Source organism: Anastrepha ludens, chromosome 6 (assembly GCF_028408465.1).
Source record: "Anastrepha ludens isolate Willacy chromosome 6, idAnaLude1.1, whole genome shotgun sequence".
NCBI lineage: Eukaryota > Metazoa > Arthropoda > Insecta > Diptera > Tephritidae > Anastrepha > Anastrepha ludens.
Window position 1 is genome coordinate 51,783,278 of NC_071502.1, and position 121,896 is coordinate 51,905,173.

Sequence of the window (121,896 nt, forward strand, 5' to 3'; positions counted from 1 at the left end):
TTCTAATAGCGGTCGCCCCTAGGCAGGCAATGGCAAACCTCCGAGAGTGTTTCTGCCATGAAAAAGCTTCTCATAAAAATATCTGCCGTTCGGAGTCGGCTTAAAACTGTAGGTCCCTCCATTTGTGGAACAACATCAAGACGCACACCCCAAATAGAAGGAGGAGCTCGGCCAAACACCCAAAAAGGGTGTACGCGCCAATTATATTTATATATATATTTTATATAGTTCATTGTCAAACGAATTCCATATAAAGCGTTTTTCAATAGGTGCGCTTCAACTTTTTTCCGATAGGGAGGGCGAACGACGCAATATTTTTTATTTTTCGCTTGTCATTTGTAAACTTCATTAGTATACATTTCATCATGGAACGCTACACACTTGAGCAACGATTGTAAATCGTGCAAATTTTTTATGAAAATAATCGTTCTGTTGCTGCTACTTTAAGAGCATTACGGCCAAAAAATCATCTTCAGTGATGAAGCTCACTTTTGGCTCAATGGCTTTGTCAACAAGCAAAATATGCGTTACCGAAAAAATCACTCTTTGGTGCGGTTTACATGCCGGCGGCGTAATTGGCCCATATTTTTTCGTTGACGAGAACGATCGCCACGTTACTGTGAATTGAAATCGATACCGCGACATGATAAACGATTATTTTTGGCCGCAATTGAATGGTATGGACTTAGACGACATGTAGTTTCAACAGGACGGGGCCACAAGCCACACAGCACACGCTATAATTGATTTGTTGAAGAGTAAGTTCGATGAGCGCATTATTTCCAGAAATGGACCGGTCGAATGGCCGCCGCGCTCGTGTGACTTGACGCCTCTAGACTATTTTCTTTGGGGTTATGTGAAGTCATTGGTCTACAGTAACAAGTCGGCGACGATTTGTGAGCTCAGAGCCAATATTGAACGCGAAATTGCTGGAATTTCGGCCGATTTATGCAAAAGAGTGGTCGAAAATTGGGTTCAACGATTGGACTTCGTAAAACGTGCTCGCGGTGGTCATGCAAAAGAAATCGAATTTCATACTTAAATGTATATGTTCAAACTCGATAATAAAAAAAAATTAGTTAAAAAAGTCAAACCGTTTGTGTTTTATTCAAAAAAAAAGTTGAAGCGCTCTTACTGAAAAACGCTTTAAATACAAATTTCAAACTTTATACAAAAATTAGCTATATTCCACAAGCTTTTCATCTCAATTCCACTATTTTTAATAAGAATTTCGAGAAAACCTTGTGGTATACTTTTTATAGTTTGAAGAGCTATAAAAGTAAAAGTACAAGTACGAGTTTATATACCCGATAGCAGACTCAAATCAGAGTCTTCAGAATCATGGTGAAAATATTTACGGAGGTGTGGCCAAGGTCAGACCGTTAAGAGGATATCAGCGAATTTTAATCAATCCACAGATTAGTCTACGTCACATGGGTCATAACAGCTATTTGTTTACGACACAACTGAGACTGTGTTGCTTTTATGTAAAGGCTGGTTAAATTTCAAGGGCCGATGTTAAATGTGAACCACACCTAAACGTCAACGACACCGTTGGACTTCTTTCTTTGGGGTTATTTAAAAGAAAAGGTGTACGTCGATAAGCCAGCAACAATTCAAGAGCTAAGAGATAAGATAATTTGGCACCTTAACGGCATAGAACCTCAATTATGCCTCAGCGTCATCGAAAATTTTGACCATCGGATGGAGGTGTGCCCCCGAGGCCGCGGCGGTCATTTAGCCAATATTTTATTTTATACGTAATTGAGCCCTACCAGTATTATCATAATAAAGAAAAATAATTTCCAAAAAAAAAGTGTATTTTATTAAAATCAACACCGGCCCTTGAAACTTAACCACCCTTTATAAGGAAAACTCAATGCAGCCATTGCTCATGTTACTTCGTTGTTGACTGAAAAACGCCTTATTGAAAGGCCGCAAGAATACCTATGAAGTGAGCGGGCACAATTCCACTGCCAAATGCAGTATGAGGGGGCAGCCGAAGCCACTCTCCAAATTTTTTTCGGAATCTATCATCCTTGTGATTTACTGGAAATCCAAAAAAAAAAAATGTCAAGCACGGTGGGGTATGTAAAATTGCAATACTCCCTCAGCATAGAACTAGTATAGTATATGCATTTGTATGGGAATATGTGGCAAATGTGCTACATTTCTGATTCATTTTTAAGTCACGTAGGTATATATTTTAAATTTCTTACCTTTTTCATTGGATTTGGCGTGCATTGAGCTACCTACAGAAGCGCAAATAATATTTTGCTTTGTGAAAAAAAGGATTTTTTGTTATGTTCTTTGTTCTCATTTCGAAGAAGGTTGAAGGAAAAAAGTTGATCAAAATAAAATTTACGCTAAAATATGAAATATAAGCTCATTTACTACATATTCCCATACAAATGTATGTAACTACATAGAGCCAGACCTGGGTGCCCAACCGAAGGTGTAACTTTTTAAATCGTTTTTTTCGTCCTTTTCGAGGATGTTATATCCATAAATCGATAGAAAACTACATTTTAGGAAGCTAGCTGGAGGTTCAAGTCGTTAGCGGGTGCTCAACGGAAAAAAAATATGTGTAAGCTTTTCTTAACGATGCGGGAGGGTTAAATTTCAACAATAAATCGAAACACCACAAATAAATAAACTAAAACATTTCGTTTGCCTCTGTACGTATTTCCATTTGGATATTTGTCTCTTTTAGTCGAGCAGATAAATTAATAAAACTTCTTGAAGCCAACAATGTGCCAAGTTTGTTGAAGTAGTCAACAGGTACAACAACAAAAGCAACTGAAGTGAGCAAGAACAAAAGGAAAATCAACAACACTTCAACGAAAATGGCAGCAACTATTCATTACGTCAATCGATGTTGCGCGCAAATTAAGAAATTAAACAAGAGTTATATATATGCGAGTATAGAAATATAAAACCAAAATAAAATGTGAGAATAGCAAAGTTGTGCAAAAAGCAGCAAAAATTGAGCTATGAGGTGCGTGACGCGCGGAAGCGGAGAAGGACATAGCGGAGCTGACTTCACTTGGCTTGACTAAATATAGCAGCGCGCACAAAAACAGCATTAAAAACCAACAACAACAACGACAATAGCAGAAATATACATGCCACCAATTCCACGCGCATTTATCATACGAAAAGAAACGTAAACTAATTGTATAGTTGGTTGCAACATGTTGCAGCAGAAGGCTGCTGTTGTTACCACAGCTGCTTCAACTGTTCCTATCCGTTGCATAGCTACCTTAGCGGTAATGCACTTACCATTTAGAGCATTCTTTTTGATTTATGCGCGATTTCGTTTCCCGCTTTTGTTTTTTATAAATAGTTAATTTATATTGTTTGGAAAAAGATAAATGCGGCCATACGACTAAATAAACACTGGCATGCACGAGAAAATGTTTGTATGTCTTCTATATATGTATGTGTAAATACACATGAATATTTTTAGTTTCGGAATAAATGGTCATATGCCACAAATGTTGCACTGCTTAATACTTACTTGCCCAGTCATTTGCAACATATAATTTTCGACAATTGCTGGTATATAAATAAAGTTGTTGCAGGCTGTTTTGTTGACTTTTTTGTTTCTGAATATAAGAAAAACTACAACTTTCAACTTGGCATTGTAGAAAATAGTGTTGCAGCTGTGGGTGAGAAACCTTCAAGCTAAACTCGATAAGAGCGGTACAATAAAAACTGAGATAATAGTAGGAGTATGGAATCATACTTGGATATGTATGCTAAGGTGGTTCAAAAAACGTCGAAATACTGAATATTTATTGCGATGACCTGAAATCTTAACGACATCGTACAACAAACTTAGACTTTTAGGTGTGTAACAAAAAAGCGGCTATATAATTGTAAAAGTATTGGGTAGGGGAATAAGTTTCCATCTTTTCTTAGCCAAAGTTACGAATTATTTAAGCAATTATTTATCCATTCATTGAGTTAGTTTTCTCTTGTAAGAAGTGAACCGCTTTCCAATAAGAATTCATTGCATTAATCGGAACAGATGGTAATCCGAAGGTGCAATGTCAGGGGAATACAGCGGGTGGTCCCAATTCAGATTTTTTTCTTTTCTGCCATTCAAGAAGCGTCTCACACGTCACAAAACTTCTCTCGTTATGCCACTCCCCATTTACCTGCTTTCTGGGCCATTCCCATGATCTGTCAACATCCAACTTTCGGCGTCTCTTCACAATCTTTATCACTCCCGTCGAAATTACCACTTTGGAAACGTCGAAACCACTATTTACATGTTGTTATTATAAATATTGATCAATATACGACACATTTCATTTGCACTTTTCTTTAAAAGGTAATAATGATGCATGACTTCCGGCAAATGTTGTTTTTTTGGGACGAACGTAGACATTTTTGCCGTCAGATAAAAAAGTATCTTTACGCATCAAACGCGTGTCAACTACTGCGATCGAGACCTCACAAATACACCTTCAAATCACTAGTATATTACTAGAGCGAACCCAAAATTAGTATCAGCAGCGTCATAGAAACCTATATCCATACCCATACCCAATACATATTGGGTAAGGCATTTTTGTAGAGCAAAGTTATAATCCGGTACGTATCACTTGTTTTTATAGTGGACTAACATTTGAAAATGTTGAATACAGAAATCGTCTCATGTAAATAGTGTTATAACACATGGGCTGAAAAGTATTGGGCCTAAAAAAGAAACCCCATTTTTTTATTCAAAATTCGGTTCATTCATAAAAGTAATTTCTATCAAGAATACCTGTAGTGCAATCATTCCGAAGCCACTCTAACATTTCCATAACATTTTTGTAGAACGATTTATCTTTTGCCAGTTTCAGCGATAACCTCTTCGTCGAACGAGCATTTTTTTAGAACAGCCAATAGTCGTTGAGATCCAAATCTGGCGAATACAAATAAGTGTTGCTATGATAGCCAACAGTGGGCAAACGGGGCACCTACTTTCAACAGAGGTTTCTCATAGTCAAACGCTCATGCAATAATTGTATAAAGCCAACACGTTCTTTTGATATCTTTATAATGTCAGCTAACTCATGCAGCTTCACTTTTCGCTCGTTCAAAACGATTTTGTGAATTTTTTTTAATATTTTCTAGTGCAACAGCCTCATTTTGACGTACACTGCGTTATGCATCATCGGTGCCTCTACGAGAACGTTTGAAGTCAGCAAAATATCGCTTTATTGTTGTTTTTGATGGAGCGGAGTCCCTGTTTCAAGCGATTGCTTCGCTTCTGCCCATTAGAATTAAAGCACGTAATTCTTTTTGACCCATCGTTTTGAAAATAATAAAAGTGGCGTCACTCTTAGCACCATAACTCATGAACTAATGAATAGAATATCATGAAATTTTAACAGCTGTCTTGTTAAGGTTAGTACTAACTGAGAAATCACCTCTTTCTGAAATGAAACTAGTGTCATCTATGTGTTAGACCCGGAACTTTTCAGTCCATGATTTAAACCGCTTTTTGATAGATATATTAATTCAATGGTAAAAATTCGTGATAATCTCTTTTTTTTGAACATTTTAACTTCAGCTTCGATTTATATGGCTCCTTTTTAGCCAATTTTTAAGAAAATTTCAAAAAGTAAGTTGAAGTAGTAAATCTGAGTACGAAAATATTTGTCAGAAAATTTCAGCGGAGATCAGTGATTACCCAAAAGCTATCAACGTTTTAATAACGTTTACTCATAAGGCCCATAAATGGCCCAATTTCTTACTTTTAACTTACAGTTTTAATAAAAAAGTTTAAGATGGGGATTATGATTTTCGAATTTTTGCCAACCACCCTAATGCATGCAGTTACTCAAATTGTTATCGAATGTACACATTATTTTTAAAATGCTACTCGTACCGCCGTAATAAATATGCTGCTGCGAGAAATACCCCGCCATTAACACATTGTTGACCGGCAATTTTACGCTGAATCTACATCATGTCACCGGCTATTATTTCGTAATTCAATGTAGAAGTGCTGCAATATAAATTTATTTATACATAATGAATTGAACTGAAATTTTGGACATATCTGGGCTTTCCAATACCAGGTATTACAGGTGAATGGATTGCGCTATCGAGAGATGATTAACGATTTTTTAAGGCCGGAATTGGATGGTATTGATCTGGACAACGTTCATTTTCAATAAGACGGCGCTACATGCCAGACAAGCAACGAAACCATTGATCTTTTACGCAAAAAGTTCCCGGACTGTGTTATCTCTCGAAGAAGTGATCACAATTGGCAACCGAGATGGCTGCGATGTGATTTGACTCTTGTGACGCTTTTCTTTGGGGCCACGTGAAAGGGAAGGTCTACGCCAACAGCCCAGGGTCGACTCAAGACCTCATAGATGGAATTCGTGAGGCTTTCGGTTATGGAAAATTTCATGAAAAGGATATTGTTCTGTAAGCGTGGTCGTTTTCCCGATGTTATTTTCCACTATTAACGGCATACCTTCCTCTTAATAATTAACGGCATACCTTCCTCATTTATATTAAAAAATAGCATTTCTCTTTGAATATCAAAATAACACCTCTTATTAAAAACCCCTTTAATTTTTAATTGCAATAACCAATACAAGTGCATGAGTTAGCTCATGATCGGTCAACAAATTGTGAAGTGCCGTTATGTTTGCTCTTTAAATTTTTCAGTTTTCGCTTGCGAACAGATTTAAGCTTTGTGATAAAAATGTCATTCGATTCGCGCTCACTTACACAATTATCCACCATAAACAAATATTATAAATCAGAGTTAATGATATATCGCTAAATGAAAAATGGTCATACAAGAACTAAATGAAATACGGTTCTCAAAAATGGTTTATAAGGACGAGTAAGCTTAAGGAAGCCTTGGTTTCCAGAAGAACTAATCAAAGTTCAAGACTGGCAAAACTATGGGGGAGCTAGGAAGATACTCGGCTGCAATCGAAGATTTTTGCACCCTTGATTAACTATGACAAGAATTGAAGCATTTTATTAAATACCAGATACTCACCAAAACCCGGTACTGACGTTCACACTCTAAAAAACATGATCGGAAAAAATAATTCTAATTTTAGTTGATAGCGCTGACTAATCACTGGTAGTCTCAAACCGAATAAACGCTAATAATGGACAAAGAGGGTATTTTTAAGAATACAGGAGGTCTGAAAGTTGCATTCCATTTAAATCGATCCGCCCTAATGCTTATAAGAGTAGGTTTTCGTAATGTATCTGTGCTAAATATGTAATAATAGAGAATAATCTCTAGCTATTTATCCGATAGATTTTTGCATTACGACAGCGATACTTCGGCTTCAAAGTTACAGTTGGTGTGCTACAAAGGGCCCCTACTGTGGATTATCATGTACGACGGCATTTTGTGGTCCAAAGTAAAGAAAGGGAATTCCGGATTGGTTTTGCTGACGATGTATCAATAGTTGTGGCCGCAAAAACGGAGGTAGTTAACATAGCGCAGCATACTGTACAAACGGCTCGAGAATGGCTTGGCACGAATAATCTCATATTGCCTACCCATAAGACAGAGCCTGTACTCATCCGTAAGAGGGTAGAAAAGATGCAGCTCAGAGTTGATAACAACATTATTAAGTCCAAAGCATATGTGAAGTACTTAGGCATACTGGTAGATCATCGACTTTGCTCCCGTTACTACTTGGAGTACGCTAAAGCTGCGATTGCAATGGTATCACTGGCCAGAATAAGGGCAAATATCGGAGGAACGAGGCAAGGCACAAGACAGGCCCTGGCAGGAGTGGTAAGGTGAATTCTCCTCTATGGCACGACAGTTTGATGTGGTGCACTTAAACGCGCTACATATGCGCGGCATAAATTCCACGTGCCGTTTATGAGTCTGCTCTACCTTCAGAACGGTGTCGGCCATTTAACCTAGTATGAGATGTATGCAGCTAAAGACATAAGGCGCAACAATGGTAAGGCGTAAAAATGGTAAAACCGCGCAGCGTAGACCAGTCACAGACACGATGGAATAGTTCACCAAAAGGCAGGTGGACCCGACGCCTCATCCCTAGAGCGAGAAAAGAGCTTGGAAGAAAGCACGGGGAGGTCGATTACTACCATACCCAAATCCCTAATGGTCATGGATGCTTTAAAGCATACCTTCATCGCTGTGGGCGTAAAGACACCCAATACTGCGAGCATTTCAAGCCAGGTATCGACAAAGATACAGAACATATTCGTATGTCGTCGTTTCAGAAGACTTAGAAAAACACTAGAAGATAAACTCAGCTGTAGCGCCATGCCCGAGAAATTAGTGCCACTGATGCTGCAAAGAAACGACGCATGGAGTGGCGTACAGCATGCGTCTGCCGAAATAATGCAGTAACTTCCGGTACAACAAGCAGACAAGACGAAGACGCAAACGGCAAGAAAGTGTAGAAGCCAGCAAACACGAAAGTACAGGTAAACTGACGAGACCAAACATAGAAACTTACCTCTATACGATAGGGGTGGCTCTCTTCTCTAAACAGTGAGTAATAACAAGCAGATGCTACTTTTGGCAGATTGCATCAGAACAGTAACGGCCGTTGAGCCTAGTGCACAAACCTCCTCCCGACGAAATACTTAACGATAGTACTTTGCCGGTAGGAGGTTTAATTCGGGTTAAATCCCCTTAAAGCTAAAGTCACTGACGGAGTTAGGCTTTCGATGCTTCCTCCTCGTAAAAAAAATACAAAAAAAATTCTCGTTTTACACATAATATTTTCAATAAATTAAATTCATTTTAAGCCTCGGTAACCATTTGGACTTTTAATGTCTTCGGCCAAGTTAGCCTGGGAAACATCATTTTTTCGTATTGAGTTACCATTGTTGGATATTGTTATCGGATATCTCAATTTATTCACTCATCTTGAAACTTTGAAGAAATATGTTTTTGGAGCTTTCATTTTAAAGCTAGTTATTTTTTAGTAATAATTTTGTAAATATAATAATAAATATAAATAATTGCATATAAGCATGTACATACATATATTCCATTACATTTATTAATAAGTTACTTCTCTACTAAGTAAAAAATATAAAGCTGTTAAGTTTTCACTGCATAGTTTCGCGAGTCCAAACTCTTATGTCAGCAATTGTACGAAGCCTTTGGTGCGATGTAGGAAGTCATCAATTTGGTATTAACGTTCGTACCTGCATATGTATGTAAAGTATGTATGTATGCACATCTGTAGTTAGTACTCATATTACTCTACACGGCTGGTTAGAGGCATAAAAGATGAGGGCAAATGTTTGTCATTTGTGATGCCAATTTGTTGCCACAATTCATCGCAACAATGCAACAACAACCGCAACCGCATAGGCATACAAATGTATATGTATGCACGTAATAGCATCCATGCACATTACTCGAAATCATAATTGAGCGGCAAGTCATTTCATGTCTTCACTAAGTGCACTTTTTCCTTGCATTCCTTCCACTTATCGCACCTTTCTTTGCCATTTTTCTTGCACACCTCCCTCGGGCATTATTTGTTTTGAATTATTGTGCGGCACTATTACATGTACACTTACACCTGTGTTCATAATAATAGAAGCGCTACATATTGTAAAGTTTTGACTAATTGTAAATTTTTTTTTATCAATCAAATTAAACTAAATTAAAATAGCTCAAAGTTTCAAATTTTAAGAATAAAGTAATACACTGCGTTAAGTAACTATAGCACTGGGACTTATCAACAAGTCTTGACACTTTATTTGTTTCTTAATTAATTTTAATAATTTTTTTATAAAAATATGGTTAATTCTTCTAAAAAACCATATACATTTCTTTAAAATTTTAAGCAGTTTTATACCTCATTGAATTTTGTATCCCAAATATCGCATTAATATTTGAAAATTTTGTTTTCTTGTCTCCACTAAGCAAATGTTCGATATTTTCGAACAAAACCCCCCAAATTATCAGGATAAGAAATTTTGTTTGTTTTCATAGTCGTCTTGAACCGCGGAGAATTAAGAATTTGACCGAACGTCTCAGGGAAACTGTGTCGACTCCTTTGATCAAAAATATCACTGCTATTGCTGATGAATCTTAGATGTTGAAGGGTCTCGAACCGGTTCAATTTCGTATTCATCAGTCTAAGCTTCATCTCCCGAAGTAAGAACAGAGTTAAGATTGGAAGCTCTTTCTCGGTTTTCCTGTTATTGTAACAGCATATAATATTCCCGGCAAATATATAGTATGTTAAATGCTGATGAAGTGGCAATCTCTTACCCGATATCATTCCGAATCATTCCATTAACGCCGAGGCAACTGGCGTTGTCGTGAAAGAGTATGGTTTGACCATGTCGATCAAATCTTTTTAGCCGCATCGTCTCATTCACGCGAAGTGGCTTGGCAATGTAGATCTCCTTGTTGCATTTCCCAGTCCACTATGGCCTCCCAATCCCACCAAACACATATAATAATCTTCTTTGGATGGAGATCCGGCTTGACTCTCGGCTTTGGCGTGTCTCCTGGAGCTCCCCACTCCTTTCATTGCTTCATATTGATGATCCTTTGCTAAACAGCAAACAAATCGTAGTAGAATAGAAGAAAATTTAAAAACACTACGAACTTATTCTCAGCCCAATAACTAAATGTGCTCGTGGCTTCTCTGAGGATACCGAATAACTCGAATTTGAAAATTTGAAATATAACTGGTCATTTCAAGGCTCTTATAACACTTTGAATCGAATTCTCTGATAGACAAAATATCGATAATCCCAACTCCGGAATCTGGCTATAAATGGATCAAAGCATTATATTGTGAATACATAAGATGTAGATTTCCCTACCTAGGTGGTGCGGGCCGTTATCTATCTCAGCTAAAGCACATAAATAATATTGTACGGCAACTTATCTTGATGCATATTTCATAAATTATTTACTATTTGTTTACGTCTCTTGCCACATTCTTAGAATTGATATGAATTAACAAATTTGCATTTATAGGATGATTCAAGACAATTATTGATTGATAGCAATTATTTTTGGGATATGTAAATTTTATTTTTCAGACAGTTTGTACTACAGGCTTAGGAAAACTTCATCAGACAATTTAGCCCGTAAAAGTGATCCAAATTTTTATGAAAATGGTCGTTCTGCTTGAAATGCACTTCGCGCATTGTGCGATATTTTCACCCGAAGCGATGAGTCACATTTTCACTTAAATGGATATGCTAACATTTGGATGCAGTTGGTTTCTGTTTGCTGTGTGTCAACGAACCGTACTTCTTCAAAAATGATCATCCTGACATGGCCTTTTTATGACCTGAATTAAATGACATAGACTCGGAAAATATGTAGTTTTAACAGAACGGTGCTACTTGCCACACATCGCATGCAACAACGGCCCTATTGCGAGGGCCGTTCGGAGGAAGCATGTAAAATGTTGATGTGCTAATGCTGCGTTGCCAGAGGAGTTGCGCTGGGCACTTAACGGATATTGTGTTTCATGCATTATTTCTTACTCTTCTTCTTTTTCTTACTAGTCTTTAATTATAGGCTTGCACCTATTTTTCTTCACCCAATTTTCAAACGGAAATGTCATAGACTAAAAAATATGTCGCAATAAGAAGTAAATCATTACGACAAATTTCTTTGGGTTTTATGTATAAAAGACAAATATGCGATCGTATTGAGTCACCCTGTATAAGTAAGTAAAAAAAATAAAAAAAAAATATTTAGCGTGTTTTTGTTTTCAATTAATTTATGCAAATGCAGTTAAAAATTGCATGCTTTCGATATTTGTTGATCTGTACGCGAGATTTTAGTCGAATCAAGAAAGCGAAATCACGATCGAATGGTTAACCAGTAAAATGTTAACGAGTATGAAAAATGAATTAATGGCAAATAATAATTTGCAATTTATGGTATTGCATTCTAAATTTACTTAAATCTTTTTATTAACCATCACGCGACATTTAAAATTTTTTACGGTCACTCTAATGCAAATTATTCTAATACGTTTGCACTTTTTAGCCACACTTCAGAGGCGCTTTCATGGCTCTGCATTTGCATATGCATTTACATTCTTGTTCTAATTAAAACCTTAAATTCAGCTTGCAGAGATATATTTCTGTTTGTCAATGCAGCCAATAATTTGTTTAAGTGCGCTCTAGTGCGCATAATTACGCTCACACCAAAAATCACTCGTAAATCAAAATATTAAGTGCTGTCAAAATTAGTTAAATTTGTGTAAAAATAATTTGTTTTTATTTCAGCATAAGTTAATATTTTAATTTGCATAATTTGTGTTAAATGCATTGGTGTGTAGTATACATATACTTATATTTACATACATATGTAAGTACAGTTGTACTGACTGTTACATGGAAGTGACACTTATCTGCCGATTGGGTGATGTATTATTTCTTTATGCTAAACAGTAAAAGGAATACGATATCTGAGCTCTAGGATATGTGACTGGCCTTTTCTATACCTATTTTGACGCCCAAATAGCCGCTACATTTATTCCTTTGCTCTGATCGCTGAAGTATTGAACGCCCACTACCGCTAATCACCACCCGAAATTGACAAGCTTTGACTATTTTTTTCTTTTTTTAATTTGAATTATTCTTTTATAAAAATATTGCTGATTCTATAACAGAGACCACAATAATCCATGTTTCCAACTTTGTAAAAGATTTATAAAAATTCAAAAAATTTTCATCAACATTTTTATCAAAAACGGGCCGTCTCCTATTTGTGGTAAACATATTGATGTTATTTCTCAAATGGAGAGACCTACAGTTTTAAACAAATGCAAACGAACCGAACAGCAAATGATTTTTGTAAGGAGTTTTTTCATGTCAGAAAAATACTCGAATTCGAACCCGGGCACGTTGAATGGTAGTCACACAGTAACTCATTCGGCTACGACAGCCGTTACGCGATTTTATAGCACATAAAAATTGTGTATAATAAAGTAAAAGGTAAAACTTGCTATAAAACTGGGTTCATTTTTTATAATACCTATTATTCCTTGCGGCCGCCGTAGCCGAATGGGTTGGTGCGTGATTACCATTCGGAATTCACACAGAGGTCGTTGGTTCGAATCTCGGTGAAAGCAAAATTAATAAAAACATTTTTCTAATAGCGGTCGCCCCTCGGCAGGCAATGGCAAACCTCCGAGTGTATTTCTGCCATGAAAAAGCTCCTCATAAAAATATCTGCCGTTCGGAATCGGCTTGAAACTGTAGGTCCCTCCATTTGTGGAACAACATCAAGACGCACACCACAAATAGGAGGAGGAGCTCGGCCAAACACCTAACAGAAGTGTACGCGCCAATTATTTATTTTTATTTTTATTATTCCTTGCTGCATTGATATTTTGCATTTTCTCTGTATACAAAAAAAAATTATCCTTTTATAGAGAAAATGCGCAACACCTATAGAATTAAACCAAATTCTTACGATAGTGTAATGAACCCTAATCTCTGATTACAATCCGCGCGTTCGTAATTACGAATAAATCTTTTCATAGAAGTTTAATTCCGAGTTGCTCTACTACGTTTCATGAAAAATACTGCAACAAATGACTTACCAAAAGACTGTCAACCTTATGACCATTCTTATAAGTGGCAACATTGACGCTCTTCACCGCTTGCAAAAAAGGTTTTGCAACTGATCTCAGACACCGAGGTCAAACCGCAGTGAAATGAAAGTATGATAGGTAAAATACATAAAAGGTTTTAATGCATAAGTACCCTAAACTCACCTCAGTTTCTTCAATCCAGCATTTGACTTCGTGGGAGTACTAGTGACGGGATATTTAAATCCCTACTAAATCCTTGTATCGTATGTAGTTTAGAAAGCAAGTTGAGCTTTACCCTCATGGAACTAACCAGTAAAAGACAAAAAGTTTAAGGAGCTCTGGTATCACTGAGTCGGATTTTTCTTAAGCTTTTTATACAGAAAAACCTCGATAGAATGTTGCACCATTTCCCAACCAAAAGAGATGATGCTCAAGTCACATTGTGTATACTATCTTACATTCTCTATATCGCATCAGAAAATGATTATGGAAAACTGTCTCTGTACTTTGTGGAGTGCCACATTCCATAGCTCGGAGTTGCAAGAAGCTTCCGATTTACACAATTAAGCGTTCACTACCCAGAAGCCGAGTAGCCTATTATAGCCATTACATACATATTAAATTATGGAACAAATTTTTTCTAATAGTAGTCGTCACTTGACAGGCCATGGTAAATTTTTATCTTCCGGAGTCAATATTAAACTGGATATAAGTATATCTCCATGGATGTATAGAACAACATCAAGCACCGAGCATCAACATGCTTTATTAGGTTTTTCTTTATTTATTAGGAACTTCTAAGGACTTCAGGCTTATAAACATGAGACGAGCAGAATATAATGGCATGGGATCAATGTAGTTCAGAGGCCGTAGGGTATGGTTGGTTGGTTGGTTAAAGTGGAGATTCATCCAGAATCCAACTAGCGCTTCCGCAACATTTTGTTGCCACATCCATGCCACCAACTTGTTTAACAGTTATTTACAGCAAGACTGTATCCAGTCTGTGCGGTTTATGAACCTTATTAGGTTGTTGACATTTAAGTCAGACAGTTATTCGAAACTCTCGAACAGCGGTTTGCCCAGCATCAACATTCCATAGGGTAGGGCATTAATAGGGGGAATGGAATATTGTTTCGTTTTTCTCCGGTTGTTTACAACTGTGACAGTAAGTGTTGTGAGGGATGCCCATTTTGGCTGCTTGTTCTCCGACAGACCCAAAGCCAGTTATGACTAAGGTTACTCTCCAGGCATTCCGTTATGGTTTTCACTCAAGGTGGTAAGGCTATTCCTACTTAATTCCACCAGCTTAGAGGTTGTTGTAATCGAATCCAGTACTTGGATTGCAGCTTGTCTATCCGAAAGGACAGCGATATTGCCTTTAAAAGAGAAATCTACGATTAGTAGCCTACAGGCTTCCCCAATTGCCAGTACTTCTGCCTGGATTTTTCAATTTCAAGTATATGAGAATATATACCAGCTCCAACACCACAATCCATTTTACTGCCATCTGTATGGACTGTAGGGTCGAAATTGTTCAGTGAGAATCCCTTATTCCATTCTTCCTTAGATGGAAAGAGAGTGGCAAAATTCCTATTAAATGTTACCGTCGGGACGATGTAGACAGTCCTCTCCGAGGTTAACTGAGTTTGTCGCAATAACTAGACTTGAAGAGCCATACGTTTTTTCTTTCCAGCAACCTACTTCATTTAACCTAAGTGCAGGGTTGCCATTTTCTTAATATGTAGGTCTATTGGAATTAGGTGTGTCAGTGCATTGAGAACACTCCTAGGACATGATCTGTTATTCCACAGGCTGATCTTTGTATTCCGCGAGTTTGTTCGTTAATCTTTGGTAGGATATGCTTAATAAGAGTTTTGTGCGCACGCTCGATTCTATTGATAGCTCGCTGGCTACACGGTCTCTCAAAGAGCAGTTGTTACACAAAGAGCGAGTCAAACTGGGAAAATATCAAAAATGCATCCTTTGTGATACCATTGTAAAGGAGATAAGAATAAGGAAGGGAGGATGGAGCAGGGGAGGGTTGTGGATGTATATTTGTTGATGACGACCGAACGATGACAGAGTTATAGTGGTGTTGACTACTTGGTACTGCTGATATTTACAGGCTTTTAATATCAAGCAGGCGTAGCAGAGTGGTGAAAACTAAAATATGTACTTCAATCTTCTCCCCGCGAAAACAAGGCAGCTGAGGAGAAGGTGCTGAGACGATTCCCCCTCATCATTCATTGAACGCCAAGGAGTTTCGAAGTGATGCCGACTCTCACCGTATGTATGCCTCGCGGTCAATGCACCCACAATATTCAAGAGCTGAGATGTTGTTATTCTCAGAAGATTCCTCGGGGGCTTCTGATCCACTCGTGGGCAGAAAGGCTTCGTGACCTTGCAAATTATGCCCGCTGAGTTGATGCGAAGCCCACCTCTCCAGGAGCATACCGCAGGTAGTCAGCGGCATTCCAATCCTCTCAATGCGCGGGGAAACTACCTCATTGTTTCGCTTTCTAGTCACCCGCCTCGCAGTTTCCTGAAATGTTTGTTTAATCAGGTACCCAGATGAGCCTTACAAGTATATCGAGGAATTCGAACGCAATCGTAAGAGAAGTGAGGCTTTTCCCAGCCTGTTTCGAGTGACCCGTCATCGAGGCCAAGGCCCTGATACCGTTCTAGGTACCGAGGCATTCAAAGCAGCAAACTGGCCGATAAATTGGCAAACTGGAAAAATCTGGAAAGTTTTTCAGATAGGTAATGAAATCCCACCCTATTGGTCCGTCTAACCGTTAAATCCGCTCGATTGACCTTCAGTGTAATGAGCAATACTGCCAGAGGACTTGTAAAATTTCCGGGTTTCGGTTTTTCTAGACACTTCAATGAAAATTATAGCTACATAGTACATTATCCAGTCTCGTACCTAAACCGGCATTGCTTAATAGTTCGTAATTGACCTGGATCGACCACAAGCGGCTTTTGCTATTTGTTAAACTGGCATAAATATAATTCACTACTTCATCGCCTTCCTAAGAGTGTAATATTTCATGTTTACATTTACATCAGCAAATTGCTCCAATTTCAACTAATATTAATTGGCAATCAATAATTTCGGAAAATCTATACATTTTCGACTTTCATTTCTTACTCCCCTTATTTGGTTACTACGAGTATTTCATAAAACTACGATTTTTTTTAATATTGTATTTCAATAGGGGCAATTAGATCGATATTAGATATTTTTTATTAATATATAATCGTGCAGACGCTAGCATTCTCCCTGAATATTTTCACAAACGCCACAATAAGCCATAAAAATAATCCAAGAAAAATTCCCCCCGAATCTGGGTGATGAAAAAAATGGAAAATATGAAATAGGTACATAAACCCCCAAAGGCAATGAATAACTCAACGTCTGCTTGTGCCTCAACATAGTTGTTAGCTCTAAATAGGCATAATTTGTAGTGAATTTCAATTGGAATGCATGCGATTCTTATGCGATGTGAACAATTGGAAAACGAAAAATAAATCGACGGAAATGAAAAGTGGCTTAGTTAAAAGCGTCACCACCCAAAAGAGGTACGCAACCTGTTGAAAACATCCAACTATGCCTAATTAAGCAGCCTTCGTGAGCGCACATAACTATGTGTATATGGATGCGTGTTTAGATGTGTGCATGTGGTGTATGTATGTAAGCCACGCCAAGTATTTTTGATGTGATCGAGTGAGCGCGTGACAGCTGCATTGCTTTACATTAGTTTTTCTTACGTACATATTTGCAAGTACTTACATATACACATAATACAGTAGCGTGCAAAAAACATAAAAAAAATACTGCAAATGTGTAATGCTTTGGATTTTTCTACACACAATTGTACTTGGTCTAATCAATTAATGTGTACCCCTACGGTTTCTTCTCATATATTCATACACCCTGGTGCAAAATTAGGAACCCCCACTGCTTTTTTTTTAATATATAGTTCATACTATAACAAAAACTATGTAACCCAAAGTTTCCAGCTTTGCACAAATGTTTTAAAATAATTCAAAATCACAGCGGCCCCAAGAGCTTTAAGAATCAAGGTCTAAAGAAAATTGTTCATTCAAAACAAAATTGTGCCTGAAAGGGTTAACTTCAATTACTTGATATTTTTCCGTTTTCTTTCCTTAAAAAGGATTCTCTATCTTTCATATATAGTTAAAGATCTGCTTGCGCGGATCCTGCATACGAGACCATTTCTTATATTCGGACAGAGCTAGTGGAATCAATGATGCCTGCCTCCGAAAGCTTTTACTATGCGCGTATATAAAATTTAGCAAAACAAGTCTACTCAATAGGGAGCATGGAAAGCAATTCATGTAATTAATAGTAGGTGATCTTACGGCCGAAATAACCCGTAAACAACTCTAATGATCTGTAGCTTATACTTAACCGGTTAAATTGGAGGTCTTCAAAATATTTTAGTAGGACTATACCCCAAAGGAAGAGTTCTTCCTCTACACTTGGAAAAGTTCACTGTCTACTCGCTGCTCCCAGATAAAGCATGGGAAGGTAGAAGAACTGACGCCTTTATCCCGACAGCGTCGCGATTACGAAAAGGTAAACTTCCAGAAACACTTCTTACCTTCGCCCACTGTATCCTGCTTGACCCCGACAAGCTAATTTGTGCGGATTATAGCACTATATGCCGTCGCTGCTGTCTTTGCTTCAAGCGCTGCCGGTTAGCGATTTGAGAACTTTGTTACGGCTCTATATTTTCGTTTACATGGCGGTTGTGTGCGAGAGAGAGCAGCCGGTCGCAAATGGCCTCTAAATTTCTCAGGTTAGTTTCAGTCCGTGCATTACAGCTCGGCCTTCCTCGTCCAAATTGGCTGGCTTGGATTTTAGAAAAGGGAGTGTAAGACTATTGTTAGTGAAGCAGCGAGAAGTTTTAAAGAACGCACTCTATTACCGAATAGTTTGCGGTACACATTCGTATGAGTCTTCAGATGATAATGAGCATTTTTCGCATTATTTTTCTTTATTTATATACGGACTTTTGTGAATGTCGCTATTTATTGTTTTATATTGTACATATGCACTAAATGTGAGACAAAGAGCGATATCAGCTTGAGGACGGGCTATAATAATTTTTACCATCTTTCGTAGTTTTTTATATCCAACGAGCTCTGTACTCATCACACAATTTAATTTAAACCCAACCCTCTTAAGGGGGTAGTATGGTATTTTTTTTTTTTAAATTTTTTTTTTTTAAATTATTCTATAACATCTTAAGATTATTGTGTGAAAGTTTGAAGTGCATTAGAGTAAAATTGACAAAGACACAAAGGATTAAGTATCTACCTCTCCAACCGGATTTCACGCTGTAAAAATCTTCACAAATCTTTAAACGCGTTTTTCTCACACTTGCCTTTTTTACGGTCGGTGTCCACTGTAGATTCATATCTACTGCAACGATTCTTTTCAAATTTGGTTTTTTGTTTCTTTACTTTATTCACGAGGTAATGACGTCGAGTTTTTTTTTTTTTTAAATTTTGTCATATTTTAAAACAACAAAGTTTTCAAGTTTTTTTTATGAAAAATCGGTGTTTTGACTTCAAAGCGCTTTAAAAAATTAAAAAAAAAAAAAAAAAAAAAAATTCGACGTTGTTACCTGCGAAACTTTATTAGCTGATGAAATCAATTTGGTTTTTTGATTTTAGTTGATCCAGTAATGAGTTCTGAGGGACACCGCAATAAAACTTTTTTATGAGACGTCCGCGAAGATTCGCTGCCACCAACTCATTTCTTCATAAAAATCAATGAAAATTTCACACAATATTCTTTAAATATGACTTTATAATGAAGTAATTTTAAAATTTTGAATAAATCAACTGTGTCGACAAAAAAAATTTCGAAAAATATGCTTGTTTTACACCGAATTAACCATACTACCCCCTTAATAAAACTAAGATGGAACTGGGTTGAGCTAAGCATATGTGAATTTTTTCCGGCCGAGAAGTCTAATCCTCCTTCTGTCTATGCGATCACATTCGATGTGATGGATTTTCCGGGGATTTGCTGCAGAAACGTTTGGAGTCAGTGGATCATATCCCAAGTCTGTGCACATGGCTGCGCAATGTGCAGTGACATATGAGAATACCCGTGATCATTCTCAGTTTGTCCTTAGGAACAGTAAAGAGTTGCTTGAATCTCTGTTGATTGTACCCCCTAAAAAGGAATTGGCCTGTCGTAGTACCTCAGTTTGATGTCAGCTTACGTATCATAGCCTCGTATCCAAGGCATCGTCCAAATAATAAAGATTATGTCTGGATTTGGATTTTTTTTTTTCTCATTTTACCAGCCTGGTCTTCTCGTACTAATGCTTAAAATGCCCACTGCGATCAGAGGTCTCAGCTTAATCCAATGTAAATATTATTCGCTTTATCCGTTACTGTATATGCGTATATGCATTCATGCATATTTACAAATATTAAATATAATATATACTTACATATGTTGCACGTTGCATGCTGTAAATTGATTTTTTTGATTTCTGACTGTCGGCTACCAGTTGCGCGTTGGCGTTTCAAGGTGCTGTTGCTGGCAGCGGCTTCGGCTTTTGGGTGCTACTTACTGCCCACTCTTTGTGCAATTCTTCACAATCATTTATTTCATAATTTTTTAGCCATTTATAGATTTAACAAATGTTTTTCACTTTTGAGTTTGATTTCAGATTTTTCGTTTAATGTGCAGGCGTATGACAAAAAAAGAAGGGTTCTAAAGATTGCGCTTTTATTTTAACAGAAAACAAAATTGTTTTATCTAATAAATGGTTTCTAAGAATGGTTCCACACTGGTGTGTGTGTAGTGATTCTCTAGTTTATTTAAATCTCTAATTACCTCTTTCGGATGATGAGGTGGTAACAAATCATCTCAACACCTTCTCCTCAGCTGTCTTGCTCTCACGGGTTTAAGCTTAAAGGATCTTGGCTTTAACTTTTTCACTCTGCGGATATAGCAAGCTTAAATATTGCCCACCTAAGCCCACCAACCGTAAGTGGTCATAACTCAAGGATGATAGATTTACAAGGTTTGTTCTTTAACTATGAAGAAAAAGAAAATTGTGAGGGAAACTTCGGCTGCCACGCCGCAGACGATTCGTCAGCCGAATTCTGCACAATCAATTCACACGCACAGTTAGTAACAGAAGTAAGTATACACCGGACACGTTTTCAATTTTTCCCCAATCGATTCCTTCAAACAACCTAAGTTATAACAAAATTGTGTTTTATTTACATGGATGAAATACAAAAATCATATTTAATCCAAATAATGACAAAATTTCAAAAAGCAACAAAATTATAGCTTTTTATATTAAACTTTATAAAAATTCATGTCTCAAAAGTAAGTATACAGTTCATCATATTATTAATTTGTGAAATCAAAAACATAATTAAAATCAAATCCTAGTATTTAGTAGGATAACCATTAGACTTTACAATTGCTTTATATCGGGATGGCATGGATTTCACCAAATTTTCAGTTTCAGCTGGTGGTATTTTATTCCATTCCTCTTGAAGGACGTTTTTCAGTTGTTCCTTATTTCTAATCGGATGTTTACGTATTTGCCGCTTTAAATGTTTCCATAAATGTTCGATTGGGTTGGTATCCGCGGACTGTGGCGGTGTTATCAGCTGTTTTCGCATATTGTAGAACAGCTTCTCTCATATAATGTTGGATGTGTGCTTCGGGTCATTATCCTGCTGGAAGATAAACGTTCCTCCAAGGCCTAATTTCTTAGCGCTTTCTTTTAAATTATTTTTCAAAATATTTAAATAACCATATCGGTTCATAATATTTTCGATAAATACCAAGTTTCGACCCTGTTTGCAGCCATACATCCCCAAACCATCACATAGCCCCTTCCATGCTTCAGAGTGCCGGTCATATTGTTTGGATCCAATTCCGCGTTAACTTTTCTCCAAACTTTTCCACGGCCATCAGATCCACAGATACTTAACTTACACTCAATAGAAAATATGGCTTTGTTCCAAAACGTTTGGTCATATTTTTCATGATCTTTGGCGAATGAAATCCGTTTACACCGATTGACACTACTCACGAAGGGTTTTTTCCTAACATTGCTCCCATGATAACTAGCACTACCCGGCGAATAGTTTGGCTGCTAATTTGTTTTTCAGGCTCATTTTTAACTTCAGATTTCAATTTGGTGGCACTTATTTTGGAGATTTGTCCTGATTTTCCGTACGACTAAGCTTTTTTCTCTGGGGCTTAAGAGCGGCAGACGCCCACAACGCTCTTTATTAGTGGTGCTTCCCGCACTTTTATATTTATTCACAATCTTTTGAACTGTAGCAAAACTCCTATCTATCAAACGACCGATTTCTGGCAATGATTTATGTTCCTTGTGATATTTTATAATCAGTTTTTTTAAATCATCAGAAAGCTCTTTTCCTCTTGGTGCTATTACTAAAAATGTCGCAAAAATTAATACAAAACGTACTTCCCTAAATTTATATATATATATACAGTAGGTTCTGTTTTTATGCGGTAGATACGTTCCGCAAGAAACAGCATAAAAAAAAACAGCATAAAAAAAGCTACTAGTTCTATAGTAAAACTATAGATACGTTTCAAATACTAAAACCGCATAAATCTAAAATAATGTAATAAAATCGCATAAAAAAGGGCACTAGTCCCATATTATTACTATAGATACGTTCCATAGACCGCATGAATCTGAAATAATTAAATAAAATCGCATAAACAAAATATTGTATCTTTGAAAATTATATTATATCTTTATATATCTTCCATACTTGTAGGGTTAGCATTTCTGATGTAATCTGTGATGAGTTTTTGCTTAGCTGGTTTAGAATCTTGTTTATATGTACAATTCCCGATAGGTCGACATGCTTTTTGTAATTTAAAAAAAACCGCACTATTTCAAAACCGCATAAAAAAAAGCCGCATAAAAACAGAACCTACTGTATATATATATATATATATATAATTGGCGCGTAGACCCTTTTTGGGTGTTTAGCGGAGCTCCTCCTCCTATTTGTGGTGTGTGTCTTGTTGTTGTTCCACAAATTCCACAAATGGAGGGACCTACGGTTTTAAGCCGACTCCGAACGGCAGATATTTTTATGAGGAGCTTTTTCATGGCAGAAATACACTCGGAGGTTTGACAGTGCCTGCCAAGGGGCGACCGCTATTAGAAAAATGTTTTTCTTAATTTTAATGTTTCAACGAGATTTGATTTCGGCTACGGCGGCCGAACTGTCAAACTCTCTCAGAGTGGAATAATGGTTTGTTATGGAGGACACCTTCTCAATTCTTTTCACCACAGTCATAACTTTTCAAACCTCACCCCTCCATCTAAAATCCCCCATTTTCCATTTTCTTCTCGCTTTTCCCTTGCATTAGCAACACATATGTCGAATTTGATATATCTTCGGCTCAGCTCACACATAGGCAACCATATAACCTAGTCTAATCTAATCCCCTCTCTTTGAGTATTTAGTGGCATTAAAACATATTATTTGAATATGCTCTAATTTGCGAAAAATCGAAATATATTTTCTCACCTAAGCTTACCATAGTATTACTGTTCAAGTAAGCTGACCTCGCTATATGGTAACTGGAGTTTTTAAAGTCAAATTATAATTTGCTTTTATCATCATCATAAAATTTCAATATTGTAGCGTATGTATGTATGGGAATCTACTCTTAAATCTTTTGTGCTCATTGTCATATTACCGGATACTTTCGAATGTGGTGCGCATTAGCCAGTTGTGTATTTTTATCACATTCACTCCCAGTCTGCATAGGTATACACGCCCACAAAGCCACAAAAGGCCACATATAGCCATATAGCCATATGCATACATACATACACATATATGTTTGTGGTAGGTATTGTAGAGCAATATGTAGATTGCTGTCCATTAATATAGGAAGGCTTAGTGAAACTGTTAAGCAAATTTCGATTATTTTTTCTTTGAATGTATTAGCTGTGACTACATAAAAAAATGTCTAAAATCTATAAATTCACACAAACACCAGAAATGAACTCCATTACTATAAAGAAAAAAAAATTTTATAAACAAAAAAAAAGAATTACCAAAAACTGCATTGTGCGATAGACGTCAACAAATGGCATATAAATCGTGGCAGTGGAACACCCAAATTTGTAACAATCACGACTTTATGCAAAATTCTGGGGAGAGAAAAAAGTGTATGCAAAGCAATAATAAATTAAAAAAATGCCACAGGACGGTTCAGATTGTTGACCAGATTCTATGTGAATTGCCAGTTGAGTTTGCGCTTTTATAGCCTGTAATTGTTTTTGGTAAGTAAGTATTTAACGCAAATTTGCGCAAATGCTGCTATCACCAGCAAACGATCCGGTGCAGGAGGGCAACGAATGAGTAACTCACTAAAATTTTGATTTTATTTTACCAACTTTACTGTTTTTTTACTACTATGAATTGTCGCATATGATTGTAAATATGTATGTATTTAGTATGCATTCCCAGTAGAGACGTTAGTTTTGCCAAAGCGAAAAAAGTGTGCCATTCAGTTCATATGCTGATACCTCTTGATTTTTACACTCCGTGGTTATTCATTGGGGAATTGTACACACCATAGTAAAATACCCTAAGCTGCTAGGTAGGATTATCAACGATGATCATGGTGAAATAACTTTTAGAGGTATATCCAAGATCAGACCGTTAGCCGACAGCGGACTTGAAATAATCAGCTGATTGGCTGACGTAACAGGGGTAATCACAGCATTTTCTTTACGAAAAAAAATCAAACAGCCTACACTCATGTTGCTTCGCTGCCGTCTGAACAACGACTGATTGGACAAGTGTTTGAATGGGTGTAAATGAGCAGACAGAATTATGCTGCTGAGTCCACGATATCCACAATATAAAACTAATAAGCTAAATCTTACCAAAGTCAAGATATAGGTGTATTATATTCTGTGGAAAATAAAAGAGTGATTTTTTGTTTGTTCTACGTCATATGCAGTGTGATAAACGACTAACTAATTGGGTAAGTACATTGGTCTGACTATTTATCGACACATGGTTTTGAGTTGTATTCATTGCAGCAAAATATACTACACGGCTACTTAAGGTATTAGTACCAAAAAAATTTGAACAAATAAATTTTTCAAAAGTGCAAATTCTTATTACAGTAAAAATGTGTAGAATGGTTTTGATTTTTTTTTTTTGTTTCTGGATTTCAACTTTACTAATAACTATTTGTTATTTTGTTTCAGACCTTCCGAACTTAAGACGTCATATTAATTGTGTTTTAATAGGAGTAACTTTTGGCGCCCACCCCAGCCGAATGGGTTAGTGCGTATCTTAACAGGTTCGAAACGCCGGGCACGAAACACCAATTGATAGAAAACGTTTTTTTACTAGTGGTCGTCCCGCGGCAGGCAATGACAAACCTCCGAGCGCATTTCTGCCATGAAAAAGCTCTTCAAAAAAACAAAAACATATGCCGTTCGGGTGCGGAGTAAAAATGTGGAAAAGCATCAAGACACAAGCATCCAAAAATGGGGATGTTGATAAAATAAAATAAAAATTGAATATCCATGTCTGGAAAACTGAATGCTAAAAAAACGTAAAATCAATGCATTCGCCAGTATTCATTCTTCAGTGTTTATAGACCCAATAAAATATCGCTTGCAGTAGCAAAGGGGCAGTTCTAATTATTACCTTCTGGTAATATAAACGTCGGTGATGTCGTACGGAAGCCAAATAACGAAAATGTCAATAAAATCTTGGAGTTCGTGGGACCATGTGAATATTTATTACATTGATTAAGAACTGAAGATTTGACCAATTTGCACATGTTGTTGTTGCTTGAGTGGCTCCTGAACTGATAGACACTGGGAGCATAAAAGTAATCACAAAAAGAAGCTCCACACAGGATGTCACTCGTATTGATGCAAAAAAAAACTTTTGAACCGAATTTACATCGACTATTCTTTACTGATACGTACCGAAGTCGTCCCATTTTTGAAAATACCATCAACTGACGAAAAAATTTGTTGAAAAACATCGAAGATCGGGTCAAATTGCATTGCGCCATCTCAAGTGATCGTCAAGCTCTGATTAACGGCCAGGAAGGTTTAGTTGTGTGTTTAGTGACATTGAAATCGAACCATCAACGAAGACTTAGTCATCTACCCACAACAACTGAACAGATTGAAGCAGGCAATTGATTAGAAGCTGCCATAATTGATGAATATGAAGAGTTTTGTGTCCCAGTATGATAACGTCAGACCTCTCATCAACTGTATGAGCCAGACCTAGCACCAATCAATTATCCCCATTTCAAGTTTTTTCAAAAATTTCTTAATGCTGCAAAACTAGCCTTACAAGGGAATTGTGAAAATGAGCGATGAGGTCTTATTACATTGCGGAGCGGCTACAAGTCATACAGAATTCTGATCAAGATTTTAAATATTTCTGAAATTTGGTGCATTTAAAGGATTGCTCTTAATAAGAAGTAAACTTTAAATCATATTGAGATTTATTCAATGTTGACAATTTCGGAATGAAATTGTTTTAAAGTCAAATATTTTCGATTTTTTTCGGGTTTATTAAGAAAATGTTTCTTGGAAACAATTAAATTTGTTTGCTAAAAAATTTTTTGGAAAAACCTTATTATAAACTTTTTATTTTTTTTGTTGAATTTTTTGTTAAAAAAAAACTCTTTATTCTTTTGGAAGGCGTATCTCCTCACATATTGCCTTTTTTTTATTAACGGCTGAGATTATGCTTAGTCATCTATGAAAGGTTCATAGTGGGATTCCATTCCTACTCAACTTATATTCAAATAGGTTCAAATTTTTCAACATTGAATAAGTTTCAAAATTATTAAATCTGTATAATCGTAGTCCCAGCTATTAAAAAAAATGGGAAAAAAATTTTAGAGAGAGTGATTTTCATTAATGTCGAAACAAAATGTATCCCTTAAAAATTTTAAACCCAAAAAATTAATTTTCTTTAATAAGTAGATATATTTATATTTTTAACTACTCCCTCATTTTTCTTTTATGATATGATAAGGTAAAACTTTTCATTATCTCCAATGTAAAAGGGAGTATACAAAATAGCATACTTACACATAGTAGTATTCGGAGCAATAAGGAGTATTTCTATATTCGCAAAAGAATTACTTCTGAGATACTCTACTGGGATGCTTGATGCAGGAAGCGCATGCAAAGCAAGTTTGGCAAAGAGTTTTTTTCAATTTTTTCTTTAGCTTTTTAACATTATTTCAAATTTACAGTTATTTGCTAACATTTTGGTCTTCATTAAAACCATTTTTTTTTTTTGCTTTTTGTAAATTATTAAAAATTTTATAGCTCTTGATATTCATGGTTTAACGGTCGTTTATGGGTCGCGGGCAATTTGCTAATGAACTCGTTTCACAAAATTCGTTGACTTGCTAACTGATTTAGTTGCTTACTCCCTCGCATGGTCAACTACATAAATAAACCACAAGAATCGCACGGCAACGTCCATGTTCCACATTCATTTGCTGGAAGATGCCTGCGGCCAGCACGAGTTCCCTGTCCGTTGTTCGCTGCCGAAATCCACTGTGAGTAAACTTGCCTATTCCACGCTTCTCCATTCGATCAAATCAGTCACTCATTCATTTATTGGCTCACTTAGGTCAGGCGCTTGCAAAATCATGGTGATGGGCGCTGATTGGATTTTAGGTGCGGGCAAATCTGCTGGAGGTCAGCGAGCGGTAATGGGAATACTTTTTTTATTTGGTTATATTTTGAAATTTGCTGTTGTTCTTCGTTTTTTTGTTTGCAACAATTCGTTGCTCCTTTGCTTAGTGAGTTCGTTTATGTGACAGTACTTAAGGGCAAATGTAGTCAGCATTGATTTTATGAAATAACTCTATTTCCCAGATTTCCTAGTTAACGTAGATAATTAGATAATTTTTGCAATTCCGAAGATTCCACAAAGAAGTTGCATTAACTGAATTGCGATGGACAAGAACTAATAAAGTTCAGAGAAAATTACTTAATTTAAAGTAGAAGTTTCTACGGGAGTAATAGAAAATCTCAACGTATAAAAAATAATCAGAAACTGCAGAAAAGACTGTGAGAAGAAGTAAGAAGTTAAGCGCTTTGTCTTTCTGAAACTAATTCATAGAATTTCTTTCCACAAAAATCGCTCTGCAGTCTTTTTTTTGCGCTATTCGGACCGAATTTTTTGGTTTTCTCATTGAAGCCAACTACTGACTTTCAATCCAGTCTGAACACATGCTTACAAATTGACGCGTATATACAAGGCGGCGCAAAATTTATCATTCAATTATATTTTTGAATAACTTTTTAAGAAATAAAAACAAAAATTAAATATTTATTTTCACCTTTACGCGCTCCATTGCTAGTCCGTTCATATACTGCAGCTGGCTAGTTCACAAGTGTGAAATATGATTAAAGTGCGACGTCCTTTGTAAATATTATAAGCCTTCCGTTAGGTCGATTAGTTTTGCGCTACCTTGTACTTTATTGTAACTTGATGAAAAAGTTTCCGGAATAAATGTCAGGTGAAGCTCTACGTCAACTCATTTCTGGTCAGTTTTTGTTTTTTGTTAGGTTGCCGCATCTGTGATTAACCCTCTTACCGAAATTTTATCACCATTAAATTTTGAATTAAAAATGAATTTAATGGTGCGAAATCTTTAGAAATATTGAGAAATTATTTCGGTAATGTTACTCTAAAGAAAACAACCGTTTACGAGTGGCATGAACGCTTCAGAAGAGATCTTGAGTCCATCGAGGATGGCATCGTAGCAGAGGGTCATCGACAACGGAAACTGATGAAAACATCAATAAAGTGAAAAAAAAGTTCATCAATAACCCCTAATAAACCATTAGAGAGCTAGCTGAGGACTTGAACAATGCTTATGGATCCGTTCAGGAGATTGTAGTTAAAGATTTTGCTTTCCGCCGTATTGCTGCAAAGTTGGTTCCAAAGGACCTGAATTTCATGCAAAAAAGGGTCCGCGTTTATATGGCCAAAAACATGATTTCCAACGATGAATACGACACATCATTATTGGAGAAGAGACGCGGGCTTATGAGTATGACACGCAATTCAGCCACCAGGCGAGTGAGTAGAGAGCTCCCAATGAACCAAAGCTAAAAACACCACATCATTTTCAGTCAAAGAAGAAAGTTATACTCACGGTTTTTATGGATTACAACGCTATTTGCACATAACGAATTTTTTCCAGAAGGTCAGATTGTTAATGAAGGAATGCGCCAAAAAAGAAAGGATTTGTGGAAAAACAACTCGTCGATTTTGCACTGTGATAACGCACCGTCGCACAGTGCCAACATAATCCGTGGATTTTTGACCAAGACCGAAACGATTACCATCTAACAACCATCGAATTCACGTGATATGGCTCTATGCAATTTTTTCAGAAATTTTTCAAAAATGGGATCAAACACTGGCATATGTGCGATGCAGTTAATAGAGAGTAATTTGAAGACGATATAATCACTTTTGAGGAATAAACTTGTATTTTGAATTTTTTGAATATATTCCGGGAACATTTTGATCAGTGTGGTATACCAAGCGATGGAAGTATTTTGGACATTGTGGCCAATTCTTCTACAAATTGGTTTCTTTGTAAACTTGAATATAATAAGAAGTAAGCTGAACAAAAAATATAAAAAAAAAAATTTTCGAGATTTATTCAGTGTTCAAAATTTTAATAAAGAATTAAATATTATTAAATTAAAAGTTGAAATATCTTAATTAAATTCTTTTTTATTCAGTGTTCAAAATTTGGATAAAGAATTAAGTATTATAAATTAAAATTTGAAATATCTTAGTTAAATTCTTTTTTTCAAAATATTTTAAAATAACTTTTTTTGTTCAAAATTTTTGGGCTTATTATTTTTATTTTTTGAAATGTATCCATCCTAAGATTATATTCCCCACCAATCCTGCTATTGTCCTCTTTACCAGAAGACCAGAAGGAGGAAGCTTGATGGACTCCGTCTGGCTAAACTAATAGGAGTCACAATCCACCTAATCAAAGAAGTGCAAAGGTGTCTTTGGGAAAACGCGGGGTCTTTCTTCCAGCAAGATCCTATGGATCTACACAACTATGATCAGACTTATTATCACCTATGAATCAGTGGTCTGGATGAGCGGACTCTCTCTCATGGGAGTCAGGAGGTCCTTATGAAGACTACAATGCACTGTAACCATCTGCTGCACCGGAGTTTTCCGACTACTTGAGGCCCGGCATTAGATGTTCTGGTTGGTCTACCACCACTTAATGCTTTCATCCAAAGAGTGGTCTTGAAGGCAATCTCCAGGCTGAAACACAATTGGTACTGGTATGACCCCTGTCCGGCATTGGAAAATAGAGAAGGCATGGACTTCGATCGAACGATTCTCTCAAATAACGCAAATCCTACTATCATTAAGCAGAAGGGACTTATGACGGGCCACTTTCTGTGGACGAAGCACCAGCTTGAGAAGAGGAGGAGGAGACGGCGGATCACTTTTTGTGCGTCTGCTCCGCCTGCGCTCGAATTAAGTTTGAGATCTTTGGCATTAATGTGTTAAGAAGCGACCACCTTCGCTCCTTGGCACCACAAGATCTACTCAGATTTCTTCGGAGGACGGGTAGATTTAAAAAAAAATTTAAAGGGAATCCGAGTGCAGTTCAATGGACTTAATTGTGTCTGAGTGCTGTACTTGCTAGTTGTCCCGACAAAAAAAAACAAATAAGGATTATCTTCTAATAGTTTTTTTTTCGTTAATAGGGATTCCCATACACACACAAGTGGGGAAAATCAGTGCAAAACTCTGCTCTAGCGAAGCGCTAGAATATTACCCGTTACTGCGTCTGTTTAAAAATTGGTCGAGGCGTCGCTAAGTAAGCAAATACACGACATTAGTAAGCAAATACACAGCATATTTCTATTTTTTTACAGAAAGCTGATCATGGGGTCTCCAGATTGAGAGGGTAATCTTAAAGCATTGGGTTTTGTTCAAAGACCGATTGGATCTTTAACCCCGTGAATGAAGGACATGAATTCGATGTTTAAGTTTAACTTTAGGAAATGAATCTTTCATTACAGTGAGTGCTTGCCTGTATAAAGTAAAATATTTGCGTAGTGAAGAACCTAAAACGTTTTCTTTCAGACCCCACAAGATTCGAAAAAAATGGTTGCAACAAATTTTGTGTAAAAAATGGAATTAAGTACTTTGAGTTGTACTATGAGAGTACTCTGAGTCAAAAATATGTTTACAAGTCGTACAAGCTTTTCACAGAAGGTCGAGAAGATGTGAATAACGACGCTCGCGCAGGACGCCCCAGCACATCAACAACCGATGAAAATTTTGAGAAAGTGAAGAAAATTGTTATGGAGATTCGTCGAATCACAATTAGAGAAGTTTTTAAGGATGTCGGCACATCGGTTGGCTCACGCCAGTCAATCTTTACGAAAATTTTGGGCATTAGGTTTGTGGTAGCGAAGTTCGTTCCAAAATTACTCAAACAACGTTGCATGCGCATCGCTCAGGATTTGTTGAATGGCGTTAAGAATGATCCAGATTTTCTTAAAGGAGTCATAACTGGTAACGAATCATGAGTATGTGGTTATAACATCGAAACCAAAACCCAATCGTCCCAATGGAAGAGTCCAGGAGAGGCAAGAGTCGATGGCAGAAAATCGCCGAACTCGCAAAATACTTGTCTTATTTACGCCTCTCACAAACAAACTAGACGAGACGAACGAACCAACATAAAAGAAAAAATAATCAAAAGTCGAATGTACGTAGCTCGCGAAATTTGAAAATTCGCTTTATTTTTTTAACACACCTCCTACATTACCAAGTGTATGATCGAGTGGCCTCATAATTGAACTACTTCCACGCTTAGAATCTTAAATCAATACAAGTATATAATAACAAAACCATTTTCAAAACCTAAGACAGAATTTTACAACCCACACGTTTTCTTTTATCAACTTCCTAAAAAGGCGTGAACTGAATTCTTTTAAGTAGGTGCTGCTTTTTTATTAGTCTAGAAGCCGATTTTAGTATTTTTTCTAGAATAATTTACTTTCACCAGTTAAACACTAGTTAATCCAAAACTCGATTTGATATCTTTTTCCTTCACAATACAATTGAATTAAAGATAATTGTTATCACAGTGGGGGCACAACGTATACACATCCCATAAAATGGAAATAGTAATAACGGCGTATAAATATATTGTGAGAAAACTACAATTATTTTAACATAAAAGCGCAACTTTACGAGTGCAAAAATGAATAAACTCAGCGGGTATTTGTTGTGAGAAGCAACACTTCTGAATACTTTGTGAGCAGAAGTTGTAAAATCAGAAATCTAAAATCAACGTAAAGTAGTTCACTCTTAACCCGCTACTGGCTGACATTCTAGTTCTAAGTGTGCCTTTTGGTCTAAAAAAGGCTTCCTAAAAATTATTTGGGGATTTGAGAGTACACAAAAATTTGGGGACCTCCTTTTGTGGGGAAAAATTATTATAATATGCATAGTCGTACTTTAAATTGGAACAAAATCTGACATAAATTGTATATAAAACACTATTATAAAGTTGCTAAAATCGTTACTAAAGAAATATTTGGAATGAGATTTTATAGATACCTTTCAGGCATGAAGATTTACAACCCATTGAAATTTTTGTAAAGTGAAGTGCAAGTTTCGAATAACTAAATAATCGCGTTGATTTTTGCCATTTTTTTTTTTTGCAGACGGTGTTTGGTGGTTTCTTCTATTGGGATGGGGAATGAGTTCGTAGCGTTTTTATATTTTCTTTTACTTTACAACGATTTTTTGCAGACAAGGGTGAGCATTCATTCGATAAAACTCTTTCTACTTTACAAAACTATATGTTAATTGTATTTTTGAGTTATATAACTTTTTATTAGTTTTGTGGCTTATAAATGGAATATCCAGGAGGCAAAAATCAAAATTTTCGACACCTGCTCTTCTTCGCTATTCATCGAGGTCAAAAAACTGCTGAAGCAAACCAAGACATTTGCGACGTGTATGGAGAAGGTGTCATCGGCGAGGCCACAGCCAAGAGTCAAGTCGAATCTTCAGGCAAAGAAGATCATGATAAAGGGTTTTTAATAAGAGGTGTTATTTTGATATTCAAAGAAATATGCTATTTTTTAATATAAATAATTGGATGTTTATCTATACTAATATTATAAAGAGGAAAACTTTGTTTGTTTGTTTGTTTGTTTGTTTGTTTGTAACGAATAGGCTCAAAAACTACTGGACCGATTTTAAAAATTCTTTCACCATTCGAAAACTACATTATCCAAGATTACATGGATTACATTTTATTTTGGAAAAAATAGGGTTCCGTAAGATATTTGGATTTTTCGGACACAAACTGAAAAAAATCTTATATATAAAATAAAGTCAACTTTTTGTGTGTGTTCGCTAACCGGCCGTGTCTGAACCGAATTAAACCAAACTTACACACAATGTTAAGAAGGTATTGAAGATGGTTTCCGTATATTTTGGATACCTATTGGTGGATAGGGCTTGAGATATAGGTCAAAACGTGGACCCGGGTAACCTTCGGATGTGTATATACAATATGGGTATCAAATGGAAGTTGTTGGTGAATGCTTTAATTCAGAGTATTTTTCATGCCGCTCCGTGACTAGGGTCTCGAGATAGAGACCAAAACGTGGACCCTAGAATGTGTTTGTACAATATGGATATCAAATTGAAGCTGTTGGTGAATGCTTTAGTACAGAGTATTTTTCATGCCGCTCCGTGACTGGGGTCTCGAGATATAGGTCAAAACGTGGACCCGGGTAACCTTTGGTTGTGTATGTACAATATGGGTATCAAATGAAAGCTGTTAGTGAATGCTTTAGTACAGAGTATTTTTCATGCCGCTCCGTGACTGGGGTCTCGAGATATAGGACAAAACGTGGACCCGGGTAACCTTTGGTTGTGTATGTACAATATGGGTATCAAATGAAAGCTGTTGATAAGTGCTTTAATACGGGGTAATTTTCATACCTATTGATGACTAGGGTATCGAAATATATGCCAAAACGTGGACCCGCCGTGTCTTTGCACCGAATTAAACCAAACTTATGCACATTGTTAAGTAAGTATTGAAAATGGGTTTCGTAAAGTTTGGTTGTAATTCGGAGCAGTGGCAACGGGTACAGCGTTCTTTTGAGCCAGCCATAATGTCGCTTACTTTTTTAACGCTTGGGGCGGAACTGAACTGTCAAATTGACAGTGTGAGTTACAATGTGTCAATATTTCTTTCTGATTTGGATGCCATAAGGAAAAAACGTAAGTGCAACATGTAAAAATTGTTTGTGAATTTTTTTGGAGTGGATTTTGGAACAGTGAATAATTTCTTACGAAATTTGAGAATTTAATGTGAAATCCGAATGAAATTATGTGTTCGTGGAAAAACAATTTTTTTTCGTTTTTTTTTTTTTTTAAATATAAATGGATAATGGTTCAAAAAGCTCCAATGCTTAATAAAACATATAAATTGAAACGAAAAATTCATGGATGATCAGGAAAAAAGACGATTGTTTATTCATATGCATCGATTTGAAATTTAAAAACAATCTTCTTTTTTCCTGATTTTCAATTTATATTTTATATTTACTCAAAAACAAATAGAAAAACAAAAAATATTGTTTATGCCAAAGCGCTTGAATAAAGAATAAAGAAATAAATAATATGAAAACCATATATTTTCTGTTCTAAACCATATCTATTCTATTTTAGTGTGCCCAGCGAAGGGGGCCGGGTTTGCTAGTTTTATTATAAAGAGGAAGGTATGCCGTTAATAGCGGAAAATAATTAACATCAGGCAAATGACCACCACGACCACGCTTACAGGACAATATACTTTTCATGAAATTTTCCATAACCGAATAGCAAATTGGCTCGATAGCCTCACGAATTCCATCTTTGAGGTCTTGAATCGACCCTGAGCTTTTGGCGTAGACATTCTTTTTCACAAAGAAAAACGTCACAAGTGTTAAATCACAAGATCTCGGTGACCAATTGTGATCACCTCTTTGAGAGATAACACAGTCCGGAAACTTTTCCCGTAAAAGGTGAATGGTTTCCAGCAATAAAAAATCGTTAATTATCTCTCGATAGTGCAATCCACTCACCTATAACACCTGTTGTTGGAAAACCCTTTATGTGTTTGGTGGGACTGGACGGGCATGGTGCACTGGAAAATGCTCGAAAAGAATGACACGGTCAACAAGGAGCTTCGATTAGCAATAACTGTTCTTAAAAACTGGCTCAACAACCTCTTTGACACCAGTCCAGGCGTTTTTTGACGGAACGGCATCAACATATTGGTCGAGAGGTGGGAAGAGGTTGCAAACGGCAACGGCGAATATATAACTGATTAACTTATTGATATAATTATTGTTTTTTGTTTAAATAAAAGTCCTCGGAAAAAACGCTACGAACTTAGTCCCCAACCCAATTCATAAAAAATGTCGAGTATTCGTTAAAAGCAGAAAATCATAAGACCGCCACAAAACTATACCTGAAGTTGTCAAAAGTCAATGGAATTTTTGAGTCATTTGAAACTTGCGCTACACTACACAAAAATTTCAATATTTTAGAAATCTCACAAGATTTTGTATAAAATCTGGCTTCCAAAATTGAAATTTGGTGAATATTTTTTATTTTTTAATTATTAATTTTATCCAGGAAGAATTAGCTTGCTTCACCCCATCGTCATCAGTACATTCTTTTTTTAGGTTCTTATTTTCATTTTTGTAAAAATATTTCAATCTGAAATGACAAAATTTCTGTTAAAGAGAAAATGGCTAGACAAAGGAAACGCAACTTGATTTCATTTCTTTTTATTTTTTTATTGATGAAAAATTTTAGTTCTTTTTAAAGTTTATCATTCGTTCGGAGTATCATTTTTTATTTTCTAATACGACGTGTTGCCTTGTATATTCGAAAAACCAATAGTCATCACATTTCCAGTCGATTGTGAGACCTTTAATATTTTACTATATGAAGGGCTGCACTTTTATTTCGATTCAATTTAATAGAATCATAATCATAAATTCATCTTTGACGTTGCCACACAGACTCAAAAACTGACTTAATATTCCACGATCTGTTGCTACTTTTGCGCTGACCTACGCTGTTGAAAATAAACACAAATGCTACACTAACCATTTATTTATTTTCCAAATGTTCAGCTTTCAGAATAAGTTTTTTGGATTTTCAACAATGTCTGCGAAGTTCGCCTTAATCGGCCGCCGTGTTTTTCTGGGTAAGGGTCCCATAAATAAATAAGAGTCTTTCATAATTTTCTGCGCGTATTAAGGTATTAATGGTGTAGCCGAATGGATTGGTGCGTGCCTACCATTGGGCAGTGCCTGGGTTTGAAACCTGCTGGGAGCACGAAACACCAAAATGTTTTTTATAGCCATCGCCACTCTAAAGTCAATGGCAAACTTCCGAGTACATTTCTGCCATGAAAAGCTTCCTCAAAACACAAAAACCATCTGCCGTCCGAAACTGACATAAAACTATAGGTCCCTCCATTTGTGCGAAAACATCAAGACGCATACCACAAATAGGAGGAAGAGCTCGGCTAAACACACAACAAAGGGTGTAAACGCCAGTTATACTTAATTTTCTTCATAGTTGATGTTTTCTTCCCGATTGTCTTATTTATCCGGCTATATATCAAGCGTTAATCAATCCATTGGACAGTAACATAGCAACTATTCATTTGTATGTACGCAATATTCTGTGTTTCTCAACATGAGCAACCCATTAAAAGGATACAAGTCGTTGCTACATAGTACAACTTGCTCGTCTTGCTTCGATCTAAGATCTACATACTAGAGTTTGTAAGCTCTATTCTGTTTTGAAGACAAACAACTTCATTGAGTAAATAAGATATTTTGTATATCAGCAATAGGTTCTGAACTCAGGTTATGGAAAATACCTCCGTACTGAATATTAAAATGTCCATGGTAGATAAATTCCCAACTCTAAAGGATTGGATCATTCAGGAGTGTAAGTATTTCAAACTGTATTCGGTCAAGGCCTGAATTATATTGTATCATACACAAAATGTGCTCAGATGTGTTGTCGTCTCAAGATAAAAACGAGAATATATTCTAGAATCAATAGCCAGTCATACAAAAATCAAACCACAGACATTTTTTTTCTAATACCCGTAATCTTCGACAACTAATCAAATTCGTTTCTGTCATAAAACAGCTTCACATAAAAACTATCTACCGTTCGGAAGAGTTATAAAATTGTAGGTCCGTCCATTTAAAGAACGACATCAACGCTGTTGCCAGGGCGCCAGAATAGTGGTCACTAAAATCAGTAACTAAATAAATTAGTATAATTTGTCGGAAACGCTCAGATATTCAAGTATGTGCCAACGACCAGAATATTTGCACCTACAAATGTTTACAGACCTGTAACAGTTTGGGTAAAAAAAGAGTAAAAGAGCGTAAATAACAGATATTATCATATTATGATTGTTATTCAAAAGCACAATATAAAATATTACATCGGCTAAAGAATTATATAGATTTAGCTTCATTCCCTTAGACAGACGTGGGTTAATGCTACTGTGAGCAACAGTAGCCGTCACTTGAGCTTGTCATTTCAATGTGTCTTTAAAATTTAATACCCTATGACCTGTGTAGAACAACATCATTAATGAATCAACATATTGCGACAACATGCTGCAGATACATTTAATTACTGTAAAAACAATCGCCCAAGTGTCTGGTTACGCACTAGAAATCGAAACAAAATGGGTCTACCGTTAAATAATAAATTGGTGAAACAAGTCAATAGGCGATAAAAAATCGAACAACCGTTATTTCAGTATATCCAAAAACCGTAATAGTAATGAAAATTTTACGCTCCATTGGTATTTTGTAGCCATTTCAAGGCCGTTCTTCGTACCAAAATAAAAGCAAAGTTATTTGATTTGGCTAAATGATTGGGGTCTAATGGAAGTGTGAATGAGAATGACTATGCGCATGTACATGTACATTGTTGGTATGTATGTATGTAGATGTAAAACATCTGTTGCATATTTACATACCCACTGTGCAGCTCAAAACCATATTGTATCTAAATAAAATATATTCGAGCATTTGAATAAAGCGAAAACCTCAAAGAAAACAATGAAAATTGCAAGTCATGTAAAAGGTATGTTATTATTTCCGTTTATGCACACGAGCGGCCGTATATGAAGCTGCACTGCATTACCTACTCCATGCATACCATACATATGTAATGGGTCTTATAATAGGTATGCAAGTGCAGAACAATACCGTGGAATGTTGAGGGTTTGTATAAAATTGGGCCAATGCCGACCATGAGTTCAAATAAGATTCCTGCTTAAAAAAATTGGGCGGTTTTAATAAAGTTACTACTTCCAAAGTAGTGCAAAGTGAATGCGGAGCGGAACAGTTGGTGTTATTTTATTCACCACTAGTCCATGTTGCCAGAGAACTTTTGAGGGTTTCTTGAAAATAACTTCGTTAAAAGTTCTCTGATACTACCCATGTTGACCACGCCAAAGCCCAACAAGTGCTGCTGTTGTATATGCTGGATCATTAAATACTAAATACTAAATACTTAATACTAAAATGGTACTCTGAGAAAGCAGCAAACTATTTTTCGTCCAAGCCATTGGTGTACTGACCAGATTAACAGCCTACGCATCATAGTTGAGCTAATGAACGAATGACCGTCGACGCTTCAACTTGTTTTCGTTGATTATAGCACGACGTTTGACGCGTACACATCGGAAGCATTTAGGAGACGCTCAGATCTACAGGTATTCCCGAGAAGTTGACAACTTTGATCAACATATCACAATATGCGGATTTCAAGTGCAGAGTACTCCACAATGGCGAGCTCTGACACAGCATCACAACCAGCGTACATGTTCGACAAGAATGTTTACTTTCGCCGATCCTCTTTCTTTTTGTTATTGATGACATCCTTAAAATCCCGTAGTTGATAAGAGAAGAGGCATCTACCGGAACTTCACCAAACATCTAGAAGATCTCGCTTATGCGGGTGACATTTGCTTATTATCAGTAAAGCACTCCGACAAACCTCGACGCTCTGCGCGCCAAGTCGGATAAATTTGGCCTTAAAATCGACGAAATCAATAAAAATGAATTTTTGCTTAATGTCAAAGAGTTCAACTATTCGAAGATTTTTTCTGCCTAGGCAGTGTAATATCTGCTGAGAATAGTGTGAGAAAAGATATCCTTATCACAAAAATTCTTCTAAACAAAAATGAGACTATAAGACTTTTAATCAAATGTAATATCAGTACTGTTCTAGTCGTAGCTTGTAACCGACCATCTAACCGGAAAAATTAAAAGTTTTGTAAACAGATACATATGTGTCTTCGGCGTATTCTCAAATAAAAAGTTAAACCTGTAGACAGAGGCCAACGAAAAAACATCACAAAAGTAGAGGTGGACGGGCCACATACTGCGAAAAGTTGCAACGCAAGTCTGTCGACAAGCTCCTGATTGAAACCCCTAAGGAAGCCGCAAGAGGGACAGTCCTAAAACTAACATGGGGTAGATCACTACAAAAAAGTCGATGAATGCGAGAAGTCATGAATCGCATTAACATTGCTAGCCAAAAGCAGGGACAGGTGGAAATGCTTTATTGAGTCCCTATGATCCAATGGGAGATTAAGGAAATAATGATGAAAACGATACCGGTAAACCTGAAATGTGGAGTACTCTACAGCGCTACTCTTTATTTATTTTTAACATAAGTGGCCTACACTGTCACGGTGGAGAGTTTATAGAAGGTGGCGATATTCGCAAATCGCTAGCCTGCTCTTCCTGAATATAACAGAATTCACTGATTTTCTTGCGTAATAATTTGATAGTTGTTATCATTTTATTGTTGTGCTGTATTTCTTTTTTATTAATATTCATGAGCGAATTTCCACTGCCACGTTGTTCTCTTTCTTATCTATTCAGCTGTTATGTCACCGCCAGAAATGCTATCACGGATTTCGCAAATCTTACAATCCATCATTCTTGCTACCCTGTAATACCCTGTAATAATGGTGAAAAGAATGGAGAAATCTATCATCCTTGATATCAACATATGTGGATACGTGCCCACATACATTGAAGCAGCAAATGAGTCTTAAAGTAAAAATCGTGAGCTACACAATGCGGCCATAGGAATACGAGTATTTAAAGACCAACACGAAATAGAATGGATGTGAGACATCACTTAATATTAACCACCGCACCAACACCTTCTCCGCAATCGTTAACTTGTCGGCTGAGTTTATTTAACTACACTTTTGAGGTTGATTTAGCACAGAATGACTGCGAAAAAAGTCGTTCTTTCACTTAATACTCATTTTTGTGTACCTCGTGACCTTTTTTTTGAAACTATACATATTACAAAATTAAGATACTTGAAAAACATAGTGATGTTCTGTAAAACAAAAACGCATATTTTCTATATTTGGCATGCAGTTCCGCGCATATAAATATCGGAATTCTTATGGGTGATAAAAAAAAATCTTGATACTTGTAGTTAAGACCCTTAACCCCTATATATTCTGCAGTAATGAAGATAGAGGATTTAAAATTGGGTTCGTGATAGCCAATATAAAAATTCACAAAACATGTTTTTCTTAAAAGAAAATCTTCAAGAATATTCAAGAATAAAAACTTTAAGGGATTTTAGATTTTTCTACTTAAACCAGTTACTGAAGCTTTGGCATTCTTTGAGAAAAATAACAGACGTTCTGGGACACAACTAAAAACGTATATCTTCCTCATGTTTTATATGACGAAAATAGTTTAATTTTATAGCACGGTGTAATATTAGCCGCACGACTACACACATCTGTACGACTTTCCCTGGAGTAGAACAGAAGGCAAAGAAATTTGGTGTAGCGGTGAACAAGAAAAGAATAAAGTGCTCCCAGTCAATACACAAACTGCTCCTAGATATTGGAGCATAAATACGTCTCATTACTAAAGCCAATCGGCAAGCAGGGCCTTTTGCTCGATGACGGTTACCAAAAATGGTACGGTGTACTAGAAAACTGGGAGGCGGATAAGCTAGAAAGGGACAGGTAGCTTCCTCGCGTAAGGATCAATCAGGCCACATGTGGATCGGAGGCGGTCAAGGAATCTTCTGAAGTAAAAAAAAATTCAGCTTTCGAATTCTGTGGGTAACCTTATAACACACGGACTGAAAAGTCCCGGGCCTAAGACATAGATGACACTAATTTTATTGCATTTACCTCTGTTTCAATTAGTACTAACCTTAAAAAGACAGCCATTGAATTCCATAATATTCTATTCATTAGGTCGTGAGTTCATTTGCTAAGAGTGACGCCACTTTCATTATTTTCAAAAGAATGGATCAAAAATAATTTCGTGCTTTCATTTTACACTGCTTTTTGATGAGACATAAACCCGTTCAAGCGAAGCAATGGCTTGAAAAGTGTTATGAAGACTCAGCTCCATCAGAAACAACAAACAACAACACAATAAAACAATGGTTTGCCAGCTTCAAACGAGGTCGTAGAGACAGCGATGAGGAACAAGGCAGTGGACGTCCAAATGAGGCGGTAACACCAGAAAACATTAAAAAAGTCACAAGTCAATCAGAACAATGGCAAAACTACATGAATTAAACTCCGAATTGCTCCCACGTCCACCGTATGCACCAGATTTGGCTCACAGTGACTACTGGCTGTTGGCAGACCTAAAATAAAGCTCGCCGGTAATAAATTTCGGTCGTATGAAGAGGTTATCGCTGAAACTAAGCCCTATTTTGAGGCAAAAGATAAATCGTTCTATGCAAATGGTATTGAAATGTTAGAGCAGCGCTGAAATGGTTACCTTGTTCTTGATGAAAATTATGTTGATGAATAATTTTGAACAAATAAAAACACGTTTTTTTTTGTTAGGCCCGGTACTTCTCAGCCCATGTGTCATTCACCCCTTTTAAAAATTATAAACACTCCACTCTTTTTTTTTTATAAAAATGTAGTTCGTACTAAAACAAAACCCATACTCAGGTAACGCAAAGTTTTTAACTTTGAACAAAATTATTCAAAATTCCATTATAAATTTCAACTTTTAAACCACAAGTTTTAGAATTTTTGGGAGTATGCAGTTTTATAGCCCATTGAGTTTTAGTACAACAAAGTGCAAGTTACAAGTGACTGCAAAAAGCCGTTGATTTTTTACAATTTTTTTTCGCTGAGGTGTATCACCTTTTCTTCCATACAAAGTCATGTTCGATTTTTCTTTCTGGAAGAAAAAGCCTAGTACAGCCAAGAAATAAAAATACCTAAAAATCAACTAAAATTTAATGGGCTATACAACTTTTTATCTAAAAAATATTTTGACTAAACAGGTGAGAGTTTTGATAAATTTTGGAGAGTTTTGTACAAACTTAGAAACTTTGCTATGATTTTTATTTCATACTATGATTTTTATAGTTTTAACTATATTTTCATAAAAAAATAGTGGTATATTTATATGTTAATTTAGCGACGATATTTTAACATTTAAAGTCCACAAATCTATTTTTTAGCTTTTAATAGTTGTGTTTTTTTCTTTCTTTGAAACCTAAACCCGCTTAAATTTTTTTCGGGGCTTATCTCTGTACAGTATAATAAGAAATAAAAATACTATTAAAAAAATATAACGCGAGATTTTTAAATTTAGGAATATTCATTGTTGAAAAAAATATATGGAAAACATATATTTTTCTTCGAAAAATTAAGACTAGAACTTGCTGGCTATCGCACAAGTTTACTCCTCCCGAGCAGCATGACGACAATGACGTCAGAAAAACCACAATTTACGCTTTTTCTCTACATAATTTAATTAATCGACGACAGCTGATTATATATAATTTAATTAATTGTACAAATTAGAAGTAGCACAGAATGCATTCGCAAGCTTTATAGTGACTTGTAAAAGTAAATAAAAACGTTCAGCATTACTTGGGAACAGATTACTCCAAAGTAGTTACACCACCTAAAGCACTTGCTTTATTGAGCAATAAATAAATGCAAGGAGTTACTCTTAATGAATCACCCTTTGAATATGTGCCAAAGGTACTCTTACAGTTAAATACAATTTTGGTTCCATTCAGATAAAATAGATTTTTAATTACCTGCATATGTAACGCGTGTCTTGCTGTACAAGTACACATCAAACACTAACACACACAAATGTTTTTACCTATGTGTACAAAATTAAACCAAACAAAAAAAAAACAATATCTATTTTCTGCAAATTGTTGTTGCTTTCATTTATTTTTTAATTTATTTTTTCACATTCACATTTTTTGTCCTGCTGCAGATATTAAATAGTGGTGCTAAGCACTATAAGTAAGGCAGGCAAATACTATGCATATTTCATATAATATATATGTACATATATAAATATAAGTATATATATATATATATATATACATATAGGTATATGTACATATGCGCGACAATTGAATGCAATGTCGGTTGATTGGTGAACTTTTTACGCTAATCGCTAAATCCATTGGCTAATGAACAATATTCAATGACATTGTTTGAACTGGTCACAATTTTAATTGAATTTCGAAAATCGCTCACGTTTGTATGCATTTAAGTAATATATTTGTGTTTTCGTATGCCGTGTTCATTCACATTAATGCATAAATTTTTTTAGTTAATTATTTATATGGAACATTTTAGTTATTTATGCAAACATACATACGTACATACATAGAAACATACAGATACATCACGCCCAAAAGCTTAATGTCCTATTTTGACATATTTCGTTTACGCAATTTCACTTAGAACTTTGCATGCTATTTCGGAAGTAGTTTTCGTCTCTTAGATAGAAGTGATAAGAAAAGAAGCGAAGAAAAAGAAACTAAAATTCTCATACTTTTACCTCTGTAACACTTCTGCTGGATATTGGAGTTTGGCACAATTGTATTAAAAAAACACGTGTTTTTGACTCTTGCTTTAGATTTAAATAGAAGTGATAAGTTCTGAATTGTGGCAGTAAGAGTGTGAATATGTCAAGGCTTACATTTCCATCGTAAATTCTGGTATTTGTTATAATAACACTGTCTAGGTTCAAAATTTGGTTAAAGAATTTGTTATGCAATCTTATGAGGTTAGCTCTAATTTTCATAAGTGTATCTACCCTTGGGGCTACTGAGAGCTCAAGAAGCTTTAGAAACTGATTTACATCGTAAGGTCTAAAATAGAAAGCAATTCAAATCTTCATGCATATGAATGGCTCTTGTGCGTGATACAATAAAAAGTTCATTTAGCTTTATGTACACTAAATGGAGAAGAGCCAACACTGACTATACTTAACAATACAAGAGTACAAGAAATAAAGTAACCGCCATTATAATAAATATTTGGGTATGCACCTGGACAAATACCTCACGTTTGAAAAACAAGTAATGACCAAACGCAAACAGCTCGGGCTTAAACTCACCTCTCTACAAGGGCTTATGGGAAGAAACTCAGTGCTGTCTCTATAAAACAAACTTCTTCTGCACAAAGCCGTAATTAAACCCAGTTGGACTCATGGCATCCAACTATGGAGAGCGGCGACGAAAACGAACATTGGCATCATAGAGAGGTTTCTGGCGAAGACGCTGCGATTAATCACTGCAGTCTCGATTTACTTCAGCAATGACCTAATACGCAGCAAAACGATGATATGTTACCTTCAATACGTAAAGAGATAAAACGATTCAGTGAGAAATACAGCAGTCCTTTGTCGAGCCACCTCAACGCACTTGCCAGGACCATAAATCAAACGAGGCACACCTCTTCAAGCCATATAAACAAAACCGATAAAAAAAAAGACAAATAATAATAATAAAATGTCACGGCTCTTACTCCATGCTGCTGCTTTATTTCTAGAGCATGTGGTGAGCAAATTCTGTAGATGAACTTGGACTTCACCTATCTCGCGCTCTTCAAGATCGCCCTATTAGCTTAAGTTATAAAAATGGCTTATTGCTTAAATTTAAAACAAATTGCAAAAAATTTAAAATTAAAAGAAAAAAATTATAAGAAATGCAAAGCAGTTATACTTTAAATGTAAACTGGATCCCTCACTACCATCTAAAGATGTATGGCGAAATTTAAAAAACCGCAATGTGCATGGGAAATTTAAATCTGAATGTAAATTTGACCCAGAAATGTTTAATAACCATTCTACCTGCGCCTGCAAAAGCAGTAATAGTTCCCCAGCTCAAAATTTTATTAGTACTTTTGGTTTAAAAGATGAATTTCAATTTGAAAGGGTAACTGCATCAGAAGTTTTGATATCTCACATGGGTATCAAGTCGAATGCCATTGGAGATTACTGCATATCCTCGAAATTTGTTTAACTTGCGGTACCACTTATTCTAAGCGCTCTAACACATTAATAATATAGGATTATTCAATAGGTGCGCTTCAACTTTTTTCCGATAGGGAGGGCGAACGACGCAGTATTTTTTATTTTTCGCTTGTAATTTGTAAACTTCATTAGTATACATTTCATCATGGAACGCTACACACTTGAGCAACGATTGCAAATCGTGCAAATTTTTTATGAAAATAATCGCTCTGTTGCTGCTACTTTAAGAGCATTGCGGCCATTTTACGGTCCATTTAACAATCCGTCCCGTTTTGGGGTTATGTGAAGTTATTGGTCTACAGTAACAAGCCGGCGACAATTTGTGAGCTCAGAGCCAATATTGAACGCGAAATTGCTGGAATTTCGGCCGATTTATGCAAAAGAGTGGTCGAAAATTGGGTTCAACGATTGGGTTCATTTTCCAGCCTTTTCAAAGGTGTGCGAGTCGCTAATGTTAAGAGAAATTTCATAATTTTTTCAGGAAAATAATTTATTGTCCCCACTGCAGTCTTGGCTTAGACCTAAGCGTGACTGCTCTACGGCTATGATAAAAATACTTGAAGGCATAAGGATGCAGCTTGGCAAAGCAGAATGCAATTGTTGCAAAAAGCTTAAGCACTTTTTTCGGATTTTCTGCTAGTTCTGTAAAGTTTATGTCATATATTGTTGAGCTTAGACTGATATGCCGCAAGGCTCCCTGTTGTTTAATCTTTTTGTGTATGATATATTCTCTGTTTGTCAGTATGTCAATGTCCATGCTTATGCTGATGGTATTCAATTATATTTGTCCAATAGAATTCGTCTGGTTAAAGATTTGGTTTTAAAATTAATTTTGCCTTTGTATTCTAAAATTAACAAAATGCAATTGCACAGTTGGCCCACGATAATTGTCTTACCCTAAATGCGGTCAAGTCGTATGCATTGCCCTTTAGTACCAGTTTAGTAATTAAGTTAAAGTTAAGATTGATGAAATAGGCACCCATACATCGTACTTGTATTCATCAAAATTTTTCCTCAAACAAACCTGAATCTATCAAGGTTGTTATCGGTAGGAGTAACTGCAAAGGGGTAATATACGATTACTTTAATTCTATATAATGTCTAATGGTTGTGACTAAACTGTCCCATATCTCTATCTGTCTAATTTTTACTATTTTTCTTCATCTCTCATGTTTCTCACTATTCCTATATTTTTCTCAAAGTTTATTTACATTTCAGTTACATTACATTTCATTTAAGTTTGCATTGTATAAAAATAGTTCATTCCAAATTCTGTAGCTTCAAACAGCGATGTATTATAAACGGCCTAAAAGTCTTACAAATACAGCCTCATTTCATAAATAAATAAAAATAAAATATAATATACAATGCAAAAATAAATAAGCCCATGTGTTCTTTATTTTATCTTTAATATTTTTTTTTACAAACTTGCTTAAAATTTAACTTTTCTGTGCAGAACTCCCAAATTTTGAAAATTAATTTGCTAAAATCTTGCACAGGACTGTCTTTCAATATAATCACTGTTATTTAGGGAAACCATCAAGACGGAATCCCTCTACCATATGATATAAGGTTGTTTCTAAATGAGCCTTTAGTGCTCCGAGGCCCATTTTCAACTAACGGTATCTCTGAAACTGGAGCCGATCACGCCATAGCACGCCATTGAATTTAGTATTTTTGTTTTGTCATACAAATACTATGTATTTGTGTTGTTTAGGTGCTTGAAGTTCTATGGTCAAAAAATAAAATTAAATCATGAAAATTTTCAAAAATCTGATTTTCTATGACTTCTAACGTCGACTAATGGACAATAGTATGAATCACCCTCTCAACAGACCTTGCTTTGCAAGTCTTTTCCTGAAAGTATCGATAATTGAGCTTGGGTACACACAATCAACATTGCATGAATCTTCGCACGTCAAAAATGTTAGCTTGCTCGGGTTGCGTATAACTTATGAATCGTTCAGAAAAGGCTTCTCGTTCACATTCGAAAATCGCTAGAAACACATTCAAAAATATGCTGACCTTCCCGAACAATATTTTGAAAAATAATTATTTGCGATTGAAAATACGCATGCATTTCTAGAGTTAAAATTAGATGGCAAGTGAGAGTTCCAAATCGTTTACTCATTTATATAAATATATATTTTTTCTTGTTTTGGGAATTATCTTTACAGCCACTGCTACAGTGACCTTAAGTTAGATTTTTAGATATTCTTGAGTTAGTTCAAGGCGCAACCTAACTTTCTGGAGAGAATTCCTTACAAAATGAGAGAAAAAGAAGTTCGGTAGTTTGTAAGTTTCTCTTACTACGAATTTTTGGTGAAGAGACAGATACTATTTCAATATCTCTTCTTGAATCGCCTGTAAAGATTATAAATCCCTCTGTGAAGTGAGAGTCAAAATTGTGACCAAAACTGATTTGATGAATTGGTCATGTACGCCTATGGAAGGGGTTGGAAAATGTGTGAAAATGCAAGGGCTTATGCAAGCAAATCAATATGTTACCATTCTCCATGGAAGTATAAACCAATGGGGAAAGAGTGTATCACAAAACACAATGCACAAATTACCAGTATATTTCCATCCATGAAAAAAACTTAGTTTCGAAACAACCGTAAGCAACAAAGTTCTTTATTGGTCACCAGAATTGTCTAAACACTTGGGCTTGGTTGAGGTCAGATGCGCAATTTCCGCCACATAAAATGTTAATCTGATTTAAGCATACCATGGCAACCTTATCAGTACGCTTGGCAAAATATTTACGTGCCAAATAAAAAGGTATACTGGAAAACAATCTGCAAAAGGGCACACTTAATATTAAAAGCAAAAACTAGTGAAAGTCGACCAGAAGTTCCATCACATTGTAATATTCAATAAAAAACTGTAATTTTATTTGTATTCTGGCTTCAAATGTGGTATAATATATATTTCATATAATATTTTACTTCCTCTATTTTGTGGGAAGAAAAATATTAGATCAAATTAAAATTAAAAAAATGTGCTTCAAAAATTAAGTTTTTATTTTCTATTCGATAGAAAAGTTGAATCACGGTACATCCCTGCTCTATCACTACAATGTTCCGTCCAAATCTTTCATTCAAACTTCAAACTTTGCTGGACGTCCTCTTCCGCCAGCTGCACGTCTGTCAGAGCACGTTTTTTTTCTGCCTTTAAGGCAGACATAAAGATCCAATAATTGGCCCTCCTCGAGACCCATCGACAAATAATACAAAATGAGCCGGCACATTCCCTTGGCGAATAATCCAAGGCTTGTATGATACTTCCAAAATTCTGATCGTTTTTCTTGGATATTTCACGTGCCGACGATAATGTTGAATATTAGTTTGAATTTCTGGCACCCAATGAGAGTGACAGAGCAAACCAGTTGATAAATTTTTTGCTTGTTTTTGATATTTCATCCGGTTGCCAATTGATAAGGCAACCCAGAATTGCTTCATCTTCAAAGTCTTCTGAATCATCTTGCCACAATAACCATTCAGTTTAATATGAGTTGCGGTTTTTTCTAATTGCAAGTCAAATTTTACAACAACATCTATTGGCACTTACACCCTTTATTGGGTATTTAGCTGAGCTCTTCCTCCCATTTGTGGTGTGCGCCTGGATGTTGTTCCACAAAGGAGGGGACTTACAGTTTTAAGCCGGCTCGAAACAGCAGATAGTTTTTTATGACAAACTTTTTCATGGCCGAAATACACTCGGAGGTTTATAGTTGCCTGCCGAGGGACGACTACTGTTAGAAAAGACTTTGTCTATCATTTAGTGTTTCATGCGCAACGATTCGAACGGCGGCCGCGCTCTATATTACTTTGTACTTTGCTTAAAACCTTTTTCTTTATACCTAATATTTTTACAGCGAAGCAAGAGAAGCGAGAGCTACTGCAATTGAAAGAGAAGGTTTCAAGGTAAACAGCTAGCGATCGCTGGTTTATTTTGGAATCCTTAAGAAAAACAATTATTTTATCACGGTAGCATTTATTTCTTTTTTTTTTGTTTTATTTCAATGATGAGGGCAAAAGTGTTCAACTCAAATCCAACAACAAATTAAGCATTAACAAAAAAATTAGTGATAAATTAATAAGAATACGAAAATTTCCTTCATTGCTGCAACACAACGGTGACACGACGTTTTGTACTTCATTAACTAGACTCGTAGCTTAACCTATAGATTAGAAGAAATAGCATGATTTTATTTAATCAACATTTCATACTATGACTTAATAGAAATGACAGTGAAAACGGTGAGGAATGCTGAAAACGAGCAACAATTAGCAAAACTCGAAAATGAACACATTTTAGTCCAACATAAAAAGGAAGCGAGGAAGGCCGCTACAGTAGGTAAAGCAAATCATTGGCAAGTCATTCAATTATGGGCAATCATGAGATGGGCACGTCGGCGAAAGGGATTCTGCAATAATTCCCGATACAAAGTGAAGATAGGCACCCATTTGGGGAAGCGTGGACGAAATGAGGAATGATAACAGCCTGAACAGCTAACGGGTCTGGTTGGATATGTTTCGGTTTCTTGAATGCTGGTTGTTTGGGTGAATTTTGTGTGTCTGTTGCTGATGAGAGTTGTTGTTTTATTTTGAACATTCACTTTAGTTTTGTTTGTCTTATGCTTATTGTCATTCATTGGCTGGGATGAGGATGAGGAGGGATCCATGGTGGGAGGAGCCGGACAAGAAGCAGTGGGGCGTGCAAACGAGATAAGTGGTCTATGCCATACGTCCAATGGACGCCACATTTGCTCGAACAAACGCTCGAAATGCCATTCGATTCGACGGTGTAGACGCAAGCGACGAGTGGGACAATTGCGAGCTTTGCATGCAGGTGTCCAGCAATGGTGGGGAATGGCATCGGATGCGAACACAAAACGGCGATTAAGTGTCAAATCGTAAAAGTTTTTACCTGTCATCACTTGCATGAACTCTGCAATGAAATCGAATAAAAAGTAGTTTAGAGAAATAAACAACTAAGTTTATTAAATCACGCTTCAACTCACCATCGAAATCAACAGTTCCTGATCCGTCCGCATCAATTTCCTCGATGATCATGTCCAAGTCGCTGGCCGACAATTTATCATCCAATTCACGTAGAATGTCACGAAGTACTTGTACCGTCAGATAACCTTTACCCTCTTTATCGTAGACGCGGAACGCTTCCTTCAATTCGCTAACCAATGCGGGTGCATCATCCTCGACCTCAACAAAGCGCGAGGCCAATTTGCAGAACTGTGTAAAATCTAACTTTCCAGAATTCGCTTTATCGACCTCCTTGATTAGCGCTTTGATCGCTTTGTCATCCAACTTTTGCCCGAGTATCTCCAGTATGGTTTGCACATCGCTGTACTCAATATAGCCTCGCTCATCATGATCGAACGCCTTGAAAGCGTTGCGCATAACTGTCAGTGAAAAAATAATACAAATGAAAATTCCATCAGGCAAATGTAGTGAACAAAATTCGTAAAGCGAGCTTACTTCGCAGCTGTTCCTTATCGTATTCTGCCTCAGTCTGTAAAAAGTAAAGAGAAATACGTTAACAAGCAATTAAAATAGGCAAGTATTTGCTTAAGAGTTCGGATTTACTTATATAAACTAATGGATTGTTATGATTTTTTCTAAAAAAATATTGCATAAAGCTTCAAATTTGTACAGTTCCAGTCTACAGAAGAAAATAGTATGTTGGCATCTTCTCAGCTTTTACGGGACTATCATTATTTGGCAGTGTTTTCATTCGTTCGTTTCACACATGCCAACAATCCCTAATGAGAATAATTTGTATTTGTAATATTTACGCGAAATATGTAAACTCAAATATTCGATTTCTTAAGGAACCATAGAAGGGCAAGCTGTTTTGAAGAGCGAACTGTCTCAGCTAGATTTTAGAGTGGGTTCGTAGAAAATCAATATCAAAAATGGACTACAATTTAAAGGAAAAGGTTGTCTTCTCTGACGAAATTAAAAATGCTTGGTATTGATTTTGGTTGGTTTTGGTTTTTGATTGTTTGATTTCGAATCACCAACACCTACCAAGTAGTGACTAAAACATAAAAGTTTCCTTGGATCCAACTTTACATATTATTTATCAGCACCCGATTATTTTCGTTTTGACAAGCTGACGCTTTTCAAGGCATCACACCTGAAATCATGAAAATTGGACAGAACAGTCAAAAACAAGCGTCCTGATCCTCATCCCAGGTCGATCAAACTGTTATGTAATTCCTATGATTTTCAGAGCATTGCGCCTAATTTATTCAAAATCTATATATATAAAAATTAAGCCGAAAAAAAAGTGTGCATTTGTCCGAAGTAATCTCAGCAACGCGTATAAGGGAAACAATGAAAGTTTCACACATTATTGGTGTTGCTTTGGCAAAGGTTTCTGTGAAGTTTGGTTGAAATCCGATAACGCGTGTATGTGCGGTGCGTCGGTTAAGTGAGTGTGTTTTTGCTATTTGCCGCACGTATTTTTTGTACCGCACATAGCATTCATTAGAATTGAATACATTTTGGTCGTGTGTGTCTGGGCCGATCATTATGAAATTTGGTATATATATGTATATATTTTTCCACGGTGAAGGTTAGTATAATATGCTTATTGATTCCACTCGCCACTAGGTGGCGCTGCGGAAGGCCAAAACGAGGACCCGGGTAACCCTAGGATGTGTTTTTACATTGTGGGTATCAAATCAAAGCTACTGATGAGTGCTTTAATACAGAGTATTTTTTAGATCTCTGAGTGACCGGGGTACCTTTGGATGTATTATATTTGTACAATATGAGTATCAGATGGAAGCTGTTGGTGAAAGCTTTTAAGTGAAGTAGTTTTTACTGCCCGTTTCCGGGATAAAGAAAGAAGATGGAGCTGGAGATGGAAGAGGAAGACCACTTATTATTAAAAATTAAAAAAAAAATTCTAACAAAATTTTAAAATGTTACATATACGCTTATTATATAAACGTTAATTTGAAGTCAGTTATAGTGAAAAATTCATTGTATCATTGCCGGCGTGATTGGTGATCGTTTCCTTAATTTTTTGCAGAAAGGTTATGCTAATATTAGATATTACCTATATCATTCATATATTTACGTATTACCTGTGTACTCACAAATATAAGGTTGAAGCAAATATATGTCAGTTTTTTTATTTCGCCTGGAAAAGTTTATATAAATTTAAGAAGAGTAAATAGAACTTATTTTATACCAGACTTCGCGCAAAAAAGTAATTTGCACCTGAACACAGAGCTGGGTTAAAGCGGCGGAGAATAGAACAGTTCTCTTCTCCTTCTCCGCTTTTTCGCACACGTAATTGTATGGGATGAGTGCACGATGGCACATAAAAAGTCACTGTAGTCACAGTAAAAATGAAATGTTTGGTCGTGCCTTAGTGCTGCTGGCAGGTGACTTTAGACAAACACTGCCTGTTATTCCTCGAGCAACTGTAGCAGATGAATTGGCTGCATGTTTGAAATCATCATATTTGTGGAGACATGTTCAAACACTCAAACTAACTACAAATGTACGTGTTCTAATGCAAAATGATCCATCAGCTGCTGAATTTTCACAGCAATTATTGGATATTGGAAATGGCAAAGTTTCTGTCGATAATTTAACTTGCTTAATAACTTTACAACCAAACTTTTGTCAAATAAGTTAAACGACAGAACAGTTAATTCAAGGTATTTTCCCAAATTTGCCTCAAAATTACACAAATCATGATTGGTTAGTGAACGAGCCATCATGGCTGGCAAAAATAAAGATGTGAATGAAATGAATGCGGCTATTTTGGCTAACATACCAAGTCCAGAACAAACATATCGATCCGTTGACACTGTTACAAATCAAGATGATATTGTAAATTATCCCACTGAATTTTTGAATTCCCTTGATTTACCTGGATTACCACCTCACGTGCTAAACTTGAAAATAGGAGCACCGATTATTATATTGAGAAACATAAATCAACCACGACTATGTAATGGCACTCGATTAACAGTTAAGAGATTGATGAATAAAGGTCATTGAAGCAACAATTTTGAATGGAAAATACTCTGGTGAAGACGTTTTAATACCGCGAATACCTATGATACCATCGGATATGCCGTTTGAATTCAAACGCCTTCAATTTCCTGTTCGCCTTGCATTCGCGATTACTATTAATAAGTCACAAGGCCAAACTTTATCAATTTGTGGTATTGATTTAGAATACCCATGTTTTTCTCATGGCCAACTTTATGTTTCATGCTCAAGAGTTGGTAAGCCATCGGTATTGTTCATTAATTCAACAACGCATTGAAAAACGAAGAATATTGTATACCAAAGAGCATTACAATAAAAAAAGTAATAAAGTAAATCACATCAAACGTTTTTTAATTGCTACTACTATTTGAAACTTCTTTCATTACTTTTCACGCGCGAGAATTTTTATAAAATACACACAGTATTTTTCGGCTTAATTTAATTAATTCATCTAGATTTTTTTAAAAACGACCAGCGGAACGGGCGGGCTTAGCTAGTCTAAAATAAAGCTACTCTTAGTAATGACGTGTGGGATAAGCTACTATAAACAAAGTCGCTTGAACATCGCTAAACTGATGTCGGCACACACACGAATTTTTCGCTTGGCGAGCAACAAAATTCTCTAGCGAGCAGAGAAGTTGTGAATCGAAAGCGACAAATGTGAGATAACGTGACGAAGAAAAGGCTGAAATTATCTTAGCCAAGGTTTCTTGGGTCCCGGGAAAAGATTTTTTTCTTTTGGAAATGCCATTTAGAATAAGAAGATGGGAGAAGGTTATAAAGGCGAGTGGGGGATATCTGCAGAGTAATCAAATAAGCGATTCCATGTCAAGCGTTCCAAGTAGTTTGGGTATTTTCTTCAATTCTTCTAAATATATATTTATATGGAGACTTGAGGGTGAAAAGAAAAGAGAACTGAAACAATTTAAAAAAAATTATAATTTTGAGATTTGTTCAATGTTGAAAATTTTGGTATTGAGTTTTTTATTTTTATTTAATATCTGAAATTTCTGTTATTTTTTTAAATAATATAAAATATGTTTTAGAAATTTTTGGATATAAACATGTTTTTTGTCATTTTTGAAAAACGCCCCTTCAGATTTTCCACATATTAAAAAAAAATGGTAACCAAAATTAAAAAACTATGCTTGAACACCTTGGCTTGGACTTACTCACCACATAAATGTAATATTTTTGATTCTTTTTGTGACAGATATGAAATGATAAGCGGTCGCAGGCTTACACTGTTACTTGGCAAAAAATCTCTTACAACGAATGGAGAAAACTTCACAGGCAAACGAATTTATCTCAGGATTCTTACACAGAAAATATGTTTAAAGATTTTTTTAATTGGCGCCTTTTTTGCTTTATGGATACAGAATTATGTGTTAGAAACTAGATAATAGATTGGCTTGGTATTAACCTTGCCCGCAGGCGGTTGTATAGCGACAGCGCGCATAGGCCATTGAGTGCACAAAAACAGGAAGAAAGAGAAAAAACAAATGCTGCATGGCAACGGCGATGGGTACAATCCGAGAGGGGTCGCTGTACTTTCAAACTTTTACGAGGATGTGACGTGGCTAAACAGAAAACACGGAGAAGTTGATCACAATACAAAGCAGCTTCTTACTGGTCATCGATGATCAAAGATTACCTGCACAGGTTTAAAATCGAAGACGATCCTTATTGTTCACACTTCCCAGAAGAAGGAGAAAGGGTGTGGATTGAAGTGGGTTTAAGTCCCACACCACGGCTTCAGTCACGGGCTTTTGATACTTTCCATCCAATACAAAAACCCGAAAAAGGCGCATACATAATACAAGATACATACGATAGTGTAGGACATGCATATATGCGGCTAAGACTTTCCGAAACGATTATTTTTATTTTTGCTTTTTTTCAATAAGGCAAGAATAACACAAGAATTGAAGAGGCATGCAGTTATCGTCGCTATATGTATGTACAAAGGATGTGTCATACCTCCGCAGGATTTCTACCAAATTCTGCTGCATATATCGAGGTGCTACAGTAGTGGAACCCTGGATTAATAGTGTATGCGGTGGCATCCCACACATCTTTCAGCAAGACTCTGCTCCTTCACACAAAGCGATAGCGACATAACATTGGATGGTTGAAAATTTCCATGACCACAAAACACTGAACTTATGGCCGCTTAACTTAACTTGTGGCCCCAGACCTTAATCCTCTGGATTACTACGTATGAGGCATTGTCGACAACATTCTCATAACAACATTTCTTCTCTCAAGAGTGCAATCAATACCGTTATAGTCAAGATGAATAAGGAGCATTTGATTCGGGCATGCAATCGTTTACAGACTCTGATCGAAAAGATTATTGCACCTAAGGAAATTTTTTATGTTTTATATGTAGTTATACAAATTAATATATTAATTTAATATTGTATAACAAATTCGTGAAGTTTAATTAAATTTTGTTCAAAGTAAGAACTAATTAGTTTTACTCTCAAAGTGTCCTGAAATCTGTACACATCTTGTATTTACTTAGCACAATTTAAGTCACAGGTAATTAAAATGAATATCACCTTGCACATTTATGTGGAAATCATTAAGCTAAAGATGGATCATATTTGAAGGCGTTGTAAGATTGGCAATAGATTTGAAGACGCTTCCTTAACCCTACGTGCTCTTCTTGCACACGAGGCTCATTATTACTCTGAGTAGCCGACATAGTCGTTGAACTATTCTATACAATTATGTCTTAGTGAAAAATCTGATGCTACCTATAGGATCAGCGGTGACTTCTGCAATATAATAAGATTTGTATGTATTTCCCATGCACTGCTTTGATTGGTCGTGAACTAATGTTTTTATTAAACATGGCATCGGGGCATGACGAAACTTTTAAAAATGGTGTAGTAGATCTTCCCTATTGTGTGTATATTTTTGTGCAAGTTTGGAAAATTTGGTTACCCAACAGAGGTGTTTCATACACACATATGAAACCATTTTAGCAGTTTAGTTTTAGTTATATCTATTTTTTGCTTTCCCAATAATTTGTGCATACAGGTTGGTTGAATGGTTAGAAATGGAGAAAATGAAAAAAATACCTTTTATATGAAATTGGTTTTTTAATCAATATAATTTCTCTCTATTTAAATATACCTATTCCTATGATCCTGCATTTATTTTATATCATCTCAGCAGTGAGTTTCGGGAAATTCTGCAAAATTTTTTCATCCATTTTTTGTTGCATTGTTAATGATTGTTGCAATGTAATTCAGTCTTTAACATTTTACCTATTTTTTTTTTTAATTTCTAAGCCTTATAAACCTTCCACGATATTTTTTCACACTCCAATTTCAAAAGACTTGTAAGCTAAGAACAAACTGAAAGATCGAAATAAAACTTTTGTATATTCAATAATATGAAATATTTAATTTAATATTGGGTATGGGAATAAGTTTCCGCCCTCGTAAAAGAGGTTTCCCTGCTGATACTATTTTTGTGTTCGCTCTAGTAATATATTGGTGATTTGAAGGTGTATATATGAGGTCTCACTTCTCGCAAATTCGTTTGAAGCGTAAAAACCCCTTTTTATCTGGCGTCATAAATGTTTACGTTCGTCCCAAAAAAACAGTATTTGCGGGAAGTCATGCCTCATTATTACCTTTTAAAAAAAAGTGCCACTGAAACGTGCCGTATATTGATCAACATTTATGGTAATCACGCTCTATCAAATACAACTTGTAAAGAGTGGTTTCGACGCTTTCAAAGTAGCAATTTGGACGTGAGTGATAAATATGTATATCGAAGGGGCACCGAAAAAATTCGAAGATAATAAACTACAACAGTTGTTGGATGACAAGGCATGTCGAACATAATAATATATATCTAAAGAGTTTCATCTTATTGAATATTGACACATAACCCGCCGGTAAACGTTTGCACACGATGGGAATGGTTCAGAAAGCAGGTACACTACCGGTCAAAAGTTTGGGTTCACTTACATTATTTTGGAATTTTACACAATAAAGTCGGCTTATTAGTGGTTTTGTTTTTAAAACGTGCGTTCTGCTACTAGTTTGAGTTTAGGAGATTGTTATTGTTTACAAAGTGACTGTGGGAGACGCGTAGATCAAGCATGAACGGGTTATGACTTGCTGCATTCTGCCAATGCGTCTAGTGCCTATTACGCGTAACATCTTACTGCTGCAAAACTCGCTTCAAGAGTTATATTTCTAATTGTTGGTGTCATCTTTGTTATCAAAAAGGTAAGTAAAACAATTTTTTGTATTCCAAAAAATAACTGTTTTACAAAAACTTACATACAAGTCGACGTTATACCAAAATTATCTTCTAATTATTAAAATTTAAATAAAACTACATATTTCTTGTTTTATTATTTAAAATGTGTCGGAAAGCAGAGCTTAGTGTAGAAACACGAGCAGTCATTGTGACACTACATGGAGAAGGCTATTTAACGCGAAAATTTGCTTCGAAATGTAATGTCTCTCAAAATGCTGTCATGTGAACGTTACAAAGAAAGAGCGATACTGGGTGCAATCAGAGTCGTCATCGTTCTGGGAAGCCTAAAACTATGTGAAATGAAGAGGATAAGTTCATATGTGTTGTAAGCAAAAAAAATCGTTTTCTAACAGCCCCTGAAATTCGCGAACAACTCAATTCCTCGCGCGAGGCTCCAGTATCTGTTTCGACGGTACAGCGACGACTAAGAAACTGCGGCCTAAAAGGGTGCGTCGCCGCCAAAAAACTTTTACTTCGAAAGCAAAATAAAGTAAAGAGACTTAATTGGGCTAAAAAACATAAAGAGTGGACAACTGAACAATGGTCTAAAGTCTTGTTTACGGACGAGTCCAAATTTAAAATTTTCAACAAACGACGCCGCCAACATATTGGCCGTTTGTCGCTGAACGCATGATGAACCAATGTGTTGTTCCCATAGTTAAGTATGGTGGAGGGTTAGTGTTAGTCTGGGGATGCTTTGCTGGAGAAAAACTTGGAAACATTATACAAATTAAGGGTATCATGGACAAAAAGGTCTACCACAACATACTTCAACGGCACGCTTTTCCGTGTGGGAAAAGACTTGTGGGCAGCGGATTCGTTTTCCAGCAGGATAACGATCCTAAGCACACTTCAAAATTTTGCCAGGATTACATTGCAGCCAAAGAAAATCAAAAACAACTCAAATAAATGGAATGGCATCCTCAGTCGCCGGATTGTAACCCGATCGAGTTGCTGTGGGACGAGTTGGTCAGAGAAGTAAGAATATTGCAACCTACTAATACAAAACAACTTTGGACATTTCTACAAAATTGCTGGAATCAAATAACAGAGAATCTTTGCGTAAATTAGTTGATACGATGCCCAGAATATGCGACGCTGTAATACGAGCTAAAGGAAACGAATCGAGGAAACGAAAATATGAACAAATACTTGCGGGTTTCTTTAAAAGTTAACATATTTTGTATTAAACACAATTACTTTCTGCAAAATAACAATATTAAAAAATCTTTGACGAAGAAAATCATGATTATTTGAAATATTTTTACAATTTTTCAAGTGAACCCAAACTTTTGACCGGTAGTGTAACTGGGTGCCACATCAATTGAAGGAGACGTTTGGTAACGTGTGAAATGCTTCTTGAACGTCAGAAAAGAAAAGGTTTTCTGCATCGCGTCGTCACTAACGATGAAAAATTAATCTATTATGATAACCCTAATCGTCGAAAATGTTAGAGCCTACTTAGTGAACCATGTCCATCGGCAACGAAAAAAATATTCACTCTTCAAAGGTTATGTTGTGCATCTGATGGTATCAGAAGGGTGTCATCTATTATGAACTCCTTAAACCATCTGAAACCATCACTGGCGATCTGGCGATTGTTACCGACTGCAGCTAATGCGTTTGAATCGAGCTCTCAAAGAAAAACGGCCGAAATGGGACGGTAGACATGACAAACTGATTTTTCTGCATGACAACGCCAGACTACACGTTGCTAAATCGGTCCAGAAATATTTAGATGAACTGAATTCGAAAATCTTGCCACATCCGCTGTATTCCCCAGAAATTTACGTTGAATTAACATGGGTATATTCAGAAACGCATTATAAATGCGCAGTAATTGCAGCGCTGGCAGCACTGCCAATGTGACAAGTGTTGCAATTGATAGATTGGCAGTATTAAAATTTTTCCTGCAAATAATGCGCGACGTTTGATACAAAAATGGCGTTTTCGAACGCGATGCATTTGCAGTACTGCCATATTTGCATTTCGGAACGCATTGCCAACACTGCAAAAGTACGTTGCGCATTATAATGCGTTATTGAATATACCCCATCTGTGCCGATTAATGCAATCAGCCCTTATTGGAAAACGGTTCACTTCTTACCAGAGCAAACTGGCTCAATGTATGGACAAAAAATTTGTTAACTAATTCGTAACTTTGACTAAGAAAGGACGGAAGCTTATTCCTATATCCAATATTAAAAAAAAAAATTAAAAATGTTGACTATTCAACGCTTTTAATACTTTTCAGCCAACCTGTATGTTGAATTGCTACTATTTTGCTTCTATTTCGTTTTGTTTATTAGTAGACTGCAAAATTTGTCAGCTCATTAAATTACGCGTGTTTTATTTATTATTATTCATACACAAATACATACATACACTCACACAGATGCAGTTACATACATATATGACCAAAAATTTGTTTATTTATTATTGAACAGTATTCATATGCGGCTCGGTGGCACTGCCACCGAGTAAAATGACCCAATTGGCATTCAAAATTTATGGTGAGGTACCTGTGTACTATACAAATGTAGCATTTTGCGATGCCGTGTTTTTCTAATTCTCTGCACTTTTCGGCATATTTTACACAATCCTCATAAGGCATTTTTTATATTATTTTTATTAAGTATTAAGCGAATTTAAAATGAAAATTCCAATTTAAAGTATGGGGGAAAATTTTGAAAACCCCATCGTTGCTGTCGAATGTGCAACAGCCCTGCAGAGAGTATAGACATATACATATTCATACATACGTATATATGTATACACGTTCTATAAAATGAATACAGGTGTGTATGTACGGATGTGTGCTTTTGATTTGCTACCAAAGGCAATAGAAAAATGTGCTTCAAAAAGCTAGAATTTGTGGTTCATAAATTTTGACTCGTCTACTCTAGAATTATGAACTGAGGGCTGTTTGTTGGCATAGTATTTTGAAAATGCTATAGAAACATTTCTCAAAAACCGATGATTTTTCATAATTATATTTTATATAAATAAATAAATTTAAAACAAGTTTTGGAACATAACTTCAACCCAATTTTGCAACATGTTTCCTACTTCATTAATAAACGATTTTGTGCTTGAGTGCCTAAATTCTCTCTGAATTGAGTATAACACTGTTGCCACATCAGTGGAAGTCAACTAACAAAACACCGATTCTTGAACTTGTGACTGTGAAGAAAATAGCGCCATCTTGCTCGAGCTCGGCTCTTCAATGTCCGTAAAATTCCGCCTACAGTGAAACCCGGGCGAATTGATATTCAAACCGATAAAACCTTATAAACTAGGTATTTATAAAGAACTTCTTTCAACCCAGAAAGGCTTCTGTTGACTTCATGAGATCTGCGGTAATTTGTTGCTATTGGGTGCGAAATTAGTACGACAGCAAAAGAGCTCTTCCCGAAATTCATATTAGCCTCTCTTTTATTGTTTGTAATTCACGTCTATTTGGCAATGAAGATCTTAGTCACAGAAGTTATATATGGAATATAGTGCACTATCGAAAATATGACCGCTTCTTACTAATAATAATAACCCCCCGTTAGTTGCTTTGGCGATTCGATGGCTATTTGACTTGCATTGTTACGGCTCAATATCATCAATAGCGCGTCTTTTAATTCAAGGAATGGGCATCAAGTGGCATTTATAATGGAAACTAGGTATATATATATAATTCGCGCGTACACCCTTTTTGGGTGTTTGGCCGAGCTCCTCCTCGTATTTGTGGTGTGCGTCTTGATGTTGTTCCACAAATGGAGGGCTTGGACGGCTTGAAACTGTAGGTTCCTCCATTTGAGGAACAACATCAAGTCGCACGCCACAAATGGGAGGTAGAGCTCGCCCAAAAACCCAGAAAAGGGTGTAAGCGGATTTCTGCAAGTCGTTAATTAACGATATTGAATCAAACAGTTTTAAGTGGCCATAATTCCTCATCAGACTCCATATATACATATAATAGGATGGCAAAAAATGCCGAAAAATTATACATATAATTATTTTTATTTTATTAAATATTTCCTCGTGCGCTAACACTTCAATGCAGATAAGTTCACATGGAAAAAATGCACATCATAAATTTGGTATAAAAGAATCAATAAATAAAACTAAAAACAGAAAAACAAATCGTATCACTACGATTTTTTTTTTCAATACACTGTTATAAAGGTATAAACCACAATTTTTTCATGAAGATATACTTCATACTTAACAAAAACCATATAAAGCAACGTTTCAAACTTTGTAGAAAATTTTTAAATTTTTTTTTCCAAATTCAGTCAAAATTGTAAACTTTTTAAACAGTTTTTTTTATTGAAATTGAAATTTTAGGCCGTATAACAAAGCACATGCTTGAGACCAAAGGAATAACGAGTGAACTACGACTATATAAATTTGTTTAACCGCATCAAACCAAAACCAAAATCAGAAACTCGACTCCTGCGCACTACCTGCTAGTTCCGCCCCAAAGTATCATACTTATAGTAAAATTCGTTCTCTAACTATTCATTTACTTCAATATATGTTTAAACACATTCTACCAAGCAATACTTTTAAAGAAAAAAGAGAGAAGAAGATTTGCACAAGTGCCTACGAAGGGGCAGAAGAGATTAAGAGGTGATTACTAAAGACACATGCACCAATACATATATAGTATATATAGTAGATATTACAGTAGAGGTTGTCGGCAACTATGGCCTTGCCTCTATGCACTATGATTGGAGATCGTATTTACTACAATACTTATATAATCCGTTCCAAAATTACTAAAGCACGACACATTGACCACTAATAACTATTTACTTATTTTTTTATTATAACAGCATATATTTATAATTTTTTAGTTTTATTCTCTTTTTATAAAAATATGCAGAGTTCATTCTACGACAAATTCCATTTTAATTCAAATGTCAAACTTTGTATAAGATTTATAAAACTCGGCAAATTTTCACAAAGAGTGACACATTTTTATCAGAATGTGAAGAGAAAATTTTTGCTCGTAATTTTATAGCCTTATGAGATTAAATCTTAGTATTATAAAGTGCAAGTTTGCAACTACTTGTTGATTTTTAATAATTTCTTTTTTTTTAAGGTGGTTTTTTTCTAGTAAACTTTATTTTGTACTCCGGGCAGCCGGAGTAGCCGAATGGATTGGTGCGTGACTATCATTCGGAATTCAGAGAGAACGTAAGTTCGAATCTCGGTGAAAGACCAAAGTGAAGAAAACGTTTTTTCTAATAGTGGTCGCCCCTCGGCAAGCAATGGCAAACCTCCGAATGTATTTCTGCCATGAAAAAGCTCCTCATAAAAAAAATCTGCCGTTCGGAGTCGGCTCGAAACTGTAGGTCCCTCCATTTGTGGAACAACATGAAGACGCACACTACAACTAGGAGGAGGAGATTTTACAAATATTTGATTACATTTAAAAGTGACTTTGATTGTTAAGGGTATTTTTCTTGTGATATATCCTTTTTAGAAAATATTTAGAATAAAATAGGCTATAAAAGTGCACATCTAGAAATGTTCCAAAAAATTCTGAATAAATGTGTTACAGTTTGATGGGAACTCCATGAATGTATAATATAGTAATTTTACACTAAAATTTTAATTTAAAAAAAATATTACAGTTTACTTCAACAGCTCACATTGATAACGAAAGGCTTACTTTTTATTTTTCCAATATTTTTAACATCACAAAAAAGAATCACCATAACTGACATTATCCTAATGCTTCATTGGCTGGAATACCTATACCTAATTCAGGGGTTATAGCGGTGTCAAACACTTAAAACAAGGCTGATTTTTTAGTGAAATTTATTTTTTCTTTATTTATCTCATAAAGCAAATTTCGGTTGTGGGATCACCATAATGGTCGTGTAGGGGTTTCCATTAAGATGACTAGAACATTGAGATTCCGAAAAAATAAAGAATAAATTATATGATATTGTCATCACTGTTTTTGTTTTTTTTTTTTGTATACATTCATATTCATTCGCGGCAATAGGTGGACTATTTCTTAGTATTTCACGCAGCCGCACAGAAATGTTCCACAGACAATGTCAAGATGACGAAACTCAGAAACTGCTCAAGCCACAAATTCAATGTTTCCCATGAAGTATGGCAAGGAAATCCATCCCGTAAAACTCACATGTTTGGAGTAAGATTTATATATTACTATCCATCCTAGATAAAAAAATTATTAACATTGTATGTAAAACACACATTTCAGAAATGAAAGCGATTCTTGAGCGACTTGAAGCTTAGACCTTATTACACTAAAATTGAAAGGACAATAAAATTGCGTACTCAGAAGTTTTTAGAGACTATGATTAAAAAGTTAAAATTTTGTATGACGAATTTCTTAAATTTTTGTTTGGAACTTTGATTTACAAGGCTTTTGTTGAACAACTATTTATAAAAAGTTTGGCATAAAAAATGTTGCGAATATTGTAAAAAGTATATTGTAATATTGTAAGAAGTGGCCATGTAGGGTCTTCAAACATCAGTAGCTCCTAAAATGGTGAACATAATTCTCGAATTTGATATTTAGATCAGATAACTGACTGTTGGCAAATGGCAAAATAGTCTTAGGTTAGCACTCAAGTTTTTCCAATAAACGGAATTAGACGAAACACTTTTCTATACATGAATTTATATTTACTTTGCCAGCTTGTTTTAGGTATTATTGGTTCTGATAATTTTACTGGCCCTTGAATGAGAATATGCTTTGAATGCCTCACTCTCACTCTCTTTTACGAGCAAAAATCACACTTCATAAGTCTCTCATCATGCCCATGCTATTGTTTAGCGCAGAAGCTTGGACGATGACAACAACCGATGAGACGTCCCTTGGAGTGCTTGAGAGAAAAATTCTGTTGCAGATTTTTGGACCTTTATGCGTTGGCTGCGGCGGGTATCGCAGACAATGGAACAATCAGCTGTAAGAGTTTTACGGTGACATAGACATAGTGCAGCGAATAAAGATTCAGCTTCTAAACTGACTAGGTTATGTCGTCCGAATGGGTACAAATGCTCCAGCTCCAATATAATACCAGCTGGTGGCGGCAGAGTAAGAGCAAGGCTTCCTTTGCATTGGAAAGTTCAGATGACGTCGGCTAGCACGAGAAAGAAACTACTGATGCACTTTATTAAACTCTACCAAAATCGCTAAGGTGGTTATAGCCTTAAGCAATAAGTCGAATAATTAATATATTTTCCTTCGCAAAAGACTTCTATATTAAGAGATATAATCTTTTTACGACACTTTTTCCACAAAGCAAGGTAAAAATAAAAATGACTGCCATTCGTAGGGCGTTCGAGTTGGATCCAACTTTTGGGTTCGTTCCGTAATGAAATTAACCCCAGACCACTTTGAAGTCGATACATAACAAAACACGCTATATATACACATATATATATAAAATAAAAGTGTATGAGTTTTTCCACATTTTTCATTGGCATCCAAGGTCGATGTTTTATTATTATATATTTATATGGGTGCATATATCCACTTATATATCCACAAATGCTTCTATATAGTTTAAATTATGATTCGCTTACCATCTTTTACTAATTCTCCAAAATTTTCTCTATAAAATAAGTTTGCTTGAGTTGATTATCCGTAAGGGTCAACTAAAATGAAAAGCATGGAAAGCAGGTGCTGTTGATTAATTTAAATCCTTTTTAATGCTTTTCAAGCAAATCAATATCCTTTCATAGTTACTAACACACATACAAAACACATTAAGCAACTTTATACACGAATTTTTTCCACAATTACTTTCAGCTTAATTTACTACTTTTTTCTCCTTACAATAAGAGAAAATAGGATTGGGTGGAAGGCACACAAAATGTTCCGTTTCCCAAAAAAGAAGTTAATACCCGATTGGTTGCGGACGCAATCGATCGACGTGTTCACACTTCCGAATTTCGATAATCACTCAAGAGTTGTGATTTGCTTCAATTAAAAAATTACCTTTCGATCAGATCGAATTAAGCACTTTTAGTGGCAAATGCGCGCCGTCGCTAACTAAACAACTAAACGACGAAACCGATGACCAATTCAAGTGAGCATACATACATAGCTATTTAGCAAAAATGTTCGTGAAGAGCATCAACAGCAAGCTGTGTGTATATATGTATGTGTGCGTGTGCGAGTTTGCATATGTAAGTGGTGGCAACATGCAGCAGCAGCAACGGAGATATGTAGCCATAGACATCAAATAATAGAGAACAGCAGCAACAAAATAAAAAAGTCAGAGAAAAGAGCAAATACAGGCGACACAACAACAACAACTACAAAAAATAATTGCTGGCAGCCAGCGCGCATCACATCGAATTGGATCAGCTCGAATTGAATTGAATTGGATTGGCTTTGAATTGGATTGGATTCGATGCGACTGGGCGGCGGAACCGACCGGCAAAACGATACGCCAACATGCGCACAGCGCTCGAAAAAAATATAGCTCCTCAATATTTTGACCACTTCTGATTTTATCTTTAATGCTCAATAATTTTTTTTATAGACGTATAGCTCATCAAAAATTAGAAAAATCTGACAAATTTTCATCAAGATTTCAAAATTTTTAATCAGGACTATAGAAAAATCGCGCAGGCAGTTTTATAGCACATTAAAATTTCGGACAATAAAGTGCAAGTTTGAAATTGATTAAAAATTCTACTGAGTTTTTCCATACAACAAATCCATAAAATGTTTCTTTTATATGGAGAAAATATGCAACATCGTCAGGGAAAAATTTTATCAAAAATCGACGAGAATTTTGGGCCATCTCAGACTTGCTTTTTATTATAATCAAATTTAATAAATTATAAAACTTCGTACCCGATTTTTTTTTAAGTTTATTATACTGATATTTGATGGTTTTGTTAAGTTTTAATAAACAAATTTTTAATTATATTAAATTTTGTCAGATTTTTTAAATTTTTATACAAAACTTAAAATTTGAACTAAAATAAAATATATATAAAATAATAGTTTAATTTCAAAACTTGTCAAAATGTGGAGCTACTATATTTTCTTCGCTGGCTCTACATAGGTAACTGTAACTACATATATATAATTACATATATATGAGTGCTTGTGACAATTACATACATACAAAAGTTGGATGCGACTTCTTTCTGTCTGTCTGTGTGCTGTACTGCACTGTCTGGCAGCCAAATGTATTTGTTTGTGCATAATTGGCTTATTTCAAAGCGAAATTCGAATAATGCTGGGGAACTGCTGCCACGCGTATGTGTGTGTGCTCCTGTGTGACACAGCAATAAAACGCTAACAAAATAACATTAACAGCATCAGTAACAAGCCAACGACCATATGGGGCGCACTCAAGCCAAAAAGGGTGGCAATGTTGCATTGGTGTTGCTGCTGCGTTTTGTTGCTTCGCTTTTTACGTTGAGGTTTGGAGTTGTTTTTTTATCGCTTCATTTCTTTTGTAGATTTTTTTTGTTTGACGTACCTTATTTTTGACTAATTTTTCCTTAGCCTATTTATTTGCCACATTCTTTGATCTATGTAAATATGTATACGTGGGTTGGCGTTTACATTTTGCGTCCAATAATGGACAACACTAAAATAATAATGAAAATGGCTTTATTGTTTTCCAAAATATTCTCCTTGGAAGTCAATAAACTTCTGCATTTGCTTGAACCATTTTTAAAAACACCTTTGCTACTCAGAAGTCGCTACCTTCAAAACGAGTTTCAAATTTTCAACAGCTATTACAGCCGTTGAAGTACGTTGGCCTCGCATTTTTTTTTAAGTGCTGACACAAAACAAAAAACGAAATCATTAGTTGCCAAATCAGGGCTGTGAGGTGGATGACACATTATTTCGATCTTTTGGGGGCTCAAAAACTTTCTTTAGTGAGCTGATGCGTGAGAGCTCGCATTGAAGTCGTGAAGGCTAATTCGCCTTGGGCGATTAGTTTTTCTTAATTCTACGGAAACTTCTGGCAAATAAATGCCTGTGTACCACTCAGAATGGACTGTTTTACGCTTCTGTAGTAGTGTTACAGTTTCGAGATGAATAGATTTTCCGAAAAAAATAGACGACAATTTACTTTGAGAGGCTTCTAGCGCAAACAACTTTATCTTGAAACACCCATACTGCCGATAGATCAAATTCGTCACCTGTTACAATGTCATAGACGTGCTTTGACCACCGCGCCTGAATTTTTTCAACATTTCTTTACAACAATCGACACGAGTGCGTTTTTGGACAATTGTCATATTACGCGGTATTCAACGAGAACAAATCTTCTTGAAGACCAAATGTTCATGCAATATTGAATGTATGCTGGTTTCACTAATACCCAAGGATGCATCTATTCCACTATATGGCATATAATGATCTTGTGTCATCAATTGACGTACAGCATTTGTTGTTTCTTGTACAACAACCGTTTTCGGAGGGCCTTCACGAAATTCATCCTGCAGGATCGACGGTCGCTTGGATAATGGAACTCATTGTACCAGCATTTCGCAGTGACAAAGTGTGGCGCTTCAACGAAGTCAAAAGTCGAAGTAAATTGATCAATACACTCCAGTGTCGATAATCCACATCGAATAATCCAATCATATAAGTCAAGGGTTAAAAATAATTCCATTTGTTTGGCGAGATGAATTTTTCAACTCACTTAAAAAAATCAAAGCTAATAAGTAAAAACATTATGTGTAAATGTATGCTAAACAATACCAAGCTTCTCGATAAAAATATCGAATTACAGCTCATCGCACGCAATGTTGTAAAGGTGACTCTATTAAACGGCAACCCTCGTATTTATGCAAAGGGACACCCATACACCTGTACGTAGATACATACATACTTACATATACAAAGATCCATGCATACATACAATATTCATTCATTTGTACAAAAGCGCATGCACACATACCTGCATATACATAGTTTCGCTTTATCGCTTAGAATTGTGCTGCTGCAGCATGTTGCTCGCAACTTGACAGCTTCAACAACATTTAAATAGTCGTTTGTTTGCTGTGGTTGCTTTTTGGTTGCGGTGATGTTATGCTTAGTTTATTTTGGCATTTATTGCGCTGCAAGTACATGGTTTTTGTTGTTTCACTATTGATCATCGTTTTCTTGTTGTAATTGCCCTACATACCTACAATGTTGTTAGATACTTTTTGTTCATTTCATCTTTGTTGAACTGAAAATAAAAGCATTTCTAGTTGAATTGATGAGATTAATTAGCGTATTTGATTTGCCAATCGAACACTTGTCGCACTGCCCCCACAGACATTTGGCGCTTTTTGAGTGATGCCAACTCCTTATGCGCCTAACATTTTTTTGTTGTTAAATTTTTTAATTAAAATTTGTTATTTTTAACATTAAGTCAGGCCCTATTCTCTTTTTGCGCGTATAGACAATCGCAAATGTTTTTCAGCGAGCCAATTTCATTTCATTCATTACTCATCCTTCCACCCTGCCACACTTTAAATTATTTAGCACTCTTTGGCCTATTTCGATTTAATTACTCCGATTGTTACCTGTCAATCACGGCACCTTTCTCTAATATTTTTAACCCTTCAAATTGGTCGCTTGTTAAATGCCAATTAGTTATTTCCGAAATAAATTCATATACTTATTCGTCGCTGATGAAATACTCACCTTGTTTTTTTTTTGTTTTTGATTTTTGTTCGTATTTTTCCACATTGAACTTAGCCCATGGTGATTCAATGAAGCAGAATTATTTCATTGCTGCTGTCGCAGGTGAGTCAAAATACGCGCATTCGAGCACCAATTCTATGGTAAAATATTTGCGGATAAAGAAGTTATATTTGGTATTTAATGGGAAAATACGTGATTTTTGGTAATTTTTCATTTGGGCACATTCCTGTGCAATGATCGATACAAAAGTGTATACCAAATATACACTGCTCTAAAAAACTATTTTAGTTGTAACAATTTATTTATTTCGCACTTGAATTTAATAAGTTTTGCTTGAAAGTATCTTTCATTCTCCTGGAAAAAGCATATAAATAAAAGCTTAAAACTTTGCAAATTCAAAGAAAATTCAATACATTTTCATCAAAACTTCATTCAGGATATCTCGAAACAATTTCCGATATGTAGTTTTATAGCCCTTTGAAATTTGGTATAATAAAGTGAAAGTTTGAAATGTCTCAAAATTTCAGATTTCTTTTGTTGACGGTGTTGGCTGTTTTCTTGCCTTTAACAATAATGGAAGAAATGGATAAGACTGCCAGCAAAAAAGAGCATTCAAAACTCAACCCGATATTTGAGCGACTTCAAATTCGCAAATTTAGTGGACTTTAAAACTACGTACTGGAATTGGTTTTAGTTTTTAATAATTGAAATTTGTGAAATTTTGATGAAAATTTGTTGATTTTTTTATTGTAATTTACACAAAGTTTAAAACCCTGTGTGGTTTGTGTAGGAGAATGATCTAAATATATTTAAAAAAAAAAAATGAAGTTAAATAAGAAACAAATAAATTATCAAAACTTGTCAATAAGCTCTAGTGCTATATTTATTTTACGCAGTGTATGAATCAAATATATTCATATATGTGATTATTATCGGGAGGTCTATAATTTTTGCAAATGATGTAGTACCCCGATCATACATCCAAATATTTTGTTACTAGATATATGTTAACATTCCGTGGGAAAGCGTGCGAAAAAAATACATGCGACTTTTTGTAAATTTTGGGATTTATTCCACATCTTTAACAAAATCATGGAAGATGGAAAAATTCTAAATATTTTCCTCAAAAAATCGTACAAAGGAAATAATAATGAAACCCATATATTGTAACATAAGTATATACATATACAATAGAACAAAACCAACTCAGTTTTCTTTTAAAAAAATTTAAATTAGAGACAAAATTCAATCCATAAGTGCAAAACATGTAAAAATTCAAATTGAAAATAGGGAAAAAAGGCAATTTTGCAACTATTCATTAATAACAAGGGTGTACGTGTATTACGGACTGGACCAAAAATGCTATCAGTAGATATGCCAGATACTATGTCAGATTTGTCCAGCCCATCTGTCGGGTTGTATTCAAATTATTAACGTTTTCTGTTGATTTTTTCGTTGTACCAAAGTCTGTTATTAGAGGTGGCGCAATCGGAAAATTTACAATTTTTGCAAATGGCGCCGTACGTCAATCATATTTGACACTTGTGCGCTAGACAGCTGCAGACAATGAATGCAGGGAGGAAAGGAACAAAGATTTCCATCACTGAAAATCAGTTTTTTCAGTCAAAAAAGATGATTCACAAACAAAATTGGATGATTATTTTTGCGCCATCTTGTACAAGTAAACCTTTTACTCCAAAGGTGAGGTGAGGTTAGCCAGGTTGCTTCTCTAAGACAAGACACTCGGTGGTCTTAAGACCTTAACTAAGTTGCTTAAACTACTTAAATTTTTTTAAGAAGGTAACTAGTCCCTCCAGTGAGACATTTGGAACATTTCTCATGTATTCAAAGAAATAATCGCCAAGATATTTGGCACGCCTTCTTTGAAGTGCAGGATATTCACAGGGGAGGTGCTGTATCAACTCAGTTTTTTCTACTCCAAAAGTACGCCGAACGTTTTACAAATAGAAACAAGCAGTGCGTATTTTATGGCATATATGCAGGCCTTTCAATCATTATAGCAGCATGGCGCTTGGTCAGTTAAACGGACCTATCTTTCGACAAAATCGATTGTGATCCGGATGGATAGAAAATGGTGCACGCATATTCCCCTTCATAAATTTTTTTACATTTACACTTCCAAGTGATTTATACAAATAAAAAAAACCAAACTTATAAAAAATCGAAAAACCTGAATAAAATCAGTAAAAGTAGGCACACAAAAAAAATATATAAAAAATCGCTGAATTCTCTGAAATTTTCCACGAGAGACTTTCAAGTTCCCATTACTAATGTTTTTCAAATCAAAAAATTGTTGCTCGGATCCCATAAATTCTTTCAAAATTACCTCAATTATTTCCAGAAATTTAATTACTGGTTAGTTAAAACTGTATAATTTGGAAAGAGGGCGCTTTAATTTTTAATTTTACTCGAAGTTTGAAGTTAATGGAACGTTTGATTTGCAAAGTCGTGAAAATTGTGATTTTAGTGGTACCTGGCGCATTCAGAGCGGCGGCAGAGATTGAATGAGACTGGATATTTAGGTATGACCCCAAGACCAGTTAAGGAAAACTGCTATGGGTGGAATGGGGTGACCAACGAAAATCAAGATCTGCAAGCAGCGACTGAAGGCAATTGTGGTCCTTTTTGTTGGTATTCGGAGCAATAATTTGTTTTATAATTCAACAATCATCTGGAATATTTTTCTGCTGCATCGACCTATTCCTCGGTGAAGAGTTTTTTCCGAAAACTGATTTTAACATTGTCGCACCCAAACGATAATCTATTGAGCCTGCAAAAATTTTGAAATGGGGATTAGTGAAGAATCTGGGTTTACTTTAGAGAAATGCCAAGGTAGTCTGCGGGCATGGGAGTAATGTTGATAGGTTAGGCTAGCCAAGTTGCTTGTCTAACACAAGACATTCGGTGGCTCCAAGGCCTGTTGTGATGCCTGCATTTGATTTCCATCTCTTAACTAAGTTGCTTAAACCACTTACATCTTTTTAAGAAGGGAGCTAGTCCCACCAGTGAAACATTTTCCAACTTTCCCAGGTCTTCAAAGAAATAATCGGCAAAATATTTGCCACGGCTTGGAGGATAGGACTCAATTTCTTCTTCGAACTCTTGTAGAAGTCGTTGTGAGGTACACTTACTGGCTGGGGTTCCAATAGTGCAGTGACCCGTTTAAACACCTGTGAGGATGCTGCCCAGAGCTCTTTGGAGTCTGCTTGGCTGCTGGTCATTGGTATCATTTGGGAGGAGTTAGAAATTTGTATGTGTAATCTGGATTTTTAATTACGGATTAAGAGTTCAGCTGGAAAAAGTGTATTTATTATTATAATTTATTATTTATTCTTATAAACAACACTGAATTCGATTAGTGGTTCCACACCGAAATGTCAAACCATAACCGTAACCATAGATGCCTATTGAATTTACTTTCCGCAGTAACTATAATTGATTTTATTTTTCTCCTTCGTTCTCCCTATCCGCGAACAGGGCAATCCAAGTAGGCAGGACTGAAACGAGGGAAAATCTGTACCGAGGTTGTTACCTCTGAATCAGAAATCGGAACAGAGGTTTCCTCTAAATCAGCCAATTTATCTTTTTCCTTAAAACTGCCGAGAACGGCTAGTGCTTTTCAGACAGAAGTCTTTGAGATCCACAAGACATGCAGAATGTTTATGCATCACGGCAGCGAAGGAGATATCAATATTTTTTGCGATAGTCAAGCTGCAATCAAAGCTCTGACAACGCCATAGTGCAGATCCAAATTGGTTAACTCCTGTAAGGTGGAGATCAAATCTCTTGGGTTCGCTGATCTTGGTTCCAAGACATAGGAACATAGAGGGGAAATGAAATTGCAATGAGCTTGCCAGGAAGGAGTCGACCCCTTGAGTTGGTTTGGGATGTCTCCTATCCGGTCATCGGCATACCCATAGCTGTTGATGAAAGGGAATTGCACCACATATTTCCCAGGAAAGCACAGATCAGATGGAGTTCCATTATTTCGAAACATTCCAGGATAGCTGATAGTGCGGCGGGTTTGGAACCCGCCACTTAAAATTACAGCCCGTATACGTAAAAACGAGAGGACGAAATACGTGAGGGCGAGGAGCTTGAGATGCTGACCAATAGAAAGATCGGTGGCTTACAGAAGGTTTTAAGACCGGGGCGTTTTCCTGTAAGAACAAAGACGCCGATCTGGTCACAACATCCAGAGCATCAATACTTAAATTATGGAGGGGCCACTTCTCGAACATGTTAAATAGGGATAGCTGCGCATGTCACAGAGCATGTGAAAATCCCACTACCCCAATCGTTGACGATGGAACTGTCGTTCCGCTACCCAACCATTACGAGATGGGAATAGCGATAATGCGGCTGAAGAACAACAAAACCCCGGGCTCCGACGGACTGCCGGCTGAGCTATTCAAAAATGGCGGCGAGGTGCATGCATCAGCTTGTATGCAAAAAATGGTTGGATGAAAGCATGACTGCCGATTGGAACTTAAGTGTGCTCCGTCCAATACATAAGTAGGGTGCTCCTGCAATCTGTGCCATTACCGCGGGACTAGTTTTCGAAATATCGCCTATAAGATACTAGCGAGCGTATTGTGTGAAAGGCTGAAGCCCACCATCAACCAACTGATTGGATCTTATCAGTCTGGCTTTAGACCTGGAAAGTCCACAATCGCCCGATGCAGTGACGCTTTGAGTGTTTGAGAGAAAGATTCTGCCGAAGATTTTTGGATCTTCGCACGTGGCGACGGCGAGTATCGCAGGCGGTGGAACGATGAGCTGTATGAGCTTTACCACGACATAGACATAGCGCAGCGAATAAAGATGCAGCGGCTACGCTAGCTGGGTCATGTCGTCCGAATGGATACAAACGCTCCGGCTTTGAAAGTATTCGATTCGGTACCAGCTGGTGGTAGCAGAGGATGAGGAAGGCCTTCTCTGCGTTGAAAAGATCAGGTGGAGAAGGACTTGGCTTCACTTGGTGTGTCCAACTGGTGCCAGTTATCACGGGAGAGAAACGACTGTCGCGCTTTTTTAAACTCGGACAAAATCGCGTAAGCGGTTAATCGCGCCAATTAAGAAGAAGAAGTGCAATAGACTCAGGACGCAGATAGTTCTAGGGACTCTATACCATTCAATTTGAAAACTTGTAGCTGTGTTTACCGCCGTTAAACTTGTAACTGTGGCGGCCGCCGTAGCCGAATGAGTTTGTACGTGACTACCGTTCGGAACACGTAGGTTCGAAACTCCGTAAAACACCAAAATGAAGAAAAAGTTTTTTCTAATAGCAGTCGCAGGGCCTTGGCAGGCAATGGCAAACCTCCGACTGTATTTCTGCCATGAAAAAGCTCCTCATAAAAAATATTAAAACTGTAGGTACATACCTCCATTTGTAAAACAACATCAAGATGCGCATCATAAGTAAAAGGAGAAGATCAGCCTAACACCCAAAAATGGTGTAAGTGCCAATTATATATATACTCGTAGTACATAGTATCTAACTGTGTTTACTGGTCACTCGACGATCGGCACACAAAAAGGTGGGTTTATCATTTAATCCTTTTATAGAAGGAGACTACCGAGCATTTTTTCTGTAAGTGTACGTGTTTGGCAGCCAAGCGATTAAGGGCACTAGGTGCTCCTTTCTTTGACAGTCTCCAACCTCCAGTGTTCCAACCTAAATCCCATCAACCTTCTCCGTTACATCGACACCGGTTGGTTGACCGTAGATATCTGCCTGTTGGAGCTCTCAAAATTGTATCAAAACAGCGTTTTAGGTCGACTTGGAAAGTGCATGCCTGGTACTTCACCCATTTTACCTGCCTTCACTGAGATTCGGTGAGTTTTAGTATGCAATTTTCACCTGTGCTTTTTTTTCTTTTCATGTTTTTTGTTTATATATTTTGAACATTTTTAAGATTTGACTTGGTGCGATACTGCCAGTCTTTGCATGAAAAACCAATCCATATTAATGAGATGAGCACACCATCGTCTTCTGTGCTTCAATTTCCTCCTTTGCTATATGCTATGTATATCATATCATATTGGTATCTTTTCTTTAGTTTCTGAACATTCGAAATGTACAATTATATGGCAATGTAAGTATCAGCTGTTTATGACTATGGCACCATTAATGGAAGACAGTAAATATTGCTACGGTTATGATTATGGCGTTATGGTATGTCACCTCTAATTTGACCTTTAAACCTACAGCTCTTTATGTCTTCTTAATTATGTTTGGTTAGGCTAACGAGAAACACGTGTTGCTGGCATGGCAGACTAGCCTAAATTATGTAAAATTGTGTCTAAGTCTTGGCTGACAGTGCTCTTTGCCGAATTTGGTTGATAGAGCATATTGACAATTAATCCGGGGATCATGAGTTCAAAAACAAGCACTCATAAATAACTCTTAGAAACCAAAAGGATATGTTTCATAAATAGTTACATATACATTCATAAATATGTATCGTACAATGTATTTTGTACATATATGTACTTATGTATGTACATACACCAGTTCCTTTGTATGTGAAATACGAAATACATAGAATTATTTTTCCTGGCACAATTTTTCCGGCACGGCTTATTGGAAACGACAAGTGATCGTTGGCAATTTGTCATGCTGCTTACCCAAAATTAATACTCATAAAAAATATTTATGATGATGCCACGCCAGTTATGCCAAGTCTGCCGCAAACTGACCAACTGCAACAGCAGTGACTAAGAGATGCAGAAGTAGAAATGTAGAGGCGACAAAGTGCTTTGCAACAGGCGCAACCAAATGACAACTTTGCACTCGCGCGTCACTGAATTATGACCGCAAGAAATAGTTTTCTCACCACAATCGCACAAATGCAGCTCGCGGTGTGCCCATGTACTCGCGCATACATACATACATACATATATTCCTTTTAATAGGCATATACATGTATGACTACTTGTAGTGCATATTTTTTTGTATATGTATATGTATGTATATTCAGTTAATCGCAACTAATAAACCAGAAAGCTTGTAAATTATTGCTGCGAGGCACATTGATGCAAGAATGTAGCAGTGGATTGCGTAGAAAATCGACAACATGTTGTGCCGACATTGTCAACATTTAGAAAAAATTTAAAATTTTTTTCATGTTATGCCAAATTATTGCTGCAGGCAGTGCAACTTGCGTTACGAGATACAAATCTATGCAACCATTATGAAAAAAAGAATCTACGCACAGGCACACAAAGACTCGTTAATTTTTTTCCTTAATTTGTCGAATACCAACTGGATGCATTAAATCATATCTTATTACAAGCAGCCCGTAACATTTGGGGAACCCCATCCAAATTAATATAATAAATTCAGTGGCTGTGTTGTTTTTAGTTATATATTCAAGATTTTGACCAATGGTCGAAGCGAATATCTCCTAGTGAATTCCCAAGTGCAGTCGCAGAGCAACTATTAGTAACATTGAAACAATCTCCATTGTTTTCTTATCAACTGAATTAAATTTATGAAATCGGACGTAATGAAAAACCATAAAAATATTTAAGAAAAAATTATTTTTCATAACATCCCTGCGCTTAAAAAAATGGGAAGAAAATATTCTTTAACCGCTGTGAAATTTGGCGAAATGCATATCAGAAGCAACTGCTACTTTCAATTCATTACGAGCACCAGCAAAAACCAAAATATGTAAAGCTCGAATGCTATTAACAATTACATGTAGACAGTTAACGCAAATAAAGTTACTATTTTTCTTTCAAAAAAAATGTATGGGTTCATTAACATTACTTTTGTCTTCTGCAAAGTACGTAATCCTCCTCAGATACAATACTAGAATCACTGCTGATTTGAGCTTTTTGGTGAGATCTTCCAGTTCTTCCAGCAATGCAGTCGCAGTCTTCATCTTCATTTGGGAACAGGAAGAGGTCGCAAGAGGTCAAGTCCAGCGGAAACGGTGGCTATGGCATGATTACGGTGTTGTTTTTATCCACATTTACCATTTTCACGTACTGCTAAAACGAATAACTTGCCAATAGTAATTTGAAAGGCATCACCTAAAGAGCGTAGCCGCCATCGCCTGTCAACATCAGCACGCCCCTTACAGAAAACACACTATACATATTGGAATTGCGATGCACAAAGACCACAACTTAACCAAGTTATGATAAGGACACAAACGTGGCTAGACACACGAGGACTCAAATTAGCCACAGAGAAAACGGAGCTCATACTTCTAACCAAGAAGCATATCCCGTTAAAAGTTAGCAAACAAACTTGCTCAAATACGCTTATCACAAAAAAGGTTCTAAAGTGCTTAGGCATAAGACTGGACTCAAGACTAACCTTCTGGGCCAAAATAAAGCACGCAGCAGAGAAAGCCGCTAAAATTACATCCCCACTCAGTAGACCTACATACTTGTATATTTAGCTCAATTTTGCCAAAGGTGAACTTTTATCTTTTTTAATTTCATTTCTATAAGGAGTGATTTTCTTTTAGAGAAATAATGGTAATGTTATATAGAAGTCGCCCTCTAAAATAAAACGAGGTTGAAAATGATTAACTGATGTAAATGAAGAAATAATTGTTTTTTATGGCAACTGTAGTGTCCTAGACTTGACAATATATGGTGTATACTTTCTTTTGACGTTGACTGTATATGCAAAAAAAAGTATTGTACGTTTTAAGTTCTGCATAAATTCGGTGCCCACTAATTACGGAGGACTTATTGCATGAATTCGGAGTGTCATACAAGCGTTGCTAAAATAGAGCTAACGGCATATTTCCAGATATTACAAATAAACAAACCCCAACTCTTCAAACACAGTGTGTCTACCCAAGGTTAGGAGAAACGGACCAAGCTAAAATGTCTGACTTTTTAAAATATATTTGAATAAGTTGTATATTCGAAAGAGCTCGAAACTTCCAAGTACTTTCGCCTGGAGAATTGTTATAGTATCTTTCAAGCAGAGGTTGTTGGGATAAGGGATAATCAGAAATCATTCACAATAACTATCAGAAGCACTTTTTTTCAGATAGTCAAGCAGCCATCTTAGCTATAAAGTCACCAACAACTTTTGAATTGATCAGACTAAGAAGAATTAAATGCCTCAGAACGCATAACAGACATCACTCTCATCTGGATACCTGGCCATAGGAACATAGAAGAAATGAGAAAGCTGGTGAGCTGACAAGACAGAGGGCTTACTTTAGAGTATCCGAAGTGGTAGCAGGGGGCACGCCCGAAGCATCTACAAAAGGGGCATTTTTTTGCAATTCCAGAAGCAGGCTGTTGACAGATGGACCAACACCGATACTTGCAAAATAGCGAAGGAAATTTGGCCAGATTACAATATGTCCAAAGCTGAACAGCTGTGCAGAAAGCCAAGACATCTTCAGAATTACGTCAGCAATAACCCGGCCATTGGCCTATCGGAGACCATGCTAGGAAGATGGGGTGTCATCGTATAACGATAGATGTAGAAGCTGCAATCAAGAAGATTCTAGAGAGACAATCTTCGACTATTTGTGTGAGTGCCCAAGTCTGAGGTGTTCTAGAAAATGCAGGAAAGAAAATAAATGGCATAGGCAGATTTACAGTCAGATCAAGATGGTTTGATTAAGAAACGGCAGTGGTTCTATTAGTGGTGTACCAAAATGGAACCTTTTGTGCTGATTGAGTCTGGAAGGTGTCCCTCAGACAACGTCTACCTACCTACCTACGTTGTATGGCATTTTGACGTGATAACGTCTTATAATTCGATTTAACAGGCTGCACGCACGAAAAAATGTGTCGTTACCTTGCTCATTAGTGTTACCTTGCTCATTTGTCGTTACCTTGCTTACTTATCGTTACCTTGCTCATTTGTCGTTACCTTGAATGAACTGCAAGCGAGAGCGCGGAACGAACGACAAAGAGCACAATCGGTCCTCGCGTTCGGCAACGTGTGACATCTGGCTCTGTCCTACTTGAGTGAGAATATATATGTATGTATATGTATGTATATGCGCATTTGTATATAAATTCACATACTTGTATTTGCATATGCCTTCTTCCTGTGTGCATGGTAATGAACCAATTCTCTGTTGAGAATAAACGTTGATAGGAAAAATAGGAAATGAAAGGGAGTGTTTCAAGTGTAATGTGTCTTGAGAAAGTCAAATCGATGATGATGCCTCTAAGTGCTGTTGACTTATTAACGTCTGATGCACAATCGAAATTGAACATATCTTTCATGAATTTGATAAATGTTTCCTCATTTTTTACGTTTGTGTAAATGTAACTTGACCTATTCCATTGCAATTCCATTTACCTCCTCCTCTATATCCGTACAAAATATCTATCAAACAAATAAAATTAAAATTTTGTTTTGAAAATTGCAACCATTCCACCAATATTTTCTTATGACGTTGTCACGTTAAACTATCGTCAGTAAACCGACTTTACAGACAACCTCTTTTTTTTAACATTTCTCTTATTAATAAAAATTCTGTTCATTTTGTCAAATACATATGTACTATATATATTATATGTGTACGTATTTTCTGGTTTTGGAATTAAAATTGATTAAAGATTAAATATCTGTCACAAATTATTACCCCTTTTATACTTTTCCCATAATCGGATACCTGCCCTAAATGGACAAATTTTCCATTTGCCTAGCTGTCAACTGTCTTTGGTGCTAAAGAGAGAGACTGTAGACATATAATTTTTCAGGCCTAGGTATTATGTAGTCAAGTTTGAACCTATACAAAAACTGTTGTTATTTTTTGACTTAATAAGCCGTTCAGGCACATTTACCGAGTTCTACAAATGGCAGGGCAGTGGAAAAGTATGTAGCCAAAGTACCCCTAGCATTCGCGTCGTTGCATGTGTCACACGCATCGCTCCAATCCCATTTTGGCTACATGATGTGGTGTGAGACAGTGTCCCGTCCCACCAATCAATATTTTGCAATCTTTTTTAGAGAGTGATGTGGCATCTTTTCCCCTATTTCTGTCCCGTTCTTATCTGTATCTTTATCTTTTCGTTAAGAGGCATACTGAAACGCAGTAGTGGTTTTTTGACTCGATCAAACAGAAAAAATCACAGGGAGCCATATCAGATGCATTCAATGGCTATTAGATGGTATTCGTTTCGGTTTCGCTCAAAAATTCACGGATATCGATGGCAAGGTGCGCTGTGCGTTATCACAGTGCAAAATCCAAGAGTATGTACATTTCCCAGAAATCCTTTCTTTTTTGAAGAATTTATTCACGTAAACGTCTCATAGCGTCCAAAAAATAGTCCTTATTAACTGTCTGCTCATTGGGAAAAATGGGTCGTGTACAATATCGTTGTAATCTATAAACACTGTGATCCTTTCATTTTTATTGAAAAGGTCATGGTTTTTTTGGTCTTAATTCTTTAGTTCATTCGAAGTTCTCCACTCACTCATCTGATATCTGTATTATTCGTCGTATTCAATAATGAAGCATTTAATGAAAGTTGGGTCGGATACACTTTTTGAAATCATGTCGTTGGCGATATTAACCGGACCTCTTTTTTACATGGAGTTTAGGTCTTTTGGGACCAAACCGGCGCAAACAAATATAAATGCTCAAGTCCTCTACCAACTCTCTAATGGTTAATTTGCGGTTATTGATCAACGTTCTTTTTCACTTTATTGATGTTTTCATTAGTTTTCGATGTCCACAGCCACAGTTTTCATCAGTTTTCGATCACGTTCGCTGTCCTCGACGCACTCATGATATCTTCTGAAATGTTTATGCCACTCATAAGCGGTTGCTTTCATTAGAGTATCATTACCCCAACTTTTTTTCTAATTTAATAATTTCTACGGCTTTAGCACCATCGAATCCAAACTGATTTTGAAATATCAATATATTTTTTAGAAATGAAATAACCGAAACCCCTGTTTCTATAAAATAATTTATTGTAAAAGGTTTATCAGCCATAGGCATTCTTGATTTTCAACTGTCCACCGATTGGTTCTAGAGTTTAATGGGTTTCATACAATGAAACACGTAATGGAAATCCGAAAATTACGACAGCACCTGCGTTACTGTGTTACTACCATACAAATAGATAAAACTTAGATCCGCCATCGTGAACCTAAACACTATCAAAAGGGCTTACAATGGGCCGAAGCAGGTTAGTCATCTTCTAAGCAGGCAAAGTCAGAATGATCTGCAAAAAGGCTTGCGACATCAGGTTTACTGGATCCTGAAGAGAATTTGTTCATTATTTCATTATGGGGAACTGTAAGACAATTAACTTCGAATACTACTACAACCTTTGGATCAGCTGAATGAAGAGAAGGGGAGAAAGGTCTTGGTTTGCAGAGGAAAAAATTGTTTAATCAAGGTAATGTACCTGTGCATACAAGTGTTTTAACTATGGCTACATTGAACAAACTAAAGTACAAATTGCTCGTGAGATTAGGCACCCAATGACTACTATCTCTTCAGAAACTTGAAACGATTGCTTCGTAGAAAGAATTGTTCGTTCCGCGAATAAGCTATTTCAAAATTTTAGAGAATTTCTGGAATATCATTGCAGACATGGCACAAAATTAATGCAGGATTTTGAGAGTAAGTAGGTATTTGTATTGAAGGTAAGAGAGATTCTATTTAGTAAAAAACTAAGTATTTTTATTCAAAAATTCACATTTTCTTTCAATACTTATCAACCACTTTGTCCCTTCTACCGTCCAACTGACACGAGGAGCGCATGCGGATAATTTTTTTTTTTTTATTATTGACGCCAAGTCAATAATGACAGCCAATCATTTATTAAAAGAGAAAATCATCGCTTTCCTGACAAAAGCGAATCCCTTATGCCACATTTGCTGGAGCATAGAATTTTTGGCATAACCAACCAAATGGCATAAAAAGAAAAGTGGCCAATCGTAAACTTCCGCCGCAGCAAACGTTCTAGAAATTAACCCTGGTAAGTTTTAACTAATATACCTATTATTCCTTATAAGGCGTTTTTCAATAGGTGCGCTTCAACTTTTTTCCAATAGGGAGGGCGAACGACGCAATATTTTTTATTTTTCGCTTGTTATTTGTAAACTTCATTAGTACACATTTTATCATGGAACGCTACACACTTGAGCAACGATTGCAAATCGTGCAAATTTTTTATGAAAATAATCGTTCTGTTGCTGCTACTTTAAGAGCATTACGGCCATTTTGCGGTCCATTTAACAAGCCGTCCCGTTTTGGGGTTATGTGAAGTCATTGGTCTACAGTAACAAGCCGGCGACGATTTGTGAGCTCAGAGCCAATATTGAACGCGAAATTGCTGGAATTTCGGCCGATTTATGCAAAGGAGTGGTCGAAAATTGGGTTCAACGATTGGACTTCGCAAAACGTGCACGCGGTGGTCATGCAAAATAAATCGAATTTCATACTTAAATGTATATGTTCAAACTCGATAATAAAAAAAAAATTAGTTAAAAAAGTCAAACCGTTTGTGTTTTATTCAAAAAAGTTCAAAAGTTGAAGCGCTCTTACTGAAAAACGCTTTACTTATTCGCGACTAGCAAAAGCAATGAGCTGAAAACGGCTATTGTGGGTAGGAAGACCCTGGAGGTCTAAGGGAAATCCCTTTACATACCATCCAGCACTACCTAACCGAACCTAGAGACAAAGGTATAGTCGTTCCCACGACAGTCGGTTCTACGTTACCGGAACGACCCGGATTTATATCCGGCCAAGGACTGTCACTTCAGCAGGATTCCTCGTATATATATGGGGAATGTTTATGCTGATACAACAACAACAATAACAACAAAAGTATAGTTATGGACACAGATAAAGGTAACCACTGGGCGCGCACTAGTCAAAAAATAAAACAACAAAGTGCTCACACACTTGCAATATTCTCTTGTTTCTAGGTCTTATTTAGAATCGTATTTATTTACTAGATTTTAATTTACCGATTCATTCGATGTATTAAAAAGTTGAATAAAAATTACTAAAATCCCAAAACATCAATTGAATACATGTTTTACAATATATATATTTTTCTGTTGTTATTGGCTTTACCTTTGTTTTTTGATATTTTTGTTTACTATTTCTGTTATTTAGTTATACTGATTTATGTTTAGTTTTATTGTTGTGTGGTTCTTTTTTCAATGTAATATTCATTGTTGCTGTTGACATTCATGGTTCATTGGTGTTGTTTTTTTTTTTCTTTTTATTTTTGTTTTTAATTTCTATGCATTTGTTTTTCTTGATTACATTTTTTGAAGCATTTGTAGCACAATTCGTGCTTGTTGTTGTTATTCGAGGTATTTGAAATTGAAATTATTATTTTTATTTGTAGAATTAATTTTGGTTTTGTTGGATTCAAGTTGTTTTAGTGACGTGCAGTTTGTAACTTAAATTTCTAAATAATAGAAAACCTTTGTATCAATAACGGCATATCCTTGCGCTGTGCATCTATACTCAACACTTGTGAGTATTTGCATACGTCATTTACATGTATTCTTTTATGTGTATTCGCATATATGTACATACATATTGCATATGATGATATTAATAGATAATGACAAACATTTGAACAATAGATAAATTTGTATATAACAACGATAACATTTAAACATAAAACTTTTTCAATAACGCAATTTTAATAATAAATGTATTTATATTTTTTTTGTTTGTTTTTACTTAATTGTAGGTGTGTATACATAAATAAACATATATGTATAGGCATTGTCTGATTAAACTTAAATTTAAAACTTGTGCATTTATTTTTTAATATTTTCTCTTGTTTGGTTCAATTAAATAGTAAAAGTTGTATATATACATATAAATAATGGTTAGTAATTGAATAAAATATTGATTAAGTTTTTCATTTAGCTATGAAATTAAAAACAAAAAGTTTTTTTTTTAATATTTTTTTTACTGTGCAGAATTTTTAATTAACTTTTCAAAGAATAAATTTATAAATAAAGAAACTTTTATGATTTGTATTCTTTATTACGTATGAGTATTGACTTTTTTAGTGATTTTTGACAATTGTGACTAAAGGTTGTTAAACAGTCACTAGCCAGTGATCGAGCATATTAAGCATTTTGGTTTGGTTATTGTAAAATAGAGACAAAAAACTTTAAAACGAGTAACTCATTTTCTTTATATATATGTAAGTATATTGAAATTTTCTATATTTTTGCAAATAACATAAAGCACTTTAATATATTGCAGTTGCTTTTATTTTGTTGGTTTAATTTTTATGCTTCAAAAACATAAATGAATAAAAATTACAATAAAAACGGCAACTAACTTGAGTTGTAAAAATATTTCTTCGAAAATAAAAACAAATAACTACAACAAACTGAAAATACAAAATTGCAAGTGCACAATAAATTAAAAAGTTGAAAAGACATTTTTTACGTCCCGCATCTGTATGATCAGACTAGTATTTGTGAGTGTGTGTGTGTGCGTGTTTGTGCTATTTCACTGTTGTGGAGCGCATCTCACAATAACAACTACATAGAAAAAATGTACGCAATTGTATTGTGTTGCTGCGCCCATATGCACCTATTTACACTTTACTCGCCCGTCATGACCTCCATGAATTCTGTAGAGAGTATAAAAACAGACAATTGTTATTTAAGAAATTCTACATTTCATACGTCAGCTCACCATCGAAGTCAACCGTTCCTGAACCATCAGAATCGATTTCCTCAATCATCATGTCCAAATCGTCATTTGTCAATTTGTCATCCAGTTCACGTAGAATTTCACGCAACACTCCGGTGGTGATATAACCATTGCCCTCCTTATCGTACAAACGGAATGCCTCCTTCAGTTCGGCCTGCATCGCTTCGGCATCCTCCTCTACTAGGAAACGCGCGGCCAATGTGGTGAATTCTTCGAACTCAATTTGTCCCGAACCATCCTCATCGACTTCGGCGATAATTTCAGCCAGCATAGAATCATCCAGCTGATGACCCAACATGCTCAGAATGGTACCAACCATGGTGGTATTAATGTAGCCATTCTTCTCGGCATCGAATGCATTGAAGGCGTTACGCAATACTGTAAGAAAAGAAGAGAAAATATAGAAATACAATACAATATTTTTACATAGAAAAAAACTAGAAACAAAAGGAGTGTAGGATTTGGATTTATGAGACATATGAGTGGAGAATTACAGAGCGGCACAGACTTTTTTGTTATAGCGTCGAAGATCTTGGCACCCATGTTTTCTGGCTTCAACGTGGCGTTTGTATGCCAATGTCACGTGCTCGCCTGGAAAAGCCTCTTACAGATAAAAATACTCCAACATGCCTTCTAATTCAAATTGAATTTGAACCGTAGTTTTTATAAATAATAATAAAGGGTGGTCAGATCAAAGGTACTTCGTCCAATAGGGGTTTTTGGACAGATCACGCGAGATTTTTGCCAAATTAAGTACGAGGTCTGTTAAAAAAATATGCGGCTTTGTTTTTTATTTCTAACCCCTGTAAAATTTGAATTACGCGCGCTTTCATAAGTAGACCTGTAACCTTCCTGCACATGTGTGAACTTTTTCCCGCCTGTCGCTAGCGTCAGTTGCTGTCAAGCAGTGTGAACGTAACATGGTATTTAGTGCTCTCGTCGGTTTTTGAATACGTCTTGGTGACGTGGAATGCTTCCACTGTGACGACTGCATTTTGGTTTCCCGGTCGTACCCGTACACCCAGGACTCATTACCAGTGATAATGGTGTTCACGAAGTCAGGATCACTGTTTATGGATATTACGGAATTTAATGCAGTAACGCTGCTCCAATCGTTCCGTAATTTTGCTTGTATCAACAACGTTTACAAATCGTAGAATTGTGCTTACAAAAATCGACGCTCTGTGAAAAGTGTTCATCGCACGCTCAGGCGACTTTATGGTGTTCAGCGATGAGGACCATTTTTGGCTTAATGGCTACGTCAATAAGCAAAATTGCCGTATTTAGGCAGGAACAGCCATTACACCAGTTTGGTACGGCCTATGGTCTGAAGGAATCATCGGCGCATATTCCTTCAATGACGAGACTGGCGCCAATGTAGCAATGGTTGGCGGACGCTAACGCGCAATGATAAACGACGTTTCGATGCGGAATGCTGAAAATTGAAGCCCGTAATCTTCACAATATTTGGTTCCAATAAGACAGTGCTACTTGCCATACAGCCCGTGAAGCAATGGATTTACTGCGTCGTCGTTTCAGTGAGCAATTTATTTCTCGACCCGGACCAGTGACTTGGCCACCAAGATCGTGTGATATCACACACCTTTGTACTTTTATTTGAGGATGTATGTAAAGCCTAAATGTTTTGTGGCTAAACAAGCTTCGATTGAGGCATTGGAAGCCTACATTACTAAAGTTATTGCTCTAGAGAGTCATTCAAAATTGGTATTTTCGGATGACCGAATTACGGTGCAGTTGCAGCCAACATTTGAAAGAGGTTAAAAAATAAATTTCATGAATTTTTCTACAGAAAAATAATAAAAATTCCCTTGAATTTGAATTTTCATTGTTTTATTTCAATTTATTGTCAAATCCGATAGCTTTAAATTGATCTCCCATTAGTACAGATATGATGATTTTGTTAGATATGAGATGAGTATTTTTCTCTATTGACACTTTAAAGTCCCTGCCCCATTTATGTTAAAAATGTAAATGGCGTGTATTTGCTTGCTAATGGACGTAGAGACGCTTCGATCGATTTATAAACGGACGTAATATGCGAGAATGCGTTTCGCTGGCGGACAGTATTTGGCATTGAATTTTCACTGGTCCACTCTACGTACATATTTGAATATAACCCGAAAAGTTATGCGAATTCTATTATGAAACTTTCACGGATTATTAAGTATAGTTGCAACTCTTAGTGAAAAGAAATTAGAACAAAATCTTAAGTTTTTAAAAAATTACCAAATAATTTTTACGAAAACTTTTTAACAAAAAAATTGTTTCTGCAAAAAATAATTTTAAAGAGTATGTACATTTCATTTGGAAAAACTAAAAAAAAAAATTAAATGAAGTATTTCACTTTAAAATTTGTTCACCAACATTGAATAAATTTCAAAATTAATACATTTTTTTCAAAATTTGTTCTGTTTACTTCTTATTATACTTACGCCTACAAATAAATCCATTTTCAGAAAAATTTACGACAAAGTCCAAAAAATTTGTACCACTTAACATGGAAGACTTTGCTGAATTTAGCGTCCATTACCATAAACACAAAGATTTTTAATGAAAAGAAAGAATATTCGTTGTTTAGTTTTTCCGCAGAGGGATTACCTACATATGATACATAAATACATATATCCCGCCAGTTAGTTTACATTCAGTGTGATTTTTGTGCTCATTTTGTCTTTCTACTTTCTGAGCGAGAACTGTAAATCGTGAGCTATGACACAAATTTGAAAGCTTACATTTACTAGCTCCACACGAAACGATCAAACACGCAATGTATGAACCGCACACCGATCGAATGTATGACAAGTTAAATGCAGCAAAAGTCGATACATTTTCAAGCTGCAGCTATGTACAGTATGGGTCAAAATTTAAGCGCCGTTTTATTTAATTTTGTTTTCGAATTCTAAATTAAAGTGACATTTTAAAATTTGCTTTTGCATTTAGTTTTTTATTATTCCTCTGTTAAAATAATAGCTTTAATCATTAGCTAACCAAAATGTCTTCTTACTAAATTCAGTCAATTCACTTCATTCAATTAATTACAATTAGTGATGGAAGTATTTTGGTCATTGTTGTAAACTTTTCCGGAAATTGGTTTATTCTGCAAATTTTGTTGTCGAGGTTTTAGAAGTGTATTATTTTCGGATCTATTTCGCATTTTTATAAAATAAATTTGTTTTTAAATGTTGTAGGATACAATAGACTTGTTAAATTTTTTTTTGGAAAAAATTGCATTTCCTTGTTCAAAACTTTTGAGGAAAACTGTTTTTTTTTTGTCATTTTTAAACATCATCTTTTTAGTTTACAGTTATATTGAAATACGTGTAGTGAACCATTGAAAAATCGGTGCATAATATTGCACTAGCGAAGCGCTAGCGTACGTACTCGTATACGATTATTGTGGTCGTTTTTGAAAAGTCCGTGCAAAAATAAAAACGGCTTAATTGTTTAGGGTAAACCCTTTTTTATTTTTTGACATAGTCTCCCAGTCTCACTTCATCCAATGCCGCTCTATCTTGTTGATCTCTTTCGAATGATAGGATTTGTTCAAGTCTAAAATATAGCCATTCGTTTCTGTAATCACCTCCTCGTTTGAATAAAATCTTCTTCCCACCGGCCATTTCTTCAAATTGGGGAACAAATAGTAGTTCTTGGGATCCCAGGGAGTCAAATTTTGAGAATTAGGGGGATATGAAATGAGTTGGAACTATATTCCATTAATTTTGCGCCCACCACTGCTGAGGCGTGAATTAGTGCGTTGTTGTGATGGAAAATCACTCGACTTTCGCGATGCAAACGAAGGCCAAACACACAAAAATACAGCGAACTGACTGAAATTCGATGTGCGTTCTTCTAAGAGATGGTACTAACTAATCATAACCTCGATACGTGCCAGTAGTGATGTCTCTCTGACTTTGCACGGACTTTTCAAACGATCCTCGCACAACCGTTTGAAAATCAACCGAAGCGTCGCTACATGAATTGAATTTGAAGAGGTCGAGCCAAGGAGCACCATGAGATTTGGTGGCTCCTAAAACACTCAGGCTAAAAAGCCCATTGTATTTAAAGCTCTGGAAAGGGGGTAGATAGTTAAGGAGGGAGGGAGAAAAGTATCAGAGAAAGAGATAGGAAAGAATAGAGACAGAGATAGAGATAGTTAGTCCTGTGAGAATTTTCCAGATTCTTTGGCGAATCTGTAAATATCCTCCAGTTTTAGAGAACGAATATTACTCATTCCCATGACATCGGAACCCAATACCCGTAGTCGCGCTCTAGCAAAGGCAGGACACTCACAGAGAAAGTGCTCAGTGCTATCCGCCTCCTCCAAGCAGGACAGGCATACCGGGTCCTCGATGATTCCAATGGTGGTCATATGCTGACCCCATGGGTTGTGTCCTGTAATGATGCCGACCATCAACCGAATGTCTTTCCTTATAAGTTTTAGTAGAAAGTTTGACAGTTTTCTGTTCGGACTTGTCACAAAACACTTTGCAGTTCTGCAGCGTTCTAGACCGGACCATCGCTCTTTATGTAGATTGCCTACATAATCGTTGATCCAATTCTTGATTCCTGCGGGACTGATTCCGATTATTGGCTCTGGCCCCTGTGGGGGCACCGCTGATCCACGGTTGGCCAATTCGTCGGCAATTTCGTTTCCTTGAACACCGGAGTGTCCCGGAACCCATATAAGTACAAGCCTGTTTTGTCTTGCGACAGAATTAAGCTTCTTCTTACATTCTTGAACAATCTTCGAGGTTTGCTTCGCGTTCTCCAGGGCCTTCAATGCAGCCTGACTGTCACTGAAGACTCCAATCTGTTTCCCGCTCCATCTCCTCTCGATTATCCATTCGGCTACTTTTAGGATGGCAAAAACTTCTGTTTGAAAAACAGTTGCCATTCCCCCCATAGCATAGTGATACTTATTACTATCGTTTAAGTACCATCCGGCTCCAGACCCTATTTCAGTCTTGGACCCATCGGTAAAGAAAATATCCGTCAAACCTCCCTGCATGCATTCTGGATTGCTCCATTGCTCACGCAATGGAAATCTGACATCAAATTTCCTTCCGAACGAAACTGTGGGTATCAGGTCATCTTTAGGTGCCAAAAACAGTGGATACTGCTCCGACAGCAACTTAAAGATTTCTCTGTGTCCCGAAGTTCCATCTTCGTGCCAGAAACCATATTTATGGAGTCTACACATTGCTTTTATTGCTTCCTGCTGTATCTTAAGATCCAGGGGGAGCAAATTAAGCATAGCATTTAGGGCATCACCAGAGGTTGTACTCATGGCACCCGTGATGCATAAACATACACTTCTTTGCAGCCTGTGTAGTTCCCGGATTGTGGACTTAACCATGCTCCGTCGCCACCAGACCACAGAAGCGTAAGTGATGATTGGTCTGATAAGTGCCGTGTATATCCATAGGACCACAGCAGGTTTCAGACCCCAAGTTTTGCCAAAGGCTCTACGGCATTGCTGAAAAATCTTCAATGCACGATTCACCTTCAGTGAAACGTGTGTCTCCCAGGTCAGCTTCTTATCCAAGATTACTCCTAGATATTTAACTTCGTTGGAAAGACCAAGTGTCACACCTTTCAGTGTTGGAAGACTGAGTCCATCCAATTTCCGTTTTCTCGTAAACAAGACTATGGTTGTTTTGTTCGGATTAACGGAAAGACCTTGTCTCATGCACCAATCATCGATTTTGTCAAGGATACTCTGCACTTTCGTGCAAAGCCTCCTTAAGGATTTATCCGATGTTAGCGCACAGACGTCGTCCGCATATGCTTGGACGTGAAAGCCGAGTTCCTGCATCTCCGCTAATAGGGAGTCTACGACGAAGCACCACAGCAGCGGAGAAAGAACACCCCCTTGGGGACATCCTTGCTTGGCCCTGACTGTGATTTGCTCGTCGTCGCTCCCACCAGCGGTTAACAGCCTCTCAGAGAGCATGGAGTATATCCATTTTATAATGGCTTGATTAACTCCGTGTCGTTCGGCAGAAGAACATATCGAGCCGAAAGTGGCATTATCAAAAGCCCCCTCAATGTCCACGAACACGCCCATTGTGTATTCGTCAGCTTCCAGCCCAGCTTCAATCTTGCTAACAAGATCGTGTAAGGCTGATTCACATGATTTTCCACTCTGGTAAGCGTGTTGATTTCTACTAAGTGGACTTCTCGGCAATACCCCCACTCGAATATGTTTCTCCACCACTCGTTCCAGACTTTTCAACATGAACGATGTCAAACTGATTGGTCTGAAACTTTTTGCTAGGGAATAGTCATCTTTTCCTGGGTTTGGAATAAATACTACTCTTACGCGTCGCCATTGGGATGGTATATAACCAAATGCAAGACAGGCTGTGAAGATCCTTTTCAGGGCCTCAATCAGCCTGTCTCCTCCTTTTTTAAGCATTACTGGATATATTCCGTCAGGTCCAGGGGACTTAAAGTTGTCAAAGGAAGATAAGGAAAACCTTATCGATTCCCTTGTCACTATCCGACTAACAATATACCAGCTGTACCTAGAGGTTCCACCGTTGCCACCGTCATTGTTCATGCCACTCTCAGCTTCAGAGAGAGTTATACTACCCGGAAAATAGGTTTCGAGTAGAGCATTAAACGTTTCCGATTTGGAAATGGTGTATGAACCATCAGGTTTTCGAATGGAATCCAGCCTTACTGAGCGGTCTAAATGAAGGACCTTACAAAGTCTCGCTGTTTCCCTCATTTCTTCGACGTTACTGCAGAAATTTCTATAGGATTCAAGTTTGGCTTGCCGTACTTTTTTCTTATATTCTCTCTGTGTAAGTCGATGATTGGCCCAGTCCTCTTCTGTTTTGGTCTTCAAGGCCTTATTAAGAAGTTTCCTGGACCGTACACGAAGCTTCGACAGTTCAGGGTTCCACCAAGGAACCGCTTTCCCCTGTCTGCTTTGCCTGAGTGGACACAGTTCCTCAAAGCAGTTGATTAAAGTACCTTCTAATTTCTTAGTAGCATCTTCAATCATTTCTGCTGATTTGAGTTTTTTCAGGTTTGGTAATCGCTCTGTTACAAGCTCACCATACCTGTCCCAGTCCACATTTCGAGGATTCCTACCGGAAGGTATTGATATTGTGTCAATTCCCAGTCGGAATTCGATAAGACGATGATCAGAAAGAGAGTCCTCTTCCAAAACTCGCCATCGGTTGATTTGATTTCCAACTGACCTATTGGTAAGTGTTAAATCAATCACCTCTTGTCTCCTTCTGGTCACAAAAGTTGGTTTGTTACCAGTGTTTTGGATGACCAAATCGGATGACTGGATAAAATCCAGTAACTTGAGACCTCTGGGGTTGCATTTGCTGCTTCCCCACACAATGTTCTGTGAATTTGCGTCACAGCCCACTATTAGCCCCAGATTATTGAATTCTGCGTACTTGACCACTTCTCTTAGCTCCCTCGAAGGAGGTGGCTGTACAGAGTCATAGGGTAGGTAGGCCGAAACTATGATAGCTTCGACACTGTTCCCACTTTTCCAGTACTTTATTTTTGCAGCAACGATATCTCCAGAGCATAGCTCTTTTAACATCGTGTGTTCGATCAACCTCGGCATGATAATACATGCTCGCGGTCTCACATTCCCTTCACAATGAAGTATTTGTCCCCACGACATAGCACTTAGACCACAGATACGCTTGTGACATACCCATGGTTCTTGTATAAGTATTATGTGTGGGTTTGTTTGCAGTTTTGCATGCCTACGGCACAAGAGAGCCGTAGACGCTTTGCTATGCTGCAGATTAATCTGTGTAAATATTACTTCAGTCATTAGACTGAGTATATTTACGCTTTGTCCTCCACCTTATCCTGGACGCGGAACTGGATCCGCCCCAGATGTAGGTGAGGACGGCAACCGTACTTCGACTTAAGCACCTTGAGGGACCCAAGATCGATACCCAGTACCAGGTGGGAACCCGCCTCCGAAGTGGTAGCGGATTTCTGCCTGGTGCACGAGTATACTCTCCAGAGAGTCGTGTCAAGATCCTTATTCTGAACACGGATGCGTTTGAGGAGTTCTGCTGAATTACAGGAAGGACCCGGAATCCAGACACTCGCTCGTACCAGCCTTTCTTTGCTACTCTCAACAAGAATAAACTTGCTGTTTTCGCAGGCTGGAATCTTTGCTATAACTTTTTCTAGCCATTCTCGGGAAAAAGCATTGGAACAGTGCACCTTTACGATGCCGTCTACCACGCTTTTCCCCTCCAACGTCGGCGCGTCTTTCGACTCACCGATAGCTTTCCAAAGATAGCTGTCAAGATAGTCTTGTTGCCCTTTGGACAGTAGACCATCTTGTTTGTCGGTATGTATCTCCACCGTCATTGCCTTTGCTGCCATTCTCGCGAATGATTCGCCAGACGTTGACGGAAGAGTGTCATTCGACATTTGAGGTCCCTTAGCCTCTGCCTTGTCAGGCAAAGGTTTGTCTGCCTTGGATTGGGTCGAGGATGCAGGCATTTCCGAATTCCGTCTCTCGACTTTCCTCTTCTTTGCCTTTCTCCTCTTCCCGGTCGTTGGCACAGACCCCGTTTCGTTTCCGGAAGAGCGCAGCGCTACAGAGGAATCCTCTGTTCTGCCACGCTTTCCCGTTTCCGTTACAGGTGTCGAAGTTGACGGAGCTTGAGTCCTTGCCTTAGCTAGTGCTTCGGCTTGCCTCGCCTTCTGTCTCCTTCGTTTGATCTGCCTTGCGGTTAGACCAACACCTGCGTTCGAATCTCCAATAACTTCGGTCTTTTTATCGGTACTTACCTGATTCGCACCAGGTTTAACCGTTGTCAAAGACTTACTCGGTACCAGAGATCCGTCTGAGTCTACTGAGAGATTGTCCGCCATCTCCACATCCTCCACAACTTGTTCAGTTGCTTCAGATCGTTTCGACGGCGGTGTATCACTCACACTCACTCGGCTCTCCATTGGCATAGCCAATGTGCCATGTTTCACCACTAGTAGTTCGCTTCCTCCGGAACCCTGGGTGTCAGTTCCGGTCATAGGGGAGTGTGAGGTTCGGGCCTGCACATCCGATGCCCGAGCCGTCGATTGCTCGACGGGAGGATTTCCCAGAAGTGGGTTACCTCGTGCAGAAAGATCCTTGTTGAGCCTCCACATTGTAAGGAAATGCATTTTATACCTCCTGCCAGGTTGTCGGTACGGTACTCTCCACATAGTACTTGGGTGGCCACCAATTCCGCCGTTCCGCGGTTGAGTGGATACCCAATTCCTATATGGAGCTGCCCTCTTAGTTCGTGGTAAGTTAATCTCCATAGAATGGGGTTAACTCGCCACTTAAGCCTCATCCCCGCGGCAAGGAGACCGACATGCATTTCCTTGTTCAAAACTTTTGAGGAAAACTGTTTTTTTTTTTGTCATTTTTAAACATCATCTTTTTAGTTTACAGTTATATTGAAATACGTGTAGTGAACCATTGAAAAATCGGTGCATAATATTGCACTAGCGAAGCGCTAGCGTACGTACTCGTATACGATTATTGTGGTCGTTTTTGAAAAGTCCGTGCAAAAATAAAAACGGCTTAATTGTTTAGGGTAAACCCTTTTTTATTTTTTGACATAGTCTCCCAGTCTCACTTCATCCAATGCCGCTCTATCTTGTTGATCTCTTTCGAATGATAGGATTTGTTCAAGTCTAAAATATAGCCATTCGTTTCTGTAATCACCTCCTCGTTTGAATAAAATCTTCTTCCCACCGGCCATTTCTTCAAATTGGGGAACAAATAGTAGTTCTTGGGATCCCAGGGAGTCAAATTTTGAGAATTAGGGGGATATGAAATGAGTTGGAACTATATTCCATTAATTTTGCGCCCACCACTGCTGAGGCGTGAATTAGTGCGTTGTTGTGATGGAAAATCACTCGACTTTCGCGATGCAAACGAAGGCCAAACACACAAAAATACAGCGAACTGACTGAAATTCGATGTGCGTTCTTCTAAGAGATGGTACTAACTAATCATAACCTCGATACGTGCCAGTAGTGATGTCTCTCTGACTTTGCACGGACTTTTCAAACGATCCTCGCACAACCGTTTGAAAATCAACCGAAGCGTCGCTACATACTATACATTAGTAAGCAAGGTGATTTTCAAAAATTACAAAGAAACATTTGTTAAAAAATTTTCCAAAAGTAAATAAAAAAGTAATTTTTCTCTTAAAAAATTAAAGAAAATTGTATAAAAATATTAAAAAGAATAGCAGATATTCCAGTTTAAAAGACTCTGGACTAAAGTTTTCAGCATTAAATAAATTTAAAATTAACGACAATGGCCAAAATATTTGGATCACTTGACATGGAATCGCCCTCTTTGGGCTAGATTGCTGCCGCTGGTATTGATATACAACCAGACTTGTAACCTTGCGTGTCCCTAAAGGTTCAGTTCCTGGAAAAATTTTGTTTTTGTTTTATATTAAGTCACTATTTTCAATGCCTTTCATGGGAAAAGTAAATACAGCATTTGCTGACGACTTGGCGGTTCCATATGATCAGTCAATACTTTCAATCTTTTTGTTGATATTAATCACGATGTGCACCTATTAAGAGAGTGGTTCGCAAATCATAAGCTAATTGTAAGCAAGAAAACGAAATTGATGCATTTTAGTTTTTCCAGCAAGGAAGTGCCGAGTTATAAACCATTCTTCAAACCGTATGCGACACAAATTATTCGTATTCCAAAAGAATCTCGTTTCCATTTTGCAACGGAATCTGTTTGTGGTAGTATATGTTTGAAGTCGAAGTAGTTTCTAATTTCAAGTATCTGGGAGTTTTAGTCGAAGCAGATTTAAGTTGTTCATCGCATATATTCAATATGAAGCAATATTTGTAATCCTCTGTAGGTTGGACACACCAGTGTTCTGAAAATGGTGAACTATGGGCTTATACAATCTAAAAAAATATGATGTAAGCTGCTGTGGTAGTGGATACACTACTAAAATTCGTCTTCTATTAGTTTAGCTAAAATCTCTTATTCGAAGAATATGCATCGCTAGTCGTATTGCACACTCTATGAATATTTTTAATTTAAAATGTTCCTCCTCTTCCAACTGTCAATAAAATACTATAATATTAATACTGTTCAGCACCCAAATGGATTTTTTTGTCATCAGCTAATGGATAAATAAAACTACCACACAATTTAGTTCAATAATACCTGATTCATACAAAAATTGGTATATAAAAAGTGAACTAAGTGGTTGCTTAAGTTTTACCTGCCACTGTAAGTGTCTGCAGTAACAACCAAAATTTGTCTGCCCACTCACAGCATTTGGTGCAGTACACCTATGTAGATTTCCTCATTGGTATAAAAATGTTTCCCTTTTAGTATTAGTCTCTCTTTTATGAAAAAATAAATAAAGTAAGAAACACTTTCGGTTTAGCTTTCATCATAAAATTTTCTAATCACAACGTAGGCGTTTAACTGACACATTTCGTGGCATGCGGCATGTCCCATGCGGTGTGCCGTATGCAGCTACCTTATTGTGCAATTCAGGCGGAAATATTAAGCGTTACAATAATCGCGTGTGTTGGCAGGTCTGTCAGTCACTTTAAGAGTATGAGCTACTTGTTTCTCATTATCTGGATTTAACAACAGCTTTGTGCGGTCACAATAAAAAGCTCGACAACTCTAACAGCTGGGCTGCATAATGGGATTTTTTAAATTTTTGCTTTGATTGAACTTTAGCGGTTTGGCTTTCAAAAACCCACTGCGTCAAGTGTTGCTGCACTAAAATAATATTTGGTCGTAAATTTGGTACTTTATTAGTGATTTGAAGTAATATGCAAGTAAGCAGGAATGTGTAGCTATGCAAATGGTTTTATAATTATCTTTTTCCGTATAAAGCACTTACATGCGATTTGGTCTTTGGATAGTTCATCCTGCAATGAATAAATAAAAATAAATATTATTTCATTAGAATGGATTTTTAAAATAGAATAATATTTTTAAGAAGTAATTTCTAATTATCTCCTCACTGCTGAACCTATGCTCTAACAAAGACATCTTTTAAACTAACTTTTCTTCTTCTGTGTTCATACTCTTCTTACTAAATTCGTCAATTCACTTCATTCAATTAATTACAATCAGTGATGGAAGTAGTTGGGTCATTGTTGTAAACTTTTCTGGAAATTTTGTTGTGGAGGTTTTAAAAGTGTGTGTTCTGTGTTCATACTTATTAAGCAGAACTCTGCTCAAATAACCATAAGTCGCGATATATCAAAGGATCTCAGAAAAACAAAGTTGGGCATTAAAAAAACAATTGAGCTATAACCCATTTTGGATATATTACAAAAATGGTCACATGAGCGATTTTGTCGGCAATTTCCCTAACATTGGTCCAGATTTCGGCCGATGTGACTCCAATTTTATGTAAGCATCAATTCAGATAGAGTTCTTGACTTTTTTAGCTTATACCTTGGACTTCGAATTACCTCACATCTTTTCTTCTATCATTTATTTAATTTTAGTCAAAAAACACAAAAGTTCTTACTGACTATTGACTTAGTGCTAATATTATATAAGCCATTTTTTAATACAATAACAAATAAAATGATCAAAAACTAAAATAAACCTGATCGAAAGAATAACAATTATATTAGCGAATTAAAAACTAACGAATTCTAGCATAAACCTATTTAAATCAAAAGATTTGTCCAGAGCACAGGAAATAAGAATGTATACATATGGCGCTGAAAACAAATGAAATGCATCAGTTGCTGTGCTTCGAAAGTTGCGTCATAAGGAAAATTCGATATATGGAACGGTTAAAACAATAGATGACACCTACCGCATTCGCTACAACAATGAAATCGAAGAAACTCTTCAAAGACAATCTGTAATACGTTTTATCAAAGCCCAACGGATAAAATGGATTAGGCCCGTACTGCGTATGCCGAAAGCGCGAAATACCAGGAAAGCTTTCATTTTAACACTCATTAGAGGAAGAAAAAGAGGGCGCCCACGAAAGAAATGGTTAGATGACGTCGAATCAAATCTTAAGGCAATGAACTTACACAACTGGAGAGATGAAGCCATGGATAGTATTAAGCGGAGAAAAACTGTTGACGAAGCTATGGTCCACCACAGACAGTGAAGCTCAGAAGAGAGATTAGTGAATTAAATGATGCATTCAACAAAGAAGAAAACTTACTTTAAGTAATTTAATTATTGTAATGAAATTCGATATCTCATTAAATTCACGAAAAATCCGAGCATTAGGTGAATTGGACTTGAAATTCATTTTAAACACCTTAAGATGAAAAGGGTAAAAGCTTCGTAAAGCTCTCACCAAAATAAGCAAGTAAATGCGTTGGAAAAGAAACGCACAATCAAATTCACCTTGAATTAAATTAAACACAACGGAAGACGTTGGAAGAGACCTTCTGTACTCAAGCGACTCTAATACAATTAACAACAAGCGGGAGTTAATATATATGACGAAAATGGGACAGAAATCTTATAGATCTTAGGGAAAATTTAGGAAACATTTTTTGTACCCGTTATATTCCTGTGATAGCAAATTAGTAATGAGGTATTCAAATAAACGAAGCATATTCCCACCTACATTGAACAAACGCGGTAAATGGTAATTTCACTGTGTAAGAGTCTGACAAGTTCGCACTATTACGTCTAACAACGCCCAATATCAAGTATGACTTCGAGGTAATACAATTGATACGACTTGGAAAATAAAAAATTGATTCGAAAATTTCTTCAAGGTCTCATTCACAGATTGGAGGCCATTATTAGAGATATTACAACTATGCTGGTTGAAAGAAATTAGGTTTTTTGTAGCAAAGTATAATTTTTCTTTAATAATAACTTCGAATAATTTGGAAGTAGTGGGCAGCTTTGAAACTGGTCTAAACTCGTGTGGGGTGCCATATCATATTCTCGGATCTCTTTACCGGATCTCTTTACCGAAATCAGCTCTTACTTTTATTCTGCAGGAAGCAGTGTTATGCTAATAAAAAATGTTAATTATCACTAAAGATTTTAACTGTCACTAAATATTTAGTGATATTTAATTTTTTTCCACTATCACTAAATATTCTATGATAATGAAATTCGTGTTTTAACTACCACTGATGAAGTAGTGGAGTGAAACTCTTATTGCATTTATTTTGTAGGGCACTATGCAAAATCATACCAGAAAGGCCCTTTATAACGTTGGATCACCCAAAAAACGGTATCAAAGTATTAACATTTACTTGAGCTTTACCGATTTGAAAATAACATCAAATCGAGTTTTTTTATACCTAGAATTAGTTTTTCAAATGGAAAATATTTTTCACAAATTTAGAATATAATATCAAGTGATACAAGAATTATGCTTAAAAATTCTGCATTTAAATGTGTAAACATTTTGTCAGCGGTACCAAAATAATAAGAATTTTGCAGATGTTTTCAATGCAAAGCAGCTCCGGAAAATCTTAGTAGTTTTCCAGAATATTTTGGCAGAAGTTTTAGAATACAACAGATTTAATATTTCCGATGGAAAAAACAGAATCTAGCTTTTTTTTGACGTATGGAGAATGGTTTAGAATGGCGCACTCTACAGTTGTATACGACAGTTTTGTTGACGAGCGCAACGACTTTAAGGCTCTATTCTGTGCATTGTTCAATTAAGAAAAAACCATAAAAGCTGGAAGTCAACTACAAACCCAAACAAAGCAATTTTTGCAAAAGCAAATTATATAATTATTACCTTTTTCTGTTGCACAGAAAAGAATATACTTATGTATAATATATTAAATTTACGGGCGAAAATTGAATTCGCGAAATTTCGACCAGTTTTGACTACTTTCCTTTTATTATTTACATTACTTTTTTGCAAAAGTATAACCCATTCTACAACAAATATGAAGCAAATACAAATGTCAAATTTTGTACAAAATTCCCAAAAATGTAACGAATTTCAAAAAATTACCATCACAATCTTAAATTTTTTAATCAGACTCTTTGCAAAAGTCTTGGAGTGAAAGTTTAAATTCGCTCAAAACCGCGTTAGTTATTGGAAAATAGTCTTTTTTTTTTTTGTATACGATGTGGAGTTTTCTCCCATATGAATCACATATTCAGAGGTCTTAGAAATTTGGTGAAGCACCGAGCGCGTGTCTTCTTATTGTTCGGCAAATTGGGAACCTACAGTTTTATGCGGCTTCCGAACGGTGGTTGGTTTCTTATGAGGAGCTGTTTTTCATGGCAGAAATATAGTTGTAGGCTTGCCACTGCCTACTGAGGGGCGACTGCTATTAGAAGAAACATTTTCTATCATTTGATCTTTCGATGTTTCTACTGTGGGTTTCGGACTTGGGCTTTACAGAAATCCATTCGTCTACGAAACAAATCCATTCGTCTACGGCGGCAGCAGAAGGCATTTGTATAGGTACATATGTAAATAAACTTGTACGAGTATACGTAATTCATTCGTAATTTTTTATGCGCTTTTAAAATTTTTCATCATATAAAATTAGTGGGGCACTACATTCAGTTTAATGGGAAATTCGACTGTAAAAACAAAAACTCAAAATTAAATACAACTTTTGCTTTGATTTTTCGCCGTTTAGCGACTTAAGTATTCTTCTTAATGGGTAATTGTCAGTTAGACTAGTCAGAGCAACAAAAACTAATGAGTTAGGCTACGAAATATTTAATTTCGCTTCAAGCTTGCTATTTTGCGTGTAATTTACTTTTTTCACTTATTTATTTAAGATTTACAAAAGTTCCTTAAATTCATACGCATCCTTTATCGAATTTTTTTCCATCTTCATTTCTTCACACTATCCTGTCAGGATACTCACCATGGCTGTGAGTGTGCTTTCTTAAAAATTATCCACAAACAAGTTTAATATAGCGCAGGACTTGCACTCCTTTGCGCTGGGAAAGTTACAATAAGGACGACACCAGACGGTTTAAAAAATGGCACGACACGGCACGATACGGCAAGGCACAACACGACAAGACACACAACAACGACTGCGACAGCAACAATACGTTAAGGACGAAGGAATAAATTTTGAATGCAATGCTTTTGCAAATTTCGATTGCGCTGCGGAGCGTGTTCGCGTTGGATGCGCGTACGTTTGGCAATGCGACGTGTTTATCGTTGGGCGTTTGCAACTAGGTGTTACACGCAACACTTTCTTTGGAGCCGCCAACTAAGGCGCTACAGCAATTCGATTTGGTGTTGTTGTAGATAGAAGACACCAAGCAAACGATTATGAAGTATGCAGTTGTAGTTGTATTTGCTATTTCAAAATTAGTATGCAATGGTGTTCGTTGTATGTAGAAGAAGAAGTAGTTGCAATTGCAACTGCTGCCGCCAACGCGCTTACACCTGTACGCCCAAAAAATGCGCCGCCTCCTGCTGTTTCGATTGAAGCTGTAATAATAATAATAATAATAATTTGCGACTAATGACCGTTTGCCCCAGCACAACACAACACAGCCTAGCCCAGCGCAGGCCAGGCTAAAGGCTGATGGTTGGCGGCTGGGCGCGAAATGTGTGAAGACGACACCACGACCACGACCACGACGACGACGACAATGACTATAACTGAGCTGGGCAAGCCTTGGCAAATGCTACATTAGCAGACGCAACAGGGCAACAGCAACAGCTGCTGCGAATATTGACTATTGGCCTGCGCGTGCTTCATGCGATGAGTAGGCGCTGGCTGGCGTTTGTAAAAATGTTCAATGCTAGCTTCTCAAGGCAGAGGGTGGAAGGAGGTGTGTCTAATATGAGAGGCATATGCAAACCAATTCTAATGCAGTCAAAAATGTTGTCATCAAAGATTTTATACCCAATGTACAAATGGTTAAGGACTATTTAAAACTTTGAGCAAGTAATGGGCACTTAAGTGGAGGCGGGTCAAAAATCGTTATATCTAACGAGAGTAAATGTGTTAGGGGTGTCGATTTCGGGATTTCGGGATACCTGGGCCCCAAAATTTTGCTATTTTTCAGTCTCGAATGGGTCGAAATTTTTGACGACAGTCCCGGGATTTGTAATTTTTCACTAAGCATATGAAATGGAGATAGAAAAAAAACCCAATTGACTTTAACCTTTCAGCAAATCAGGATATTTTTGAAAAGTTGTTTCTGTTTTCTGAGAATGCCTCTGTTCTAAAATGTTTCACTGACTTACTTTGTGCGAATTTACACGATAACTTTTGACCCTAGGCAGAAATTCATACGTGTCAAGCTTGGTGGCTAAAGGTGTAGAGCGGTCAACGGGGTAGGCATGCACGCACGGTCAGCGAAGTCGAGGGTTTTTTTGAGATTTCGCTATCATCGTAATCACGTTTTCGTGCTTTTATTCAAGTGCCCTTGGCCTCGCTTTCTTATTAACGGCTATACTTTTTCATCGAATGAATAAGCAAAGAAAGTTGAGTGCTTAAAATCATCGTGTAAATGCGCGAAGATTTTCGAAGACTTCTTTAAAAGAGAATGTGCAAAAAACACAGGGTGAAAAGTCATCGTGTAAATTTAACTAATGTCTTTTTTGTTTTTTTAGTACCGAAATAAGTTTTGCATTAAATGAAATAATATATTTCAACGTCATTTATTTATTATTCATTGTATAGGAGCGGGCTTCTCAAAAATATTAAATAAATTTTTTCTACTTAAGTTGTTGAAAAATAATAAATATCTAAATACCGCGACTAATACCGAAAAGCTTGAAATCGTAAAAGTTGAGAGAATCTACATAGCTAATATATTTATAACGAAATAATAAAATTAAAAACTGAATTGAAACGTTTGACTTGAGTACCATAAACACCAGATATCGAGCCAGGAGAGGTAGATATATGCAAGGTGAAGTCCAAAAGAAACAAGACTAAGCTAAAATAGAAATTACAGGAGCTGTGTTCTGATAACTTCGAATTTATTTATTCAAAATAGTCCCCTCTGGCCTCGATACACTGTTTTGCGCGATCTAAAAGCTTTTCGAAAGCGTGTTTCAGGTCATCGACCGGAATGTCGTTCAGGATGTCTTTCAGCCTTCTGGATGGCTTCTACGGACGCAAAACGTTTTCCTTTCATGGCCAAATGCAATTTCCCGAATAGGTAGAAGTCACAAGGAGCCATATCAGACAAATACGGTGAGTGATTGATGGTACAAATGCGATTTCTAGTCAAAAAATCAGTCACAAGAGGGGATCGATGAGATGGTGCACAATAAACGTCAGCTTCCTTCTTCGCGGTATTCAGGGCGAATTCGACGAATGCGATGCAAGAAACGTTTCAAAATGCCAAGAGAGAAAATTGCATTGAGGGCTTGGCCCGTTGGCAAGAAATCCTTCTTGACAATTCTTGATTTTTGACTTCTCCAAACGCGATTTATTGGGTGGTGGCCTGTCTGGAGCCTTCCATTCGGCACTTTGACGCTTAGTTTCAGGTTCATGTTGGAAACACCATACCAGAGACTGCCTGCCAAGAGGTACAACCTCGAAGTGCATCTGCATTGTGTCAGACAGGCAGTCTCACATAATAACATCTAAACTCATTGAGGTATGATTCACTTTCCTCAATGCCTTACGGGCAAGGAACACGGGCTTGTTGAGGTGGATACCGGAACAATGTAGAAGTGATGCTCAGGGGACATCAAAGGACACTCCGTTATGGTCCCAGTGTCGCCTTTTGACAAGTCTGTTGCTTCATATAATGAATCTTGCTAATACCAGATAGTTAAAAACGACCACTCATTGGTGCAAGTTGTTTTTAATAGCGATCATCGCTTTACAGATAACGCTAATGCTGTTGGAGCAGTATGGAATATTTCTCATAAATTTTAAGGAATTCTACTGGTGAAAGTAAGAAGATCGGTACGAATGTGGTATAGACCACCCGACAACCCTGCACTGAAAAGTGTATTGCGAACAAGCTGGTAAGGAAGGGAACCATGCTGCAGGTACTCCTATATGTAAACTCCTACAAAAATCGGCTTTCACGGAACAAAGGCCTAGCAGATAAGCGAGCGAATTCACGTGCTGGGCGACAAAACCGATCTGGACTAAGCTCGATGAAATACGATCTAAATCTGTAATCTCTCATAAATGTCAATCTATTCGTATGGCTGAGGGGTACCATCGATGAACATGGTTTTGGGGATCGCACAGCAAGCGCAAGGGTTTCCTCACAAATTACTTTTGTCGCAGCTGCAGAGATGACGAAGCGCTACAAAGCGCCCAGCTTTATCTCTACCTTTGAGTCGAGCCTTGTGCCGCTCCGTCAAAAAAGAGACAAATCTATCTTAGCAAATATCTGACTAAAGATTCGGCATCTCTTGTGTAGCTTTAAGACATTCATAGGGAAATAAAGCCCGCTCAGATGCAATCACAATGGTCCGATTGATTTGGGCATACAAAAAACTGCGTCGTTCCGTTAAACTACTCCGATTGTCGTAGAAATGTACCAACTAATAGTGAACTTTTAGGCTCAAGAAGTGATACATTGGGTACAACAATCCGACTTCGCCCAAAACATAGACTTTTATTACTTATTCGCTTTCACTATTCGCTTAGCTGCCAAAATTCACCAACTCTTCGCATCACTTGCGGCGTGGACCTCACCATAATCCGCATTTAACATTTCGTTCTATGTAAATGTCAAAGAAAATTGCAGTGCCCTTCCCTGGCCGTTGATCATTGCATACACATAACGGTGACAACTGCAGCAGCAGCCAAGGAAGCAACGTTTTAAATATGTAAACGTGAATATTTTGAAATTTATTGCCGCATTAGTGAGTCGCAGCAGCAACCAAAGCAACAAACATAATGACCATCGGGTGTTTTTTTAGCTTTACGAGAACTATCGATATCGATTCTATGGTTTGACAGCTGAGAATAGGAAACTGCGTTAACATTTCTAATCAGTAAGGTTTAGCAAGTCATCATGAATCGTTTAACGCCAGAACAATGCTTCCAAAGGCGGCGCAACTCGTCATAAAGCGCGCTTAGCAATCGTTTCATTGCAAGCCACTATAGACGCCATACGGGCAAAATTCGACTGACCGAATGAACCAAGTAACTCATGGATATATGCCGGTTATCATATTCAAAAAATAAATGCCATGAAATTATCTACCAGATTATAATGAAAAAAAGCACTCCAACAATATTTCTGTTTTGCATTAATTATTTGAAGTTCTCAATCTCTTAAAAAAACATCCGATGCATGCATACGCTTGCGGGCGATGTGCTCGTGCATATACATGTGTGTGCGTGTCCTAGTGTCCGTCGAATGCATTGTATAGCAAAAGTTGTTGCTGCATTTTAGCGGCTACCTTAACGTCGATCAGTGTAGGTAATGTGCAATGACTGCAGCAACAATTCACAAATGCAAAATTTGCCTCTGTTTGAAATTTTATTTTTAAAACAACAACTTTTTACCCCATCATTTTCGGCATATTTGCATTTCTTTCTTCAATTTGTATGTGCATAATGGACAGAAGTACATATCTATGTACATATATACACACATATATGACTATAAGCACACTTCCATATGTAATGTAAGTATGTACATTTGCAACATATGTTTATGCCTCTACTGCACACTGCATTTGATTTTACGATGCACTAGCAATGAAGCCTACATTTTCTAGACAATAGAATTTGTCGTTAGAATGTTGAAAGTGTATTTAAATTGCATTGAAAATATTTAAAATTAATTTATTTTCTAAATGCATTTATTTTTGAACATATTTCATACATGTACACACATACGCATACATACATATATTATTTGATATTTATAAGTTTAACTATAATTTATAGTTGTTTCTTATTTTTTGCTATAGTTTGCCTATAAGAGCGTCAGAGCAATCACCTGTGCAATCGTGAATTCACATATTGACATCTACATATGTATGTAAGCACGTGTGTGTGTATAAACGCACATTGTAGCTGCTTTTAATGGCTCCTCGATTGAGGTGTAGCCTGTCTTTAGCGGTCATTTAATTTGTATGCATACCTACACATACATACATAGCTGTTATGTTTAATGAAATGTTTTGCGAACATTTGTTCTTGTCGTCAACAAAAATGCATTACGAATTGAATTATTGCTGTTTTCTGTTAAAAACATTTATAAAAAGTACGGCGATCCCTTTGCTGCCCGTCGTCGAGCCGTTGATGGTACACGCTAGTATACCTGGCGTGCCTATGAAAGTATGTATATGTATATATGCATATAACACATATTTTGTATGGCGATTCGTGTGTAATATTGAATGCCTAATTCAGATATGAAACAGAAAACTCAAATGTGTTTGGAAACCAAAAGGTTTTTGTTAATGGCAGACCTTCAAATATAAATCAACAGGTATTTTGTGGGAGTGCTACAATGAACATATATACGTACGTATGTATATGCCTAGCTTAGTTTGTGCGTTGAGCGATAGACTATATATATATATATATATATACATATGTATGTATGTATGTATATCAATTCTAGTAGCACTCGTTATCGAAAAGTCATCTAATTATCCATCCCATTTTAATTAGTTATTTTCATTCCATTTCAATTAAACAGCAGGCATTGATAGAATTATAATGTTTTTCACAAATCATGCTCTTCATTATCGGTGTGTGTTGCTCAAGTTCCAGACAAAGTGCAAGCGAAGATGAAAATGAAGATGAAGACATTGCGCAAGAGGTCAGCTTGAAGTTGTGTTGTACTGTTACCAAAGACGAATCGCTTGCTGTAGTGAAATTTTTACATTTTATTCAATTGTTTGCAACTGTGTTGCTGTTGAAAAATGTAGTTAGTGAACGAGGAATTGCTAGCAGCTATTAAGGCGGGTAATGAGTTCATAGCGTTTTTGCGGAAGACCTTTATTTAAACAACGAACAATAATTATATCAACTATATATAGGCCGTTGCTGTTAACAAGATCCGAAGAATATGGCGGATACTGAAGGACCTCCCGTTCGAGCTCTTGGTATGCGGCTTTGACGACTTTTGCACCATGGCGCCTGGCGCTGACGTGAAGGAGTATGGTTTGACCATGTCGATCAGGTCTTTTCAGATGAATAGCCTCATTCACGCGGTGTAATTGGGCAATGTAGAGCTCCTTGTTGACCGAGGCATTCTTTCGAGCATTTCCCAGTGCACCATGCCTTCCCAGTCCCACCAAACATATATTATGATCTTCTTTCGATGAAGATCCGACCCTGACTCTCGGCTTTGGCGTATTTTCAGGAGCCACCCACTCCTTTCTTTGCTTCATATTGTGTATAGGCACCATTTTTCATATCCCGTGACGAGTCGCTACAAAAATCGTTGTTTATGACCGCGTGCTGCTCGATGGTGGGCGATATGCTGAGAAGCAATTCGAAGGCGACTTTCTTTGATTTTTTAGTTGAGCTCGTGAAGCATCCAATTTTTCGGTAAATCCCATTGAATTAAGGTGATTGAGAATCGTTTTATCATCACTGATCAAAAGTGATTTGGGACGTTTTTCATCGGATTCAGAGGGCCTTCCGCTGTGGGACGAATCATTTGTCGTCATTTTTGAACTTTGCAAACCATGTCCGTGCTGTAGACTCGCCTATGACACCTTCTCCACCCCTCACATTGCCTGCCGAGGGGCGACCGCTATTAGAAAAAATGTTTTTATTAATTTTGGTTTCACCGAGATTCGAACCAACTTCTCTCTGTGAATTCCGAATGGTAATCACGCACCAACCCATTAGGCTACGGCGGCCGCCTGATTACCCTGAAGTATATTTGGTCTTAGATTGTGTTGAAGATTCATTGGAAAATATACTATAATTCTACATTAGTACACTCACATGCATGTACGTACTTGTGCTTATGTATGTATATCTGACCCACTCAAATGGATTGGGACATTTATGCACCCACATGTCATATCGATATCTATTCATAGAAGGCCACGAAATGTGCGATGCCAAAATTGGTGCTCGACACGAATCGATACCATTTAGAATTCGCAATTCACTTACATGCCATTTGCTTTACAATTTGTGTGTTTACATCCGCCCCGTTACGCCTAGGATCATTGTTTGATCGTTCAATTTTGTGGGTGTTTTTTATTTGATTGTTCAATTTTGTGTGATAGACTCACAAACGAGAATATAAATTTGAAATTTTTCATAAATTTAAAATAAATATTTCTACATATAAAATAAGATTGACAACAAATATTTCTGTAACTTTCAATTGATAATTGGACTCAAAATACTACTCATTAAACCTTTTTTTAATTCCTTACCAAATATTTTTTTATGACGTAATTACTAGGGGACGTGACAGTACCATCTTTCCATCCTTTCCCACTTTTCATAAATTCTGTGGCATTGAAAATATAAATAATAATTACACGGGTGTAATTTTATTTATGTTTTTGTTAGTGAAAGTTAAAGAAATGGTTTCGTCATATAAAGAATATCTTGCATCGAGATCTGTATTAAATATTTTTATTTTTTGATAAAGAAAGAGTTGGGAAGTACTCAATAATTTCACTTGTAACTGAATTTTAAATATTTTTTCAACTAAATCCCGATTTGGATAGCATTCACATTTTTTTGTCCCAAAGAGAAGGGCCAGAAAAAGATCACCAATCAAAGCATCAGTACCCATTATTCGGCTTAAAATAACCTACTTATGATAACCATCTTTTAAGAAAAGTGTCGGAATTTTTCGCATTGCTCAGTTCTACTCGTGTCTCTCGCAGCTTTCACTCTGCTATGTCTACGCGATTTGGTATCAAAGTAGACTTACAACCAGCTTTGAAGTGTATTGCTCGCGTTCACCATCTTTATCCTTGGCTCGGCTTTCAGCGTCTACTATGTGGGCACTCTAAATGTTTGTTCTGCTTTTAGGCCTGCAGAGAACTGGCTGCCAAGTCATAGTTTTTTTTATACAAGGATAACTCATCGAACGCCTAACCACCGTTGGCAACCAAAATCCACTACGTCGATGGGGAAGTTGTAGCGGCAAAACTTGCAATGACTGGCATTTTCTTGACTAAGCACTGCTAGTTTAGTCTATTATGGCAAATTAACAGTTGAATGATATTGGAGGCAACCTCTTACTCATTCAGTTTTAGTATTTTGTTTGAACCTACACATTGCACTTATAGTAACGGGCAAGTATCTCCAGGTTCTAATACAAAACATCCTTTGTACCATAAATACTAGGTCTGGGTATAACTAGGAAAAGTCGTATAATTGTGTCCATTTTTCTTATTCCAATAATCGGTGGGTACTGTTGGCGCAGCGTGAATATGGACATCGATTCCCTACTTGGAGAACGCCAACTGATCATATGTTCCGACGCTTAACTGCTCGCCTCGAACAGACTGAAATCACTCGAGACTTTGCACAGTGTTTATGCCAACCCCCTGGTCGTTCGGCCGAGAATATCACGGTTGTAGCTGCAAATATCGCTGGGAAGGAAGAAACATCAACCAGACGACGAGCCACGCAATTTCGTTTCACCTGACCGTCCCTACAACGAATTTTAACAAAAGACTTACAGATGTGCCCATACAAAAAGCAAACTGTACATCGTGTAATGCCTGTTAACCGTCACTTGCGTGTGAATTACTTTCAAGTTATCCTCAATTTCAATAACGAAGAGAAAGATTTTGTGTCAAAAATCATCATGAGCGACGAGACACTTTTCCGTTTAAGCGGATACGTCAGTAAGCAAATTCTGCATTTTTAAGGTACTGAAAATTCGCGTGCAATGCACGAGGAGCCATTACATCAACCTAAACATATTGTCTGATGCGGCGTTCACGGGGTAGGAAGGATTTGGCTGTATTTTTTGACGATGTCATCGACAATATGGCAACTGTTACTGGCGAATGCCATACCACCATAATAAACGGCGAATTTTTGGCCAATAAATCGATTTTTTATTTTTTCGATATTTCGAAAGTATAGTATTTTAAAAATATACTTATCTTAAACATATACAGCACATTAACTGGGTAGAGAGCGGTCCGCGCGCTCCTGTACCTCAAATTTAAAACTATTTTTTCTCGAAACGACCTTTCTCGGCCTGGTGTTGTCAAACTAAAACTATTTAATCGAATCGTCTTAAATTATATTATTATTTCAATTATATATTTCGTATTCTTTTTGATTAAAAAACTGAAAACAAAACGATTTTTAGAGTGACAAATTCAAAGCCGCACCATTTTCTCAATTTTTGTGTTTTATTCTATGGCGGGACATAGCTACAGTCATACTGAATAATAATTTTCTTTGTTTTTGTATTTCAGATAAATAGAAGAGCCAAAATGGACAACACCGTCCAGGTCCAACTTCAGGAGGGTCAACTTTAGCGCCATTTACAATATAAAACTATTAAAATTAAATTTTTTTTTTTCATTTTTGTATGTAAAAGAAGTTAAATAAGAAGTCTAAAAAATTTAAATATCCTTTTAAAAGAAATCCTGAAAATACCATAAATTTTCGATATCTAGACCACCGGGGCCCCTTAAGGAGAATATTGCACCTTCAGGAGGATAAACTTCAGCGCCATTTTTAAAACTATTAATATTAAATTTTTTTTTCATTTTTGTATGTAAAAGAAGTTCAAGAAAAAGTCTAAAAAATTTAAATATCGTTTCGAAAAAAAATCCTGAAAATACCATAAATTTTCGATCTCTAGACCTCCGGGGCCCCTTAAGGAGAATATTGGACAGGAATGCGGACAGTTATCATAGGAGATCTTGCGGAAAGTCATAGAAAATACTATAAACGGGCACAAATGTGAATCAACAATGACAGCAACCACTTGACAGATGATATCTTTTAAACTTAAAAGAAAAAATTGCAAAGGTCCAAATAAAGATGTTCATCATGCAAAATAATTTGTTTTTTGTTTTTTATTTTTCGTGGTTAGTAAAACAGTTGACTCAAAAACAAAATTGTATGATTAATTTTGCGCCAGCTTATAATCTTTTTACCTACAAACAACCTGCATCGTTTTCTTTAAAAATTGGAAGCTATTTGTATTACTTATTACAAGCTAAAAAATATATGACAAGTTTTTGTATGTAAAAAGAATTGATAGAAGTAAAATATCCATTCACTTTATGCGGGCAAGCAAAAAGTTCTAAGGGTGTTATTTAAAATATGAAAGTAACATAGTTAGTGTTGGGTCCCTGCTGTTAATATTTTTAGTTTTTATAAATCGCAGTTTGTTAGTATTCATTTTCAAGAAATTTATTTTTATTGCCCACTAAAAACTAAACAAAGATTTTATAACACCAAATTTTTACTCTTAATTAAGTTTTTCTGCGCCACTGGAGGCTGGAAAGTTTAGTAACTGTATCCAAACTATAACTTCGAATTTAAATATTCTTGAAATACAAAATAAGTTAGAACTCACTGGTTATTCAAGTACTTTAGTAGTCAGCCGTGTTTTCTTTTTGTATAATTTTCATTTTACATCTATTTATCGCGACTGCGAGTTTAATAATTTTGCAAGTTATGTAAGTCGCATGAAAAAAACAATTAGCCCGATTTATTCGACTTAGATCAACTATACGCTGTTTCATTATTCCCCAGGTGAAAAAGTCCACATCCCAATTGATAAAAAAGCAAAAAAAGATATATTATATATCAGCCCAATTTCACAAGTCTCTCTTGAGACCAGTTTTTGTGCTATCAGAAAAATAATTTTATAAATACTTGAAAACGTATAATCGTTTGGTGTCAAGTTCGGAGTTTATGGTTGATGTAAGGGCACTTCTCACCAGAGCTCTCAGATCCACCGGTGCATTGTCAAAGATGTGAGGACTTGTCTTGACACAACGCCCTTTCTATACGCCATTTCTGGCCCCATATACGCGATCGACTATTTCAATTTGTTCAGTTATTGACAGATGCGGTACGAGTTATGGGTTTGGATATATTTATTCAAACAACTAATCGAGAATTATTCCCTTCCAATCACTCCAAATACACAGCTAAGCCATCTTAGCTATTATCGGCGTTTAGCGATCGTTTTGGCAGGCTCCACGTGACTTAACTGACATCTTTTATAGTTCTCGTATGTGACCCATCTTTGATCGCCAGTTACCATCCGCTTCAGAAATCGAGAATTGGACGACTTCTCTATGTTTTAGCACAGAATTACGAGATCAATGCGATGCAAAGATTAATTTCTGGCAATACGAATGGTACGCCGAATATCTTTTTGTAACCAGCTTCCTGTAAATGATGTTCTGGTTAGTCTTCAGTTTCTAGGCAATGTTATGAGTGCTCACAGATCAACGTGACAACACGATTTCCAAGATTATACGGAAATGTACATTTTCAACGATTGATCTATCAAGGCACGACCCTACTGTAATAAAGGGCCTCCAAGCATAAGACCGATGCCCATATTAATGCTGGTACAATCGTTAGAATAGCCATTTTACTGCTTTATTCGATGTGATATTGAGTTTATAAAGCACCAAATATTTTTAAGCCACCTACTTGGACTTCGCTTTTCAGTTGTAGTCGTACTTTTATTTCGGTACTCTTTAGCACACAACTTAATTCCTAAGCATAAAAATGTCTAAGAAGTTGTTTTGAAGCATAATGTCACCTTTAAATTACCATATAGTGTGACCCGATGTGATGTACGCATCCCGAAATATGACCAGAAAATCACCTAGTATTTCTATTAACCATATCATTTAAAATAATCATAACTCAAAATTTATTACCAATAAAATTATTACTTTTATATAAATTAATTTTATAGACAAAAATGTTGATATGTACGAGTATGTATGTATGTATGCGAATATTGTAGCAATAATTACCATTGTAGAATTGCCCATTGTGTGTGTGTTTTTCTTTATTCTACACTCTTGCACGAAAACAAACGGAACACTTCAAATGCACTTGTCAAGCACTAATTACACTTCAAATGCAACAAAGGCATCAACACACACGCACACACGCTTGCAAGGAATGAAATGCGAAAACGCCTATAGTTATACTATACAAAATATTTATAGACTGCAATTTATCTTCTAAAATTCGTTCGTTTTATTTCCAATATTTTGCGGATTTTCTTCTTTTTTCTTCCTCGCTTGCGGCAGGAGCAATGGCGCGTATGACGGACGCTTGTCGTTTGGCGTGAATGAATTTGAATTCTTCCCGTTTTGAATCAGTATCAAGACTAAACTGGACGATGGAGACAGCGAGTCAATTGTCTACGTCAAGGTACACTTAAACTAACACATATACGTGTATACTACACACAAATACAGATTCACCCACAAATTCATAGTAGGAGACAGATAGTCATACCCTGCCCCTCTCCGTGTATATGGATGTATCACCAGTCGGACTGCCAGCTGGGTGCCGGCTGGTGGCTGCTGACTGATGGTAGGTGCCTGGTGGCAATGGCGGCTGCTGATCGGCTTGTGGTGTCTGTCATTTCAAATGTTTTCTTTTGGAAATCTACTATAATCTCATTAAAATATCATTCATTTTGGCTAAGCTCCGACTACATATAACTAAAAGACTAACAACACAAGCAGGCAATCAAATAAGGGGAAAAAAACTAAATAACTCAAAGCGTGTACAATAACAATAACGCCGCACAACGGAAACATCAAACCGCAAGAGACATCAGCGAATTTGCATTTGTATGTGTGACTGTATGTACCTATGTATGCATGTACGTATGCATGTACGTATGCCACTTCATGTGTAGTGAGCTTGGAGAAAAGTAAAGCGGATATTGTAGTGGTATGTACTTGTGTATGAATATATATATGTATGTACATATGTACAAATGCTTATTAAATATAATTATACACTTTCAAATAAATATTTTCGAAAATCTTTCTAAAATTCCAATTGCTTAGCAGTCAACGGTACACGAAGATTTACTTATTAAGGTGCACAAACTCATTTTTGCTCATGCATCTACAGGGTGTTCGGTGGTGGAATTAGAAATTAAAAGCTAAATTAAAAAAATGCTATTGACATAAGTTTATTTCGATAACTTTATAAAGAAATATTTTGAAAAAATGATCTCCTCTAAATGGTGACCGGTGGAATCTGGCCTCCGTATCCCCCTGGAGAAGTGATGTGGCCATGCCATCAACCTCGCGAACAATATTTTTCTTTTAGTGCGGAGATGGTCCCTGGATTTACTTCATAGAATTTACTCTTGAGGTACCTCCATAGAAAAAAGTCCATAGGGATAAGATCGGATGACCTGGGTAGCCAGGATGTTGCCACCAAAACAGCTTATCAGTTTGTTTGGGATGAAACACGCAGTATCGCCGTAGTCCATCTGGCTGTGTGCGGAGTGGGGCCATCTTGCTGAAACCATATGTGTGTACTGAAGGATGAATGATCTCACATTATTGATAATAAAAAAAAAATAATAGCCGATAAGAGACATGTCAGCAGAAAATATTTGCCTTCGATAATTAAAAAAAATATGGTTTAATTATTCCACTGCTTGACAGTGCACACCAAACCGTCACTTTGGGACTGTGAAGTGGCTCTTAATGTTTTAATAGTGGTGCCCAATAACGGCAATCTTGCTTATCTACTCCTCCATTCCAACGAAAATGGGCTTCCAAAAGATACGGTTTAGCGTACGAAATCGCTCCATCATTGTCTCGCAGACATTTTTACGTAAATTGAAATTATTGGGCTTAAGCTTTTGCACGCCTTGAGTTTTGTAGAGATAAAGTATAATATAAGATCCTTCCTCAATATTTCATGCACACTAGGTTTTGAAAATACCAGGACAACCGCCCTCTTGCGCTCGGGCTGACGCGGATTATCGTGCAACTTGTACTTGTACCCAGGAGCTCAGTATTTTCATTTGTTCTACAAGTCCGGCTGGGCCCCGGCCGTGCGCTGGTTGCAATCCAACTTGTTGCTCGGAACCTTCGCACCTATAAACGAATCAAATATTTACTTGAGGAATCACGTAACCGTTTAATATTGTAACATGACAAGATCTATCTCGGCCTTGAGATCGGATTCAATTGTGAAGACACATAGTTCACCCGTTCACCGTGACATCGTGACTAAAATAACCGCACGATCAACGGAGATAACGCGTCCCGCCCCCATTCATAGGATCAGCGGTTGGTAGAAACTTTAAATTTAAAACCTAAGTCTAAGTCTAAGTACCGGACACCCTGTGCATATGCTTTTCATAGTGAATTGTATACAAAAAAAAAATTTTTAACTATAAATGCGCTCACAAGTTTTTTATAAACTCATTTTGGGTAGAAACATCACTCAATAACATGCCTCTGTGAGAAAGTGTTGAGAACTCTGGAGAAGTTGAACCAAATATTATTAAAAATATTACAATACCTACTTACACACATATGTACGCACCCAAATATAAGCATACATACTTTCGGATATACAGGTATAATTATTTTCACACATCAATATCGATCACTGACTACTTCCAAATTTTCAACTGCCAGAGGCACTCGCTTCGGCGCCAAAAATAAGCATTTGTCCTTTTATTGCACTTACCAAAAACTGTATAAGAGAAACATCTTTTTCGCCTCATAGTAATATAAAAAAGTTTTCAAATGGTGCACGGCAGTACAAGTTTTTTTTTCGATTCTATTTGCAAATAGCTATAATACGTAGCTTTTTTGTTTTATCGTATGTTGCAAAAGCGGTGCGGTTAAAAAAAAAGTTATTTAAAACATTATTTATTTTCAAAATTTCCCAAAGAATAGTCCGAAAATTGGTTAACAAAACACTATTATGGTAATTGGTCGGTGCTCCCATTCGAGCTCTTGGAGTGCGACTTTGACGACTTGTCCGACATGGAACTTGGCGTTGTCGTAAAAGTGTATGGTTTGACTTTGTCGATCAAGTATTTTTATTTCTTTGCATCATATTGATGTAAAAGCACCATTTCTCATCTCCCATGACGATTCGGAAAAAAAAGGCGCTATTGATCACCATGACGGGCGAGATGCTGAGGAGCAATTTGAAGGTGACTTTGTTTTTTTTCGTTGAACTCGTGAGGCACCCAGGCTCCCAATTTTTTCGGTAAATCTCACGGAATGAAAGTGATTGAAAATCGTTAATTTTTTCCGCCAATTCACGATGGGTTTTGCGACCGTTCTCCTTCATAAGTACTTTGAGACGCTCTTCATCGAATTCAGAAGGCCAGAAGGCGCTATGGGACATGTCATTGACACCAAAGTCGCGATTTTGAGCTTTGCAAGCCATTTCCGTGCTGAAGTATCACCTATGATACTTTCTCCACTCCCGACACAACTATCCTGAGCTACTTCGGCAGCTTTTTTACCTCAATTAAAAGCAACGAAAATCAGGTGTCGAAATTGTTAATTTCTGTCTCCTGAGTATTCTGTTTCTAAGCCACAAAACTAATACAAAATTAAATAACCCAAAAATACAATTAACATATTAATATTTCTCCGTCGAAAACCATTTTTAAAATTTAAAGTTTGAATAATTTGAATTTGAATTCAAAAAGACAATTTTGATATTTTTCCTATTTCCCTTTTATAACTCTTTGATGACCTGTTGTTACTGCGGTCAATCCCTGTAAACTCAAACACACCAGCCTCTCAAAGTGATGGCGAAGCGAGAAGAAGAAGTAGACATCGCGGTCTGGTATGGCTAAAATAAACGCATACTCTGCTCAACCCAGCTCCGTCTTAGTTTTATTGAGAGAACTGGGTTTGTATGAGGTACTGGGATGAGAGCAAACCTGCTTCTCAGTCATTCAATTATTCAGTCATGACACCGATTTTGTCAAAAAGGCCTCCTTCAGTATATGTAGATTTCAATAGATATATTACTTTTTAAGGTGGATTCATTCCTTTGCCAACCAGATCCTCCCAAAGTCGAGAAACTTACATTTTTCATCTATTTTTTATTTCAATACTTATGTATTAGATGAGCTCATATAACCAAAATTCTTTAAGAAGTTGCGGACAACCTTTCACCTTCCATTAAACAGATGAAAACCAAAACAATGTTATCACACTAGATTCGGCACATATCCGTTGCATTAGGCATCGTCAGAGCATACTTTAAGATTGTATTTGGATCTGGAACTATATAAGGTTGCGCTGGTGCTAGAATTAAGGTCATATGAACAGAGTGGTACACGCGTTCTCAAAGAATTATTTTTTTTGGTCTTCCGAATGCCTTTCATTGCTAGGAAAAACTTCATCTTTCATTAACGCTTCCGCCCGAAGTGAGCATGGAATCCGGTGCCATCCAAATAGTATATATGCATAAATGCTCGCGCCTACGAGGGCCACCACTCAAGTCAAAGTAATTATCTAAATTTAACTAAAAGTTTAACAGAATCAATTAAACCCTTTAAGAAGAAATTCCCATTTTCTGAAATCTACTTACCTCCATTACGTAGCCTCAAGTACTTGGTGTTGGCTCGTGAGGTTATGTTAAGCCAGTTAATTATGCAAGTGTTTAAAATTTATAGAACATCTTTAGAGAATTCGCGAAAATTCTAATAAAAAACGTCTTTACTATAATTAATTTAAAAATAACATGCGAAGACTACCCCAAATCGTTGGTCACTTGACAAGCTAAGAAACTAGTAGAAAGAACTAATCAGACACAAAACGGGCAATTTGGTAACGAGCAACAGTGAACAAATCCAGTAATGGAATGAACTTTACGAATAAATCGATAACGATACCAACTTCGCGACTGGAGCATGGAACTCTACACCCAAATGGATGCCAATAATAAAAAAAGCGTATTGAGAACTAACTTACGGGATGAACAGACGGTTTTTCGCCCCCATCAGAGCAAAACAAGCAAACACACTCCGCACCATCACCGAGCAATCAATTGAATGGTGCTCGCCACTCTACATGCTCTTCTTCGACTTTAAGAAAGCCTTCGATACAATAGAACGAGGCACAATGTGGGTACTGCTCTACAACAGAGATGTCCCCCAGAAACTGATTAGTCTCATAAGAGCAATGTATGAAAACTTGGAACTGGCAGAGGAGTCCCTCAGAAACTGATTAGTCTCATGAGAGCTATGTACGACAACTTAGAACTGACAGTACTTTACATCTTTCATCACAGACCCTGGAATAAGACAAGGGTACCCACTCTCACCTCTTTTCTTCGCAACTGTCCTGAACGATGGAGTGACCAAATTCATCTTGCAAAAAGGCGCATCATTTGGAACTTCTGCAGACAATTCGAAGACCTGGACTATTGCGATGGCATATGCTTCTCGGATACACAACAGATGGCATAGCCGAGGAAGATGCCAATAATAGGTTGAGCAGCCTTCTGTGGACTTAATCCTGTATGGTCAAGCTCACAAATCTTCAGAAAAACTAAACTACGCATATTCAGCGCTTATGTTAAATCCATCTTAATGTATGACTAATATCGCATAAGATTAGTAAAAAATTGCACAATTTTCACCAACAAAGACCAATAAATGATATGCAAAATATGATAGCCATGGAACAGTTGTACGGTATATAATGAAAATAGAGTCTGATATATATATACGGATATTTACTGATTAGGAATGTATACCTATATCCACTCCAATAGTCAGGCAGCTCTGGCATCATTAGAGCCAGTAAAACACTCGTCAAAAACGGTAGTTGAATGCAACAAATTATTATGCGCAGTATCCCAATATCTTAAAATAAATCTGAACTAGGCCATATAGATATATAAAAGGTAATTGCAAAGGAGGTGAGCTTGCATGGAAGGTACAACAATAAGCCACTAACCTCTGATAATGTATTTGCACCGATTCCCTTAGCTACGTGCAAATTATAAACAGAGAGATGCTCAATCAATGCTGCTAATGCCCGTTAGAGGCAATCTCCTCTTTGACAAATAAGCAGGCAAACCAGAATGGAAACACGGGCGCACAAATTCGCTACTGAATCTTAGAAGACAGGAGAGAACAGGAGAGAACAGAGAATTGTCTAATTGGAAGGCACATTTGCATTACTTGGGGTACCACATAATGGCTTTTGTCGAAGCTGTCAACATATTGAAGAAGAGGAAACCGTAGAACACCTCTTATGGACATGCACAGCTCAATACAGAAAAAGGATTTCCGCGCTGGGATTCGCCGTTCTAAACAGTGTTCAAGAAATCTCACAGATAGCGTTGCTGAAAATAGGGTTGGTTCAGAAAATACTCAGGAGTGGAAAGGATGAGCTGCAGTGGTATCACAAAGGGATTATTCAGGCCTAAATATGTCGGATGACAGCCACTCAACCTAACCTACCCTAATGTAAAGATGGTAGCTCCCAATGCTCCCAAGAGAAGTGAAACAAAGAAGAATAAAAATTAATTCACAATTGTCAATTAATTGGTTTTCAATGCTAATTGTTCAAATTAAATCACGCGTAGATAAATGAGTTGTACACCAGCATCAAGAGCCAGCATCGCACTGTTTAGAATAATATTTTCACTTCAAATTTGGCATGCCTCATCACTTGGCTGCATATTTTGCCAACAAGCAGCACCCACATAATTATGGATACATGTACATTTAGTATACATAAATATAAATGTTCCTCATTCTCTAATGGCAGAAATGGGTAATAAATAAAGCGACTGTCAAAAAACTATACAATGCTTTTGTTTAAACGTCTACTTTCCCACAGCTGAAAGCCATGAAGAATTTAAAGAAATATTTAAGTGCATGTGTTTTTTTTTCAAAATAAAAAATAGCTTAAAAACCACTTAAGTCAATAGTAATCTTACTTGTATGGCAGATAAGATTAAAGAGAGAGAATTTGTATTGCTGTTGAAGTTGATTTATCTTTGTTATTTGAGGCACATCAGCGTGTGATAGATGAATAATAGATCACATACTTGTACTTACGAAAAGCTGATCTACTTGAAGCTTGTGTTTCCTACAGTAGCCATGTAATTTAGTAACTGATTTCAAATAAGTGAGAGCATAGTCTCCTACAGTTAGTGTTAGAATACCGGCAGTCTCTGCCCTGAAGATCTGCAGGTAAAAATGCGGTCTGCTGAACAATAATATAGATATTTCAATGAAGATATTTGGCATCGTAACAGCAGCTGGTCTTCTGCAACAAAGCCTGTTATTTAAGCATATTTTAGGGTGTCGGACATATATACAAAATAATGCTAATATGCAAAAAAGATTACAAAGGGATTTGCAGTAAGCAGTTAGGATGTTTCTACCGAAACCACCACAAAAGTCCTCTGCTGGAAGCAGAGCCACCAAGCACGACTCATCTCATCGAAATGTCCGCTGAAATACACACAGGCGTTAAACGTCGAACGCCGAGAGTCCATTATCACCTTGAAGAATACCATTCCCATTTTGACGAACGTCATTATCAGAGTTTAATAACCACTCATATTAGACGAAGAGCTTCAGTCGAAGAGCCTAGTGTTATGTGGAACAGCTTTAGAAGTGTGGCTAAGATCAGACCGTTAGCCGACTCTCAGCGAATTTTAAATAATCAGCTGATTTATTGACACCAGATGGTACATGCCAGCGAATTGGTTACGAAAAAACTGATATTATGCTGATAATATATGAGAAAACTCAACACAGCCTCGTCTCATATTGCTTCGTTGCCGTCTGAACAACAACTAATTGGAGAAGTGTGGAAATACTTGTGAAATAAGGGGGCATAATTCTGTTGCCGAGTACCCCATGCTGTGGCAGCAGAAGTTACTCTCACAATTTTGTTTTTCACCACAGCGGATGATCCATGGTAAAAAGATTTTTGGAGGTGTGCTCTTTCACAGACTTAAGTGAATACGTATTCATTATTCGACTATGAGCGACTTTGATAGAATAAGCTGACGAGCTAACGTCACTTGGGATGTGTTTACAAAAACAATGAGACTGTGTTGGTGATATACGAAAAAAAATTAACCAATAACATTTCGTTTAGAACATTGCGTCTGAAAATCGTGTGATTTGATGAGAATGTAAATATGTGTTGGCGAGTATGTAAATATGCGTGAAATGATTGTGCCAGACTGTGTTCGTGATATACGAAAAAAATCAATCCCAATCCCCGCTCATATTGCTTCGTTGCTGTCTGAACAACCACTGATTGGAGGAGTACATACATACATATGTACATGTAAAATGATTGTGCAGAAATCGGCTGCCGAATTTCCCAAATGACATGACAGCCGAAGTTGCCCTCACAATTTTCTTTTTCCCTACAGTTAAAGTGCAATCTTCGTAAATATGTAAATCGATCATCCTTAGGATGGCCTTGCCTTGCGTTAAATAATTATAGCGCAAGGACTACGGAAGATTTTTGACATTTTATATATTTCTTATTTTCTTTGAATAATTTCTCTTTAAAAATAAAACTCATATTAAACCAAGTTTCATTCGAATTTCGATATTATAAATTGCAAATCTGTAGTAGCTCAAAAATCACGCTGATTTTTGACAATTTTTTTTCTGTCGATTTTGTGCATTTTCTCCATATAACGCATATTCGACATTTTTTTATATGGAAAAAATAATGAAACAACCGCAGCAAAAAAAGTGAGTTACTTAACTTACTTGAAATTTGCATATTACAATTTCAAGTTTAAAAAGTGTGAAGCTCTTATGAAAATGTTTATAACTTTTTTTTTTTACTTTGCACAAAGTTTGGAACGTGGATTTATATGATTTTTGTAGCAGAAACTATATTTTCATATAAAAGTTATTGAAAATAATTAAATAAATTTTCAAAACTTATGAGTAAATCCCTATTATTTAACGTAACTTTGGGAACAATAAATGTTTTCCGCCTGAAATGAATTGATAAATTGCCAGGAGAATAATGTCGTTGCAAATGTGAACCTTTTTCTTATTCATAAAGTCAGTGAACCATAATGATATTTTTTGTTTTAAAGTAAGGAAGACAGAGGGAGAGATTTTCCCTTCATTCTAATCCTACCTACTTCGAAAGATTGCCTTGGCACGACCCTCGAATTTCAGTTTGCGGACAGAAACATCAGCACGAAGTTCATAGAGATGCCTGAAAATGTTACCATTCCCTT

The 121,896-nt window shown here is 36.7% G+C and overlaps 2 protein-coding genes and 1 long non-coding RNA gene across 7 annotated transcripts; 1 reads left to right on the top strand and 2 right to left on the bottom strand.

Annotated features, from left to right (window-relative positions):
• Window positions 1–30,444: 30,444 nt before the first annotated feature.
• Window positions 30,445–31,064, top strand: LOC128865808 (uncharacterized). The gene is made up of 3 exons (XR_008454898.1): window positions 30,445–30,534; window positions 30,593–30,738; window positions 30,804–31,064. It is a non-coding gene; the product is annotated as an uncharacterized LOC128865808 (long non-coding RNA).
• Window positions 31,065–49,199: 18,135 nt separating this feature from the next.
• Window positions 49,200–65,450, bottom strand: LOC128867700 (troponin C). Of its 4 annotated transcripts, none has more exons than XM_054109151.1 (6): window positions 65,426–65,450; window positions 65,011–65,082; window positions 50,617–50,650; window positions 50,142–50,540; window positions 50,048–50,068; window positions 49,200–49,298 (listed from the first exon to the last, which is right to left on the bottom strand). In XM_054109151.1, the coding sequence occupies exons 2-6, from the start codon at window positions 65,011–65,013 to the stop codon at window positions 49,294–49,296; spliced, it is 462 nt and encodes a 153-aa protein (XP_053965126.1). In that variant the 5' UTR covers window positions 65,014–65,082; window positions 65,426–65,450; the 3' UTR covers window positions 49,200–49,293. The 4 variants fall into 4 exon arrangements, with proteins under 4 accessions (XP_053965126.1, XP_053965124.1, XP_053965123.1 ...); XM_054109149.1 differs by lacking the exon at window positions 65,426–65,450 and adding an exon at window positions 65,332–65,412; XM_054109148.1 differs by lacking the exon at window positions 65,426–65,450 and adding an exon at window positions 65,264–65,406.
• Window positions 65,451–83,264: 17,814 nt separating this feature from the next.
• LOC128866550 (troponin C) lies at window positions 83,265–112,762 on the bottom strand. Of its 2 annotated transcripts, none has more exons than XM_054107372.1 (4): window positions 112,659–112,762; window positions 96,702–96,729; window positions 84,766–85,161; window positions 83,265–84,700 (listed from the first exon to the last, which is right to left on the bottom strand). In XM_054107372.1, the coding sequence occupies exons 1-4, from the start codon at window positions 112,674–112,676 to the stop codon at window positions 84,672–84,674; spliced, it is 471 nt and encodes a 156-aa protein (XP_053963347.1). In that variant the 5' UTR covers window positions 112,677–112,762; the 3' UTR covers window positions 83,265–84,671. The 2 variants fall into 2 exon arrangements, with proteins under 2 accessions (XP_053963347.1, XP_053963348.1); XM_054107373.1 differs by lacking the exon at window positions 112,659–112,762 and adding an exon at window positions 100,654–101,408.
• Window positions 112,763–121,896: the final 9,134 nt, after the last annotated feature.

What these genes read in the sequence shown, in the direction of transcription:
- LOC128867700 (XM_054109151.1), bottom strand. An exon ending in CGATAAGGAACAGCTGCGAA is followed by an intron (nt 50,541 to 50,616) that starts GTAAGCTCGCTT and finishes TTTCACTGACAG; the next exon opens with TTATGCGCAACGCTTTCAAG. An exon ending in AGGAACTGTTGATTTCGATG is followed by an intron (nt 50,069 to 50,141) that starts GTGAGTTGAAGC and finishes ATTTCATTGCAG; the next exon opens with AGTTCATGCAAGTGATGACA.
- LOC128866550 (XM_054107372.1), bottom strand. An exon ending in ATCCAAAGACCAAATCGCAT is followed by an intron (nt 85,162 to 96,701) that starts GTAAGTGCTTTA and finishes CTTTTCTTACAG; the next exon opens with TATTGCGTAACGCCTTCAAT. An exon ending in AGGAACGGTTGACTTCGATG is followed by an intron (nt 84,701 to 84,765) that starts GTGAGCTGACGT and finishes TACTCTCTACAG; the next exon opens with AATTCATGGAGGTCATGACG.